Source organism: Neospora caninum, chromosome VIII (genome assembly GCF_000208865.1).
Source record: "Neospora caninum Liverpool complete genome, chromosome VIII".
Classification (NCBI taxonomy): domain Eukaryota; phylum Apicomplexa; class Conoidasida; order Eucoccidiorida; family Sarcocystidae; genus Neospora; species Neospora caninum.
The window spans coordinates 3,507,067-3,644,620 of record NC_018395.1 but is presented as its reverse complement, the minus strand read 5'-3'; the positions used below and the strand labels follow the sequence as shown (position 1 = coordinate 3,644,620).

Here is a 137,554-nt window from a genome sequence, read left to right as displayed (position 1 = left end):
ACCAAGCAGAGCCGCGCGAGGCGGCCTTTCCTTGCCGACACCGGGTGACAGCCGTTCGCCGGTGCCGGGGACCGGCTTCAACAAAACTTTTGCTTGAGATGGAAAAGAAGAAGATGACTGCTCACGTCCTATACCTTCAAGAAACCCTCCCCTTTATCTCCACGAAGCTAATAGAGGCGGCTAAGAAGCACGGAGGGATACAGCCGTGCATATGCATACATCGCCGTTGGAGGCGTGCACAAATGGTGGGACATCAGGGCGCAGGGGATAACGTGAAAAGAGACTTCGCCGGCGAAAAAACAGAGACGTCTGAGACTCTCCGCATTAGAAGCCTCTCGGCTGTTTGGTCCTCGAGGTTCGGGCTCTAAGAAGAGACTGCGCATGGCGAGAACGGAAGTCCCGTCTTGGCCTCCAGGACCCTCAAAAAAACTATACAGCCATACAGCGGTAACGCGTGCCCAGTGTGTATTTACGGAAATGCATGTAGATATCCATTCGCGACATGGACATTCATCGAGAGACGAACCCAGTCCGCGTTCCGTCTGTATCTCCCTTTGGACGCGTCTAGGAGAGACTGTGAGGCCAGGAACCGGGCTGAAGGTTTCGCGCACGCTTTCCCTGACAGGATTCCTCTCCACGCGCTTGCGAACATCTCTGCAGATATATATATATATATATGGAGATTGGAGCATTTCTTTGCGTCTCCGATGCGTTAGCGTCGCCGCTTTTGGCACAAGCGGAACGCAGAGCGGCGCGACGTCAGGAGGTTTAGATGCCTCACGATCTCAGCAACGCGAGAAGGCGCTTGGTGTTCGTCCGCGTTCGCGCAGAGAGTTGCCGACCTTTTCGATGCCGGGCGCGGTCTTGCTGAGTTCCGATTGTCTTGTTGCGCTTCCGGAGGCAACGCGCGTTTCCGTTTCTGCTCGGGAAGACGGCGTTGCCTTTTGGAAAACCCTTTATCTCGTGGAATCGGTGCGCAGGAGAGACAGAAAGGGGGTTTTCTCGGCCGCAGCCCCGTTGCCGCGCGTTTTTTCATTCAGGCGTCTTGTCCAACTGCCGCTCTAGATGTACGCGTACGTTTACAGCGGAACACGCCGCCGCACAGACGCGCTTCCGGCACTTCGCTCCGGAATCTTCTCCGTTTTTTTGCATCGGACTCGGGATTGCCTTTCTCCTCCAGAAATTCGAGTTCCTATTCGCGAGAAAACGCGTTTCCGACCGAGGCGACTCCGCGGCCACGATCTACGCGGGCGGTTCGCGCGCCAAAGAGCGCGCGGCAAAGCCCTTTGAATCGGGAGGGGCGAGTTCGCCGACACAGAGAGACATTTGAAAGGAAAGGCGAGGAAAACTGATATATCCCGTTTTTCGGTGTCGCTACACCGGCCGTCGCGGGAAGTGCTTCACAGGGATGCACGCAGAAAAGTGACCTCTCTTGACCGCCGCCGAGAAGAGAGTCGACGACGTGTGACACACGGACAAACGGACAAGACACGGACTCATCAAGAAGCTTGGATCTCGAGGCAGAACAGTGGCGCAGGGAACTCTCACAGAAACAGACGGTGACCCGTTGAAAAATCCCTCGCATCCCGTAGCTCTGCCTGCCGGAGCGCGTTCTCGTGTCTCGGTGTTTTCTTCTTCGTTTCTTCCTCTTTTCGGGGACAGGAACCTCTGCATTCTGTTTCCCTGCCTTCGTTTGTCAGCTCTCTTTGTAAGCCTCTTTCCATTCCCGTCCCAAAAGCTTTCGTCGAGCCTGCAGCCTCTCAGCGGCAGAGGTTGCCCTCAGCCTCTTGTCGCCCGCACCGAGTCGTCGTTCCCCTTTTTTTTTCATTCCCGGTCTATGCTCCGTCCGCGTTTCCACTTGCCTACTCGAATTGCCCAACTCCCTTCCCCTTGCAGCAGTCTCTTTCCTTTCCTCTTCCTCCGGTTCTTCCGATTGCTTCCCGTCAGCTCCCTTCGTTTCCACGCGGTAACCGCCTGGGGCTGCGCTCTCGGTCTTAGCCTCTCGGGCCAAAGGAACCGCGCGAGGAAAGAAGATGAGGGCCGCGTTGAAGTCGGTTGAAATCGACTGTCAAGACGAGACACAGGAGGGAGACGCTAGCGGCCGGTCTCCGGCTCGCCAGCCTTTTCAACCCCGGCAGAATCGGGGCGAACCGGGAACGGAGCGCAGCGAATCCGAGCCCCGCAGTCTCACTGAAGATCCCGTCCTGCGAGGCCGCAAACCGAGTTCTCGTCAAGAGGAGCTCGGACGCAAAGACGATCCGGAGCTCGATGCCGCAGCGGATTCGCACAACCCCCGTTTTTGCGAGAGAAACCTCCGAGTTTCTCGCTCCGGGTCGGACGGCCTGCGTGCGTCGCCGGAGAGGCACGGGAAGGTGTCTGTACACCCGGGGAGTCCTCCAGCGACTCCGAAGGCTTCGCTACTCGGTTTCAGCGCGCCGTCGCCCGCGAGCTGGTGTTGGATTTTGCAGAGAGAGGGAGCGCGCGGAAACTGGCCGGCGAGGGCTCCTGTAGACGAAGAGCCGCGCACGGACGTTTCGATTTGTGTGGAGCGCTCCGGGCGCGATGCGCGGCTCGAAAGCTCCGTCCCGCCTGGGCCTTCTGGTCTCCGCCTCGCGTCTCCTCCGTTCTTGCCTTCTCCCTCACCTGCCTTTCCGGCGCAACCCGGGGCGTCTGCGCCGCAGTGCCCAGCCGAAATTCCGCACGAAGGCGCGGATTGTCGGCGGCGGCTTTTCGCCGCGCCTTTCTCGTCGGTGCCGCCCACGGGGATCTGTTCGCCGTTCTCGGACGCGTCTTCGCTCTTCAGTCACCCGCCCTTCGGCACGATGCGTTCCACGTCGTCGGTTCGAGAGAGCTCCAACACCAGTCCCAAGACAGTCGAGGTGTGCTCGACGAACGCAACGAGTGGATGGTCGTCCTTCTCGCCGGTGCCGTCCGGCGGGAGTGTACGTACACCGCAACACTCCAGGCCGGGAAGCGACGACGACGCGAACTCGGGGCGCACAGACTCGAGTCTGGGCCACAGGCAGATGTGGCTGTTGCCGCCGCCCTCCCACTCGCTGAGCTCGTCGAGCCGCGAATGCCGCCTCCCCGCTGAAAGTTCGTGGCGCCGCCCGTCTGACGCGCCTACCAGCGACAGCGACCGGTCGAAGCGCCGAGGGAGGCCGGAGGGAAAGGCGAGCGCGACGGGAGAGAGAGAACGGGGGACTTCCGACGCCGAGCACGCGTTCTGGGCCTCGCCTCGCCGCTGGGACAGAGGCGACGAGCGGCGGAGCGATTCCGGGCGCCGAAGCGCGGCTTCGGGGTCGTGTCGCGTCCAGGGCAGGGGCTGCTTTTTTCGACTTGGGCAACTTCTTCGACGCTCGCCACTCGCCCCCGCACAAACCTTCGACGACGAAGACGAGACTCTCTACGTGGAGGGCGTCCTGCGGTTCTCCCGCTACCGGTCGATCCCCGTCGCCGTCGCGGTCCTCGTCATCTCCTTCCTCTACACCCTACCGTTTGTCCTGCACGGTTTTGAGGAGCTCCACCACACTCCGTCTGCCGAGCGACGCATTTTTGTCTTCTTTTCGTCTCGTCCTCCTGGAGGCTCGGCCCTCGACGCCGCTGCGTCTGAGCGAGGGGTGTACCCGGTGCGGGACTCTGACTACACAGCCGTCGTCCTCAGTCTCGTGTTTTGGATCCTCTCGCTCGGCTCTGTCTTCGTTTTCGCCTGCTTTGCCATCTTCGCCGCCTTCGTTCGGCGCATCGAGAAGGTTCTCTGCTGGGTGACAGCAGTTCACTTCACCGCGCTCGCCTGCGCCGAGTGCTTCCAGGCGCTTCGGACCTCGGCCTGTCCCGATTCCTTCCTCTCGGACGCGACGCAGGAAGCCGGCGGGTGCACGCGCGTCGACTCGGGGCTTACGCCTGAGCTCCTCATCATGCAAGTCTTCTTCCTGATCGTGTTGGACTTTGTCTTTTGCGTTCGCTTGAAGACGTCGCAGTGGCTGCATCTCTGTGCGGTGTCTCTGCTCTTGGCGCTGGCGGTCACCTACACCGTCGCCCTCCCGCTCCCTGCCTACCTCGTCGCCTCGCTCTGGGGCCAGTTCGTGATCGGCTGCTTCGTCCTCTCGAGCTTGCTCCTCGCCGCCCTCGCCCTCGAGACGGAACGACGAAGAACGTTCCTCCACTGCCAGCAGGCCAAGGCGCGCGTCGCCGAGCTCCAGGAACGCGCTCAAACCGACAAGAACCAGGGAAAAGTCGCCGTCTTGGGCCTCATCCACACGCTCAAACAGATGGACGCCTGCCTGCGGCAACTGCAGAACCTCGCGCCTGATGCCTCGGTACACATCGGAACGGGAACAAAACGCGGGAAACGCGCACGACGGCGGGAGGGAAACGACGACTTCAAACACAGAAAAGCAACTGGGACCGCGAAGAGAATGGAGAAACGAGGGAACCGCAGGCGAAGACGGAAAGAAAAAACCGGAGGAGAGGAACAGAGAGCGCCGAACCTGAGAAACACAGACTCGCGAGTTAATGAAGAGGCGCGGCCACAGAGAGTCGGATCGAAACGAGACGTGCAGCGGATCTCAAACACTGCGCAAAAGGCGCAAACCCGCATGCCGCGTCCTGTCAAACTGTGAACACGTAAAATACAAAAGTGGGAATGGCAAAGGGAGAAAAAGAGCAGCAGAGAAGCGGACGCACAGAAAAAGAAAAAGAGGAAGAGGAACAGAGGTGGGGAGACTCAGAGAGAGAAAAAGGGAGCCAGAGAACGAGAGCTATCCTCTGTGTGTCGCTGTCGAATGGGTACGCACTGTCCGTTCACCTCAGAATCACTTTCTCGTTTCTCTTTTGTCGGGAACTTTTCGTTTCCAGGACGTGGTATGCCAGCTGGACACCCTGCGTCTCCAGTGTCTCGGCATCGCCACGAGCTCCGAAAACTTCTACGCTGTCAACGTGGATTTCCTCCCCACCGACGTTCGCGACGTGCTGCATCTTGCGGCGCAAGACTCCTCTGAGGACGAGGCCTTCAGAAACACCCAAATCCTCCTGGGCGACAGCCTGTCTCCGAGGTAAAGGAAGAGCGGCATCCTCAACCGCCCGGCGTTATATGCCGACATGCCAAGTTACCTTTTCATGCGTCTGTAAATGTTGTATGGATGCATCCTGCTGTATGCCCCTGTGTAGATGCATTTGGTTTTGCGGACTCCCGTTTTTTTGATGTGCGTGCGTAGAGATGCCTGTGGAGAGTGAGTCTTGACTTGCCTGCCTACAGATCGGGGTATAAAAATGCACCCATGCACATCTGTATCTATGTGTGTGCATGTACACAAGTGGATTTTCATTCCCGTCCTTGGATCACTGGAAGCAGGAGTGGAGCCGATCGTGGCGCGTCTTGAACCTTTTTCATCTCAGAGAGAGTCTCGCCTGGGAGGTCTTGAAAAGCCTGTTTTCTCGGCCCGGCGTGTCTGGGGCTCTTTTCAGGTTTCACTCGGGAACCTGTCTGGTGATTGGATCGCCGCCGCGCAACGCAGCCGCCCAGTCGGTCTCGCCTTTACACAGCCGCAAAATGGCGCTTCTCGGCGAGATGGCAGCTGCTGGGAGAGTGCCAGGGCGGCGCGCCTCCTGCGAGGCCTGTGTCGGATCTTCAGCGGCGAAGGACAAGGAGACAGGCGAGAAGGAGAAGGCGAAGCCTGTGCAGGTTCCGCCTCTCGTCGAGCACGAGTTGCTTTCCCACGTGGGAAGTTTTTGGCCGCTCGACATCTTCAAAATCGACCGGGAATGCAACGGAAACGTAAGCGCGACAGGCACCGCGAGGCCAGAAAGAGCGGTCTTTCCGCCCGTCGTCAGAGATCCGACCACTCCAGCCTGAAGCGGAGACAGCTCTCCCTTCTCTCGGCGTGGGCTCCCCCGGCCGTTCCAATCTCAGTCGAGCAGAGCTAGCGCGAAAGGCGCGAAAATCACCAAGCTTAACGCACTTTCAAGACGCGACAGACAAACGGGCGGTTTGATAGCTCATCCCATTCGGGAAAGGCTGGGCGCGTCTCCCTCGCGTTTTGACTCATACTCGGGCTGATTTGTGTATATCTTCTCTTTCCCTTTTCAGGCGCTGCTTCACGTCGGGTATCACCTCCTGGATCCTCTGTTGGCTGCGGGATTCTTGTCCTGTTCGCGGGGAGTCGTCCTCGAGTTTCTCTACTCGCTGCAGTGTCTGTACAACGGCACGCCGTACCACAACCAGATTCATGCGGCAGCGGTCGCGCACATGGCGCTGTCTGTCTGTTACCTGTTGGATTTGTTTCATCCGACCCTCGGGGCGTCTCCGAGCGAGGGCTCGCAGCTCTTTGCACACCAGCTGGCCTTGATCGTTGCGGCGCTCGGCCACGACGTGGGGCATCCTGGCCGGAGCAACGCGTTCCTCATTCAGTCCTCCTCGACGCTGTCTGTGGTGTACAACGATCGTTCGATCCTCGAGAATTACCACGCGTGTCTGACCTTCTACACGCTGTCTCACCGCACCTGCAACATCTTCCGGGGGAAGACGGTGACGCAGTATCGGGACATCCGGAAGAAGGTGATTGAGCTGATTCTCTCGACAGACATGAGTCACCACTTTGAATTCGCCACTCGAATCGCTGCACGGCGCGAAAACCCAGACTTCAACTTCCGCGAGCGAGAAGAAGACCGCGCCCTCGTCCTCTCGCTGGCGATCAAAGTGGCGGACTTGGGTCACTGCGCCGTCGACTGGGAGGCACACGCCGCCTGGTCGGCGAGGCTGAAGGAGGAGTTCTTCGCCCAGGGCGACGAGGAACAGAGGCTCGGCCTCCCGGTGTCTCCGCTCTGCGACCGGTCGCAACAAGGCCAGCTGCCGCGAAGTCAAGCGAACTTCATCGAGTTCCTCTTCCTGCCGCTCGCCCAGCACGTCGCCGCCATCGCCCCCGACGACCGATTCGAGAGAACTGCCATCGCGCGCGCCCGACAAAACATCTTCTTCTGGGAAAGCAGACAAGCCGACATCGACGCAAACAACGAAGAGTAGAAATGCTCAAAGGAAGAAACGAACGCGACGCACAGGCACCGGAAGAACGGGAATCAGAAGAGGGGGAGGAAGGAGATGAGGCGACGCAGTGGACGAGTTTGAAGACAGGGACAGAAACCGTAGAGACAGCACGTGCAGAACGGGGGCTAACAGTGTCGCCTTCGCCCTTCGCACATTCCAGATGTAAACCAGAAATCCAACCCGGCTGTGGGGTGATGCCGTGAACGAGAAGCACAGACCGGGACGGCGTGCGGCTCTTCTGTTGGGGCGGGACCGGCATATAGAACACCAGGTGGAAGGGCGAAAAGAACTCGGAAAAGTGAAAAACCGGACGAGGCGTGGAGCCTCAAGAGCTGCGACACGCCGATAGTTGCCATACGCAGCCGATTCTCGCAGGAATCGTAGCCGGCGGAGACAGGCCACCTTCCGTGGAAACGGAAAAAGCGCTGGGGCCTTCGTGGCTCTCTTAGACTCTTTCCGACACACACTCGATGAGCAACAAAGTAACCGAACAGGAGCGAGACAGTGCGAAATGGCTCTGTTTTTTGCGTCGAGTTTAACTAAAATCCGGGTTTTCAGTGCCAGATGCCGCAGGCGCCGACGCGACGGGTGGGGGGACACATTTCCAGGAGAAACCGGCACGCGACGGAGACAAAGGCAGTCGGTATCGAAGCAGAAAGCGAGTTTACCCATCGTTTTTGGTGATACAGCGTTCACATGACAGAAAGCTGGAGAGTATAGCACAGGCGACACAGGCCGCGCGAAATCGTTTCCCTCAGAAAACTCGCGTTTTAAGAGACATGCGATCCCCAATGCAACGGGTCAGCGAGAGGACGAAATTTTTCTGACCTAGCTGCCTGAGCTTCACACACGCACAAAACTGCTGCACTGGGGGGAGATAGAAACTTGCAGGGTAGACTTCTGCGAGTGATCCTGTAGCCGTTAGACGCCGTGATAAGAGAGACAGATATGCTGCGCGCCGATGTCAGCGTCAGGAAGTGCATTGATCAAGAGGCTCATGCGGACATGCGCCATCGGTGAGGAGCGGCGTTCCATTGAAACAAATATGCCTCTAACAGTTTTTTATAAGGAAACACAACAAACGCACGCAATTTCAACTGCAGGTGTGCCGAGCTTCAGGTATATATATATATATATAAATATCCGTATAGGGGAGCGTGTGTGTTTATATATATATATATATATATATATATTTATACTTCAGAGAAGGTTATGCTTATGCAAATATATACATTTGTATAATCATCCGTACAGAAGAGTGTATGTGAGTGTGAAGTGTGCAAACCAGGCTGTTTTCCTGCTGGTGGTGTGTTCTGAAGAAACCGGATGTGAGTCAGCATCTGAAAGGAACCGGGAACATTTTTTTTTGTTCGGGTCCACACTGCTCTTTTCTCTTGCTCGCTTTGCTTTCCGCTGCACATCTCGAAGTGGCGCGTCAGGCAGGTGTTCAAAAATGTATCCGGCCTGTCGTTCTCCTCGGTCTCCAAGCGCCAATTGAAGTAGGTTTCTCTTGAGGTACGTGTCCACGTGTTCCTACATTAATCTCAGGTTTGTTTTTAATTTTTTTGGTCACTACTCCGTGGATTCGTTTGCTTGCGACGAGAGCGAACGCGAGGCGGAAGAAAGAAGGCGGCAACTGTGCGAAAAAATCGATTTTGTCTCGTTCCTGACTCGGGCATTTTTCGTCTCGGAAAAAAGAGGTTTCGGGCGCAGGCGTGCGCCGCCTCAGCGAGAGGGAGGTGCCCGAGGCGCGAGAGAAGAACAGAGCTGCAAACGCACCAGGAAAGCGCCAATCGGGGCCACTGTCTGAAGCCTTTCGAGCGGCTGTACATGTCTGGAACGCAAGATAATATACTGTGAGAAAGGAAAGGCGCAGATCTCGGTGAGCTTTCGCAAAAACGTTTTTGCCGAAACACAGACACGGACGGGAAAGGTTCACCTAGCGCCGGCCTGATATTCGGGAGATGAAGCCAAGGCCGTAAACATGAAACAGCCATAAAAAGGAAAAGGCCCACTGACCAAGACATGAATCGAGACAGTGCTGCACAGACATATGTTAATCTTCCCTGATCCCGACCCGATACCTTCACCCGATATCGCTGTCCTTAGTCTTCCCTGCTCTTTTCTCCCTCCACATGCTCTTCTGGCTCGCCTCTCAAAGGCGCCGGTTCTTGCCCCGCAAGTTTTCTAGTCGAAGTGGGCGAGGGCTACGAACACCTCCGGCGCGTCGCTCAGCTTCCACGGCCTCACGTAGGCGAAGGCAACTGAAAAATCGCCTGCCTCGCCGGGGACGATTTCGCTCTCGTACAGAGCCTGCCGACTCAGCCTTCCCTTCTCGCCCTCGACAGTCGAAGGAAGGGAACCTGACAGGAAACAGAGACAACACGACACAGCAGGAAAACCAGAGAAAGAACGAGAGATCAGGGAATGACGATAGGGAGATCAAGGAATGACGAGAGGGAGATCAAGGAGTGACGAGAGGGAGATCAAGGAATGGCGAGAGGCAGATCAAGGAGTGACGAGAGGGAGATCAAGGAATGGCGAGAGGCAGATCACGGAATGACGATAGGGAGATCAAGGAGTGACGAGAGCGAGATAAAGAAGTGACGAGAGCGAGATAAAGAAGTGACGAGAGCGAGATAAAGAAGTGACGAGAGGGATATCAAGGAGTGACGATAGGGAGATCAAGGAATGACGAGAGGGAGATCACGGAATGACGATAGGGAGATCAAGGAAGAACGAGAGCGAGATAAAGAAGTGACGAGAGGGATATCAAGGAGTGACGATAGGGAGATGAAGGAATGGCGAGAGGGAGATCAAGGAATGACGAGAGGGAGATCAAGGAGTGACGAGAGGGAGATCAAGGAGTGACGATAGGGAGATCAAGGAATGGCGAGAGGGAGATCAAGGAATGACGAGAGGGAGATCAAGGAGTGACGAGAGGGAGATCAAGGAATAGCGAGAGGGAGACCAAGGAACGACGAGAGGGAGATCAAGGAAGAACGAGAGGGAGATCAAAAAATACAGAAGAAAGACCAAACGCTGCTGTGCGGGCCTCGGGCGGACAGACGTTGGCCTCTCTTCATAGCGGCCTGTGTCGTGCTCGCTCCTTCGCCACAAGCCTCCCAAGCGTGAGATGCACGAAGAGGCCGAAAGAGGCGAAAGGACATGTCGACACCAACAGACACACCACGCGAGGAAGCGTCGAGAGCGGAATCAAAGAATCAGCACCGACTGCCGGGCATGCAGAAAGAAGACTCGATAGACCCAAAAGGGTCGTTTCCTTACGCATTGTTTTCTCGGGGGGAGAGATGGTGAGGCCGTTCTTCCGTGTCGATTCTGCAAAGACTTTCATGAACAGAACGTCCTCGAGATCCTCATCGTCTGTCGCGGTGGTTCCCTTTTCATCTGCCTTCTCCGCAGTCTTTTCTGCTGTCTTTTCACTTGCCTTCTCCGCAGTCTTTTCAGCTGTCTTTTCACTTGCCTTCTCCGCAGTCGTTTCTGCTGTCTTTTCACGTGCCTTCTCCGCAGTCGTTTCTGCTGTCTTTCCAGCAGTCTTTTCAGCTTTCTGTGAGGAAGCTGCTGGGGCGCCTGAGTCCTTCTTGCCTCCGAGTTTCTTCCGAATTTCCTCGCGGAAGTCCACGGGTAGGTCGAGCCCTCGATAGACGTCCAACACAACGAGAGTGTACCCCGTTCCCAAAGTCGCGGGGATTTGCACTTTCATCGGCTTCTTCTGCGCCGTGCGTCCTCGGCCGTAGGCGAAGTGAACTTTAACAGGCCGGGCTTTCTTCGTGGACTCGTCTTCTTTCGAAGCGTCGCCTTCCTTGGAAGTTGCTCTGCTCTCGTCGCCACGGGGAGGAAAAAAACTGATCACAGACGCCTCTGTGCAGGTCGGCACGTCCGCAGGAGGCACCGCGCGCTGCGAAGTGCCCTCTTTGCAGCTCGCCACAGTCTGCGGTGTACATACACACCGGAAGGTGCCGTGAGCAAAGAGACGGTGAGAAACAGGCTCTGGAGACAGCGAGGTCGCGGGAGAGCGACTGGGAGCCGCGCAACGACGCACGATTTCCGCGCGAGAGGCATTCCGGCAAAGAAACCAACTCTGGTACTAGGGGAAATACGACGCACAAAAAGAGTGAGTTTGCGGAGGTTCAGAAGGTTATTCACTGCATGCACGTATATACGCGTGAAAATGCGATGTGGATATATATATATATATATATATATATATATACGCGTGACCTGTGAGAACGCGTAGTTGCGGATCGAGTTACATTCCTCGTTTCAGTTGCACGTGTGCGGTAAACAACGGTCGATCCTAGGTTGCTGATAAGGATGCATGCGACAGTTCGCGCTCGCACCTCTGGCGCTGTCTCTGTGATTCGTAGCTTACCATGCAGAAGAGAAAAACAGTCAGCAGGACAGCCAGGTGCGTCTTCGCGCCAAGAAACCGCGGCGCCATGGCGACTGACATCTTTGTGGGTATCGGGAGCTTTCGCCGGAAATCCATTTTGCGCTCTTCACCTGATACTGACGGAACACGCGCCGCGAACGACAGTGTCCGGCTGTGGCTTTTCTCCGCAAATCAGAACGGCCTGGTTTTCTACTGTATGCACGAGATGCCGGGGGCTTTCGACAGAGGATCCGAACGAGAAGAAAAGAGTGCTCCTTGCTATTTTCCGTTCTACTTTGTCCCTCCTGTTGACTGGGGTCAAAAGAGAGATTCGTGAGACGCTCGGCGAAAGAAGAGGCGCCGACGTGAACGCGGCCGTCGCTCTCCGGGGTGGACGCGCGGAGGGCTAGCGAGGCACTAGCGGCGGAGAAGTGCCAGGAGAAAGGAACGAGGAACGCGGAAATAAAACGGGCAAAAGGTTACAGATGGGTCTGAGTCGGGGCACGAGGGAGTCTCACAAAGGATGCGGCTAAGTGAGCGCTTGTCAGAAAAACGCGACGGGGAAACGCGATAGAGAGCGCGGCACGAGGGCCAGGGGACACCGCACGGCGTGGAAAGAGAAGCGATCAGAAACCGAAGGCGAGTTCGATACAAAGTGACAAGTTCCGGATATCATGCGATCTACACTTTTGACATGACACGGAAGAAAAGAATCGAGAGAGACGCCGGCCCACTGGGGCACGCCTCTGGCGGAAACTCGGAGACCTTCCAGCGGTTAGCTGCACTTTTGAGGGATTTGTCCTGTCTCATCTGGGGGGAAACGCCTCAATAACAGAGAGTTTGCGTGGAAAAAACACCGAGCAATCTAAGAAAATGCGGGTGCGTTTCGCAGGATTAGCCTCGCGAGACGATTCGATTCCAACCGCCCAAAAGGGTTTCAGGGAAGAAGCGTTGCATGCCGAGACGATGCGTCAAAGGCCGTTGCCACCGTGTCACTCACCGGCGAAACTCAACTTCAGACACAGCGTTTTGCACACAGGGGTGGTATCTTTATAGGAGAATTACACATTTTTCGTTGAGAGCTCTTCGCAATCGGGAAGAGATGCTGCGGAGAGGCCCGCAACAAGAGGCTGTACAGGCACCGTTATTCAGTTACAGCGGTCGAGAGCGTCCGACAGAAGGCGTTCCTCAAGGAGCGTTTCTTATCCAAACCCCAAACTAGGCGGACTAGGAAGAGATTCCCCAGGAGTGCGGACCGGTTTCTTCTTAATTCTCAGGACCGCCAGTGGAAAAAGGCCATACGCACCGACTCGGGGACGAGAAGATCCGGGCGACGGCGGTTGTCATGGAGAAGGGAATATACGCAGGGGCGGCAGAGCGTAAAAGCGACGAGATACGAAACAGACAGCAAGCTTTGAGATGTTTCGATATTCGAAAGCCCAGCACCACGCGCTCAGCCAAAACACACACTCCGCAAGGCGGTCTCGGTCAAACGCTCAAAGCGCTTCTCTGCCTCGCTGTAGCTCGATGCCGACTCAAAAGAGGGCTGTGAGCAAAATCGCAGGCGTGCGCCGAACACACACACACATGTGAGCACGGCGCACAGGAGGGGCGAGCGTCAGTCTCGACATCTTCCGCGCATCTAAGCATGCCGGCAGAAGCAAGCTGTGCAGAGGAGCTGAAGCGAGCAATCGCCCTCGGAAAAGCGAAAAGATTTCCGCCTTTGTTCCCTCCAGGAGTTGTCCTTGACCTGGACCCCCCAGGTGTATATACACTCGAGTTTTCCGGTGGGGCGCGCTGGCTGTACTCCCACGGCTGTGTCTCGGTTGCTTTTTTCCTTTTCGAACGGCACTTTTGCCGCGGTATTCTCCGCGTTCTATTTGTGTCTTCTCGCGTGTGACGTGGCCACGCTGGTAATTCGAGAACTGTTCAAACCTTCTCCCCGATCTCAGGCTGCTGTCTCAAGTTCCCCGCCCGTCGCGTGTGTCTGGGCGTAGGCCCCGGGTGCGGCAAACCCGCTGGCTTCAGCGAAGCCAACGTGAGTCTGCGCACGGTTCGGAACACCAAACAATGGAAGCGCCTTGCAGTGGCAAACCCTCGCGAATTCGCCTCCGAAAAGTCGTCCTGGGACTGCCTCGTCGCGCCTCTCTTTCACTCGGCAAGGCGCCCGGCCTCAAGGTCTGGCGCCTCTTCCGCTGCTCACGATTCTGTTCAGAAGGCTCCTCGCCTTGCGCCCCGATTGCTCCGAAAACGCTGTAAGTTCACGTGTTTTTCGCATGCCTCTTCTGTTGGTTTCTGCTGGCACGCAGCACCCCTCCTCCTTGCGCCCGTTACCTCGTCTTGCCGTACAGGAACGGTGGGGTGGTCCTGACCTCTAATACGACACGATGCATGCGTCAAAAAGTGGCCTTATCGGCCGGAGAGCCCCGCGAAAAAGCGGGCTCTTTTGCTCCCTCGTCGGCTATCGTTCCTCTTCAATTGCCGTCGGGGTTTCTCCGTCTCCGACGCTGACGCAGCGGAGTTCCCCATCTTTGTCCCCTCTTCTCACGCGACCTTGCTGGGTGCGCAGTTCCTGTGCATGGGTCTCCTCTAATGCCTCTCCTCTCGCTGCCTCTCCGTCCTCTCTAGCCTCTCCTCTCGCTGCCTCTCCGTCCTCGCTAGCCTCTCCTCTCGCTGCCTCTCCGTCCTCGCTAGCCTCTCCTCTCGCTGCCTCTCCGTCCTCTCTAGCCTCTTCTCCTCCGGAAAGCAGACCATCCCAGCCCCGCTCCGCGGTTGCCTCGCGGCCCTCGCGTTCAGCTCACTCCGACAGCCGAAATGGCGATTCTCTTCTTTCCTCGTCCTCTTCACCTGCGCACTTCAGTTCCTTCGCCTCCATTCCCTCTCTGTCTCCTCGGAGACACGGATTCTTTTCTTTCCTCTCAGGAATCACGCAGAAAAGCCACCGTCGGAGCCGCGACGCAAGCGAAGATGTGTCGCCTGGAATCTTGCAGCTTCCAGGTGTACATACACCAGAGCAGCTTGTCCTTCTGGGACGCCAGGCGGTCAGTGATTGCGAGGCTTTCCTCGCAGCTGGCGGTGCACCGACCTCGTCTCCTCTAGACAGGCACGAGCAAGGAAAACCGTCCTCTCCCTCGTCACCTTCTTCTTCCTCTTCTCCTTCTTCTTCCTCGTCACCTTCTTCTTCCTCTTCTCCTTCTTCTCCCTCTTCTCCTTCTTCTTCCTCTTCTCCTTCTTCTTCCTCTTCTCCTTCTTCTTCCTCTTCTCCTGCCGAGGCTTCAGGTGATTTTGCTTTGTGGGCAGAAGCGCGGCGCGCGGTACAGGCTCTGGACGCAGTCAGCAACACTCTCTGCAAAATAGCCGACGGATCGGAGCTTCTGAGGTAACGGCAATCCCTGTTTCGAAGTCGGTGTTCTTCGTTCGCGACTCTCCCCCTTTCCGTTTCGCAAGTGTGCGAGAGCACGCTCAAGCGGCCGTGGTATCCCCGGCGGCCGTGAGCGCATCTGTCTCTGGGTGTACGGACACACAGAGAGACTCCCTCTGGCTGAAACCTTTCGTCAGATAGAGGTTAACCCAGCTCTTGCATTCTTTCGTTTGAGCCTACTTTTCTCGCTTCTTTGCCTCCTTTGTCTCGGTTGCGAAGAAGGCGTGTGCCTCTCGTGGCGCGGCAGAACCCGGGAAACCCGAAAGACCAAACACACACGCCTTCCACGACCAGCTTTGCGCATTCTGTCTGTAGGTGGGCGGTAGCGACGCGGTAAAAGTGAGAAGGCGAAGCCCGCAAGGACGAGAGAAACGCGAGGCTCGATGTCGTTCTCCTTTTCTTTTTGTTGCGTCTCAGGCAAGTTCACCCGGACCACAGATGGAAGCATGCAGGCGCCGAGGTCGTTGGACACGTGCAGGACTTCATGAGTCGAGTGAATGTGAACAACAAGGTGCGGCAAGCGGACGAATTCACTTCTGTGGGGCGTCGAAATGGACAGACACCGCAAGAAAAGAGAGACGGAGATCCAGTGTGCTCACGCAGTCGCTGTCAATCGGCCACGCTGCCGATCGAGTTCATGGCACTTTGCAAAAACGTCTTTTCTCTTCCTCCATTCCTCCTGTTTGTGACTTCAGGTGTACGACCAGATGCACCGGCTCACTGAGACTTTGGGGCCTTCTCTTTCCCGAGACGCACATCCCCCTTCCTGCCTTCCTCCCTCCTCGCCTTCCTCCACTTGCGCCTCTCCTTCGGACTCTCCTTCGGACTCTCCTTCGGACTCTCCTTCTGCCTGTCCTGTTCCGGCCTCGACGTTTTCTCCTTTCCCCCCTGAGTCGAAGCACACGGAGGGACAGCTGCGAGAGGGCGAAGAAGCGACTGCGAGCTCGCTGCAGAGAAACGATGCAAAGCCCGAGCAGGAGAGTCTCACGGTAGAGGAAATTCTTGTCCTGCGAAGCATGCGGGACTCGATGGAGCAGCAAGGCGTCTTCTTGGAGCCTGAAGTGAAGGTGAGCATGTCTCCTTTCCGTTCGCCCTTTGGATGAAGTTCGAACGCCATGCGCCTTCGCCTGCTTTTTTCGCAAAGTGTTCGCCTCTTCTCGCCATCCGTCGCCTCTGTCCACGAAACACTCGCCCAGAGTCCGATACCCGTGCAAGCATATATATATATATATATATATATATATATATATGTATGTATTCTTGGACGCTTCCTTCTACATCAACACAGCTACACATGGACGTCGTTCTATACACATGCATTGTTCCATGTATATATGTAGACGCTGTTGTACGTATATATATATATATATATATATACATACGTATGTATATGTTTATATGCACTTCTAAGTTTAGACACGTTTTCGACGCATGGAGCTTCAGCCTGTGCCATACATGTTCAGACGTATGTCTACAAATGTGTCGTTCTCGATATGTGTACTTCAGCATGTGCATTTGAGTAACTATGGCAAGCGTTTGTGTATTTACGTTGGTAACTCGATATATATCATTCGACATTGAAGTTTACAGGGAAAAAAAGGCAAATGTGTAGTTGCATATGTGTTTGTGGACCCGGTCGTGGAGGCGAAGCGCCTGCGCCTGTGCACGACTGTGGAACAGAGAAGGGAAGTTTCTTGAACTGAAAGTCGCGGCAAACGTTGCGTTGTCTTTGCGCACTTCTCTAGGATCGCTACTTGAGGCTGATGACAGAGGAAGCGCGTCTCGCAGCTGAGATCGCCGAACGTCTGGAGGAGCCTTCGAACTCAGAAGGTGACAGGCCGCATGCACCTTTTTGATCTCCCTCTCCAAAAAAGAGGGTTTCTCTGACGGCTTTATCCTTCCGCATGTCTGCGGGATTTGCTGCAAGAATCTGCTTTAGCGGGATCCCGCCGTGCAGCTGTCTTCCACTGTTTTCCGTCGGTTTTTCGCCCCGACAAACGTCTCTCTCCCCAGTTGTCTCTCCCGGGGCTGTCTCGGTGCATTTTCTCCTGCACGGCACGCCACGCACAGAGCCTCGACCTTTCTCTTCTCTCTTTGCTGTGCATGCATCGCGCCTCAGTCTGCCTTCCGCTTGCCTTTTCCCCCTGTGTGCGTCCATGCTCAGCCGCCGTCGCGTCCGGGCCGAGTCGCGTTTCTTCTGCTGGTATTGCGTCCTCTCTGCCTCGCGGTTCTGTCTCCGCAGGACTCGTGATTTCCACCGACGCGCTCGTCGCCTCCGGGATTCCTCCGGACGTAGTGGCCGAGCTGCAAGGCGAAAAACCTTTCTTCTCCTCGAGGCGGCGGGCGCTACGAGGCAGCGGACCCGGGAGCGACAAGGCGTTCGTTGCGGCGCACAGCGCGCTTGCGCACGTCCTCCTCAGGTAGGGGAAACCCTCGCAGAAAAAAAAGGGCGGGACTGTCTCATAGGGGTGCTCCGAGAACTGGAGATTGCTACGCAAGTGGATATGCACAACGCATGCACACAAGCAGTCCCATCCCAAGGAAACCGATATCCGGCCAGGCAGCTCATGCAGCGGACTTCACCGATGAGCATCCATATTCACAGGCTCGATTTCGATGCAAGAGCATGCGTACACACGTGAAAATATCTCACTGGGTGTGCGAATCCGTCGAAGGCGAGAGATGCCGGTTTATCTCTGCATAGAGAGAGGCATGCAAGTAGGGATGGACAGGCAGAGTCTATGCGGGAGGGGCGTTGGGATTCGGTTCTGGTCTCCGAGCAAAGACACTAGAGGAACGAGAGGAGGGCGAGAGGGAAAAGAGAAAAGGGGAGAAATGCGCGTCGACAGACACAGCACCCAGGCAAGTTCCAGCCTACCGCGGAAAGGACATTGCAAAGACGCGAACCCGGCAAGGGAATGTGGAAAGGCATGTGGAAGGAAAAAAGGAGAAGAAATGTGGAAAGAGACACGAACGGGAACGGGGAAGGGACACGAGCGAGGCAGAGCGGTTGCGGAGACAGGCCTCCGTCTCCGCGTGTATGGAAGTAGAAAGACCACAGTTCGACGCGGGCGACAACTTCCGTTTTCCTTTCCTCTCAGGGAATGTGCCGAGGCATCCATTCGCCGCGATGTCTACGAGCTTCAACGCGCCACCACCAGACACGATGAGGTAGGAGGAAGCGAGAAAAGGAGAGGTGCTGTACACACAAAAACGCACAAAAACCTACATACATGGACATATATTTGCTGGGCTCGCCGCGAATGTATGCAAGTATAGACGTATATATATATATATATATATATATGTCTCTCTTCCTCATCTCTCTCTCTCTCTATATATATATATATATATATATATATATATCTGCATGCATGTATATCTATGTAAGCATATCTATTTATTCTCTGTATGCATACGTGCTCACAGAGGTAGAGATGTGTGTCTATGCGTGCAAGTCCAAGCGCGTGCCGATGTATAAATGCGGGCAGTTTTGTCTTGCGCCGTTCCCGTGTTTGGTAGGAGACCGAGAAGCGGCTTTTTCATCTCTTGCATCTTCGGCAAGAACTCGCGAAGCTGCGCGGCTACACCACGTGGACGGCGTACGCGCAACGGTGAGAAGAAAGACGCGTAGCTGTACCTGCGAGGAAAGCGATCGAGGCTTCGTTGTTGGCGAAACGTTTCTCGTTTGCGTCGCGTCGGGTGCAAGCAACTAAGCCGTGCGCAACCGTTCGCTTCTCTCCGGGGATCCACCGAAGACGGACTCGCCCATACGGACGAGTCAGGTTTCCCGTTTCTATCTCTCTTGTCTCTTTTCGCTCTTCTCGCCTTCTGTTTTGCTTTCTCAGAGATGGCATTTTGAAGACGCCGGAAACGATCGACGCGTTCCTGTCGCGGCTTCTTGACGCGCTGCGGGTCCGTCGCTCTCACCTTGTCTCCGGCGCCAATACCGAAACCTGAATGCATCCACAAACTCATTTATATATATAGATATAGATATAAATGTGTAAATATATATTTATATATATTGCAGAGTTGTAACGATGCATGAGTACACATTCATCTACACATCTAGGTACAATTATTTCAGTGCGACGGTATCTGGGCACTGCTGTCGATGCACACACAGTCGGACCCTGAAATAACCGTCGATATATATATATATATAAGCCCCTGAATGTTTCTATTTAACTACCGATTTAGCCATCGATTTATCTATACGTCTCACTTTATACGTATATGTATATATATATATATATATATATATGTAGAAGGAGAGTGGAGTTGTGGCTGTTTTTGCCTTTGTAGTTCAGACGTTTTGGGGGCCTCTGTGTTTGCATGCGGCAAGCGACGTGTCGGCTTGTTCCGCCTGGGCGCGCGCCCCCGGTGGATCGGTGAAAGTCTCAACGTCGAGTCTCCGTCCTACTTTCTCTCCGTGCTTTTTTTCTCTTCACTTCTTCTTCGCTCTCCCTCCTTCTCTCCCCACTTTCCATCTCTCCATCGCTGTCCCCTCTCGGTGTCCTTTCGTCTTTGTCCTTTCTCTCTTTTCTCTGCTTCTCATCCGCCCCGCTGCGGCTTGTGCCTCGCTCCGTCGTTCGTTTGGTCTCTCCGCAGTGAGGGCCTCTCCGCCTTTGCTTTTTTCGCCGCGCTTTCAATCCCCGTCACTCTCTGGACCGGTCTCTGCTTCTCTTTTCTGCAGCCTGGAGTTGAAACAGAGTTGAAGACGCTGGCGGCCTTCGGCGCGTCCTCGGGTCTTCTCAGAAACGCGCAACAGGGCGGCGTTGAGCCTTGGGACCTCCCGTTTCTTCTCCGTGCCTACAGTATCTCTACAACGCACCCGTCGTACGTGGCGGGAGCGCGAAAACCAGGGAGAACTCGCTTCTTCTAAACGCCGCCTCTTGAACCTCTTGCAGCGCCTCCAGAGCCTTCACCCGATTCATTTCAAACACAAAGAGGCGCGGTTCCGAATCACTCTCGTTCGTGCCGACTTTCTCTGCAGCTGTCCACCTTTCCAAATGTGTGCTTCGCTGTGTCGGGATGCGCTTGTTCGTGCCTCCGCCTTCCGCCGAGTCGGCGCGTTTGCCTCTGATCTGTGTTCGATCTTCCCTCGATGCCTCGGTGCCGCATGTCTGCGTTCGACTTTCGCGCGTTTTCGGAATCCGGCGGCGTCAGTGATGTCCTTTGCTCTAATGCGTGTCGACACGTAGGCCTGCGGCAGGCAGCTCCATTTCGGTCCGCGCGCTTCTCCAGGGCGTGCAAACGGTTCTGGAGCGCCTTCTGGGTCTTCGCCTTGTCAGAACGACGCCGGCGAAAGGTGAGCCTTTTCGTCTCAGGGGAGGAGTCCGCGTTGGCAGAGCCCGCAGCCGTCCCGGACTCGCACGAAAGGAGGTTTGTTTCGAGGTCAGCTGTCGTAGGCACCGCGTTGCGTCGGGCGGACGTTTTCCCTTCCCTATCGCGCTTGCCTGCCTGTCAGAAGACACGAGCAAGGAAGGAGGCGACAGGCGCTCCACGAGCTGAGCGCGAGATGTGAAGGAGAGGGCTGAAAACGCGAGACGCCAGAGAGAATGGGGAGGCAGAAGGAACACCACAAAGAAGTGTGGATGAGTGGTGACACGGGCGATAGAAAGACTAAGAAAAGTACAGTCAAGAATGGAGATGCGGGGACGTGAAGAAGAAACTACACAAAGACGCGGCAGAGAGGGAGCTGACCTCGCTGTCGCCCGGCGCGAAAGAAGGGAAAGAGAGAGGCGACGAGAGGGAGGCGTCGGAGAGAAAGCACGTGAACGGAAAGAGAACGTTTTACACGGAGAAAGCAAAGAGAAGGGGAGACGAAAAGGAAAAACAGGAGATGTGTTCGCCGTTGAAAACTCCGTTGCCCATTTTTTCAGGAGAGACTTGGCACTGGAGCGTCCTTCGCTTCGAACTCCATGAAGACTTCTCGGCGCGTGCATCCCGCCTCTTCTCCGTCTCGTCTTCTTCGTCTTCTTCTCTCCGGGGCGTGCTGTATCTGGATCTTTGGGAGCGTCCGAACAAGACGCGGCTGCTTGCGCAGTTTACTGTCCGCGGGTCCAAGCGCCTGTCGTACGCTCACGCCCAGGGATGGCGACTGGGAGGGCCTTTGTGGATGTCCTCTGTGGAGCGCCTGTCTTACTCAGAGCGCGACGCTGGACAGGGTGGTGCACAGGAAATGGACCACGTGAGCCTTGCCGGTGCCGAGCTTCGGCAGATTCCTTGCACGGCTCTGGTCTGCAGCTTCCAGCTGCCTCCCGACGTCGACGCGACTCAGCAAACAGGTAACGGACGCAGGCAGAGCTGTGATCTTTTTATGTTCGTGACGCCGGCTGTGATGACGGCGGACACGGCGACTTCTCTGAAACCTATTTTTACCGGGGTTCGGAAGCCGCAACATGCCGAGGAGAGCTCAACCAGGACGGGGGCGACCTCTCAGGGTGACCGGTTAGGCGCCGAAGCAGACTCAGAAGACTGAGACGGGAGACAGACACTGTAGCGGATGAAGTTGGTTTCTTCCGCAAATCGGCGATGTGCTTTGACAGACGAAAAAAGACACAAAACCCAGACGGACAGGCAACCCACTCCACTTCAGAAAAGTGACCGAGAAACGAGATTCTTTTGGATGCTGCATATATAACTATATAAATATGTACCCATGCAGACGTCGTGGATAGAGATCCATATATATACATATATATATATATATATATATGGATGTCTGTACGCCTAGTCTTGCTTCCGGTGTATGGGGACCTCCACAGGCCATTGAGTCGATTTCGCGGTTTGTCTGATTTTGCGGGGTTGCTCCTGACCGTGTTTGCTTGTATGTGTACGCGGTCTTTTAGCATCGATGCCTGTGAGTTGTGGGAGGCGCAATCCGATTGTCGTTCCCGTTTTCGTGCCCCACTGTGTCCAGGCCCCGACGTCGATCGCCTGCTGGAGAACACGCGTCTCTCCGCGTCCCTCAGTCGGAGTCTTCTCCACGAGTTCGGCCATGTTCTCCATTCCCTCATTTCCGACACGGAACTCCAGCATTTGTCTGGGACTCGAGGAGCGGTGGACTTTGCGGAGTTTCCGTCCAATCTCTTTGAGCACTTTATGGCGCCTCTTGTGCTCGAGCGCCTTCCGTCAGAGGCAAAGCAGCCCCGCACGCTCCAAGGTTCTGGATCTCAACCCGCTCACTGCAACTTCGGACACCTCAGCGCGCTGCAGCTGCTTCTGCATGCACTCATGGACCAGGCCTTCTACAGTTTCGTGCCGACTTCTGGGCAAGCTGCAAGTGATGTACCCTGTTCGAATCCCCTTGCTTCTGGTGCGTGTTCGTCCTCGGCGTCTGTGGACGCCCAGCTGGCGGCTCTGCACAGGTGTCTAGACACCGCGTACAGCAAACACAGCTGGTTAGCTGGAGCGCCTCTTTCGGGGGCAACTGGAAAATCCATCTGCGACGTAGTTGGAAGGCCACAAATCGCGCGCTTCGAGCATCTCATCCACTACGGTGGAAGCTACTTCTGCTACCTCCTCTGTCGGTGAGTCCGCTAGCCGAGAATGGCGAAATCAAGAGAGCATGGCGGGAGATCAGAGACAGTGTTTTCGCTGTATGGAGGAACGGCCAGAGTCGTTCCCCGTGCAGTTGATACCCATTAACGAGGGTTAGAAATGCACAGGCAAAACAACATGCCGTAGGTGCTGTGCTTCGTCGTCAAACCAATCCTGCATTCCGTCCGTGTTTCCCGTCTTTTTTGACGCACGTGCATATAAAGATACATTCACACGTACGAGCAGATATATACGTGTAAGTGGTAGCGCGGACCTCCGTATGCCTGAGCGTCATGTAGCGAGGACCGATAGATATGATTGTAGCAGGGAAATAAACAAGTTCATGTCGTTGACACTGCGGAACCGACGAATTGTATGGGTGTTTAGGAATGCAAATATGGCCGTGTACGAACGTTTGTATATTTGCGCTTGCAGCGGTAGAGAGAGAATGGGATATACGTCAAAGAAGTTGGGGACATCCACAGTTCCGCGGGCGTATTCAGCTGTGGAGGTGATGTTTGTATCAGTGGTATAAGGCGGGTCGCTGTCTCTCCAGTGTCCATTTCTATCCTTTGTTCAAATTGTCTCCAGCATTGACATTTGTGTCGCTGGTCCCCGTTCAGACTCGTTTTAGATGCGTTGCACTCCAACAATTAATGCGTTTTCCCTCAACTTCATGTGTCTTCCATGCTTTTGCTTTGCAGCGTTATGTCAAGTTTCGCGTGGCAGCACGCGTTTGCCAGGGACCCATTCAACAGAGAAACGGGCAAACGGTTGCACGCAATCCTGCGTCGCGGCTCTGTCGATTGCTCGCTTCAACCGATTCTTGACCTGGCCGGCCCCGGTGCCCTGTCTGAAGCACAGAAGATTCACCTTGTGAGGAACCCCCACCTCCTTCCTGTCGAGCCGTTCTTGGACGAACTTGCTGACGACGTCGCAGCGGCCGCCGAGCTTCCTTTCGGGTGACCGGACTTTGGCATAGGACACGGACCGCAGGACGGAACGCAGGCTGTTGTTAGTCGCGCATATGCGCCACGAGGAATGCAGGAAAAACGCACAAATTGTTGTTTGTTTACGGTTGTTCTGAGAACACATTTCAGAACTCGTTTCCAATGGGTATCCATTATGCTGTCCAAGCTCGGCGTGTTCGTGGGATGACAGAAATAACAGACGGGCAGACGTGTGAAACCTGTTTTGTAGGATTATGCGTAGTGCGACGCGAGTTTCGCCCAGAGAGTACCAGAGAGTGTGGAGCAGACAGCTAAGAGCGCATGGAGATACTGCCTCGGAACTTTATGAGAAAGAGACTTCAGTCGTGGTGCCGATGTCGTGGTCGCGTTGGAGGCTACCTGGCATTCATGCCGAAAAAGAAAACATCGCCAGAATTCCAGAGAGGCCTATCGGAGGAAGTAGTGTGGAGATTGAAAAGGGCAATTTGTGTGAGTTCCCCACACCCTCACAAAGCAGTGCAATTGAAACCAATCATGAACGGCGCTTTAAACCGTCTAGCATTGAACGGCACTGCTGTTGTGTTCACGTGAGGCGGCTAAACTCCGCCAACACGTGATGCACCATGTAAAGGCTACCATACCATAGATACGCGTTTTACTCAAGTAGACGCCATCGCCTTCACGTTTCCGGACAGAGGGTCGCGACGTCATGTAACGTTATTTGTCTCCCCGTTTGCTGGGTACCCTCGGCCGCTCACCGTTACTCGCCGACCTAATCCTTTCACAGATGCTTGGAGTGTAGCTTAAACCAGTTTTTTAAACCAGTTCGTCGAGCATTCAAAGCAATCTTGTACGGCGCGAAGCGTGTTTTTCCCCCTGGCAAAATCAGCAAAGCAAAATCGATTGCCCGTGTGGCACGACGGTTGCCGTAACGCTGGCATCGCAAGCGTGCTGTATGGAGTTTTTACGTCCAGTGAAATCCGAACCGCTGTTTGCTACAGGCGTCCTCTCTCGGCGACACCGCGGCGGGTGCAATGAAACCCGCTGAGAGTATCGCGTCTCGCAGCGAGCACCATTGCTTCGTTCACTCACGTGTGTCGTAAACCTGTCGAGCTCTTTTGGGCCGTTTTTGGCCGTGTTGTTGTTACCTCGCACAGACACGCAACATTAGTGCGAGTTATCGGCAAACGGGTGTAGTAATCTCAAACCTCGCGTTCCGTACTTCAGTGTTCTGAGCCAAGGGGGCTTTCTGGCACATTTTCGTGGTTCAGTAATTGTTCAAGCGGTAAATACCTCTGTGGAGCATTCATGCAAAGCGCTGAAATTGTTTTCGTTTGCAGTAAGAATTCGAGACAGGATATAGCATTTGGAATCTTGTCGTTGCATCTCTGTATAGCCGGTTTTCTTTAGGTTTCGTGTGGTCTGCGCCGCGATACTGTCCCTGTCGAGAGGATCATCGCCGCCCGTCTAGCAGGACGTGGTTACTTACCACTGGCCCGCCGTTATTCATTAAAGACGCCCCCGTGACCCCTCTGTGACGGCCTTTAATGCGTGGAAGTTTACAATTGTCAGGGCCATGGAGCAGGACCACCTACAACAGGCCTTTCCCGATCCTGACGGGAACGCTGCCCCGACACTGTCGGGTCTAGACTTTGGTGGTGCAAAAACAGGACCTGGTACCGGGGAAGTAGATGGTGTTCTTTGTACCGGCTGGGTTGGAGGTACACTGTTCATATTAATTGTCCTGATCCTCATTGGCTTGTGGTTCAGGAGATCTAAACCAGCGTGTGAGGGGGTTGCGGAAATGCTGACAGACAAGCGAGAATAGGCAAGTACAAGGAGGTCAATGGTGAAGTCGGAAGAATGTTTTTGCCCCTGCCGCTCCCGTGAGTTTGGTTAAACAGCACCTTCTCCGACATCCTTCGTTCCCTGCAGGTCGCAGGCTCGAAAGCCTCGTATAAGCGATAATACCACAGGGTCTTGCAAGCACTTGACAGGTGTGGAATCGATTGCGGCTGGGAAAATGGGCAGGGAGAAACGAGTTCCCGGTGGTTGCTCTGGATTAGCAAAACCTTGGTATGGGAGTGGTGTGCCACTCTGGGATCAAGTCTTTTTGAGTTTCAATCAAGTGTCTGAAGCGAAGTCGTTCTGTTGTCTTGGTGATCACGTTTGGGCTGTGATATGACTGTTTCTTCCTGATTCCGCCACTCGTCGCGAATCAGGATTTCATTTATACCAAACAGGGCCGGCAGCAAGTTGTACTACCGCCCGTTCCTGCTACGGGCTAAATCGTCACATCCAAAACTGAAAACGAAGCTTGTCCGCAGACGGGGGATCTGCGGATGGAGGGAACAGGGTGCTTTCGTTGAGCATTTGCTTCCACGTGGTGTGGCACGCTTCTCGGCTTTGAGATCATGCCAGAATAGGCGCGAAAGGCTTCGTGATTGCTTTTGGCATGCATCAAAGCTTTCGTCAAATGGCACTGTTGTGGCTCCGTGAAGTGTTTGCTTCTGGTTCACGTCCAGTTTCTCTACGGTCATAGGTTCGTGTAATCATGGGGAAGAGTTCATCTTTATGTGAAATGCGTCTAGTGCTTTGTTCTGCACGGTAAGAATACGTTGGCCGTAGCATCTAGGGTGTATTCCCTTCCCAAACTTCTGACGGAACTAGCTGTGTGAAAGCAGGCTTCTTGCAAAAGTGGGAGGCAGACATCTTCTGAAGCTGACATTACTTCTTTTACTCTCGGCCCAGGAATGAGCAGGCACGCCAGATGATTAGAGAGGACCTGAGTGGAATGACAGAACATTAGCAAGCTTTCCGTTATAAACCACTGTGAGACCTCACCATCAGCCAAAACAATCTCCTTCTTTGCTGCCGGCTGCGGTATTCGGTCTGCAGCGGCGATGTCTGAGAGCTGAAGAAAGAACAGATTTGGTTCAAGAGGAAAAAGAAGTTCGACGTAGCCTTGCCTCATTTAGCGCGTCCACTATGTCTCTTAGCTTTATTTCCCCGTCACCCTGTTCCTCCTGACGCGGCCGTACCCTGTCAGTTTGCCGGAACTGTCGTGTTATAGTCGTAATTCTATACTCGTCAGATGCGGTACGAGGAACATTACCTCGGGCGTAGTAAGCGGGGATGCGGGAAGAGTTTCTTTTCTCGGTTTCACTTCCAGAAAACGCTAAGAAGCGCTGTCGAGATTTGCCGGTGTCCATTTATGCCGGTCCCATTTGTGGCTTACAGCTGCCTCAGGACCAGGTAGGAAAGAGCCAGAACTGTACAACAGGGCTCTCGGTTGAGGCTTGGCAGTGTTCATGTATTGCCTCTCGACATTATACACCTGGCTAGTTGCTGTCGAGCCTGGTTCCGCATGCTGTAAAGGCGCTACAAGCGAACCTGCTTCCTGATTTCGTGTCTCAGGTCACCAATAATGCTTTGCAGGTCACGTTTGGCTATCTTCATGTGTTTGCTGGGCATTAGTTTCACGGCTGAACGAAATTTGTCATGAACGCACATCAGTGTGGACTGGTTGCCTATCACATTACCAAGTTGGGGGGGCGGAGTTGCTTGTTGGGGTGACGAAAGTGCTTGTTGGGTCTGGGAAAAAGTGCCCCCGAAAAGGCCACCGGCGAGACCACCCAGGACGCCGCCAGCGATCCCACCAGTGGCAAGTCCTTGGGCTGCTCCTGTCAACGCTCCTGCTACATTAGCAGCAAGGGGTCCGATGAATTCGTTTTGCCCCTTTGTCTTTCCTGCAAGCGCGTCACGACATGAAAGACACATGACGCATAACGCTGCCGCTGTCGCGATCGTCCACATTTTTGGTGAGGTCAAGATACAATATTTTGTGGGTGGTACTTTTGCGTACCGTGTTGCTCGCGCAGCTTCATTTCAGAGTGCGGTGTTCGAGTAGGGTTGCCTGGCAGGGCGATGGTGTATCGACACCAGAGCAGAATTCTTGAACCGCGAACGCACGAAGCAGCAGGGACACATTTCTGTCTCAAATGCAACTGCAGATGACTTTTACTCTGTACGTGTGGCTTCCTTTGTCTAGCTCTTAAAACACTAAATATCATTGAGGCGACACAGCCATCGGGGATCCCGCCGGGGTTTGCCGTTAGTATGTCGACGCTCGAAGCCACGGCAGGTATTTAGCCGGTACCGAAAAGCTAAGACGGCACGAAGGGCGGATGCATTATTGCGCCTTTCCATTGACGACCTCTCTGTCTCCTGCATTTACCTGGGAGCCGCTTTCTTTCCTCTAAGTTTGGCAGAACCCCACTTTTCTCGGTGATCTGTGCAAGTAGGATGTCCAGCCCACCAGTCGATGGACGAGGTGGCAGACGGACGTTTAGGGGGGCTGCTGACCCGGGGAAGGCGGCGACACCACTTTAAAACATCACACGTCTTATAAATTAGGTCCGGTATCCCACGCACTTCAACTTAGTAGAAAGGTGGACCTGTGAAAAACACTCAGATGAGCCTGCAATTTGGGTGAACTCGACTCAGGCCTTCCTAGTGCCATCCTGCCACCGTGGCCAACGACCGGGCAGTCGCCTCTGCGGTTGACGGCATTCTCGTTTACCAGGACGGCAACTCGCAGTCTGTTGAAAAATCTAACCACCCAAAGACTTCCAATTTGTACTGTGCAACAAGGGTGGCCGACATTCTATGAACAATTACACGTGGCTTCCGTTTGCAGCGCTCTGATATTAGGACCCTGGGCCCGGCTACGAGAGCGACTTACGCCCGGCACCAGTCGCCTCATGTCTGGGCGCACACACAGCCGGGCAAGTAGAGGCACACTGCCCCTCTTTCCTAGAACTTCCTGAAACGCCGATATCTCGAGACTCGTTGCCCTTCTTTGCGACTCTTTCTGGGGAAAGACCATGCAGATAGGTCTGCTCGTTCGCGTGGTGTGCCAGAGGTGACTCTCGACGGGTACATCTGCACACGCCGACTTTGCGCTGGGGCGTTTCCTTCCAGTGACATGATCGCGACCAGCTCGGAATCAGCAGCGCTTATCGGAGACTCAGTTGAGTATTAGTAACACTGATGAAGTCGTTCCAAGTATTTTGGAGGATATCTGGTCTTGCAACTCGGCAGATGACATAACTTCTCGTGTGTTTGCGAAGTCGACGGGGGGCCAGGCCTCCCTCCCTCCCATGCCGTTGCGTGTCCGCGTAGAGCTCACTAGGAATTGCTGCTTTTACTTGTGGAAGTTATTTTGCGTAACCATCTCTGTTGATCCACAACTATGGATCCCTCAGAGTATTCACCATCTTCCAGTATCGTCCCAAGCGACGGAAGCGGAACAGCGGAAGATGCAGCGCCGGCGCCGCCCGTGCCAGGCGATGTGGTAGAGCCAAACGAGAAAAACTGCGCTGCTTCGTCTAAATATGTGGAAGCTCTTCTGTACGTCGACTTGTCACTTTCATCTTCAGTGGAGCTTTTATCCAGGCTTGCTCCGATGATGGTGCAGCTTCAACAAGGAGCTGCGGAGGACCGACTTCCCCCTGGAAAGGGGGAACCGACTCACTCTGCAGCTGACTCACCGAATTTTCCCCCGAAACCGTCCATCAACCTTCGACTAGGATATCACCTCTTCAGCATGGGCGAGGATCCTGAAAACACCCGGTTTTGCCTCGGCGATGGTCGTTACTGTTCCTTTCCGGTGGATGAGCCGCCTCAGGTTGCAGATCTTGTCAGTGGACGAGCCGTTGTAGAGGAGACTTTGCTTCAGCTGTGCGTGGCCGAGTACGCAGCTAGTGGCGACGAAAGCAATGGATCGGGACCAACAAACTCATCCGGCGAATCAAGCACAGGTTCTCAGCAGCATTTGGACCAGTATTTCTGGTCTTACCTCGACTCGTGGTGCCGAGACTGCTCAGGCGGCGACTTGAGAGCGGCAGCGAAGAGGGCGAACCCCGCGAGCGGAACAGAAGAGGAAGGGCATGCTACAAAGGTGTCTGACAAGGAATCCATCGATGCTAGAAGTGCTGAATTGTTCTTGCCTTTTGATAGCAAATGCAGTCTGAAGAAACTGAGGGATTTGGGAATCTCTGTGGAGAAGATCGGAACGGAGTGCAAAGCTGGCGATAACGCAGAAAATCTCCTTCAACGTCAGATCGACCTGCACTTATCACGCGTACCTGTGTTCTTCATCAACGGCAAAGAGTGAGTTCTGTTCCTCCAGTGGCATCCGCCATGCCACAGTCTCAATTATAGCGGCTTGGACTGTCCGGGGTGCGACAGCCCGTGCGTACACGTTTCTAGAGCAATGGCTCGTAGAAGCGGCTAGAAGCGTGTTCTTTCAGTTGTGAACGCTGCCACGAGTAACTGATGCCTGTGGTGAAGCAATACTGGCACGGTTCTTCGGCCGTGTTTCCGTTGGCGGCACCCACCTCACGTCACTTCGAATGGTTCGAGCAGAGTCTGGACCTGACCCATGTGTGAGCCTTTGCAGCGCTTCTGTTTACACTGTAAATTTAACTGAGTCCAGCAGTGGAGCCCGGAGGCTTCGGCATTCTCGTTTCGGGTGCTGCTCTTGTGGATGTGCTTGTATCATTCGACATCGTGCACTGCAGAATGCTCGGAGGAGATCTAACAGCAGAAGCGATAATCAAAGCGCTTTGTCAGACAGCTGCTGGATGTGGCGTCGAGGGAGCAATGGCAGCCGGACCGTGGCCACTATGTCGTACTCCAGCGATTGTGTAGGTGTCGAATCGCAAAGGCCTGAGATCGTGCCAGGGAAGCCGACATGGAGGTAGATAACTGCCTGCTAATCAAACTGCAGGCCAATGGACACAGGCGCACTACCGAAAGTCGTTTTTACGAAATCGCGGAAGGACGGCATAGAGTCCCTTCCTTGCAAAGGAGAGAACCCGCTAACGATGCGCCGTGCATTCTGTATCAGGCAACCTTTGGTGGCTGATTCTAGGAATACGTATCAGCGGACTGGCTAGTCGTTGCGTCTTTTGCCCAGCAATTGATGGGAAATACCCCAGACATGACAGGTGTTCTCATTCCGCTCTAGGGTAACACATGTGTGCCAGTGTTCGCTGGTTCGATCTGGATCACTGTCCCGGTAACTCTATTTGGGGTCCGTGTAGGTGCTACAGTTCACGGGCGTCGTGCTAGCCAGGACGCTCGTGATTCTTCATTCTTGTGTGCACCTCTTCCTCTCCCGTCAGAGATGCGCCGTCCATTATGAACAGGAGCGGAGAACGAGGCGCTGGTGGCGACGATGATGTTGCCGTTGCGGCCCATCTTTTAAAAACGTACGGGAGGACTCCAGGTGACCCTGCAGCTGCGTCAGCCTCTGGGGGAGGCGGAGGAGCTATCGCTGTGAATGATAAAGGCGTTTACAGAATGAAGAATGTCTCAGCCATTCAGCGCCTTCACGAAAGGTTGGACGCACACAGAGTAGAAGAGATTGATGCTGCAACAGCTGCAATCCTTTTTGAGCAAGAGAAAACCGCCCATCGGGACAAAGAACAAGCACGCGAACCGGTTCGTTCAATTGGAGCGCCCCTACACGCACTGCCCATGCACACGCCCTCCACTTCTGGTGCACCATCTCGTGCTGTCAGTGTACAAGAAGGCGCCACAGCAGACCGAGGGGGGCCCGCCAGCAGCTCCGGCAGGGCTGCACATCAGAGAGTGCCTATTCCAAATGAAGGCCAGCCTGAATGTGACTGGCTTCTCTACGCCGGTTGCGGAGCTTTATTGTTGGTGGGTATTCTCTGTGTTATCCTCTGCAAGTCTTTCATCTTGGGGAGCAAGCATACCTCAGCACAACACGTGGCCCGGAACAGCGCGCCGACACCCCCCGCGGTGCGCGAGACCTTCGCGTCTGACTGGCGTGAAAAGAAGAAGATGTGAGCCGTTCAATTATTTCTATATACAGGTGAACAACTCCAATTGAGACGGGACTTTTTCACTGTTCTCTTTTCTTGGAGTTGCCTGATACTGTTTCTTGGTGGAGGGGATGCTTCTCGGTATCCGCGGACGACCTGTGTTTCGTGCATACGAGTATCGTGTCCGATTTCTGCGGGAAAAACAATCGTCTGTTGGCTTTGGAGGGGTTCATTTTGCATCGCGACCATGACTGAGATGAGCTGGTTAACGGTGCCCTCTCTGCCACCTGCAGTAAAATAGACCTGCTCCCTTGAAAAACAGAGAAGCAGGCCTACTGGTTGAAGATGTAGCGAGTACGCAGTGTTTCACAGGTGGAAAAAGACGCTACGAGGAAGCCGTCTTCTTAGCGAACGACTCTTTTCCTCGGAACCGCGATTACAAGTGTTGGGAGCAAGGCAATAAGGGTCGCACGCCGCTAGCAACTGCTTATGTCTCCAACACATTGATGATAGATGTGTTCGGCAGCTGCGGCGCAGACAATAAGCAGTGAACAAAATCTAAGCAGATAGATCGGAAGCGAAGTCGCCCCACAATGTACAGCTCGAAGCGGCTGTGTATTTTACGGAGAGGGTCCGTGAAACAGGGTCAAAAAAAGCTGCGTCCACCTCACAAGGGGGGGGGGGGGGGGTTCGCTGTAAAAATGGCGGCGTTTCCTGTACAGGTGTTTTGTTTCACAGACACACACTCGTACAGGGGTAGTTTCGTAAAAGCCTCCCTCATGGAAAGATATAATTGTTTCCGGTGTCGCTTCCGCCTCATGCTGAGCCAGCTCCCGCTCGAGTAGTTCTACTCGGAAACCGGCCAGCACGCGACAGGCCGCTTGTTTCACAGTCCTCGCGAGACACATTCCCCTTAGAAGATAAGACCCGAACTTCGTCTCTGGAAGAAGATCGTTTCTCAGCTCGTTCGCCGAGTGTGGTCGCCGTCGGCTGGCCCCTTGTCGACCACCGTTTAGCGACGCCAAAAACGGCGCTGGGTGAACCAGGGAGCGGACAGGTCTCAGGCTCATCTCGAGCGTCCTTGCTCCTTGTCTTCGCTACAATGCAGACGCAGAAAGCCCCACGAGTCGTCGGGACTTTTTTCCTGCTGCACACAGACCGCAGCTAAGGAGTGCGCGAAAACATGAGGCAGGCTTGGGGCTCACTTCTCCGTAGGTTCTAAAGAGGCGGATGCTTTGCTAGTTGAGGTTGGCAGCGATGTTGCTAGGAACGACAGACAATCCGTGTGCCGTGGAGAACTGCGCGAGTTCTCAATCTATGCAGCGCTTTCCAGGGGGCCGTTTCTTTGACTGATGAGCAGTGTTATTCGTGCCCGATGCATCCAGTCCGCGCACCTCTCTCCCTAACGGCTGTTTCGGCCATCTTTGCTGTCTAACTCTCCCGCTCTCCTCTGCTTTTTGACTGCGCGATCCAGGCGTTCTCCATTTTCGTGGAGCTTTCAGTTCAGTCAAGAACTCCGGGTATGTCTAGATACGCCACAGCGCATGCTTCGTCCTTTCTGCCTCTGTGCTTTGACTACCTTTTTGCGTGGATCAGGAGAGCGGGCCGGGGGCGCGCAGAGGCTTGAGAGAGCAAGCTGGTCACCGCAGGGGTGCGTGGCGCAAACTATATGCATCAGCTCGGGCGCGCGGGTGTGAGAGCGTTCTCGCGCGCGGCGCGCTAGGTTTGTTGTTCTTTTCAGTGTGTTTTTATGCGCGAATGTGGAAGATAACAGGCTTAGTGGGGACGAGAGTACGCAGAACTATTTCGAAAGGTTTCCATGAAGTCGCGTCCGTCTTGGGACTCGCGGTTTTCTCTCCGCTGCGGCAGCCAAACCGTGCTGGTCGCGGCTGCCCATTTTCCCCGTGACATTTTCCCAAAAAATTACCGTCTTTTTCCCCTGCGTTCTCTGCAAAAAGGAGGAAGATGATGTAGATTAGCAACACCATGTGTCACCCGTGCTTGGAGGAAACTTCTGGAAAAGACCTTCCAGCGTGTTTGCCAATGGCTTTCTTCCGCTTGCTTCTCCCTCTGTCGATCGGTTTCTCTGGGGAAGAAAACATCTTGCCTGTATGGGTTTTCGAAGCACACGAAGAAAACGACTGGACGTTTTGAGGGGCTTTGTGCCGAGCAGGACAACATCCACTTTTCTGTTGTCTCGCTGACGCAAAACTGTCATCTTTTTGCCAAAAACCTCTCAAAAGCATATCTCAGGCGTGCATCGGTGTGCGCGGAACTCGACGCTTTTGGCAACGCCAATGCCATTGCGCACGTCGCTGCCACTGAGGCGGGTGAAAAGCGGAAGCCCCGGGTTTCTGTCCTGGAACGCTCTGACCAAACGCGCATCCTGCACCATTTCGTACCGTTGTTAAGCAGCAAAAAGTAACGCACCATTTCTTGTCATCCTGCTCCTTTTCAAAGGGGAAAGCGTTTTCCTCAATAGCACGACCGCGCATGTGGGCGCGTGCCAGTCCTGCTGAAAAAGGGGCATTCAGGGCAAGGACTCGGGGCTCAGGTCTGGCTATTCCTTCTACACTTTCTCATGACAGTTCCTGGCTGGAAGATTCCTTTTGCGCATTTTTGGAGCAAAGGGCCAGACACACGCGCCACCGAGAGCTCAACAGGCGTGATTGTGGACCGGTCGAGCGCTCCCTTGTCGCCCACCAAGTCGCAGTTTATCTCCTATCATGACTGACCGCAGACTGCGATACCCGTTCGTTCTTGTGTCCCAGCTTGGATTCAACTACAGGTTTTTCTTGAGATTGGCAACGCAGCTTCTCCGTTTTTGTCTGAGGCTATCGTGCCGCAAAAAAAGTGTCTGTTTCCCTGGCACCAAATGCCGCTCCTCCTCCCGGGGCTCCTGCACGGGTTCGTTTGTAGCGCTCGGCCAAGATCTGTCCTTGTTCGCGTACTGGTCTTATAAGCATTTCCTACGGTCCATCAAGGGGGGTTGTGTGCGGACGTAAGCGCCGATTGCCGCGACGTGGCTCAGCTGGGGGGGGGAAGGAGCGCGAGCATGGTAGATTTCTCTTCTCTACAGCACTCCGCTGCAGCGGCGCCGCTCTCAAAGTGCACGGGAGGGAGGGCCCGCAAAGAGGGGTTCTCACTCGGCGAACACTCTCCGCGCACCTCGAGCTTATCTGTGCATCCTTCTCACGTAGGTCAGTGCACTCGCTCTCCCACGGCTGACTCGAGGACGAGCAGGACGGCAATCGACAGCAGTTCCAGATTGGGAACAAGGCGTGCAGAAGGCGTAGTCGCCGCCATTGGGGGAACCCAAAATGGCGCTGGCCACCAGGGAGCGCCTGTTGCGGCGGAGGCAAGTGAAGTTTTAGGAGATGACGTTGCGCATCCGAGAGAAGAAGAGAGCTCCCGTCCCGTAGAGAAACTGAGTCAGCGGAGCCCACGAGGCCCGAGGACTCAGAAGGATGGTTCGTTTCCGTTGGGGAACGAAAAAGAGGGAACACTCACGCAGTTTGCGTCTGGAATTAAGTGTGATGCCGGTACGGCGCATTCTCAGCTAGGGGGACTGCACACGTCTCTGCCCTTCGTAGGTTCTCAACTGTCTCATCCTGTGGCGTCCTCGTCAGGCGGCTCACCAGGTGCCGTCGCGGAAACAGACAGACTTTTTTCTCTTCCTTCGCCGTCCACAATTCTACACTTTCGTGCGGGTTTCGATTCCACTGGGGACGAGGCTGAGTGCTGGCTAGAGCGACAGCCTCCCAGTCACTTTTCCTCGACCATGCAGAATGCCGAAGTAGCTCATCTCGGCGGGGAGTGTGCACCAGCGCATCCCTCCGGCGAGGATGGACACCGGCATCACTGGGCTGCAAACAGTACGTCGCGTTCCCCTCTTGCGGCCTCCTCTCCGGCTCACCATGAGAAGCAACTGCTTCGCAACGCCGCTGTAGCTACAGCAGCGATGGCCAGAGAACCTCTGCTTCCCCTGCCGCTCGGGGCGAACTCGGAGTTCCCCGCTACCGATCCTCTTTCCCAGGGCGACTGTTGTGTCGCCGTCAAGCCGAAGAACTCGATGCGAACGCCTGCATTCCAGATGTTCTCAACTGAGCCTGGGTCAGCTGCGCGTTCCACGAACGCAGACGAGGAGGCGAGAGAGTTCCAGCGAACTGGACCTGCGACTGACGGGGTCTCGCTGTCTTCCGTCTCTTCCCAACCATGCACAGGGTTGCATCCGCGATTGGAAGCGGCTTACGCTTTGATCGAGAGCGGAAGGGAGCGGCACGACGATGGGCGCCGCACATGCTCGGGGGAGTGTTCTTCCGCTGGTGAAGGACAGCCTGATTCAGTGACAGAATCGGAAATTTTGTATCTGGTGCCCAACGCGCCTGCGGGCCTGAGTGCTCTCTCTGCACAGAATGTCGATCGCGTCTGGGATAAAGAACAGTCGGAACCATTTGGTACTGGGGACTCGATCAAAACCCTTCTCCACCAGACCCGAGAGGTTTTGTCCTCGTTCGCGCGCAGTGGACATCCCTGGACGCCGTCTTCACCGGAGTCGCCAGAAGGATCTGTTCCCCAACCTCGGGGGCGCGTGGTCCCACGTGCTCGGCTCCTCGCGGGAAATCGAGTGGCCGCCGAGGCTGAGCAGGAAGACGACCGGCTGTTCCTTGCGAATGGAAATCGCCTTGGAGGGGCCGTCAGCCCGTCGGGATCAGGTATTGACTGCCGCCTGTCGAGTGAAAGAAGCGCGCTTCTCACCCCGGAAGGGGCTGCTTCGCGGACGCCTCAGAGAACCCTGAGTGTATCTGCGCCCCAGAGGACGCTGCGTTTAACGACGCCGCAGGCAATCATCGCCATGGCCGAGCCTCTGGGTGAGGATGCGGACGAGCCTTTGTGGTCTCCGCGACCACCCGCCGCTTCCACAGTGGGCGGCGCCGGCCCTTACTTGCCGAGCTCGGCAACAGTCTCCCGACACGTCGACGAGCGAGCGTTCGGGAACCGAGCGGACGTCGGAGAGGACGAACTGCTGAAAAGGAGATACGAGCACTTGCAGAGGGTCTCATCCATTCCGACTGTGGGCTCCGGGTCGCGGAATTTGTCGCCTGCCGCGTCCTACATAGCGGCTGCAGCAGAAGCGATCGCGGCGGACTTTGGCGACGACGACGAATGCGTGGAAGACAGCTCGATATCTGTTGGACGCAACACACACGTCGAGCAGGGGCTGCACGGGAAGGACACGGGGGTACCTGGGGATTTGAGTCGGCAGTTTTGCAACTTCAGTTCGAAGTTCCGAGGCCTCCCGCCGAAGCCGCCCCTCCCTGAAGGTCTCATCCCCGCGGCCGAGGCGCCGACGCTGGCCGGAGGGAGCTCGTGCTGTTCTGCTGCCTCGGCCCCGGCCGAGCGACTCGTTGGCGACGCGCGGGCGCTGACAGAAACGCCTGGGTCAAGTGGGAAGAACTGCGACAGGCCACAGGTGAGAAATCTGGACGCCGCGCACGGGCCAGATGGGAAGACTGACGGGTCTGGGAAATCGTCTCCGGCCGAGAAAAACGCCGCTTCATGTGGCGAGGCGGCGAGCGCTCCGATCTCCCGAACCCAGACTGCCGGCCGTCTTTCCGAGGTCTATTTGGCTTCGCTGTTGCAGCCGACAGACGTGCTGCTGGACCGGACAGCCGCGCTGAGTGCTGCGGTCGCAACTCCCGAGCTGTACGTACGCCTGACAAAGTCCTTCCACAACCAGAGCACCCGGCGAGACTGGACGAGCGATCGAGAGTTCGCGTACAGCTGCACAAACAGCAGCTGCAACGGGAGTGTCCCGTGTGAAATTGTGTCACCATCCATCGACCTTCTTCCTGTCTTCTTTTCTTCTTCCCGGCATGCACCCGAAGTGCTGGCCCGTGTGGCGCCGGGAGTTGCAGCCGCGTCTGTGATGCCTGCGGCTGAGGCAGACGGCGTGCTTCATTTTTGTTACCGCGTCTCACTGGAGCCGAAACGCCCCGTTGTCCACCAAGTCGCCTTGCCATCTGAGGCGAACCATGTTCAGGAACCGTGTCTAAAGTGCTGTCTCTCTGTTTCTCTGTTCCCGTCTCGCCCCGAAGACAAGGCCGCAAACGACTCTCAGGGTCTTCGCTTCTCGCCAGTGTGCACATGCAACCGTGGACAGTGTCGGCTGAACGCCGGCGACCAACCAGATGCTGGCGCAGTTGCCGACCCCTCAGGCGCTGTCGAGGAATCCATCGCCAGCTGTCTCCCCTTTCCGCCGTCTCTGTCTCCCTGCACGAAGCGATCTCTCCCTTCCGCGTCTCTCTGCGATGTTTCGGCGGAGCTGACTCGCGCCCCGCCTCTGACGTTCGCCGGTCCCCCTGCGTTCTGGGGCTTTGAAGGTCCGCGGGCCTCCTCAGTACTCTCCTCTGGAGAAAACCGCTCACCCACACCCAATGCATGCAGCGATCCTGGAGCTGCGCCGACGCACCCCCTGTCGTCCGCCAACCCGCAGCTGAACGGGACCAAAGACGCAGACGGAGACATGGACTTGCCGGGGTCTTCGCAGGCGTCGTCGCATGCAGCGGCCGGGAAAACGGCGGCGCCCTCTGCGCTCGAAGCACCTGGACCGGCCAAGCGCCGTCGCCTTGACGCATGCAGCGACGTTGAGGCTTCGGCCGCCCGCAGAGCGCGGCCCCAGGACGCGTCCGTCGACGCGATGCTCGCCGAGATTTCCAACCAGTCCTTCTTCTCGAGCGGCACCTGCAGGGTTCCAGCGACTGTCTACGGTTTCCGAATCTCCCGCTACATCGCTGCGGCGGCGCGCGACGCGACCATCGCCGTTTCCGGGGCCAAGAACCTTGCCGGTGCATGCACTCCTGAGACGGAAGCTCCGCTCAGCAACGCATGCAGCCTGCTGGTTGTCCCGGATGACAAATCGCCAGGAGGCGGCGTCCAGGCGGAGCCGGCGCCTCCTGGGAAGTCTCCGGACTCCTGCCCCCGTGCGCCCGTCTTTCTTTCTCCCGCGTCGCCGCTCGAGCAACTTGTGTGTTCGAGAGATCCACCCTCGCGCGTGAGTGTCGTCGCCGCGAAACCGCGCGGCAGCCTTCCCGCTTCGGGGACTGCCTCGCGAGTCGCGACGGCTGCGACAGGCAGTGTGTGGGTTCAGCGATCCGACAGCACTGCGGGGGTCTGCCGACCAGACGAGGGCGTGTGGGTAATTCGGCAGGCTGGGACGGGCGTTCCTTTGGCCGTTCGCGCGGCGGTCGCGTGTGACGGGGCAGACAGCCCGTCTGTGCGCGACGCCGGGCGCGCAGATCTCTCTGGCGTTTCGCGAGGCGGCGACGAATCCGCAACGGAGGGCGGGCCTAGTGCCACAGGTCGCCGCCGACGCATGTCCGTGTCTTCGGCCCCTCCGGGAACGCCGGGGCGAAAGCTCCTGTCGAGCGGTCGACGGCCCGCGTCTCCGGCGTGGCGCGCCACCAGAGGAATGAGCCGTCCGGAGACGCCCGACATGGCACTAGGCCACCGGCGGTTAGCCAAGGAAAACGCTGGGACTGTGGGCGCTGTAGGCGCCCTTGGCGGAGCCGTAGGCGACTCGGGATCGGCGAGCGACGAGGCCGCGCCGCGGTTGTTGGAACGTTTCTTTTTCGTCGATGCCCATGCCACCTCTGCGGCCGAGCCGATGCCGACGCGGCTCAGGCGTGTTCGGCAGATGGCGTGCAGCTGGTTCCGGAACAAGAAACTCCAGCAGAGTCTGTTTCAGTGGAGGTCGCATTTGCGTTATCAGGGGGTTGACGCTATGCGAACGCATACGACGCGACTGGCTGCGCCGAGCCCGTTCCCTGGAGACACGTCCCCGTCACTCGCGCGGAAATCGGGTGAAGCTGGCGGCAAGGACGTGGGCGTCGGTGGAACGCGGGCTACACGCAGTCAGGCGCGCGGCACAGAGACGGGAGAGGAAGCGGGCGAAGTGCCAGGCGCGGAAAACCCTCTTGGCATCCTCCAGGAGGCGGAGGCCGAAGACGAACGCATTCGCCATTTGCATGCGCTGGCCCGCGCTTTGGTGGCGCGGTTGACGGCAGTGGCTGAGCCGCTCCCGCTCTGCGCCGGATGCTGCGAGTGTTTGCTTTTGTCGACTGTTTTCCCTTCCGCAAAAAGAACCGACGAGAAGATGGCCTGCGGACAGGACTCCGCTGGCGCCGACGCGGATGAGGAGCGCGTGGAAGAGGAGCAAGACAAAGGCCCCTCGGCGGTCGCGCATTCCACCGGCAACGAGGGATCCTCGAAAACCGAGGGCAGATCGTGCACTGACTGCTCGTTCCGCCTGGGCCTGCGGTGGCGCGAAGACGCCTTCGCCTTCGAGTACTTTGTCGCAGTCTGCTGCCGTCGGAACGCAAAACCCGACAGGCGGGCGGACCTGAATCGCGGGAGCCTTCCGGACCGTGCACGATCTGCAGCGGATCACGTGGAAACCAGGTGGAGTTCCGACGCACAAAAAAACGACGAGGGAGGGAGCGGCGACAGCTTCGAGGCCGAGGTCCAGGCTGACGGCGGGACGAAGGCGAAGAGCGAAGGCGGGAAAGGCGGCAGCGCGGTTGGCTTTGGACCGTGGCAAAAAACCCCGTCGAGGGCGACCGGAGACGCAGTGAATCGCGTGTCCACAGCTCAAGGAATCGACTTCGCGCCGGGGGGTCGGGGAGGAATGAATGCAGAGTGTGGCGACGAACGCGCGTACATTTTCGTGTTGCTGCACGACGTCGTCCAACCTTGTGTCTTTGATTTTGTGTCCGTTCAAGTCGCTTTTCGGGCCGTCCTTTCGAGGCTCCTGCCGTTCATCGCCTTCCGCGACGCGTGCTGGGATTTCCTCGTCAGAGACAGTCCAGACTTCCGCGCGCTCCTCTCCTCAATTGTCGCGCAGCGCGGTCTCTTGCAGGAGGCTCGGAGCGCAGAAGCCGGAGAGCTCTCGCCGGAGATTTCGGCCACGTCGGTGGCGGGGCCTTGGAGCCACAGCGGAGGTCAGCAGACACCTGCGCTAAAACACCTTCCGGCGTCGACACCATGCGGAGAGAACGAGACGGCGGAAGCCGAAGGAAAACGCGAACCAGCCGAAGAAAACGGAGACTCGGGAGGGTCGGCAGAGCCGCAGGTGTCCGACGCGTCAGAGTGCGAGGAGCTCTGTAGCCTGCTTCGACGCGTTTCGGCAACGCCCTGTTCTCTCGTTCACGCAGTGGAATCGCTGATTGAGGATGGCGAAGAGGCGACTGTCCAGGCGCCTGGACAGCCTGCGGTTCAGCCCCCCTTCAGCATCGCGAAGCGCCGCCACACGGCGCCTGGGCTCGAGACGATTCTGCGGCAACTCCTCTTTTCGTCCCAGCCTTTGGCGAATCAGCCAGGGAAAGGCGCAAACTCGCGGGCGTACAGGAAGCGCGGCGGCGCAGCGGCAGCGGCAGATCGCCGCGGCCCGGGAGGCGTGGGAGGGAGCGCAAGTCACGCACCCGTCACGCTCGACGCCGAGACGCACAGCTTCCAGGAACGCATTCAGCAGCTCTTGGACGCCGAGGCGTTCAGCGTGAAGTGTCGGTACTTTGCGGTCCCCGTGTCGGCGTCGCGTCCTTCCTCTCTCAAAGAAGACATCTTCCTCGCGTTCCTCTTCCCCACGCAGCATGCGATCTGTTGGCGGGGCGGGGGCGACGTCGGGGAGTTCGCGAGGCCCGCAGGGCGCGTGGAAACGGCGCCGGCAGAGCAACGCCACGCGCTCGCACGGAGCACAGCCACGGCGTGCATGCGCGGAGTCCTTCAGCGTCTCTGGCCCGGTCGCTGGCCGTGGACAGAAGACGACAACGGACTGCCCTTGAGTGCGGCGGAGGCCTGGGAGCAGGAGATGGGCTGCCGTGTCCTCGAAGAGATCGACAGTGAACCCAGGCGGGAGGGGGAGGCGTGGGTCTTCGAAGGAGGGTGCGTGACCGCCGGCGAGAGATGGGATCAGGACTCGAAGCGCGGCGCGGGTCCTGTCAAGAGCCAGAGCGAGGCGTGTGTTGCCGAGATGCTTCCACAGGCGGTCGCAGCTCCAGAGTCCGAGCTCGATGAGCAGCTGTCGGCGGGTGCCGAGCCGTCGCGCAGGGACAGACCCGACGCCAAGCTGGACGCAGACAGCCTGGGGAAAGAAAAACGAGGCTTTCTGGACGACTCCAGTGGAACACTTCGCAGCTTTGCATGTGTTGCCGAAGGCGACGGCGCTGTCTCCTTGGCCGATGCCTCTTTGGCCGATACATCGCGCGACCGAATTTTCTTCGACCGCACTCCGGGGCGGGCGACCGACATTGACGGCCTCGGCGCCGCCGGCTTTGGTCGAAGGCCTCAGGGGGACGTGCGCTGTTTCCTCCTCCCGAATGCTGGTGTCTCCGTTCTCCCCACACCCCTCCCGAAGTTCAGTTCTTTTGGAGTCTCCAATGCGAGCGCCGGCGACGCGCCCCGGACTTGCGTGAACGATTCGGATGCGTTGTCTTCCGAGTCGTCGGAGTCGGCGGCTTCTCCGGCCTTGACAGGCGCACCTGAGCCTGCAGGCGTCGTTCTTCCTGACATGGGCAGCCTTTCGGCAACCGCGGAAATGAAGGGTGGCGAGAGCAGCGCTGCGACGGACTCGGAGGCGACTCCGTCGAGGACGACCCTCGGCGACGTCCAGGCCGAGGCGGTCTCCAGTCTGAGCTCGAAGGCCCTCGCTCGCTCGCCGGCAGTCTCTGGGCACTCGGAGACGCGAACCGTCGCGGGGACAGGCTGCGACTCCACTGCGACGATGAGCTCCTCGGGGCAGCCCGGCTCCTCGGCCGAAGAAGATTCGTCCGGCGCCGAAAGCGTCTCCGCGCCAGCTGCGCGGAGGAGTCCAGGCCCCACCTGGGCCGCGCTCGCGCCGTCACCTTTCCCGGTGAAGCCGATGGAGAAAGCCCCATTCAAGACTCGCGGGCGAAGTCCGGGGCCTGGACCTGCGGCTGCTGTCTCCGCCCGACCTGCAGGCCTGTCCCCTGTGAGTCCGAGCGCCCGACGTCGCCTGTGGGCGACAGACGCCGAAGTGACGAATCTGCGAGACGGTCTCGACTTCCGCCTCGACTGGGGCTCAGACTGCGACTACGGCAACGGGGGGAGCTCTGAAAGCGACGGGAGCGACGATTCAGGACTTACCAGCGGAAACGAAGCGGCGCCTCTGGAGGCTCAAGGCGGGCGACGTAGCGTGAAAAAGAAGGGCCATCTGCACACCTTCGAGGAACCAGTCGCGGAGGACGAGATTTTCGGTCTCGCTCAAGGGACCGCGCCCCCGAGGGGCGACGCCACGGGCGATGGCGACAAACCTGCAGACGGTCCGACAGCCGCTGCGGGGCTGAGGGCGTGGGAAACGGCGAGCGGGACCGACCTTGCCGCGGCGCTTCGAGACATTTCTTCGCTGCGCTCGCCGCCAGGGCTCTTGACGCTGCTGCGCCACTTGGCCCAGCCCCAATTCGCAGCTGGTCTGGGGCTGCTCGGGGCAGGGCGAGGGTCGCCGGCGCAGCATCTGGGATCTCATCTCGACGGGACGGTGTCGCCGGCGCCGTACGTGTCTGGGGGTCATGCGCTCCGACCGAGGCGAGGCTCCGACGTGTCCATTGCAGCCGCCGAGCAGCTCGTCAAGGCGCATGCATCGGCTTCGTCTGGGGAGGATCGGAAACTGGGACTGTCTCCTCCAAGTGCGGACCCACGCCACGAGGGCGACCACGGAGTCCGCGAGGAGACGCCGCGGTCTGCTCGCGACACGCAGCTGTCTCTCCACAAGCGTCTGCGCATGGCGAGTCTTCCGCAGGAATCAAGACCCGGGCAAACCCGAGGCGTCGGGCTTTCACTGCCGGCGGCTTTTCTCTCGTCCTCGGCAACCCACGCCCCCGCACACCCGGGCGGATACTCGCCGTCGAGCCGAGGGACGACGTCCGCGCCGGACGTCGCGGCGCTCTTCACGGCTGCGGCCAACTCGCCTTCGTCCGGCACGCCATGGAGCAGCGCGCACGCGCACTCGTCTCTGCCAGCGTCTTCGCCCCGCCGGCGACTCGCGCAGCTCCTCGCGGCTGCAGGAAGTTCCCCCACCGCCAACCTGTCCATCGCAGCGCCGGGGTCTCCGGGTCCCCCTGGGGCGCGTGCGGACGCCCGCGAGGGCCCCGTGGGGGCGTGGGAGTCTCCAACTAGCCCTGGCGGAGGGTTCAGCGAAAGGCCGAGTGCTGGTCTTGCAAAGCCGGGAGATGCGGCCGGACCCGTTCCGGGATCCATTGCAGCCATTATGTCGGCTCTCGCGCAGCACGTGAATCAACGTTCACGCCAGGTTCCCCGGGGCTCTTCAGGGAGTTCGCCGGTGTTCAGGAGCGGCGAACAGCGAGGGGAGCTCGGGCTCGCCGTGGACGCTCCGGCGCTTCGAGGCCCGCAGGCGTCTGTCAGTGGCATGGGCGGTCAAAGATCCCCGGTGGGAACCCCGATGGGGTTGGCGCCTTCGCTGCTTGGAGGATCCTTAGAACAGGCTCCGCAGGCGTCCGGCGTGTCCCCGCGAAACCTCGCCCAGTCCGCCCCACTGGCCGCTGCTGCTGAGCTTCTCGAGGCAGCAAGGTGCGCAGTTGCTCCGAGGGCCGCGGGCGAGGGCCTGGCCGCTGGGGCCGCGCGTGCCGGCGGTCCGAGCCTGTTGCAGCTCGGCGATGAGGAGGGTGACGCCGCCGCCGGCGCGTTGGGCGCCAGGGGGACGACACCGAGGGACGTGCTGGCCGGGAGTTCGGCCGAGGCACGGCAGCAACTGTCTCTGCTCTTGGCTGCTGCGGAGGCGGAGGCAGGCTGTCGCGGTCTCGACGCGAGAGAAAGGACACCGCAGGGGGTATCGCCCGGCGACCAGCAGCGCCTGCTGGCGGCGACCGCAGCCTTGCACACTGCGGCTCTGGAGGCTGCGAGTCGACTCCGAGGCGCCGCAGAAGCCTGCGAGCCCCGGGCGGCGCTGCCGGCGTCGGACGCGAGGCCGACACTCGGGGGAAGCGCTCCAATCGACGTTCAGCTGGAGACCCTGAAGCGCGCTCTAGGGATTTCCGGGTTGTCGGAGGGCGCGACGCCCAGGAAGGCAGTGGCGAGCAAAGCCGGGTCGCCGCGTGCGGCTCCGGATCTGTTGGCGGCAATTGCAGGCGAAATCGCCGCTTCAAACGCAGGCTCTCGCGCAGGCGCGACCCCTGCCCTCGCCGCCCAAATGGGGACGAACCCCGACGGCGGGGCGTCGCCTCTGGGGATGGCCGACCTCGCCGGCTGGCCGCAGCTCGCGTCCCGGGCCCCGCGCGGGCGCTCCGAATCCCCTCCGCACCCCGCCGCGCCGCTGCATGCGCATGCGCCTGTCCAGACGGCAGACAGCGGCTCAGCCGGGTCAGTGGACAGCGAAGGCGGCGTGCGCGCGGGGGACGGCCGCCGAGCGCGCGGGGCCGGGGCGGGCACGCGCCGCGAACGCCGCGACAGCAGCAGCTTCAGCGAAGACTCGCACTGCGAAGATCCCCTAGGGGGAGCACCTCTGGGGAGCGCTTCCGGCGCCCCGAGCTCGGGCGGAGGGTCGCCCCGCGCCGGTGGCACCGGCGAGGAAGACGAGCTGGTCCCCATCGGGGCTCTGCCGACTGGGGTCTACTTCGACGTCGCGAGGCGGCTCTGGCGGTGCCAGTGGCGGGAGGACGGCCGGCTGAAGAGCAGCGGTTTTTCGCTCAAGCACTACAAAACGCTGGAGGCTGCGCGGGCTGCATGCATCCTCTACAAGTGCGCCATGACGAACACGCCCGTGGACCCCGCGTGGATGGTCCCCGAGTACATTCCCCTGTCGATGGCGAGCAAGCGCCTGGTCAAACAGAGACAACAGGCCTCGGGGCCGCACGCGACGCTGGCGAGCGTCGCAGGCTCAAGCGCCGGCGACAAGTCGCGCGGCACCGACGAGGATTCGAGTGCGCTTCACGGCGCCTCGCGCAGGCTTCGCGCAGACGCCTCTGGCGCCTTGTCTCCGAGCGGCAGGGGACTCGCGGGTGTAGACGAGGAGACCGGCAGGCGGAGCGTCGGGGGTCAGCTCGAGTCGTCCCTGCCCCGCGGCGGCCTTTCTCTCGGACTTCACCTCCCCTCAGCGGCAGAAGGGGAGGCGTCTCCGTTTTCGCCGGCTGCGCGACTCCTGGCCGGTGCCGACGGCCTCGGCCTCGAGGCCCTCTTGGCCGCTGCCGCGGCTGAGGCGAAGCTACGAGCGAGCGTGAAGGCGGGGGCGTGCCCGAACTCGGAAGATCCGCGCGTGCTGCTCAAACTTTTGGAAGAAGCGTCGCGGCAAAACTGACCGCGGCGGAGGCTGGGACGCACGGGGTGGAGGCGAGTCCCTTCTTCTCGCGGTCGTGGCAATCAACCCTGTGGCGGACGACAAACGTGATTGCTCCAGACGGTGTCCTGACGCATGCGTTCGAACAGGGCTGACGAAGGCGCCTTGGGACGAAAAACAAAGATCTGGGGACAGCGAAGTGCGCTGTTGTGAGGACCGCGGGGTTCCGCGTAGGACGGCTGGTCTGTTGTTCAACTCGCGTGTTCAAAACGGTTTCGGTACTTGAGTGATTGCGTGAAGTGTATGGAAGCAGCGACGTCTCTCACAACGCAGGCATGCATGTCGTTTAAAATGGGGACCGGTGTGGGAGTGCGGTTTGGTGCGTCGAAAATTGTTTTCAAAAGAGAGTCCGGCGACGGCAGGGGTGATACGGAGAGTCTCATTTTTCCTTGCCGAAAGACCCTTCGGGGATCGCGTCGTCGACGTCCCGGTTTTTGGGAGCGACTCGCCTGGCGATCGTCGTTTTTCCGACCGAGGTTGGCGGGAGGGACACAGCTGTTCCTTCTGCCTGGCGAGAACCTACTCAGGTACACAACTAAGGAAACACGCATGCATTCTGATGCATAACTGTATAAGTGTGTGTTGCAGGAAGGCGGTAAAGTGCCTTTTTTTAGTGAGCGCGTGGTGGATGTGTCTACGTTGGTGTCCGGAAGTCCAATTTCGTTTCTCACTTCTTGTCTGCGCGTGCGACTGATCCACCGATCGCCGCTCCCTTTGTCTCCCGCTTGGCAGGTGTGCCGTTTTCAGGTTTTCCTCCTTTCTGTCGTAGCTTCGATGAGTGTATCTATTTTTGTCAATCCGAAGCCGAGAGTGCTAAACTCACAAACAGGAAGAGATGCGCCACACGCATTCATAGCGTCAGTCATTCACAAAGACACCTGCGGGGATGTCGCGAGGCACAGTTTGCGCGAGGCCTCGCCTCGATACCCAAGTCAATCCCGTTCCAGCAAAAAAGACGCGAATGCAGGTGAATCCCCCCCCCCCCCCCCCCCACAAAGCTGCGTCACAGAGATAGGCGGGCATCTCTAGCTGGCTGGTGATGCAATGCACAGGCCACGAATAGATTCCTGTTTACCCATGTAATATATATATATATATATATATTTGTATAACTACAAAGACATGTGCTCAGTTGGAAACCCTATTTGAACGCCCCTAGCGCACGGCACTGCTCCTGGTGTCCCCCTTTACACGCTGCGTTAAGCCTTTCATTCCTAACTCTCTGGGACACTGTACATACGTATGTACATATATATATATATATATATATATATACCACCTTTGGACCGGAGTTTTTTGGCGCTCTCGGCACTGCTAAACTGGAGCACTGCTGCGTGTTCCATGAAGGGAACGGCGCTGCGTAAGGGGCCTAATCTCCTTAGTACACATGAGCATGCGTTCCATGCAAGAAAACCGTGCGCTTTAAATGTATGTATTTGCGAAGAGAGAGAACGAGACTAGGCAGCGAGCGGCACGGTCGCACGCGCCCCCCCCTGCGAAGTGACAGAGCGTGCATGAGAATTCTCGGAAAATAAGAAGGAGGGGAAACCCTTAAAGGCTTCTACCTGTGAGATTCGTCTGTGGACAAGGAAAGGAAATGGTTCCACCCCTGAGCGTTTTCGCGCTTTATTCACACCTTGTCAGAACAGGAACTGGACAGGAACACCGCAAACGCCCACTTAGGGACGTTTCGTTTTTAGAACGGAAAGAACGTTGAAAATGTCTCATCTAAGAGGAGTCCGGCCAGAATTCGCAGTTTACCCTGGCGTGTTTGCTCCTCTGAAGCAGAGAGAGAGGCGTCCGAAACGAGAGCTGGGATGCCTGCAGAAATGCACGTGTATCCCTTTCTATATGGATCGTTGGGAGACGCGAGTCTCTCCTTTGTTTCATTTTGGATGCCAGGTGTCTCTCGTAAACAGGGAAAAAAGATTTACAAGGACGCACAAGGAATCGGCGAACATCTGGAACACCTCGCCTCCAAATATACCGTCTCCTTTCCCTTCGAAGACTGTGCCCGCCCTTCTCCCTCCCTGCTCTCCTCATTTTTCCGTTGTCTCCTCGTTTCCCCTTCTGTCTCCGTTTCTCTCCCCTGCTCCCGTTTGGCGTCCATCTGTCCTTCCCTCTTCGGCACGCGTAAGATTCCTTCTGTCCACAGATCCAAACAGGTGTCCGGTGTTAGACAAACCCTCTCTACGTACAACTTACATGCATATATATATATATATATATATATAAACGCATAGGCAGTATTTCGTGGTGAGTCCCTGAAGAAATGTGTCGGTGGCCCGCCTCGAGATAAGTCTTTGTCCGTATGGGGCTCGCATCGACGGGGTTCCTCTGGGTGCCTTTGCGTTTCTCGCTTTATTCTTTTTCACTCGCGTTTTCCCGTGTCAGGCGTCCTGGATCGCAGCCGTTTGCATGCGTTTCGGCCTCTTTCGCTTGAGCGGCACACCCTCCAGGAAGGCGCTTCTGTCTGAAGGCGGGGCTTCGCCCCGCTCCGTTGTGTGTTCCCCTGTGGACGACAGAATGGAGATTTCATCTGGCTGTTCACTCGGGTGTACGTGCACCTTCCCCTTCTCTGCCGTCTGCTCTGCGCTCCCCGAAGCTCCAAGGTGATCTCTCTGGGGCAGGGGGGAACTGCGAGAAATGAGCTGTGCCGTTTGAGGCGAGACGGGAGCGGCTGGGGCGCTGGAGAGCGTTTCGGTGTCTCTGTCCTGAGTTGAGGTCGCCTTTTTGAAGGCGAAAACCTTGTAGAGTGCGAAGGCTTCAAACTGAGGTTTGTCGAGCCGACTGGTCGCGTTCAGCCGCTCGAGCCACCGCTTCAGATCGCGCTCGGACTTCGGGTCTTGAGTCGCCGCTGACAGAAACTCTGGAAACGTCATGCTCAACACGAGCTTCAGACCCACCGAGGCAGCCACGGCGCAGAAGCTGCGCCAGGGCAAGACGAACTCCTTGGCGTCGATCGCCTCCGACAGAAAAAAGTGATAGTCGATCCCGAACTCGGTGGCCAGGCGCCTGCGCAGATGCTCCCCCACTGCCGCGCGCGCCTCCACGGAGAGATCCGCAAACAGATACTGCTTCCACGAGGACGGATCAGAGACGCCTAAAACACACCACACAAAAATGCGTGAACAGCCAGCGAAACCTAAACACGGAAACACCGACAAATAATATATATATATATATATATTTATGGACGCGTGCACCCGTATTCCTACAAGCATATACTACTCCTGCAGCCCCACAGATGCATACACAGAGGCGCATTGCTTGCGCGCTCTCTCTCTCTCTGCGTGTATACTGGCATTTTATGTGGCGTACGGCTTTTCGCTGCTTCCGGGAAGAGCCAGCGTGTCCGTTGCCACACTCCGCCCGTTTCGACACACGGGACTGTGGGGCTCGCGCGCGGGTGTCCGATGTGCGGAAAGAGACTTTCAGCTGCTGTCTCGCTGTCTCGTTCCGCAGTTCACGCACTTGCCGCTTTGGCCTTTTCTTTTCGGATCGCCAGCCCGTTGGGGCCGAGCCCAGGAGCTCCCTGCAGCAGGCGGTCGATCGTGTCGATGTCGAATGTGACGCTGTACACTTCGTTTCCGAATTCGCACTTTTCTTTCGTCTTTGGCGGGTCGTGCCCGCTCCGTCGCGCCTGTTCGGCCGCGAAAGGCGCCTCGTCGGCTGTCTCTTCTTCCGGCACGAAGGCGAGCTCGACGAGGTGATCGGCCAGGGCGCTGCAACAGACTGTGCTGCCGAGAACCATCCCGCCCTCCTTCAAGTGCGCAGCAGCTCGGCCCAGCACGTCGCGCGCCTGCTGCTCCGTCTGCACCATGTAGTGAATCGCCAGCTGAATCGAGACGATGTCGAACTCCTCCGCTCTCAGGAAGCCGAGCGCCTTCCGGTCGACCAAGTTCCCCACGTGGAACGTCGGCGGATGCAGCATCTGCTGAAGCAGGGCTCGGGCCTGCTGGCCTTCCCGGACGCGCCGCCGCGCCTCCCGAATCTCGGCCACCGACAAATCCACCCCCACGAACTTCCCGATGCACCGATCCGCGTACTTCCACAAGTCTTGTCCGTGGCCGCAGGCCAGCTCCAAGACCGTCTGCCCCATCGAAACGTACTTGTTGATCAACAGGCGCTTCACCTGACACGCGCGCAAAACGCAGTCACAACGCACGCGGCGAAAAGACCTTCCAACCCAGGCAGCTACATCTGCGCGGTAAACAAGTGAAGCGTGCATGCATACATATGTATATATATATATATATGTATATCTATGTATATAGACATGTGTATGTATGAGATGATGGCGTTTCGCGGGTTCCCTTACTTGGTTGTTATGGATACGAAGTCCTCCGATTCTGGATTGCCCCGCACTGACAAGTTTCCTTTGGTTGTAGTGTTTCTGTACAGCTTGCACAACATCGCCCATGTGGTTCGGGAAGTAGAAAGGACCGCCGACGCCCCCGACGCCGAAGTCGCCATTGAGTTCATCGAGCCATCTCGCCAGGACATGCGCGTTTTCCAGGACAAGAAGGGCGAGAGCGCCAAACACGTTTTTCTGTCCCCTCTTCCGCCGTTCCAGCTGTCTCTGCAGCTCGCCGCCACACACTTCCAGGTGCACATACACCTTCTTGGTCTCCTCGTAGCGGTCAACATCGTCAGCGACGTGGCCGTCTGCGACGTCCGGCTCCTCGAGCGACGGCTTTTCGCCTCCAGGGGATCCGCGTCGACGCTGGGGAAAGGCGTCGAAGAAACGGCGCTCTCGCGTTCCGCCCGGGTGTCCTCCCCCCTGCAGCAGCAGCGTCGCCGCGGGAGTCATGCAGTCCGCCACTTCGCCTTCTTCTGTGACAATCAGTCTCCAACGCGGTCGGTGCGTTCCCGGACTCCCTGGACACCCGAGCGGACACAAGTCCCAGACGTCCTGCGTCAGCCACGACCGCTGAACCACCTCGTCCTGACGCGCTGTCTTTTCTCCAGACGCGCCGCTCTCCTCGCCAGCAGCGGAATCGCGCGTTGAGTCCGTTTGAGGCCTGGGCACTGAGCCTCCCGCCGAAGGCTCTTCTTTCGGAGGTGACTCGAGACTCCGGACTTTCCGCGGGCTCGGCCCGCCCGCGACGGTCCAGACGGTCGCGATCTCCGACTCCGCTGTTAGCCGGATGTGATTGTCGCTTCTCGGTCGGTAAATCAGACGGGTGCCGAGGGGAATCCTCTCCACGACCTCGATTCGCGTCTCCTTTCGCCGCCGCTTGAGTCCTGTCGTCTCCGACGTCGCACGCCTCGCAGCGCCTTCTCCCTCCGTGCCCAGATCCGTTGCCGTCCCCCTCGCGGTCGGTCCTTCCTTCACGGCCGCGTTGTCTTGCAGAGATCCACAGCCTCCCGGCGTTCGGGCCCCAGCCGTTGTGTTCTCGCTGTCTCCCTTCCTTTCTACACTCTGCTCCTCGCTCTCTGCCGGCTTCTTCCCCTTTCGGTCGCCATGCGTTTTCTCTCCAACCCCTTCGCCTGCGTCTTCCGAATCGGAGTCCGAGGCGAGGCGATACCTGAGAACCCGACCTACGCCTAAGCATTCCTCTGCGTCTTCCTCGCCGCGCAGGACGTGGTGAGGTCGCAGGCGCGCGGCGTCTGTCGCGTCGTCTGTCGAGTCGCCCGCGTCGCTTTTGAGGCGGTCCACGATGAGGTACTGTCGGCGGGAGGGGCGTAGCTCGTAGGCTTGGCGCTTGGCCTGCAGAAGGCGTTGCAGGAGGCGCTGGAGAACGTTTCTCTGCTGCGCGTCTCGCAGCTCCCCCCGCTCCTCTTCCGTCTCGCCCGCAAAGCCTCCGCGCGAACCGCTCAACTCCCACGTCTCGAACATCACATCCAGCGCCACGTGCTCTTCCAACATCGTCTCCAAGGCCACCGGCAAATTCACCTTCCAGCCTGTGTACTTTCCCACTAGGTGTCCCGCACTCATCGAGACCACCAAGTCCTGGCGAGAGTCGCGCGACTTCCCGCCCCCGGCGGCAGAAGGGTTCGCCGCAGAGGAACCGGAAGCGGCAGAAGCAAAAGAGGCAGGGGAACCCGCTGAGCAAGCCGGAAGGGTGGGAGCGGTTTCGCGTTTCGACGCGTCACTCGTTTGGCGACTTGCGTCGCAGCACTCCGCGAGGAAAGCCTCAACTCGGCCTTCCACGGTGGGGTCATACGAGAGGAGCCGCACGCCCGGCAGGAGACGCCCACTGCTCGGCATCCCGAAGCGCGAAAGAAGAACTGATCCCGGACGCGATGACGAAGCAACTTGCAAAGACAAAGGCTCAGACGAAGGCGCGTTTGTGGAGGCGACATTCTCCACAGGTGGTGGATCCTCGCTCTCGACGAGACTCGGGTTCTCAGTGGAACCCGCGCCCGCAGAGACCGCGGGAAGTTCCTCTTTCAAGCGCCCTAGAAAAGGCTCGGCGCCAGAAGAAGTCTGAGACGACCTCGGCTGAAAAGCGGAAGCGACAAAACTCGGTTTGCTTTCTGTCTCGCGCGCGTCCGGCTGATCAGCGAAGGGAGACGGCGCTGCGCCCCAGGCACTCCGGGACGCCGCGCCTCTCAAGGCCTGGAACCCCGGAGACATTTTGAAGCCACAAAAATGAAAACGGTCACCTACCGACTTGCAGAAAGCTCGCGTGCGCATGCAGAGACGCACATGTTGAAAACGCGGAGTCGAATCGAAGAGCAGCCAGAGGGTTTCGGGGTTGCAGGATCCTTTCACGCTCGCATTTTCGGTCAAGCAGAAACGTTCCAGCTGCGATTTTCTTCGCAGGGCTGGGTGGGAAAGCCTCGCTGCTGTGTGCTGTGCGAAAACGCTGTTGAACCTTCTCCCAGCAGTTCAGGCGGAAGATCCTTCGTTTGCCCCGGAAGACGCACAGAAGGATAATCTACACAGAGGGAAACTGCAGGAAAGGCAGAGGTGTACGAAATGGAGGATCGGCGCGTTTGAAACACAGAAACCGAGCCGGGAAAACCGAACCGGTCGGAGGAAGTCCGTCGGTCTGCCCGAGTGGTCGCGTGACAGGGTTTTGTCGTCGGGATTCTCAGGAGAAAGGAGCATGAGGAAATGGCAAGAAAAGCCGAATGAGACCAAGGAAAATAACCGGAGTGAAGCTGCGGGAAAACGGGATTGTGTGCTCTGGCCTTACTTTGGGAGAAGCCGCGTGCATGCTTTCAGCTTGTCTAGCAAAAATGGGAGACTGGCATGCAGAAGTCTTGTGGCTGCCCGGAGAGCATCGAGTTCCTCCCTGCTGGAAATCCGGCGGTTTCACCCGGCAGGATTCGATACGGGGAAGCGCTTGCTTTTCCGTTTGCCAAAAACACTCAACGTTTTCCACAACAGCCCATACCTCTGCACTTCAAAAATGTTTGGGCGATGTCCTAGAATCTATCGACATCTGCCCTGTCACACTTTTGATTGTGAAGCTGCTGACCCGGCCAATATAGGGCGGCGCGACGGTTGCGTGAGATAAACAAGAGAGGAAACACTGATCTCTCGACGGCAATGAAGACTTCTGGAGGAGTGCTTAGAAGCGAGACAGTCTTTTTAAGAAGAAACTCTCCCTCGGAATATAACTTATTCACGCAAACACACGAGAGCGACATACCATTACAACTGAGTTTGTCCACTTACAACTATGTGTAGATATGCTGTGTGTATATGTGGACTGAAGGTTTGTAGACGTGTATATTTTCAAGCTCTCCTCCATCAGGGACACTACACTCATGCGCGTGCCGCCAAGGGACTCTCTCATCAGAAAACAGGGTTCAAACATGCTCTGCGTGAATCTCAACGGTTCCCTCAAGTAGCTGAAGCGGTCAGAGCAGACCGCGCGAGCATAACACCTGTAGAAACAAGTCCGAAAGACTTTTTCTGGCGAAACCGCGGAGCCCCCCAAATGAAATTTCCTCAATAGATCTCAGCAGGAAAGCTAACAAGAGGTTAGCGCAACGCTGCTGAACACCGGCAAAGCCTTCGTGTGAACGGCTCCTCGCTCCCTAGGAATCCATGACACATGCACTACGACGTAGAGCGTCACTTTTGCAGTAGTTTGGAAATCACCAAAGACCTACACGTATGCGGAGAAAAAAATAGATTTAGATGTGGAAATGTGAAGAATGCCCGTACATATGAATCGAATCGTGCAACGGACCCTTCGCCATGATTGGTCCTGGGTGAGTTGTCAGCGATCACAAACTTCTGCTGGACACGCAAACAATAAAATACCGGATCTGTATGTATAGAAATCCGCTTTTTTAACGGGTAAGGAAACTCCATCTTGCGTCGACCATGCCACTGATGCGTATATGTGCGCCGTCCGGTGATCCGCACATCACGTGCAAGTATCCCGCCAGCACCACACAATATCCGTGAAACTCTGGCTGATGTGGAGAGATTGGGTTTCGATGATGCTTTAACGTCTTTAAAAACGGAAGGTAAGGAGCTTCCCTCTCCTGACGAATCCAGGATGCAATCCTTTTCTTCGACGGTAAACAGACCTATACGATGTTGCTTTCTAGATCCATGTGGGAGTTTGTCGATTTCAAAATCCCCAAACGAAACAGCGTGATAGCCTGGAAATTCCAAGAGCCTCACCTTCTGTCATCTCGTCGTGTGTTCTATGACTCGAAGATCTTTGCGCTACTTGTGCGGAGACATTTCTCATGGAAACGCTCAGTCAACAGTCCCATCGGCACATGCCATCCACGCATCCACATACCTCTCAATCTCTTTCTAAAGACAAACTGTGCGACTAAGTACTTTTGGGATTAAATGCGTCTGTGGGTAATCTCCGGGGAGAGTCTCTATATGCCTCAGCACGGGCCAAAGCCCTCCAGAAAATCCCTGTGATATGCCGTCAAATCGGGCGCAACCGTTTAGACAACACATCGTTCTAACGTTCGCAGGCTGCATTTTCTTTGGCGGTTGAACAGAATTTTGGACGCGTCATTCACTGCGGCCTTCCGATCTCTCTATTCTTTTCTCACTTCGGGTATGCCCACCAGGAAATCGATTCCTTCCTGTGCAGGTACCTGAATGAAGCTTTCTGGGGTTACCCCTTTCAACGCATGTTTGTCACATATATCTCGACAGCAATCGCGTCATCGTGCCGCATTTTTTCGTCCCGCTCGTCCACCATGTTTCTCTCAAGATACGAAAACTCGTGGAGGGAGTTTCCCACTGCTGGAAGCGCGAGGCAGGCAGGACAACTGGGAGCAATCTAACAGGCAGAGAGTGCGCAGCTGGGATGCTGCGGAGGGTTTTTTGCCGGTTGCGTTCTTTTCCGACGGACAGAAAAGCTTGTTACTCGTGTAGCCATTCCCAGAAAAGTCAAAAAATTAGCAGCTCTTCCATGCACGCCCATTCTGCTAATCCGCGCACCCCTCCAGCAGAGACTTCAGGGTGGAGTGGAAGAGTCGCAGCTGGTTTGTCTACGCAATTAGGTTTTCGTGTTTTTTGGGTCACTTCGTTTTACACATGTCGCGCGTGCCAGCACGCTCCTTTTTCCCCTTCCGGCGCATACGGAGGTGGACCAAAGCTAGGAACAAAAGATTCTCCTGTGAGCGTTTCAAACCAAACGGCTATCACGCGCTTTGCCCTGTTGGAACCCCTTGGACAGCGGTTCCTCCGTTCAAGAGTCTAGGAATGTGTGCGTCGTTTTGTTCGTCCGTTTTCACCCAACTTCATTCGCTTCGTCTACGTCTCACGCATGCCTCGCTCTCTAAACGTACAGTGGTTGATTCCTTTTTCCGCGTGAAGATCGACGGGGGCCGAAAACGACGTGAATGCCAACGTGTTTGCCATTGCACAACAAGGCACGTTTATAAAGGTATGCTTTAAGTGTTTGACCGGATCGTTTGTAGAAGTCTGTCGTATTGATTGGTGAAGTCTCTGCGCTCGAGGCTCTCTCTTTTTTGTTAAGACGCCTTTTTCTGAGCCTACTGCTGGAAAGACGGTTCTTCGTCTCGGGAGTCCATCCTTGGCTGCCCTCTTGATATGGCGTTGCCCCAACTTTAGAAAAAGCGATCATTGTTTAGCTGTCCGTATCGTTCTCTCGCGGGTGCACGTTTTCTCTCTCGGGTTTCTGTCCCGAATATCTCTCTATCATTATCCTCGTTCAGCGCGCATCGTTCGACTTTTCGTTCGTCGGTCCCCCGTACTTCCTTTCCCGTTTCTGTGTCGTCGCCGTGCCTTCTCAGCCCTCGTCTTGCGCTTCATGTTATCCTCATGTCCTGCCTCGGCTTTAAGCGTGTTTTTGCGCACTCCGCCGTGGCGCATTTTAGATTTCTCTTGCCTCTCCCCTTCCACGGCCTTACCTTTGCCCTCTTCTAAAACTATTCCCTCCTCTCAGTCTTCGTCATTATCCTCGCAGCCGGAAAATGGATACCCATGTTCATTCAACTTCCCCTCCTACCCTTCTGCCTCAGGAGCGACTAGATCATCTTTCTCGCTCTCCTCTTCCCCTTCAAAACTCTAGCATCGTCCATGGAGCATCTGGGGCTCTTCCACAGGCCTCTTCGTTCCCTTCTTCGTTTTCGTCTTACTATCCCCATTCTTCGTTTCCTTCTTCTTCGTTTCCTTCTTCTTCGTGTCCCCCTGCTCCGGCATCTCCCTCACCCCTGACGTTGCGCGACTTTCTTCAGCTTCTCGGCGAGAGCGTCGCCGTCCTGGAGGGTTTGCGGCTGTTGCTTTTGCAGCTGCTTCAGTGGGGCGGGGAGGTCGGCAGTGTAGTCCGAGCGTCCACGTTTCTCCACAAATTGTTGGCTTTTCTTTTCCGCGTCCTTCGCCTTCTCCTGTCTCCGCTTTCGGCGGCATTCCACCTGCTCGCTTCTCCCCGGCATGCGAAGCGGGAGGAAGGGGACGGCCGAAACCGCGAGCGCATCCCGCCTCCGTTGGGCAACCGTGGACCCAGAAGCCTAGGCGCCGTCGACCGAGGCACTTTAGCTGACGCTGAGCCGTATTCTGCCTCCCTGGTCAACACATTTCATAACGCGTGGCGATCGGCTAGAGAAGGTGCTCAGACAGCCGGGGGGACCTACCCGATCAGCCTCGGCTGGTCGGCGCCCGGGTTTGCGGAAGACAAAGCCCTCCGTGTCGCGCCCCATCTTCACGGAAAACCTGGTTCCCACTTGCAGGCAAGTGCCTCGAAACCAATCCCGGAGAAAGGCTTGCTTTCTCGACTTAGAGGTCAAACGTCGTGGGCGGCGCTCGCTCGGGTGTGGCGAGGTCGGCGAGGCGTGGTAATCTACGCTGCGATCGTCTTCGGTCTTGCCTGCAAACTGCGCTCGCTCTGGAAGAAGTACAGGTACGTTACTTGGAGACCGCGTTCGCGGAAAGGAGATAGACGCAAGTGGAAAGAGCGAGAAAGGCACGGAAGTCAACGCCTCTGGAACCACGCAGGTAGATCGCGATGAGGCTGTACACAGAGCGAGACCGTCCGCCGATCTATCACCGGATAGACACATAATCTTTCGGACTCAGCAGCTGCTGCCTGAAGTCACGAATTTCTCCATTTTCCCCAGCCTTCCTTGGCGTGCGGGGCTTCTTGGCTTTGTGTCTTTTTGGTGGGTGGATACGTGTAAAGTTCTGCGTGGCCGTTACGAACGCTCTTCGCACTTCGGAATCGCGCTGTCTTGAATCAAAAAAACAGGAAGGCGAGGGGGGTGTTCTCTCGCCCGCAGCGGCAGCTCTGGTGTCTCATCAGGTATCTCCGTCTGCGATAGACGATTGGCCTTTCTTCCTCGCCTTTTTGTCCTCTGGGTCTTTGCTGTTTTTGTTTCGCTTCGCTTGTTTCGCCTGCCTTCCCCAGTGTCCCGCACCTGCTCTGCCGGCACGACTTCGGCGAAGCTGTTCTCGAGGAGAAGCGCTTCGATGCCTGCCCGAAGAGTTACGTGCGTGTGCGAGTTTTTTCTTCTCTCGCGTTCTGGACTCTAGGTGGGTTGAGTGCTCGGCCGTTTTCTGCGTGCCCGTCAATATGTTTTCCAGAAAGCTTCTTGTGCAGTACCGCATCGCCGCCAGGATCCTAGCTCGACGCCTTGAAGAAAGAGAAGAGAGAGAGAGGAGGCAAGCAGCACTCGAAGAAGAGGCGAGCAAACAGGCAGCTGCGGAAGAGCAGCAATCAAGACAGGAGATGCTTTATTCTCTGTTTCAGTCTTTGCGGAAACAGAGGAACGAACAACTCCTCGCCTCTCGTTCTGCCTCCCAAGAGGCTGCATCTTTCCGTGTTACCTCGCCTTCGGCCACTGCCGATCCTGCGTCTCCGCGGTCGTCCTCAGCTTTGTGCGCTGCCGGAAGTGCGTCTTCTTCCTTCGCATCGTCCTCGACTATGTCGACAACGCCTGGGGCTGTGGAAGAGGGTGAAAGTGGAAGGCCTTTGAAGGCACATGATGCTGACCAGGAGCGGCGCGTGCCAGATGAAAAGTTGTCTTGGTCTACTTGCAAACCGCACCATGCCGCGGATCAATTCTCGTCTGCCGAAAACAAACATAAACTGTGGACCGGCATCGACCTCGGCGAAACCTCGCTCGCCCTCTCGTGCTTGCCCGAACGGCGGTCCTCAACTACCACAGGCAGCAACGGAGAAGAGGAGAAGGAAGAGGAAGAAGAAGAAAGAGACGGAGGAGAAGAAGAAGAAGGAGACGAGAAGGAAGAGCTAGAAGAGAAGGGCGGGAAAGAGGAAACAGGGGGATCCCGTCTGCATATTTTGGCGTGTGACGAGTTGGATGCTCTCCACCTGGGTCAAACGAAACTGACGACGCGTTTGGCCTTTCAAGGTGAGACTCGAGATGCCCAAGCGGGCGCCTCGGAGGATTTTCCTTTGAAAACCGTTCGCGCAGAATCAAAAGAATGCACTTCTTCTGACGCTCGTGGGGACGCGGATTTCCGGTTGCCTCGCTCCCCGGTCAGGCACCGCAGATCGGAAATTACCGTCGCAACTTCAGGTTCGGTATTCACCCACGTCACAACTTGTGCGAGCAGCAGCAATCCTCCTTCAGTCCCCGTTCCCCTCTGTGAGGAGACTCCATCGACGTGTCTTCCGCATCGCCCCGCTGCGTCCTCTCCTCCCTTACCCTCTTCGTTCTCTGCGGTTTCTTCTTGTTCGTCATCGTCTGCCTCTTCTTCTGCTTCTCCCTCTCCCTCAGCCTCCTCTTTGTTCCCATCTTTGTCTTCCTCTGCATCCTCTTCGTCATCGTTTGCATCTTCGTCCTCTCCTTCTAAGTGGCTTCTTCCGGCTGCGCTTCAGTCGTCGCCAGAGAACGCCCCACCTGAGAACCTCCCTGGAGGCGCCGCGAAGAGAGTGTTCGAGTCCAAAAGTGAGGCTTCGGGTGTCCGTACGCGTCCGTTCGGAGCGCGAGAGAAACGAACAACACCGGCGTTTGACGTCAACCCGTTTTTAGGTTTGCTCTCGAACTCTGATCCTGGGGTGACGCCGGCGATGCAAGAAGAGCGCGAGGACGCGTTTGCTTCTTCACATCCGCTCATGAACCGGGCAATTCAACAAACGTCTCAAACAAGAGATTCAGCCGGGCACGACCAGCCAGGCGACGAGAGTGAAGGTTTCTCTAAGTCCTCGGTTCCTGCACTCTCCCACCATGTCCAACACTCGTTGCCGCTACCACAAAAATCTCCTCACGCCTTGACATCGCCCTCTTCTTTTGCTCCTTCCTCCTCCTCTTCGTCTTACCCTGCGTCTTCGTCTACCTCGTTTCTTCCACTGACTCTTCCTCACACGCCTCTTCCGTCGGTTCTCCCTCTCGCTGCGTTCCTCCCTCCATCCTTCCCAGGACAGCCTTGTCCCTCTGCACGTCCAGGTGCTGACTCTGTCCTGGGAGAACACCAGAGAAACGGAGACACTCTGCCGCGCCTTATATTCGGCGAAACCCCGGGGTCTCCAGGCCGCAGCCTTCCAGAGAAGCTTGCGACATCTGATCGTTCTCTGGAAAGATACACCGTTCCTGCTGCACAACGCCGAAAGCTGCAGAAAGGAGACGGCGAAGGGAAAGGCGCTTTCGACGCGGAGCGGTGTGACCCGCGAGCCGAAGGGGCGAGTTTGCGTCGCCAGGAGACAGTGAGGAAGTCTTGTCGAAAACGCGGCGAAAACCGAATCGAAAACGTGGATCCCAGCGCGTCCGCAGGGCGGCCTCGACGTCACGAGGAGCAGAGGAACAGGCGTCTCTACCAGACGGGCAAATGTGAAAATCCGGATCTGCGGGCGAGAGCCAAGGCAATCTGGCTGTCCCAGCAAGAGGATCTGAAGACCATATTGGGTGTACATTCACCCCGGCAGGGAAGCCGAGACTTCCGCCGTGTGCGTTGAACAGAATGGTTCGGATACAAGTATCGTGGAGGCGGAGCGGGAGGTCGGCAACCAGAAGACTGAGGCGAGCGCGATCGCCGTTGCCTCGTGAGGCGACGAGTCACCGTGGGGTGTACATGGAGGCAAAACAAGAGCGAGGCGACGGGAAACGCATGCAGCTGAAGACGGGATAGCGCACCGTCCGGCGAGACCGTTTGAGGCTACGGACATCGAGGAGAATACGCGATTGTCGCTGTGTCTCCACGGAAAAAGCAAGTGTTTCCGCTGATCACTTAAACGCACAAGCTTGGCGTGACCGAAAGGGAACGGGACACCACAAAGCGTGCGGGAGCACGTGTGTTCTGAGGGATGGCATTCACACATCCTCGCGCTTCACAGTGGAAGCCACAGTTTTAGAACTTATGTGTATCGCGTTGTTCGCTTTTCTGGAACACGTCCAGGCGCAGTTTTTAAGGGTCAGCATCGCGCTGGGGGGAAAGAATAGAAAGGACACAAATTCTGTTGACTGGGAAGGTTCGTGGACGAAAACTGTCTGTTGGACGAGACCGTGTCTTCAGCTGATACGTTTCGTCACACGCAGCACGAGGGTGAAGCCGAAAAGAAGGAACAGGCGCTGCAAACGAGAACACGCTCCTTCCAGACACGGAACCTTGCGTATCCATATACCGAGTAAGACAATACGGATATATCCAACAACCTCAAAGGGTCAACAGGAAAATGCCCAAATCCTTGATCATATCTATATCTATACACACATCTACGTAGATCAATGAAAGCGTCTCATCGCGCGAGAATTCTACTCACGGGCGTGTCTTAAACCACGAACAGACCCGCACCCGTGGACAGAATCGCCCGCAACCTCACACAGATACATATTTGCATATATATATATATATATATATATATATATATATATTTGTATTTATGTGTATGGTGGAGTGTGTACAGAGGTTTCGTTTGGCGGCTCTTTCCAGAGTGAATCGAGCCCTGTTTCGACTTTTTCATCCGTTTTTGGAATCTAGGGAATGCGCCAAATGATGCCGGAGACGGAGGCGCTCAACGCGAGCGCGACATTATCACTTCCGAGAGAATGAACAGTCTGTTTAGGAGAATCGGCAACCATGAAAATGTGGAAAGCAACGTTCCAGAACACTCGAACGAGTGGGCGCCATGTTGCAGAGACAGGCACAAACAACACGTTTCAGAAACAGTCTGTCAAGAGGCAAAGATAAGAGTCAAGATCCACGGTCATCTACATCAGTGTGCCTGGGACACCGATAATGAGACAACGTACAGGCATTTACACAATTCAACACACAAGGAAACGGAAACGACAAAGTCAAGTGCGAAGAAATCGGCGAAAAAGGTGCCCCGCAAATTATGTGTCTGTACTTACGTATATGCCTATACTTTCGTACACCATATATATATATATATATATCTATTCGTTTTGTCCTTGAATTGGCGATATGAAGAAACACCGGAGAATGCGAAAAGATGTTGCCTTTCCGCCGCCCCGTTTGTCCGTTGTTTGCGTTTTTTCGGGTCTCGATTCGTCCTCCACTGTCCCCCGAACCCGTTCCACTTCTCTGCCTTCCGTTTCTCGTCTGGCTTTCCGGGTCTAGAATGTGTTTGCGCTGTTCTCCCGCACTCTCTGTTTTGTCACCCGAACGTTGTATTCTCCGGCGTACCCATTCCCCGACCCATTTCCTTTCCCCGCCCCCCCCCCCCCCCCCCCCGCCAGGGGCCCTACATTTCCTTGATGTGGAGTCTGGGGCACACGTTCATGCTCATGAGTTCTTGGAAGAGGAGCTTGCATGCGTAGGGCATGCGAATGGGCGCGACGTTCTTCCCCGTTTTGCAGTACGGACACCAGCCCTCGTAGCCCATCAGGCCGCAGGTTGCGCAAACGCACGCTTCAAACACGTCTGAGCTGAGCATGAGTCGCTCCATGAGCAGCGCACTGCTTCCGTACGCGACGAGGCAGTCGCGTTCCATTTCCCCGAGACGCAGGCCGCCTTCTTTTGCACGGCCTTCCGTCGGCTGCCGCGTGAGCAGTTGCCGCGGTCCGCGGCCTCGGGCGTGGATCTTGTCTTGCACCATGTGCTTGAGTTTCTGGTAGTAGATGGGTCCGGCGAAGACGTACGTTTGGAGCGCCTCGCCGGTAATGCCCGATGTCAGGTACTCCTTCCCGGAGTAGTGGAAACCGTGCGACGCGAGGATCTCGGCGAGCGTGTCTACACTGACGCCGCCAAAGGCCGTGCCATACTGGCAGGCGCCGATCTGCAGCGCACTCTTTCCCGCAATCAGTTCCATCATTTTCCCGACCGTCATGCGCGAGGGAAACCCGTGGGGATTCATGATCAAGTCCGGACACCAGCCGGACTCGGCGAAGGGAAGATCTTCGGCCGGCGCAATCAGCCCCACGACGCCCTTTTGCCCGTGGCGGGAACTGAATTTGTCGCCGAGCTCGGGCAGCCGCGTCTGCCGCATAATCACCTTGTACGTCCGACAGCCGTCCGAGTTGTCCGTGCAAATGACGCGCTCCACGTAGGACGGAACGACCGTTTTGTACCGCGCGAAAGACGGCGCGTAGAACGCGTTGTCGAGTTGGAGCGGATCGCTCACGTGCTCGCGAGTGTTGGTGGGAGAGAATTTGTGGACGTACACCTGATCCTCCTCGAGGAGCTCGCCGACGCGGACGACGCCGTCGTCCTCCAAGGCCTCGAACCGCCGAGACACCGCGCCTTTCCCGCTCGCCATCGCCGGCGAAACTTTCCTCGGAAATCCCCCAGGCGCCAGCGCAGCCGAGCGGCTGCGCTGGCCTGGACCTTGCGCGACCGGCGGCGGAAAGGTGCGGTCGACGGAGCCGTTGAAATACTTTTTCAGTTCCACCGAGTAGCGCCGAAGCGCAAAACACCGCCCAAAACCACGGTCCACTGCGCCGCGATTCAACACAATCGCGTCTTCGATGTCGTACCCCGAAAAACTCATAATCGCCACACTCGCGTTCTGACCTGAAAGACCACAATCGACACAATTCGGGCGGAAACAGAACTTGCAAAAGTTCACGACTACGCAGGCGTGTGCATGTGTGTGTGTGTGTGTGTGTGTCTGTGTGTGTTGGAGTGCGCATCGCTCCCTGATGACATCGCCGACCTCGGAGACCGTAATTGTTAACTAGCACACAGACAGTCGCCCAGGGGCCTCTCTGTTTTTGTCTCGCTGGTTCGCGGCGTGTCTTGTCGGGACAGCGAAAGCGAGTGCTTCGATTCCTCCCTCCTTTTCGACATCACGAAGGACCGCTGTACACCCAAAACAACCCTTGACCCCCGCGACTCACATATATTTATATTCATTTACATTTACTTGCATATGCATCTGTATATATATATATATATACATTCACCTACATATATGTATGTGTGTATGTATGTATGTATGTATGTATGTATGTATGTATGTATGTATGTATGTATGTATGTATGTATGTATGTATGTATGTATGTATGTATGTATGTATGTATGTATGTATGTATGTATGTATGTATGTATGTATGTATGTATGTATGTATGTATGTATGTATGTATGTATGTATGTATGTATGTATGTATGTATGTATGTATGTATGTATGTATGTATGTATGTATGTATGTATGTATGTATGTATGTATGTATGTATGTATGTATGTATGTATGTATGTATGTATGTATGTATGTATGTATGTATGTATGTATGTATGTATGTATGTACACATACATATATGTATGTAGGTAGGTAGGTAGCTGCCTTTCCTCAGCACATGTATCGCGCGCCTCCCACCAGCCCTACAGCGATCTCGATCTGACCTGTCTCCCTCTCGACGCATTTGTCCCGCGTGTGTGTTTGTGCATATGCAATGTGTGTGCATCCTGTCGGTGTCTGTTCGGCGACTCTTTGACATTCAGGAGTTCCTCGTGTGACTCGGCGGGTACCTGCTGGGAGTTGTTCGAAGTGGACGAGGTCGAGCGTTCGGGATTTGCACAGCGGTTTCTGGGGGTAGACGAGGAGATAGAGGAGAGTGTCGCAGCGGTTGAATTGATTGTAGGCGATCGCGCCCATGGCTTGTTTTCCCATGGCGCACTGGTAGGTGTTTCGCGGGCTTTGGTTGTGGTTCGGGAACGCGATGAGCCCCGCGACAACGCCGAGCAGCGTCAAGGGATCAATTTCGAGATGTGTGGATTCCGCGGTGATGTCTTCTTCGCGCAAAGCGATGAGCAAGTTGTTCTCTTCGTTCACGTCGATCCATTCGAGAATGCTGCTCCGGAGCAAGTCCATGAAGCACATTTCTCCGTTCTCGAGCTGAGCCATGTGTTCGGGCAGGAGCCGGGGCCTGCCGCGGTCGACGACGATGAGCGGGCGGCAGAGGCGACCGCCGTCGGAGGCGATGTAGACGGTTTTGTGCGCCTCGTTCACGTGGACAGAGACGAATTCGCCGACTTCGCCGTGGCGCCTGAGCAGCCGGATGTTCTTCATCAGCTGCCGCGGGCGTCGGTGGACGCCGAGCAGCGAACCGTTGAGCATCACGAGGTAGGTTCCGCGGTCGTGCAGCTCTTCGCCGCTGATTGCGTCGGCGTCTTCGACTCCGAGACAGAAGGCGAGGGAGGCGATTGGGGTCGGGTCTTCGTCCGTCGTCACGTGCGTGACGAGGGCGAGGTTCTTCACGAGGCCACACGACTCGCCTTCAGGCGTGTCGCACGGACACAGCATCCCCCACTGCGACGGCTGCAGCGCGCGCGGTCCGGACACCTTCCGGCCCTTTTCGAACTGCGAGTTGATGCGCGTCATCATCCCGAGAGTCGCAATGTACGACAACCTCGACAGCACCTGGGAGACGCCTGAGCGCTCCATGCGGAACCGCTTGATGGTCCAGTTCCCCGTGCTCAGCGCCGTCTGCATGCCCCGCGTAATGATGTCCGTCGGCAGGTTCCGGAAACAGTCCGGGTACGGCACTTCGTCCTTCAGCCGCGACCCGCCGCCAGCAGCCCCGCCGCGCGCCTGGTGGTACCGGCTGAGCGCGTAGTCCGCTTGCTTCTTGACGTGCGTGCAAAAACGCTTGAACAAGTCCTCAAAGAGCAGAGACAGAAGCTGACCGGCCAGCTCCAGGCGCTTGTTCCCGTAGTAGTCCTTGTCGTCCATCAGGGACGGATCGTTCGCGGCGTCGAGGACGCGTCGAATCATCAGACAGAGGAAGCGCGACTTGGCGCGAAAGTCGTTCCCCGTCGTCTCAATGTGCGACAACACCACGCGGTGGAGGACGTCGACGGCCTCGTCGATCACCGACTTGGCGCTCCGAGATCCGCCGCCGCTCCGCTCCGAGAGGAGAGGTCCACGAGACACAGGCGTGAAGAAGCCTTTCGCCTGCATCTTGGGCCGAATGCGCGAACCGACCCAGAGAAGCGCCTGGTACTGCGTCAGCACGTTCTCCGTGTGGCAGTCTTGTAGCGACAAAGACACCGCCTCCTGCGCCGTGTTCCCCGTCACGTCCGACAGCGACGCACCCGCGCCAATCATCTGCATAATCTCCTGATCCGTCTCCGTCCCCATTGCCCGAAGCACAATGCACGCAGGCAGATCGTCCAAAAACGAATTGTGCCGGAGATACAACTTGTTGTTCTTCAACACCACAGCCGTCCGAGACTTCGACTCCGCCGTCGCCGACGTGACTGTCGCACACACGTTGTGCTTCATGTCCGTCTGCAAAAGGACAGAAAGAGAAAGCGAGAGCTGTAGCGCGACGTTTCGCGCGAACACATGCAGACAACCTAGGGACAAAAGACCGACAAGACAGCAGCAATACGCCTCGACACAACTGGCCAGCACCCGTCGATCCCCGTTTTACTTATAGTTATATATATATATATATATATGTATATGGATCTGAGCAAGTGAATACGGCCAAACAGGCATTCCTATGTCGTGAATGGGGTATGATGCTGACAGACAGACAGAGGTCGGTGAGAATGTGCACGCAAATGGAAATACACTGCCTGAGGCGAGAGGGAAAGTCTTCTTCAAAAAAGCAAGAAAAGTGAAGAGACGGAAATCAACTGACGCAAGTCTACAGACTGAAAGCCAAAATCGCCGACACATGCACTGGCGAACGCAGCGCAGTGTTGCCTTCGAAAACGCACGTCTACACAGGTGTACTCGTGCACATGTGTATGCAACTCTGGCGTCGGAGAACGCATCGGGAGACCCGGAAGATGCATACGTGATCATGACAAAAAACTGAAAATGGGCATCGGCGCCTTACCTCCACGATAATTCTGTTCTTTGAAAGCTGTTCCTGCATAAGCAACACCTGCAGAGAAGGAGCAGGAAACAGCAGGCACAGAAAATACAGTTTGGATGTCTTCTGAATAACGTTCGCAGGAGAACGAGTCATCACTCTCTCCAGCTCCATACCAGTGTTGCCCACATCCATCTCAAAACACATACGGAAAGATATGCTCCAGCACAGAGAAGTACAACACATGCCTCCAGATGTTACATGAGTCTAGTCGGGCGCGAAGACAGCGGTGCTGAACCTCACCGACACCGCACTCTGTAAGCATACATCTATATATGTATATATATGTATATATATGCATACATACAGATACATACATACAGATACATACATACAGATACATACATAGAGATACATACATACATACATACATACATACATACATACATACATACATACATACATACATACATACATACATGTATACGTATACATGTGTGTATATATTAGCATGTGCCCAGACAGATATTTATTTGTAAGCTGGGGCTGAACGGTGTGTGGCGTGGTGCACGTTCGCGAGAGGGTTTGGAGAGGCCTGGTGGCAGCTTTGAGTCTGTTTTCGTTTACCTTTTCGGTCCCTTTGACGATGAAGTACCCGCCAGGATCGAAAGGACACTCGCCGAGCTTCTGGATGGCCGCGGGGTCTTTTCCGTGGAGGACGCAGACTTGGCTGCGGAGCATGACGGGTATGGATCCGATTTCTACGTTTTTCCTGCGGATGATTTCGTCGCCTTTGCTGTACTCGGCGTCGACAAAGACGGGTGCGGCGTAGGTGATTTCGCGCGTTCGACAGATCCGTGGGGTGAGACGCTGCAAAATCATGCCTTCTTCGTACCGGGGCGTTCCCACTGAGATGTTGAGGAACTCGATGAAGAAGGAGGGGTCGATATCGCTCTTCACGAGGCGGTTCGACGGCGCGCGCAGGATGTTTTGCAGCTCTGTGGTTACAAAGAAGTTGTACGATTCAATGTGCTGGTGCACAAGGCCCTTCGCCGCGAAAAAGGCCGGCAGCAACCGCCACTTGTCCGGGACTGTACAGACAGGCTTCGCGCTGTCCTCCCCCAAACACGGGTCGCCTTTCCTCGGCAACGCCTCGTCGAAGCGCACGGTCTTCTTCACGCGCGGCTCATACCCCCCTCCGCGCTCGCCTTTCGCGAAAGACGAAGGAGCAGAAGAAGGCGGAGGAGACGAAGAAGACGGCGGAGACGAAGAAGCAGGCGGAGGAGACGAAGAAGAAGGCGGAGACGAAGAAGGAGACGAAGAAGAAGGAGACGAAGAAGAAGACGGAGACAGGAAGTTTGAAGATCGGCCGGCAGGAGGACATGTGTAGGGGATTTTTCTGTCTAGCGGAATGCTCGCGCCGTAGGGAAACCTGAGCCTCGTCGCGGACGACGAGGTGGACGGAGCGGAGGGCCGGCGTTTTCCATCGGTTTTTGCGGCGACAGTCGCATGATCCGACGGTTTCAAGACGCTGAGCTGAGGAGATAAAGCAGAGAGAGGATCCAGCTCGGCGCCAAGCGCGGAGTTAGGACAGGAAGGAGACAGCGAAGAGGCGGGAGGCGCCTGGGGAGGCCTCTTCCGCCCAGTCATCTCGACGAGCTGAGTCGAAGCGTGGGGCTACCATCGGGGACAGAAAGGAGCGCGCAGATGCGTGTCCGGACCGCCACTCCCTGACCGCTTCGCCGCAGGAATGACCGCGAGAACGCGAGTCCGCTCCCTCACACGCTGGCGCCGATGGCTGCATGAGCGAGGATATGCATCTCGGCAACCGCAAAGACGGCAGGAGGAGCAAACAACCTGCGCGAAGAGACGGACAGGAGTGGACAAACGGACAGGCGGGAGGCGAGTCAAAGTTGGCGATATTTTCGAAAGTCGTGCATGCGAAAGAAAGAAAACTGGGGAGAGAGGAGAAGCCAATGCGACTCTCCCTCGCAAGAGAGAAGGCCCCCTGAGGCGGTGAGCCGAAGCGGCGATCGAGTCGCCCAAAGAACGGATCTCGACAGGATCTTTTTCACTATTTTTCTCGTTTTCTCTCCCTTCTCTTCCTGCAGCCCCGTTCGGGCAGACAGCTCGGTTGACGCGCGCCACGCGCTTTCAAAGTTTTCCCCCCCAAAACAGGCGAAGAAGCCGCGCGTGAGGAGGCACACGCGCTGCGCGAAAAAGAAAGCAGAGAGCGGAAAGGAGCCGCAGATCTTAAACTTGAAAAGGCAAAATCGGGGAAACAACCCTGCAGCGGGTCAAGAGGAAAAGAACGGGAAATGCAATCTCAAATATCGTGGGGGCATTTCCGCGCGTTCCCCACTGTGGCGTCAAGCGCCCTGACTCGGCTTGTGCTGTCTCCCTGTCGGGTCTTTTCTTCGCTCTCTAGTCGATCCTTTCTGTTCTCTTCCTTCGCCTTTCTCCTCTGTCTCGCCTCTCAGTTGCTGTCCGGCATTCTCTTCCTTCTTTCTGCTCTCGCGCTGTGGCGTTCTGCGCTCTCGCCGAGCGCACTTTCGATAGCGGCGAGCGAAGCGCGGTTGGGTCTCGCTCCTTCTCTACAGCTGTCGTAAAGCCGCGCAGCAAAACAGGCATGCAGGACACGACGAAAAGAGTCGCTTTTCCTCTCTCTCATTCACAGGAACGTTCCACATCTTCGGAGTCTTCTGTGCCTCTCTGTCTCTCCTCGGATGTAGAGACGACACCGATAGGCGACGGCATGTCCCTTTCTCTTGCACACCTGAGACCTTGGCCTCTTGCGGTTTTTCGCGCCTTCTCTGTCGCCGCGATTCTCTCCTTTGTTCTCTTTTGTTAATCATTGCCTTGCTTCCTTTCTTCTCATCCACACCGCTTTCTCCCCTTCCACTTGACAAGAGAAGGAACTCAAAGAGCCTTCACCTACGCGGCTATACCCTGCCTCTTCCTCTCCTTTTTTCTTCCTCGCCTTCCTTTCTTCCTTGGCTTCACCTCGCTCCTTCGCCTCCCACGCCTCCCTTCTTTCTGCTCTAACTTTCTTCTTTTTCCCGAAGTTCTGCCCAAATCCTCGTCCTGGTCGTCCAAAATGTTTGCCGGAAACCTGTCGACGTCTCCTCCCGATGCCCGCCTCTCGGAAGAGAGCGGGCGTGTCCCTTCTTCTCCCCCCTCTTCTTCTCTCTCTTCCCCCCCCGCTTCTTCGCTCTCTTCCCCCCTCGCTTCTTCTCTCTCTTCCCCCCCCGCTTCTTCTCTCTCTTCCCCCCCCGCTTCTTCGCTCTCTTCTGCACATCTGTCTCTTTTGCCTGCGTCTGTGTCTGTGGAGGCGCTGTCTGAGGAGGACCGGCGTCTGCTGTCGCATTTTCGGCTGTCTCTCGAGTCGCTCACAGGCTCCATGGAGAGCATCGTGGCCGCGAGTGACGCGCTCCTGTCTCGTGGGAACTCCCCCGTCGTTCACCACCTGTTTGCTGCGTGGCGGGAAGCACTCAGTTTCCAGGGAGACAGCGAGAAGCGCCTGTTCCTCCTCTACGTCTTGAACGACGCGCTGCAAAAGTGCGTCAGTCGCAGATGTCCCTGCATCCTGCAACTCGCCCTCGATCCACTCCGCGCCTTCTGCGTCCAGGCGTCGCGGCGCCCCGCGAGCAATCTCGACGCGAGTGCGCGCGTGTTCAAGATCTTGAAAGTTCGGAGAGTCTTCGGAAACAACGAGAGCGGAGATGCCATCTGCGCCGCGTTCCTCGCTCTCTTGCGCGGCGAATCGACCATCGCCCTCCCAGCAGTTGACCCGGAGATGTTGCAGCCGCAGCCGCCTTTTCTCCCCACAGACGCCAAAGCCGCCTCCACGTGTCTCCCCGCCCCGCCTTCGTCTGTCCCGTCTTCTTCGTTTCCCTCGGCGCTCGCGTCTCTGCCTGCCGTTATCGACACTTTCAGTTTGCAGTATCCTTCCAAGAACGACGAGCCGGTGGCCGAGCACGTGGACCGGCTCTTCGCTGAGGAACCGGGCGAGACGACGTTCAGAGAGACGCTCAAGGAGATCCTCCACGCGGTTCTGTCCATTCAGTCCACCGTTGCCGACAAAGACCTCGCGAGGTACGAGGAGGCTTCGACCCAGCAAAACTAGCCATGCACGTTGTGGCAGCTGGAAACCCAAAAGCCATTAGCTGTGTCGTCAGTCTTTGCGGTGTAGCGTCGGTACCGAGACAGAGAGAAAGAAAGAAAGAGAGAGGGGCGGCGTCGCGCGTGGGAGTCGGTTTTCAGGGCGTGTGCAGCGGTGCCGAGGAAAACGGCCCTTCATGGTACTACCATGCATTTCCAAGTGAGAGATGGATTATGGTTTGCGCTTTGCATCCATGCGTTTACCATGGATCGCATCTGAAGCGTATTCGAGTACGCGCACGACAGAGACGTTATTTCCTTCCCGTGCGGTAGCAATCTAAGGCGGAGCGGCCGTTTCTCTGGTGCTTCCGCGGAGTGTGTTTCGCCCTGCACGCTGGTGCGTTTTCCGTGCGGTCGTCTGCGCTTGGCGTCTGCTCAGGCAAAAACAGGAACATCACCTCGCGCAGCTCAGTCGCCAGCAAAAACTCTTGGAGGATCAGCAGCGTCAGAAGCGCGTCAAGTTCGCAAAGTGCGGAGTGCTGCCCGAGGACGAGACGGCGGAATTCGCGGGGCTCGCCGGCGATCGAGAGACGGACGAAGCCGCGCAAAGGCGACTCAAAACACAGATAAAGGCGACACAAGCGAAGGTGAAACTCCTCATGGAACTCGAATGGAATCAAAGAATCGCGCTCCAGGTAAGCGCTGAACGCTGCAGATCCCGACCGTCTATATATATAAGCATATGCAGAATCGGCGACGGTCAGAGAGCAAGCGGGGTGTAACTCGACGGATAGATCGACTGCGACAGAGAGGTAGCGAGGGCGATAGGCAAGGAGAGAGCGCGGGGAGTGTAACTGCAGAGAGATACAGAGTTGAACGGATAGAGATGGAGGGGTAGGAAGGCAGATTCAGCGATAGATTTAACGAGATAGAGGTAAAGATGTGGCGAGAGGGGTGGCGAGATAAGTAGGTACAGGTGCGGAGGTCTGTAGTGGGACATAGAGAGAAGCGAGCGAGATAGACTGGGATGCATGGTAAGGCGCAGAACGCGAGAGGGAGTTGCTGCTTTTCCCCGTCCTCTCGAACTTTGTTTCGTGTTGTTAAACTGATGCCTTTCAGGAGCGTCTCGTGAACCTTGCGGAGATGGTGGAAGGGAGAATGGAAGAAGTTCTCGCCCGCCATGTGCGTTGCAGAGAAGTGAAAACAGTTCTTGATCGAGCTCTGCATATCGCTACGCGTCGACAGCAAGCGTCCAAACCTGTCCTCACGCAGGACGCCTCTTCGTCCTTTTCCACCCCTCCGTCTTCTCTTTCTTCCGCGGCTGGGGTGTCTAGAGAGCCGTCCGCGGGTTCGCAGGCAGATGCGTGTGCTCTCTCGGCTGGGCGCGCAGAGAAAGGAAGCGAATCTGTGGATCCAGAGGCGGACGCGGGGAGGGCCAGCGAGGCGATGTAGCGCGTGTGGAAGTTCCCGAAGCAAAGGAGTGAGACAACGGAAAAAAAGGGAACTGGAAGAGGCAAGAACGCCGACAGTTTGAGAACGTGACAGCGTGCGCGCGGCGGGCGGGAGGGGGTCTCAGGCGACGAGGTGGACGAAGCTACACCGGCGAGAAAACGAAGGACTTTTTGGACGTGGAACGAAAACGGAAAGAGAGGGGAGGAGACAAAAACATTCGTCCGCGACAGGGTCGAGAATAACGTCTTCCCCCTCGTTTCTGACACAAGATTCTACACTGAAATATCGATTTATATATTAATGTTTCGAGGCGCACATACAGATGTGGAGATACATGAGATACGTACCCAATATATCTATATATATATATATATATATAGAGAGAGAGAGAGATAGAGAGAGAAGGACTTCTCACTATGCCGGCTACTCGAGGTGAAGGCTTTGCGCGCTTTTGGGCCTCATTTTGTCTCCTGTGATCAACTCGGATATCTGGTTGTGTGCCCATATGGACTAGTTCAATATGTGGGGGCGGTGCTGAAGCACTTACGTATATATATATATATATACATATATATGTATAGTTCGCATGCATTTGCTGTGCAAGTGTGTATTTACAAATGTATATATATATATATATATATATATATATGCGTGTGCGGTAGGGTGGATGGTGTGAATCGTTTTGGTGTTTTTTGGGCATGCAAAGCAACTCCGCGAAGCGTGGCATAAGACATTCATCGATACGGAGCGGTCTGTTCTCTCGCCGCTCGAAGGGAATGAAGAAACGTTAATTCTTTTCCAAGTCTATCCGTGTCCTATGGGAAATGTGCGATGCGAGCATGTGTCTCGCGGTCTCCCATATTTTCGCTCCGCACTCGACAACGAAACCCGAATAGCCCCACCTCCAAACGGTTCTCATTTGAAGATAACGAGGAGCCGTACAACGAGCGGTTTAGATACAGACGCACACATTAAGAGAAAGGGAGATCAAGAGACACACCAAGAGAAAAGGACATTAAGAGAGACGTCAAGAGGGAGGAAGATAAAGAGAGAGACTAAGAGAAGAGGAGGTCAAGAGAAAGATTAAGAGAAAAAGAGATGAAGAGGGATATTAAGAGAAAAGGAGATTAAGCGAGAGGTCAAGAGAAAGAAAGATAAAGAGAGAGACTGAGAGAAAAAAAGATCAACAGGCAGATTAAGAGAGAACGAGATTAAGAAAGAGGTCAAGAGAAAAGGCGATCAAGACGGAGATTAAGAGAGAGGTCAAGAGAGAAGGAGGTTAAGAGAGAGATCAAGAGAAAGGGAGATCACGAGAAGGGTCAAGAGAAACCGATATCAAGAGAGAGATTAAGAGAAAAAAAGATCAAGAGGCCGATTAATAGAGAAAGAGATCAAGAGGGCGACTAAGGGAAAAGGCGATCAAGAGGGAGATTAAGACAAAAGGCGATCAAGAGGGAGATTAAGACAAAAGGCGATCAAGAGGGAGATTAAGAGAAAAGGCGATCAATAGGGAGATTAAGAGAAAAGGTGATTAAGACGGAGATGAAGAGAGAACAAGATTAAGAGAGAGGTCAAGAGAGAAGGAGGTTAAGAGAGAGATCAAGAGAAAAGGAGATCACGAGAATGGTCAAGAGAAACCGATATCAAGAGAGAGATAAGAGAAAAGGAGATTATGAGGGATATACAGGAACAGAGAGATTAAGAGAAAAGGAGATTATGAGGGATATACAGGACGAGAGAGTTGAAAAGGGAAAGAAGATTGATGCAGATATATTTTCCTGCAGATTGACTTGCTGCTTGAGCAAGGTTCGAAACGTAGGTTTCCCGCGAGGGCGAAAAGAAAGAAGACGCGACGGCCCCGGGCGGTTTCTCCAGAGAAGAAACAGACACGGTTGGCGGCGCTTGGGGCGAGAAACAACCATGTTCAGTCCAGCATCCAAAGGGGAAAACAGTAGTTATTTCCTCTCAGCGCCTGTTACTCCTGGCGGCTTTGCGTCTCCTCGCAAACGCCAAAGGAACTTGCCCCCAGGTGGAGTGCTGAAGCGAGCGCAAAATAGTAAATTTTAGCGAGGGAATTTCTCTCACGCTGCAGCCGTCGACGGATTCCTCAAACGGAATGCAGCCCAACCTGACTTGGGAAAACTGGAGAAATAAGTTACACCAAATTTCCGAGTCTCCAAGAGTAGCAGAGATAGAGCACTAGCAGAGACATGCGAAGCCCCGAGGGTGAGAACGGCAGAGAGCGCCGTCTGGACCGGAGGTGGGCAAGCGCTCGTTCGCGATCGAGACGAGCGCGGCAAAGCCTTCGACGAGAGACAGCGGTGGCTAATGGGACGCGCTTTTGGGGAGAAGTGAAGAAAGTTTGAACATACAGTGACGTCAGAGCCGCACACATCGGATGCCTTCTCGCACATCATACGCGTTCGATGTTGCATTCCGATCCGCCAGCTTCTTCTCTTCGTCCTGCATTCACGGAACGCAGCCACACAGTATCATCTCGCACATGTCTCACTGCCCGTCGATATACATACATATATGCAAGTATATATACTTAACTAGATAGACGCGTATGCACGTAAATGTACCAGTGCACGCAAGGTGCGCGAAAACGGACGGGGAATGCAGTTGCACACATATGAATAGGTATACAAAGAGACATACTCGCATGCATATATATATATATATATATATATAAATGCACATACATTAATAGACCGAAATATAACATTACATCTATGCGCGTACATGTAGGTGTTGATATACATCGCTTTGTGCACGACGGCGACGGACGGGTCGCGGCAACCCGTCGCTTGTGCCTGTGTAAGGCGAAGGGTGGGACGTGCTGACTGAGGCCGCCTGGCAAGACGAGAGAGCGTGGTAGGCACGTACTTTCCGTAGCTGTTTGTTTTGTTTCTTCACCACACGGGCCATCCGCTGTGCCTCCTTCACTGCTTTCTTCCTCTCCTTCCGTTCTTCCGTCGTCTCCCCTCTCGGTCGAAGCGTCACAATCTGAAGGAAAACGGCAAGAGCTTCGTGTGGCACAAAACGCGTATCATTCCACAAAGCCGCAAACCGCAACGGGATCATGCCTACACATCCCTCACCTCACAGCGATCGTCATATTCTTCGATTTACCCTCGGTGCCGCATCTCCCTCTGTGTCTCTCTTTTTCTTGATCTCCTGACTCTTTGTGCAAGCGCTTTCAAACTCTTTCACAGTATTTAGTTCCAAATTCGCGTTGCAAATGAATTAACGGGGATTTCCAAAACGCAGGAAGACCGTCCATCAGTCCCCCGTGGTCAAATACGGTTCGTCGTCCCTTTGCGTCGACGCGAAACCCGCCGTCGCCTGTGAGAGCAAAACTGCGGAGTTACATTTTCTGCACAGCTGCTTATTTTTGTTGTGGACATACACCCTGCCGTCGTAGGCGGATGCCTCAGGAACCCGATTTCCTACAAACATGCGACGTTCATAACTGCGTCTCTCTCCAGGAGATCTAAATCCCTTTTCCTCCACTCACACATGCGTCTTCCCAGGCTTCGCCTGCCAAAGCGACGAAGTCCGCAGTTTCTCGTTTCCCGTCTTCTTCTCGCACAGGCGACAGCGCCGAAGACCGACTCTTTTCCTGAGCCTTCGGCGCCTCCAGGTCCCGTCGTCGCGAGGCCGGAGGCGTCTCTGCGCCTTCTTTGGCCCTGAGAAATCGCAAAACAGAGAATGAATCCATCGACCGAGCTCGCACATAAACGGCAGAGAACGACAAAAAAAAGAGAAACAGGGAGAAAAGAAGAGCGAGGAGAGGGAAAGAACGGAGAGAGAAAGAAAGCCGAGAGACAGAGCAGGAGAGGCCGTTCCGTTCCTAGCCGCCCCCTGGCGGCGTCGCGACCGCCGCTTGGTCTCCCTGACGTGTGGGAACACGAAGGGAGCGACGGCGACGGAGACACTCTCGCGTTCTCCCTCTGATGGCCAAAACTGTGCTTTCCCGATTCGAAAGCGACGGCTAGCGACAGACGGGAGTTCGTCTCGCCTCCTCGAGAGTCAGACCCTCGCCGCCACGCAGAGCCACGGTCTCCTGCGAGCGAAGCTCCGGAGCCCGATCGCTGCAAGCGCTGCCGCCTGCACGCCGGCTCTGCGCACGGACAGCTGAGGCAGCCAGCGCCCGGAACGCAAAGCCGCGCCTTCACGCCGCAAACCCTCCAAGCCCTCGACACACACACACTCACACACAGCTGTCCCAAGAGGCCGGGAAGCGTGAGACTCTGCGGCTCTGCGGGCGACCCGCGCAGAAAAGCACACCTCCAGCCCCGTTTGCTCCCAGGCAGCTTGGACAGGCGAGACTGCCTTTTCCCACGCGCGCCTTACTCGCGAAGCCGGCGCAGCTGCTGCTTGAGGATGTGGGGCGGCGGCAGCGCGATACGCGTCGGGGCGAAGGAGGAGACGCTTTTCGTTGTGAGGACAGTCTCGCAGTCCCTGCGGAGTCACGCAGAAAGTTGCCAAACACACGACGCACGCTCACCGTCGCGTCTGGACCGGCACACGATCGAGGGCTCGTGCGCCTCGCCTCCGAGACGCAAACGCGGAAACAGGCGACACGCAAGGGTCCGTCACAGCACACCCGCGCGGGGCACGAAAGCGAGGAGGGAAAGAACAGAGTCAACTCACCAGCGCCTTTCCTGAGCTCGCTGCTCCAGATCGGTGACGGTGAAGAAGTCGCACTCTTCCCCCTCCCTGCTCTTTGCGTCGTCTTCCTCCTGCTGACGCGCCGCCAACTCTTTGATGCGGGAGATTTCCGCGGCGTCTGAGGGCGCAAACCGGAAACGGATCCTGTTTGTGAAGTGCCGCAGCCGCGCACAACAAAATGGAGCAAAACCGACGAGAACCACGCGAACCGAACACGCTCTCACGCGTCGCAACCGCCCCAGAAAACACGCAACCCGACAGCACCCCACTTCCTATCTCTCTATCTCCAAATATGTACAAAAGTATATATACATATATAGATATAGACATATGTGTGTACGTTTATGAATTTTTATGGGTGCGCACGTGATCTATATAAACATGTGACGACATTTAAATATGCACACCTACGTCGCTGGAAAATTTGCAGAGATGTATGAATTTGTATCTCTACTCTCTCAGCCTTTTTAAAAGGCCAGAGCGAGTGTGTAAGGAGAGAAGGAGGACGAAAGCGAGTGAAAACGACGGAAGCGGCAGAACGGCACGACACGGTGAATGTGACATCTTGGCTTTTACAGAAACACTGGGAGCGGAGGAAGGCGAAGGCCTGTGCAGCTGCATTTGTGTCCTGATGGAGAAACAGATTGAAATCAGGAAAACTCGCAAACCGTCTCGAAGGGTGTGCCCTCTCGGGCTGTGCTTTGTCCCCACTGCACGGGTGCGTCTTATGAAATCCGCCGCTGCCTTCGAGCGACACGCCCAACGTTGCGAGTAGTCGCCCCGCAGATCGACTGCCTACCCAGAGGCTTAAAAAGTTCCAAAACCTCTTCATCTTCCTCCTCTTCTTCCTCTTCCTCCTCCTCTTGTTCGTCTTCATCTTCTTCCTCTTCATCGCCTTCTTCTTCGCTCGAGTCGTCGCGTTTCTTCTCTTCCGGATGCTTCGCTCGGTATTTCCGAGAAGCGCTCTCGATGCAGATTTTGCGCCCTGAAAACACAAACGGTCCCCGGTCGCACGTGACAAACGGTTACTCCTAGAAAAAAGCAAAAGGCCGTGGAAGGCGGACCGCGCTCGCCTCTGTCCTTCGGCACTGCGCAAGCGGCCAGGCGTCTACGGACGATAGGGTAACACCCAATCTATATTGTGGGTTCGGAACTCGTTTTCCCTCCGGAGAGAAAAGGATCACGAACCGCACTGGCGAGGCAAAGCTCGCAGGCACCCCAGAGCAAAGCGAGAAAGAGAGACGAACTGAGACGATCGTCGAGGTCACCGAAGCAGACACACAACGAGCGAGTCTGAAAACCCCGAACCCAACGAAAAAGTGGAGGATCAAGTCGAAAGACGCAAAGCTGCTGTGGCCTACGCCGAGCTTGGTCGTGAAGAAACTCATCCATTGCGTCATCCAACTCGCTCATGTAAAACTCCTCGGCACCGTCTCCCACTTCTTCCGCTTCAACCTGAAAACAGTCCACCTAAGTCCAAGTCCTTCGCGCGTCTCACGCGCTCTTCAAATGTGTGTGTGTGTGTGTGTCATTCACATCGGTCTGTTTCTCTCCACCAATATCTATACGCATGCAAATATACGGATACATGTATATTGCAGATGCGTATGTACCTATGTATAGACGTGTTTCACCTATACATGATCTACCGTCCTGTGTCTCTTCTCTCCCTGTGCGGCATCTCACTCTTCCTTCCGCACACTGCTGGGAGCGGCAAGCGTCCACAACTTAGTGTGCAAAGCGCACTCATATCCATATAGGCATATATATATATATTTATATTTATATATATATATATATATATTTGTGTATGTATAAAAATTCTATGATGGATAAATATGAAACCCGTGGATGCCCTTCCGTGAGAGTTGAAATTCTCGCGGTCGTTTGCGCGGCAAAGCCGCCAAAAAGCACCTTACCTCTCCGATGAATTCGTCGTTGTATTCCTCGAAGATTTTGTCAAACTTTTCGTCCTGTCGCTTCTGCTCAGCTGTGCTCGCTGGCATCACAGCCTCGCTTGTGTGCTCTCCGAACCCCTGCAGCTCTTCCTCGTCTTCACTCCCATCTGCGTCCTGGAGTCTGAGTGCGGCCAACCGTTCGCGAATCGCAAACAGCTGTGCGCTCTTCAAGTTCTCTTCTCCCCACAAGAGCACCTCTTCATCCGCTTCGTCCTGAACAAAACCAGAGAAACAACCGCTTTGTGCGCGGGAAGTGCCCTGGGATTTGTCTCTCACCCGAACCTATCAAACACCCTCGCCTTCCCGCAGGCCTTAACGCTCTAGACCGCCACGCTGATCTGTCCAGTCTCTGGATTGCCTCTCGGCGTATCATCTCTAGTTCTCCGCAAAACGCAAACAGATACATTTACACGAGTATAAATATATGTATATTGATACATGTCAGTGACGTATCAGCGTGCGTCTACTTGTGTTCGTGCAGCGTGAAGAGGCGCGCGCATCCGTACCTGGTCGCCTCCCGCCGGGTGAGACTCCTTCGCAGTGGCAACGAAATCGTCAAGAAGCTCTTCGTACTCCTCTGCGTTTTCCAGCGCCTCCAAAACCAGGCGCTCTGAAACAGGAAAAGAGGCAACGGCCGCGCATGTGAAGTGTATATACACAGATGCTTCCGAAATCGCGTGCGGCAAGTCCACAAAGATCCACTGGAAACAGCTACAACTCGACGTCTTTCGTATGGTCACAGCGCGAGCCTACAGACACGCGCGCCTCTACCCGTTTGGCTATCTTACAAAAACCGATGGAAAAACAGAGAGATAGAAGCCGTGAAGAGAGCGCGACGGGTGTGCATGCGTCTCCTGCTCTGGGCAACTACGAACGGAGCTCTCCCGCCTGGTTTTCTTCAAGTGAAAGGCGAAAACGGAATTCCCCAAACTCCTTGCCCGCCGTAGAAAGATCCGGCGCGGCGTGTTTGAGCCTTGAGCGCTCTCCTTTCGACAAAGGAAAAGAAAAATGAAGCACGACTGCACCCGCGAGTCCTTTTTTCGTCTCTCCCCTCCCTTCTCTTTCTTCGCCCCCCGCTGTCTGTCTCTGCTTCTCTCTCTCTTCTGTTCTCCTCTCTGCTTGGCAAAAGTGCTGTAGCACGACGAAGATGCCCACCATCTCTGGAGCGCGACGGCGCTCCTTCTTTTTCTCGCCGAGCATTCCGATGCTTCTCTGCCGTCGTCTCCACGTGGTCAATCAAGATGCCGCCGCCGAGTGACTGCATGCGTAGCAAAACACACAGAGCTGCCGATGTCGTGCGAGAGGAGCGCTACGCGAACGTCGAAAAACGCGTCAAAAATCGCATAAACTCCGAGGGTGAAGCGCCAAGAGCGAGAGGCGAAGACCGAGAAGAACAAGGCGAAGAAAGGAAGACTGGGCACAAGCATCCATGTGCGATGGTCAGACGAAACGCACGGACGTTTTCTGGCTCGGCATCTACACCATTGTGACCAAACGTGCACTGGGCAGAGGTTAGGTTGCGCAAGACGCCGCTTGTCCGGCAAACAACACATGCTCATGCGTGAACGTGCATGCAAGATACACCAAACGATCCATAAAGCCTACGGATGCCAGTCCATGCTCATGAACGTATACTTAATATACATAAACTGAAACCTGCACAGTGTCTATAAACGTGTACATATAAACACATGTCTATTTCTATCCATGCCCGCGTGAGAGGCGAAAACCAGGGGGGTGTTGTGTTTGGGTCTTCGCGCTCTGCATTCCGCAAACGTCCCTTTCTTTCCAACACAGGTACTCACCACAAGATGTTGCGAGTAGTCATAGCCGTCCTTGGGAAAGTAGCAGTCTCCATCCTGAGCATGCACAAAAGCAAAAACGCGATTTTTGGCGCTTTCTCCTCAGCCCTTTCGCTGGGACATCCGGTCGATCCTCGCGGGGGCTCTTCATCGATCCTTCGGAAAGATGTGGTGGCGGCGTAGAAATAAAAATGCAAAAGCTCTGCAACGAGTGCACCTCGAACCCTGTATGTACACCTGCATACTGTATACTTTTTCTGCGGTTGACGTGCATTCTTTAGCGGGACTTTCGCGTTGAAGCATGCTGGTCTTCTTCCGCGTTTTCCTGTCGCCTTTTCCTTTCCCTCGGGGATCTCACCAAATCCTCAAGTGTAGGTTGGGTTTCCTCGCAAGCTTTCAGCCGCTCTTCCTGCTGTTTCGACTTCGCAGCGAGAGCCTCCTGAGCAGCCTGCGAGAGTGCCTCATCGCCGCCGTAGATCTGGTCGCACAGAACTTTCTGAGAAACAAACACACAGAGAAGCAATTTTTTTCACCTCACCGCAGAAAGAGGCAACCCCGACGCAGGCCGGTACGTCGCCGCCCAGTCTTTCACCGATCGACAGCCGAACCGAGCTGCCTTCTCGTCTCCACCGGCAAGCCATTCAACGTCAACGAGCAGGCGCGCACCTGCAGCGACGCAGGTAATATATCTTCATGCACGTATGCAAACGTGCAGACTTTAAATATATGCATATGCATCCACGCGCATATGGACGTATTCGCATAGACGCGTAAATCGTTTTCCACATTCATACATAAAAAAACCGATTAGGATAGAGGTGGATGCTTTCATAGCTGCGCATTGCGCTGAACATGCATTTTGCAGTGTCTTTGTCGCGAGCGCGAAGAAAAGCCGGAAAGAGCGTCCGTCTCTCCAGTGTCTGGGCGACCCTCCGTGGGTAGCTTCAGCGAAGGAGAGTGCGGATTTGTAAACGACCCGGGGTCTGCGTGTTTACCCGATCGTCTTCATTCAAGTTCGCATGAATCCCGAAATCCTCGGGACTCAGCACGCGCAGAAGATCGTTGGGGAGGGCTTCGCGGAAGCGATTCTGCGCAAGGAGACAAAGACAAAAACAACGAATCATTTTCGGACGGCAGTTACGCGCGCGACTCTTCAGCACACCGCTCAAAAAAAAAGAACATCTGTGGATGCACGAGGCATTACCTTTTTAAGGGCATTGGGAGGAATGACCCGTTGCAGAGCCATTTTCTGGGAGCTCGTAGACTGCTGCGCCTCGGGATCAGCGAAGGAAGTTGGGACGAGTCTAAAAGTTACTGCACCGGCGCTGTTTTTGTCGAACTTTTTCTTCCGTGCGGGCTTCTTCGCTGGCTTCACAGAGTCGCCGAATTTTGAAGAACCCGCCTCTGCGCCTGGTCCCTCCCCCCTCATCTTATCTGCTTGTTCCTGTCCACGACATTTCCCCTCTTTCCCTCCCCCTGGGCGACGAGACGAACTCGCATCGCCCTCACCATGCTCCGGGTGTTGTCCGGCCTCCATTTTTCCCCGAGTCTCAAAAAGAATTCAGCAACCCTTCAGACAAAAGAAGCGCATTCACGAGTACATGCAGACGAAAAGAGGCCCCAGAAAAGCACGCTCATATACATATATACAAACATATATACAGTAACAGGGATGGCGATTATATGCATGTATACATAAATGAGGAACGCAGGAAGTTGGGAAAAGACTCGGTTTCCTCTGAAGATTTGCCAAAGTACGAGTATACGCGTTTTTCGCGGGAACCAAAGAGAAATCTTGCGGCCTGAAAGGGTTTACGAGCACAAAGAAAAGCGTGCATTCTTGTTTACATGCAAAAAGAAACGGATTTGTTCGGCTCGCGGGCGACAAGGCTCGCTCTCGGGGCGAGCACGGCACCCAAGGCACGCCCCGTCACGTCGAAGAGAGGCCGTCTCAGAGAAAAGTAGTCGAGTGGGAAAACTAAGGAAGGAGACCGATTGGGGAAGTCTCTCTCGTCCGAAAAAACTACAAACGGAGGAGAAGAAACGGCGCAAAAGGAGCGAAAACAGCGGTTTTTTAGGCGGCGCATGCATGCAACGGAAATGAGCAGCGTCACAGAGCAAACAGCGGCGCTGTGGGAGCGGCTGTCGATTTTTTCGGAGAAAGGGAAACCAAAATCCGCTTCTCTCGCGTTTCTCAAAGCAAAAAGGTGGACAAAAGAAACCAGCAGAACAGGTTTTTTTGTCAATGACACTGCCGAAGAAACCAGAAGTAGCGACGGCCACAAACACCGACGTGGGGCAAAATTCTTGGGCGTTTTGTCTTTGTCTCACAACAGAAGTTCACAGTCATAGTCGGTCTCGCACTTGTCACAGCGCATTGCACACTTTCTTCTCAAGAAATCCGTTTAATTTCATACTTTCTTCCAAACGCAGGGATCTGTATGGCTACACAGAGCAACTAAAGATAGGTACATATATATGTATACACGCATATACATATATATAAAGGACTGAGAATGTTGCGCTATATAAAAAGTGGGACAAGTCGTTTGTGTATCTTCCATGTGCATTTGAACGTTTCACTTTTAGCATAACAGAGACCGCAACTGACACTTGCGGTGGCGACGCAGGTTGGTTTCCCGAGCAGAAATTGTCATCCTGTCGATGTGTTCAGATTCCAGTTTTGAGGTGCGCCGCCAAGCTCGTCGCTGGGAATCAGGTTACAGAGGAGGAGATTTGTATATGTCTAACTCTCGGAAAGTTTACCGCCATGTGTACAACTCTGGATGTGTGTGCTTATCTAGTTTTGCACGTAAATGTCTGCTCTCTGCGCTAAGACCAGCATAGCTCTGCGACGGGTGCCGAGCTGCGGGTGTCGTGTACGGTCCTAAGCAAGGCCACCTAACACTGATTGGAGATGCCCGCCTTCATTCGATCCGTAAGCGACTTAGATCTCGGCGTGGTAATTGTGAAAAGGCGACGTACGTTCCCGAGCTGCTTGCCTTTTTCGGTTTTTGAGCGGGACAGAAGAAACGTGGAGAAAAACAGAAACCTCGGATGACCACGGAACTGCGCGTTGGACGCGTCGGTATGACGAAGTCCTCTCAACAGGTTTCCATATATCAGCGGAAAAGAACGCTCACTTTGGGGCATTTGCTTCTTTCTGGTGGGGCAGTCCGCGAGGAAAGGGAGAGACTGAGGAAAAAAAGTTATGATCCCTGACAAACACGCCATCGGTTCCCCCCTCCCCCCCCCCTTCTTTGTGTCGGTTGATCGCAGTTGCAGTACAGTGGCGTTTTTCTTTGTGTTGCATGTGTCAAGCGGAGAGGACCAATACCATAGACGCGAAAAGTAAATTTAAAAGATTTCGAGCGGCGTACCTTTTCGCAATATGTCCTTTGTCAGGGCGGGTTGCCTCTTCCCGTTTAGAAAATGTCTGCTTCGACCGTCTGCATGTAGTAGAGACAAACGCCCAAATCGTGAAGCCGGGTGTGTAAACTGGCTGACGCGTTTATCTCTCCCCATGAAAAACCGTTCTCCATTTCCGTCGTGCTTTGTCCATCGACTACTCGGCGCATGGGTGCTCTGGTGCGTCCCAATTTTCTGTCGCAAGGATCGACGCTGTTTCGCCGCTGTCAAACGCGTTTTATGTATGCATCTTGTCTATATGGCATGTACGCAAGACTCATGATTCGACACTCACTTGCTTTCCTGGCCGTTGGTTTTGTTTTCTCATTTCTAGCTGATGGAAACCAGCTCCCTTTCAGCTAGATAACTTTGGTCTTGTTACTCAAAAAACACTCTCCCAGCACATTCACAGCCAACAACTGGAATTCTAAGCGTGCTTCATTCGTTCCGCGACAAAACGTGCGTTCCTTGATGCTTTTTTTGTCAAGCATTGACTCGTACATTGCTCTTGTCGTTCTTGTAAAGGAGGGAACGCGTTCGCCTGTGTAACTTTGTCTATTGTATGTCATGTTTTACAGGGCATTATGTGCTGATTGAGAGTCACCGAGCAAGGCTTTCTCCTGCTTGGTTTCAAGCGAACATCAGCCGATTTTCTCAACTCTTTTACCTGTGTTCTGTCCTCTCTCCCGAGAAGCTTCAGTCTGTGTTTCGGCGTTTTCAAGTGCGATTTTCGTTCACAGAGAAAAACGTTTTGTTCCTGTCCCCTGAGCTGGAAACAGTTCGCGTTTCGTATCTCGTCTTTATTCCTTTCCTGTGACGATGCCTGGGTTCCAGTGCTGCATTCGTTGTGTTAGCGAGAACAGCGGGTTCTTAGTTGCCTTTCCGGTGGAACAGAGGCTCTTTTAGAGGTTTTCCGTCGCGTCTGGGATTTTCCTGGAAAAGCGGGCTCACCGGCAGTGTGAAGTCTGTTTTCGCGTTTTTGGTTTTCAACACGGAGAAGCACCGATGGTCTTTCACGGAAACGGCGGGCAGCCAAAGAGGCGATGAGCAAAGCAGTTGCGATGAGCCGTTTCCTGTCCCAGAGAAAGTCTGTCTGAACGAAGTTGGCTTTTTCGTCCACCGAAGGTCCCATCTTCTCTCCTCTGGTCTCCCTACGATCGGAGTCACAATGTTTGTTCCCCTTCCCAGAAGCACTGAGACTTCCGAGGGTCCAGGGAGCGGTTCCACATCTTCGCTTTCCCCCCCACGAAAGCAACTCCGAAATGCTGCTAAAGACTCCATCTCGTGGCAAGGAGATGAGGCCGTTACCGCTCCGTATGCCATGTTTTGCGACGAAAACGTCGCAAATTTCGACAGCGCATCAAACGAAAACGGCTCGCTCACGCTGCCTCTCCAGCAACACCCGCCTGGAGCTAGACCTTCCACAAAACCTGCTTCGTCGTTTGTTAAACCTGACGAAGACGCGGCTTCTGAGTATCGCAGTATTCTTGTCACGCAACTGCCGATGTATCTCGACACAGAGACCCTGAAACTGCGAATTGAGGAATTGTTCACCAAAGAAATTCCAAAGCTTCTGCGGGAGACACCGTTTTTCTGCGTCCCCGTGGCGGGTCCTCCGACAGAAGAGCAAACCTTGCAACCTGGAGAAACGCGCAGGAAAACAGAAAACGTCATTCACCCTCGGCATCTGGTGAATGCAGATGCCTTTGATCTCCCGTTCTCTATCTGTGACATTCGTGTGGCAAGACCGACCAAACCTGGAAACACCACGTATGCCGTCATCGATTTTGCTTCTCCGAAACTCATGCAAGCGGCGCTTGCGTTCTTCGGAACCACGCCAGTTTTGCCCGGAACTTCTCAGTGAGTCATGCCACGCTTTTCTTTGGCCTCGACGCGGCGACAGAGGTTTTTCTCTATGGCGAGGAAACGCGTCTAGTCTACAACTTAGAACCTTTTGCCAACTGTATGTATGGAGCCCCGGACAAAAACGGAGACAGCGATGCCTTTCTTGCTACGCCCCACTAACCGCAGGATAGCAGCGGGCTTTGTAAAGCAAAACTTTCGTTTCTTGTATGCAGATGTTCCCTCGTAGATGCAAATAAGCCTACACTTCCGCATTTACATCAATGCATGTATGAATCTATGCCGTAAGACTGCCTGGCTCTGGAAATTCTGATACGGTTTCTGTCTAGTTCGTCTCCCTTCCAGACGAAGCGAAAACGGACGAGAGCTTCGACGGCACTGTATGGCTGCTTGAGATCAGTGCTTTAGTTTATGATTTTTCTCTGGCGGTATGACTCTGTACCGAGTTCAGTCATTGCAAGTACGGCTCGATGTGCAGAATGCATCCACATTTACATAAGAACATCAGTCGCGGCGTTCCCCTCGATGGATTGTGCGACAGCTGCACAGTATACCAATTTATTTTTATATTTACTGTCTAGGCTTACGTTGGGAGCTACTGGGGAGGTATCCTCTAAATGTATTGCTGTACACGAAACTAAATTGATACGCGTGTGGTGCTTTCGCACGAGAATCATCTGCTTCTTGCATCGAACCCTGAAGCCTGATTGTATTCCATATGCACGAGCGAATTAAGAACCGACACACTGAGGAAAAGCAACAGCAGGAGAACGCCATTCGCTGGATGTGTGCATGCACTGCCCAGCCACGTTCACCTATCACCACATGCCACGTGGGCTGCTCCGGTTCCTGTTGATCTGTACCATGTCTACATCGCTGGACTTACCCCAGGTACGCTTTCTGAAACTCGCACAAAAACCCATCTTCTCCGCGTCAATCGCTCATGGCTTCCTCTCCAATGCGTCCCCGGTAGAGAGACGAGAAAACATCTACGCAGACGCTGCTGTGAATGTGCATGTACCTAAAACTGTACTCATGCATATACACCGCAGCGTCGTTGGTGGCTGTGTTCCACATTATACCCGTGCTTAGGATATAGCGAGCCTTTGTATGTGCGCCGCTGCGTTGCCCTCCTCCCAACAAACTCCCCTCTCCTTGGACAAAACTGGTGCCCCGGTTACTTTAGAATGGTCATGTCCATGCAGAGATGCATTCACATGTGTGCACACGCAGTTGCCAAGAGCGTGTCTGGAGTGTAAACATTTGTGTCCTGGGAGGAGCCTCCGTCTGGTCCGGGCGTAAGCCGGCACATGAAAAAGCAGGCGTCTCACGCTCTGTCCTTTCCAAAACTGCATCTGTACGTTTTTGTCCACTTTTTGTGCTACACGGTTTGCGTAGACAGCTCGATGCGCCAGCTGATAGAATGTCCATATCTACATGCGTGTACCTCAGTCGACGCATTCGTATATATTGAATCGGATCGCGATAAGCAGAGGTACATCAATTGCTGGACCTTCACGTGTGTCTGTGTGTGCCATCGAACTTTTTTCTTGAGACAGAAACGACGGATGCCGACGTGCTAGAGATGATGAAGCTTTTGGGAACTGAGACTCCACGCTCTATCAAGGTGTGTTGGGCTGAGCTTTCTCTCTCAGCTTGCCACATGAACTGACTGCATGTCGATACCGAGTCGAGGTGTCAAGCAAATCGGAAAAGCACTGCGCATGCGGAATCCCCCCTTCTCAGGGGAAGGCGGCCTTTTTCAGCCTAAAAAACAAAACACAGGCGATGCTCCAGCTAATATGCTCACATCTACACAGGCATGCGCGCGGAGTTGGTAGCTCGGTGGAGCACGCGTAGCAGCTAGGCTAACCGCCGGATGAACATGCAAGTGTCTGAATGTACAGACTATCTATCTGAGATTATCCAGAAAGAGGTAGATGGATGCATGGATTGGCACATAGACGCTTTAATCAACGATATCGAAGACACAGGAACGCTGGCAACCGCTGCGAACGCGTTGGTGAGGGAGTAGGCGAGGATGGCGACAGTCTGAATCGCCGCTAAGCTCCGTGGAGAGAACACTGTGGAAAGAACGGAGAGTACAAACAGTGTACAATGGAAAAGTCCGCGCACGCTGCGGTGTCTCTCGCGTCACAGGTTGTAAAGGATGCGAAAAGCAGATACAACCGGTGCCTCGGCTTTGCTTTTCTTCGCTACTCGAGCCTCGAGGCCGCCACACGAGCTCTCCAAGTCATTCAGGTCAGAAAACAACGCCGGCGCCGTCTCGATTCTTCGTGGGCTGTATCTGGTCGCGAGTCAACCTAGTAAAATACAAAGAAGCATCTAGTGTGTGTCTGGAGAAACAGAGCGAGGCACAAAGATACACACAGACACGAAGACATAAAGACAGAGGGAGAGGTGGTGAAGGAATTTATTCATCTAGATATGCATACATTTGGAGAAGCGTGCATTTGAATGTGCAGGTTTGTCTATTTATAAAGATACACAAGTGGACAGGGATATAGCCGCAGTCAGACCCTCATATATATATCAATATATATATATATATATATATATATATATATATATAATGGCACCTTTCTCTGTCATTGGAAACTGATGTGTTTTTCGTTTTCCTTCCGGTTGGTACGGCCCGAATTCTTTTCTTTTTATGACCGACGTAGAGTGCAGCCCTTTTGTGCGTGTTTGTTATCTGCAGACTCAGGGCGCCGCCTACGGTCTCATGGGGCGGCGGGTGTATGTGTCTCCCAGCCACAGACAGTACGTTCCGAGTGTTGCTTTTGGGCGAGATGTTTTCGAGCGGCGACATGTCTTCAGGCATTTTGTGTGCTTCTCTCTCGGGTCCGAGCGGCTCTTCGTGTTCCTTTCCGGCTCGATCTCGCCCTTTTGTCAGAGTCTGTTTCCCGAGTCGTTCTTTCAGAACGGGCAGGGCGTCGCCTACCGGAAATGGACAAACGAAGAAAGAATGAGATCTGTGTGAAAAAGTGCATCAGACTGGCCGTGAACCAAACGGAGCAGATGGATTGAACGCGACAGATGCCCCGCTGATCTGTCTCTCTTTTCTCTCTTTTTTTTGTCAGAGTAACAAAGTCGTGCAACGGCTCCATTTTCCTGGCAAATGTCCCAGCTGACGCAACAAAGGTAAATTGGAGGAGCTACAAGGAACGACCAACCTTCACCGTATCGGCGCTCGTGTATATATAGATATATGTATATATCTTCGTCTATGTATAGCTATACATGAATGTATGCATGTCTATGTGCACATATGTATGGCATATGTATGCCAGTGCACGCGCTTATAAGTGCACTGACAGGCCCACATACACATATACGCACGTGCATATGTGCTTGTACATGAGTGCATTTGTCGAGCGAAACTGTTTGCGTCCTTCCGTTTTTGTTGATGAGCTCTGACCTGCATGCAGGAGGAACTGCGAAGTTTGTTCAGCTACTTTGGGGACCTTCGGTCTGTCGTGACACATAATTACAAGGTGCGAGGACGAAGAAAGTCATGCTTTGAGACAAAAGCTACACAAGATCATCGGGAAAAGGAGAAAGCCCCAGACAGCGAAAACCCGACCACGCGGCCCCCGCAGACGAGCACAGGCGAAACACAAGCGACACTGGACGAAGTTACAGCTGACGGAAACATGCATGCATACCGGCGCTTGCCGCCGATGCTCACATTATTGCACGAAGATATGTATGTGCTTGTATCTGGAAAATGGGCATGCATGCATGGCTTCAAAAGCGTGGACAGCTCTAAAACTCTGTAAGGAATTCTAAAGACAGTTTTGCATATATGTATGTATATATGTCCAAATCGAAATCACCATCCATGTAACTCAAATGATTTTCATGTGAATCGAAATATATGAACAACTGTAAATGGGTAAAGATATATATGTAATTTTCAGGCCGGTGGCCGGCGTCTCTGGGGTTTGCGTCTTTTTTCGCTGCTCGATGTCTGGTTTCGCGAATGCCGTTGCCTTTTTTTTTCTACAGCGCATTGCGTTCCTCGATTTCGGCTCTCACGAATCTGCGCTCGCCGCTATCACACACATGCAGGGCGTCGTGCTACGATCCCATGTGAGTCCCGTTAAACGGTGAACCTCTCCGCTTCCTGAAAACCCGCGGTTCATCTGCAATCGTTTACGTTGATGAACCGAGGTATATAAATGGATGTGTAGACGAAGAGAAACAAATACGGCTCGCTGCTCATCTCTTCTTCGTCATAGACCTATCTTATGTGGATGCACAGTTTTCCTTGTATGTCTGTACTTTTTTGCGCATCTTTTTACTCCCAACTCGGTTTTGTGTGAACGTCTTCGAGGCGGTTTCTTCTGGAGAGAAGGCGCACTTTTTTTGTGAACAGTCCTGTTTGGGATCTCCCGATCCTTCTTTCTGCAGTCGCTCGCCTGTGCGTGGAGCATTCGACGCCATACCACATATCAAGAGGAAGGCATCGAAGAGGATGACGGAAACCGGCAAGCAGAAGAGGTTCGTTACTCTAGTCCGTTGCCATATATATATATATATATATATGCATTTGTCGTTCATTATCCTTTTCATGGACGGTCATATTTTTTTCGCATATATGTATATAAAGAAAGATAGATAGAACATATATATATGTGCATTTGTGAGAAGCGACATGATAGTTCTTCGGTAGCGCTCGCCTCTCCCAATTTCATCCTTACTACAGCTAAACAGCGGCGCATTCGTAGTCACATCGGCATACGTTTGTGCACGTCTATTTAGATGCATTAATCGCGGGTTCGGTCTTTGTTGCATGCGGTCATTGGTGCGTCGACAGGCATTTGCATATGAGGCGGCGAGAGCCTTGGAGCCGATTGTTCCGCGGCAGCGCATAAACCGTCAAACTTGCGAAAGTGTCTCGCCGAAAAGTGAAAAGAAGCCTTCGTCTGGCCAGGAACCAGAAAGTGAAGAAAGCGAATTCAGGTCGAAAGCAGAAAGAGAACTCTTCTGGCTTAGTTTTTACGCAGCAGATGCGACTGTCTCCTCTAGGAAGTTAATCGAGGCAATGAACGGAACCCAACCATGGAACGTTCCCCCAGGCTCCAAGGCAAACAACTCGCGTTAAACACGGTTCCCAAACATATGTATACTTCTATGCGTGCAGATACATATAAATATAAATATATATATATATATATTTGTATATGCAAATGCATAGACATAGCATATTGATAGAGAGGTGGAGGTGCCCGTCTCTCTCCCCTCATGTTCATGGGTATGGGTATCCATACGTATATGTTTTTTATGTGTATTTGTATATGTGTTAGCTGGTACGCAGAGGCATATTTGTAGGTGCATGTAGGGTCGCCCCTTGGTTGGGATAGAAAAGCTCTTTTCTTATTGATGTAGGCATCACGTGGTCACTTCTTTCATCTGTGTGTCTCCGGTCTACCTGCAAATGTGCATGCATGTTTTGATTTCTGGGGTGCGTAGACAGGATCTCTCCTCTTCGAAGGCAGAGCATGTGTCGTTAAGGACGGAGATGCAGTCAGCAACGGGGGAACGGGCGCATCCTGTTGAAGCAAAAGAAAGTCTTTCCCTTTTCTCTTGGCTCTCTGACAGAAAAACATGAATATGCAAGCTCCCTTTGTTCCCGCATAAACCATTGCTGCGGCAATCGATGGTCTCAGAATCGAGGCACAGCTCACAAACACGAAGATTCCACTGTCTCCCTTGCGAGGCACATGTGCGTGCGTGCACACATTTGTATATAATTTCATACCTGGAGGTTTGCGTGTTCAAGCATATATATATATATATATATATATATATATATGCTTCAGTGTCTACGATTACATATGAGCAGATTTTTACCTTAAGGCATCCTAGAGAAGCAAACAAACGTCGTGAAAAAGGACACAATTTCTTTTGCATGCAGTGGAGATGCTATTCGCGTATATACACCTGACCCAAGGAAAATATAGAGGCTCTCCGTATATACTGCGAATCCTAAGCAGCTCGGATCGGTCAAACTCGACATACCCCTATATATGTTTATAGATCTGGGCACATCACTAAATACAACTGTCAAAGTAACAACCCATTGCATAGAGGGGCAAATCGGTGTCGGTCTTCCCATATGTATCTACCTTTCCATTAATCGCACGGCAGTCTCTCTATCTCTGTACCTTTCCGTTTTCCGGTTTCCTCTGTCTCTGTCATTCATTCTCTCTCGACGTAGCTGCATTTGTCTGCATATCGATATATAAATCGCATCTCTGCATCTGGATCTCTACATATATCACATCTATGTATCTCTCTCTGAAGGTGTCCCTCTACAAAGAATCACACTGTGTCGATAGACAAAAAGAGAATCTTGTTCCTTTTCCGCAGTGTAGCTGGGACGGCGTAATTGTTCTTTTCCTCCCTCGTACGTAGTGTCGTGGGAATTCTCGATTTTCCGCTTCACGCACGAGGAGGCATTTGGTGCGTTCTTTCCCCCCTCGTCCAAACCCACCGTGTCTCGCGTTTGCTCAGAAACAACCCGCCGCGAATTCACGAAAAATAGGGAATTCCCGTCCCCGGCCCCTCGAGCTAAAAATCGGAAATGGACAACTGCAGAAGCAAGCATCCCATCATGCAGTTTAAACCCAAGGAAACATGGTCATATACCTGTTATAATTACAATAAACATGCGTTTATGTATATAGTGTACATGCACATACACACAATGAAAGTGCAGCTGTCGATGTACCCACGGCGTTAGATATAGTTGTATGTACACAGTTGTTGAAAGTTTTGGTGTTTGCATTTTTGAAATGTCTTTCCAGGGGTTCTTCTTTCTTGGGCGTGAACATACGTTTTTACTTTTTTGGAGGAAGAATCAAATGTCCTGGGAAGATTGACTTGCTTCTGTTTGGTGTGCCAGCCCGTGTTCGTCCCCGGTGTGGCGAGACTGGCTGTTTCCCGCCTTTCCGCGTTCTCTCAGAATCGGTTGCGCGCCTCTTTCTCTGCAAAAACAATTCTTTCTCCACTTCACTTGAGAGAAAAGATTCTCTTTGTCGGCGGCTCTGCGGCTTTCGCCTCCCAGTCCACGCAGCTTCGCGGGTTTTGGCATGCATTCTTTACGCGGAGCGTGACAAGACACGCCGAAAACTTCGCCGTCTCTGACCCCCACCGCAGCGTGGTTTCTGGAAACAACTGGGAGGCTCGAAAATTTGCGGTGTTGTCGATTTTCCAGAAAGCGTCTTTACTAAGAAAGTCAGACTTGGCTGTTGACTTTTTCGAGGCTCCCTTTTAACTTTTCGCGAAGCGTGGCAACTCGCGTTGTTGTGCCCCGTTGCCACAGTCGTGTCTCAGCACGCTGTGTAACGCGCCAGAAAATGCCTTCTCGTTTTTCTCTCTAAAAATTCGACGCAGAAGGGTGCAACTGGAGATCTCTCCCGTCCTTCCTGAACGGGAAGCTCTGTTGGTCTCTTGCAACTTTCCGTTTTTTGCTCACCGAACGCGCCTCCGTTCTTGGCAGGAAAACAACTCTCTCGTCTTGCCGCCCAGCTGGGTTCTCAGGAACTCGTCGAGTTTCTCCTTTCCATGTTTCCGTTTCCCCTTTTTTTCCACACGCTACGAAAACCAGTTCATGCGTCCATCTCCTCAGCTGTCACATCTGAAAACCAACAGAATTACGGGGCCCTCTGCAACTACGCACACCTACTTTTACCTCTGTATATGTATATGTATATTTATATATATATATATATATATAATCTGAATGTATGGGTATGTGCTGGTATATGTCCGGAGAGGCATCTGGAAGGGAGATGCTGATCAAAATTGGAAAGAAACGCGTGTCAGAAGCAAATCTGGGTAGCTCCTGTTTCGTTGTTCTTTTTGCCGCTCGTGTTTCCTGGAAAACCCTCTAATCTCCGTTATTTTCTCCGTAGAGTCGCGAGGTCAGAGCCCCAATACGTATCACTCCTCTTTCCAGCACCTTCTCCATATATATATATATATATATATATATATATTCACCTGTGCATGCGTCTGCATATATGTGGATGTATCTCCATAGATACGTCCTTACACAGACTGGCGTGCTGGATTTGTTCAGAAGAAACAGACGGGAGAGTGTCTTTTTTTCAGCCCGCCGGGGTCGGGAAGGGAAAGCTTTTTTGCATTTCTCAATTCCAAGCTGGTCAGCATGAGCGCGGTTTCCATTCAGCAGTCGAAACCCGTATCGACGCAGGAGCATGAACCTCAACAGCAGCAGGTGAGCAACAAAAATGAGAAGTAAAAGAGAAGCAAATGCGCACGGCAAAACCTGAAATGGTGAGACTGAATGAGGAATCGCGGGCGAGCCTAGACATTTCCGTGATCGCAAAAGGCTATGTAAATATGTGTATGTATATCCACATCTACGTATTGAAACAGAAGATACTGGTCTAGGAAATAAGCCTGTCCATATCTGCGTAGGAGGGTTTTCCGGCGTGCCTCCGAGTCTGAGTGTCGTCGGGGTTGCAGGGGCGAGTTTTTTGAGGGCGTTCATTCGTTTGCTTAAATCAAACGTTTTATCAACAACAGAGCAGGTTTTCTTTACGCCGCGAACGCGCACTAATCTTTCCTAGATTTCTTAGAAACCACCCAGAAGTTTCTCGAATTGCTCAGCGAAGAAATACCTTTGTGGCCATGCCATCTTGTTTCGGTTCGCTTTTTCCACGAAGAAGCGCCGAAGCGAAGTGTCTCCCTGGGGATCCGAATGTGGCCAACCCTGTTGGGTTTGTTTTTGGATGAACGAAAGCAGTCTTGCGGTGGATGCCTTTTCGAATGTGCAGCAACTCGCAGAAGATGTTCAAACCGGTCCTCTGAAGCTCGAACACCTTCTCGCGAAGGGGTTCACCAAGAGAGATCTCGAGCTCCTCAAAGATGGTAAATGGCGAGTGACTCCCAGAAGACACTCCTGCTGTTGTCCAAAATCCCTGCTTTTTCATCTGAGGAAGGCGGACACGTAAACATCTGGACAGAAACACATCCATACCTTCACACACATACATACCCACATATATATATATATATATATAGGTGAACGGAAATTCTGGATTGTTTCCGGCTGTGTCTGTGCAGATGCATCGAGCTACATGTCTGCATGTGCATTCAACTGTGTATCGATGTGCGTGCGTGTCTGTTCTTCCCCGTGTGCGCGTTTTTGACTGCATTGGCGTGTACCGCGATAGACATCGACGCCAAGGGTACGTGGGAGAGGATCTTCTTCGAGGACGGGTGCCTGGACGTTTCGTGGCCAGGTGCGTTTGTCTTTGTTCAGGGGGGTACCAGACTGTGGAGTGCGTCGCGTTTGCGCCCGTGAAGAATTTGGTTGCCATCAAGGGTCTGAGTGAGCAGAAGGTGGAGAAGCTGAAGAAGGCGAGCAAGGAGCTTTGCAACTTGGGCTTTTGCAGTGCCCAGGAGTATCTGGAGGCGCGGGAGAATCTGATTCGCTTCACGACGGGGAGCGTCCAACTCGACAGTCTCCTCAAAGGCGGCATCGAGACGGGCAATCTGACGGAACTCTTTGGGGAATTTCGCACCGGAAAGACGCAGCTCTGTCACACCTTGGCCGTGAGTCAATCCTGCGCAGCTCCGAAATTCTGCCGGGAAATCGAGTGAGGCGATGCAGGCCCACCAGAAAACATGGAGAAGCAGCGAATCAGAACAAGCCCCTACACGCGAAAAGACGAAACGCGCCTCGTCGTGCCTCGCACAGCACTCAAAGAGAGACAGGAGCTCTGGACATTTCGAGTCAGGACGAAGCGTCTACGTGCATAGACATAGATGAACGGCTTCATACATAAATAGGTCTAGAAGGCGCGAGAGAGGATGTGTAAATATGCACGAAGATACCGGCGGATGTGTGCATTTCATACGTGGAGGGGTTTTCGTGCTTGAATGTCGACAGGTGAAATGCGTGCTTTGAGAGATAGGCACAAAGAGACAGGTAGAGAGTGTGATAGTTTTGATAGACAGGGGTATACAAATAGCACAGAGAGTAGATCTGGAGAGCATGGAAAAACTTTACCGTGCGAGATCGGTTGCCTGCAGTGCTGGCGGGGTTTTTAGGGTTTTCGCGAGGGGCTGTTTTATGCCTGTTTCCGCTTTCGCCCAGGTCACGTGTCAGCTGCCGATCGAGCAGGCCGGCGGAGAAGGCAAGTGTTTGTGGATCGACACGGAGGGCACTTTCCGCCCCGAGAGAATTGTGTCGATTGCCAAGAGGTTCGGCCTGAACGCGAACGACTGTCTCGACAATGTCGCGTACGCGCGAGCCTACAACTGTGGTACGAACGCGTCCACACCTTGCTGTTTTTTTTCACTCCACCGAAATCTGGGCTGTCCCGTTCGACACATCTGTGCAAATGCATGTAGGACGCATTTCTACGTGCACATACATCGACATATCCAAACGTACACATGCCACATTTTCACGAGGGCATGCATTTATAGAGAGAGAGCATCGCGCTTGGGCCTGAGGAGGAAACGACGAGGCCGTTAATGTGGGTAAGGAATGGCGCTTGAGCGGTCGCCTGCGGAAGACAGAGAAATGTGCGCCGCTTTCGTCGCGGAGGTCCGTGTGTGGACAACCCGTGTTTACGCATGGCGGGGAGAACGTGTACAAGAGCGTACTGTTTGTGCGCTCGCGTGTCTCTCTCCCTGTCTCCTTTCCTTTTTCTGTCTCCCACTCTCTTTCTCTCCTATTCTCTTTATCTCCTATTCTCTTTCTCTCCTATTCTCTTTCTCTTTTTCTTCGATTCCCGGTTCCTCTTTTATTTCAGACCACCAGATGGAGCTGCTGATGGAGGCGAGTGCGATGATGGCTGAGAGTCGGTTTGCGTTGTTGATTGTGGACAGCGCGACTGCCTTGTATCGCTCGGAGTACACAGGTCGCGGCGAGCTGGCGAGCAGGCAAACGCATTTGTGTCGCTTTCTGCGGTGTCTACAACGGATCGCCGACACCTACGGCGTGGCCGTCGTCGTCAGCAACCAAGTCGTCGCGAAAGTCGACAACATGGGCGGCGGCATGTTCGCTGGAAACGAGAAACTCCCGATCGGAGGCAACATCATGGCGCATGCGAGTCAGACGCGCCTCTACTTGCGGAAAGGCAGAGGCGAGAGCCGCATCTGCAAAATCTACGACAGCCCCAGTCTCGCGGAAGGCGAGGCCGTGTTCGCCATCGGGGAAGGGGGCATCGGGGACTACGAAGACAACTGAAGCACGAAACGCAGAGGCCGCAATGCAGCTGAGACCCGCAGCCAAAGGGGGAATTCCCAAACCACCAAACGCAAGTGTGGACAAACACACATCTATGTAAACATAAACACAGAAATATACATACGCATATATATACATGTATGTATAGAAGTGCAGAGGTATGGGTGGAATCCACCGATAACTCGTGTAGGGGACGCAGATGCATATATATATATATATATATATATATATATATATATATATATATATATATATATATGGGTGATGATTGTGGGAGCACGTGGCTTGTATATGAAAAGTATGTTTAGGAGTTAGGTTTGAAGTCTCGGGAGAAACGGTGCAGGTCCGCATCGCCTCTGTGTCCGTTCTCGTGTCTGAAAACAGAGACAGGAGGATGCGTAAGGTTGTTGAGAGTTCACGTTTCGTTTTCCTCTGCGTGCGCACCACGCAACTGTTTTCGGTCTGGTGTGTTTCGGAGAAACGAATTCTCGTCGCCAAGTCGCCGCACGCGTTTTTTCGCACGTGACACATACAGCTTGGTGTAGTCCCCTTCGTATTGGCATAGCTGTGTATAGATTCTGAGATATGAACAGATGCGCCTCCATTTAGATGCAACGATCCTAAATCTGGCGCAGAGGTGGGAGAGTGGTGTGTTGGCGCCTCGCCGTGGACTCGCGTTTCGCGGGACTGTCTCTGTCCTGGAGACGCGTGGATCTTTCTTCCTTGGCTTCGTGTATCTTTCGTATCGCCCTTCTCTACAGACCGCCGTCTTCCCTCAACGGCGAAACGCGAGTGTGCCCTGTCGAGGCGAGAGTAGCGGTCCCGGCCTCTCGAAGCTCGTGAAAACGCGTTTAAACTTTCAACTTTTTGAAGTGCGATCTGAGACTAGCGCGCTGTGCGGCCCATGTTTCAGATCGAGACATCGGAGAAAAGGCAATCCCGTTTTGGCCGCGCTTGACCCGACGAGACTCTAGTCAACACCGATTTCACACACGTCACAGAAGACCTGGAGATGATGGTCCGCAGAATCGTCGTTTTCGCTCGCACCTTCTCGCCCGCACTTTTCCAGTTGTGAATCCAGATTCTGTCAAAAACCGTCGTATGCGTCGACATATATGTCTTTGATACGAGAGCGGACTTGTGAGTCAGATGGACTTCTACAGATCGTACGTGTAGAGACACGCAGCACCTCGAGTTGTTTGGCGAGAGGCAGTGCCTTGTGCTTGTCGAGAGTTGGTTCCCCACGTGGGACTCAGCATATGTATAGATCTTCTACAAAAGACGCTCACGTGTCTTGAAAGAAAAGGATTTCCTGGGAAAGGCGAATCTCGAAGATCAACACACCTCAGGCCTGTGAGCCAACCCTGTACAGAAGGAAGACGCAGGCGCATTTTCCGCATATATTCCCCGACGGAAGGACGCGCCTGCATGCGTCGAAATGCACTCTGCTGGAAACGGTGTGAAGATATGGGTTTAAAATGCACTCCATCAAAAAAGTGGACGACAGGCGTATGCGAACATACCACATGTCCAGCGCCGAGGTTCAGTCGGTCAATGCATACATAAAAAGGCATGTGGAGAGAGAAAGTAGAGAGAGTCGGTGGTGACGAAATTGCATGTCCTTTTTTCGCTAAGACTTGAGACAGGAGAGCTGTTCAACGGTACGGACGAACTTGCCTCGGTGTTGAATGAAGAAAGGAGAGACGAGGGCCGACCCGAGGACTGCGTACATCAGGAGGCCGCCTAGAACGCCGCCAGGTAGCAGCTCTCCCGTATGCATCAATCCCAAAGAAAAGGCAATCTGGAAACACCAGGCGAGAAGAAAACAGGCTGGGTTTGTGTTTAAAGGTGCGAACGCAGGGCCACGCGTTTCTCAAATACAGGCATACACTGACAAGTATATAAAAGAAACGAAATGGAAGTATATATGTCTTGCACCTCTGCGTAACCTTATAGAGGTCGATAAACACATACATATGAGCATAGACAGATACGGCAATCTCTTCATTCTTACAGAGCGGATACACGTGTCTATTTAGGTCTACATTTATTGTTTTTAGAACACGGAGAACGGCGCTCAGAGGACGTTTCGGGTCGTGAAAGCGGTTTCCGTTACCGTGGAACCGGGGAACCACTTAGATCTCACCATCATAAAAACAATTAGGAACGGCCAGATCTTCCAAAAGGCGATGATACACCTGAGCGATCGAGGAAAGGAGCAAACGAAACTGTGGAGTGTCTGTAGACGGATTAATTCTGGTGCATGCGCATATTAGGACACACCCATCCACCGAGATATGGGAGAAGAGGTCAATAAACATCTCTGTGCCAATCCAATGTAGATACGTAAGTGTACCTCTTTGAGATAATTTATATCACCGCATGAGCCTATTCACAAAAGGATGCTGACCAGTATCTGTATGCAGAGGTGTATGTATATTTGGTGTCTGCGTGAGCTATCTACAAATACAAATATTTATGGCGCACCTGCTACCGGCAGTCGAACCGCTGAGAGAGAAATCCCACTTTAACTTACAGGACTTCACTTATGAGGACTGTGATGCTCAGCCAAGGCGTGACGCTGAAACGAAACCGGGAAATTTTTGGAGGAACGAAATCTTACGCCCTTTCGAGTTGCAGAACAGCGCATGTGGTGCGTAAGTTCGATGGTGTCCATGCAGAAGACTCCCTCTTCTCCCTGTTCCCGAGGGTACCGAAAAAGCCCCATGTCGACACGATAGTTAGACAGTTTCTTGGCACACCATCCCCAGACGTTTCTGCACTCCTCTGCCCTTGTCGGGATACAGCTGTAGAGAGTGAACTGTGCAAATGTCACTAGGTTATGATTTAAAACTAATAGATACATCGAATGTTTCGAATTATACGTTATTCTAAATGTGAACTAGTACTATGGACATTTAAGTACATGAATATAACTAATATTGCAATAAGAGGGCCACGGAGAACCAGGCAAATCCCGTGCTTTTCCCGAGTCTCGCAGTGCATGCACTGTGTTAGACAGCTGACCATGAAAGCAGGTCGTCTTCTTCCAGGTCCGCGGTAAGTAGGAACGGCCGGCAGATGCCAATATAAAAAACAGTCAGAAAAACAATTGCAAATCCAGCGAGACTCAGGTACATCGGAATCCTGAGATAATCACAGACCGCACGCTCAATAGAAAAAGTTCACCTTAACACAGGCTCCCAAGGCCTCTCTTTGCAATGCTACAAGGCCCCAGATATATATATATATATACATATTTGCGTATAGAAAACAGGTGAACACGTATAGATGCAGATGTGTATATGTTTTTATACATGTACCTGTACATGTATGCGGTGGAACAGTCTAAAAATATACGGTTATACAAGCGTATACGTTTACACAGGTACCTTGAACATGATGTGCGTTTAGTTGTGTTGGGGAGACTTTGACTGTGAGAAATTTCGACTGCGATTTGAGGAGGAGGACGATTTTGTGCGCCATCAAGCTTTCTAATTTGTTATCCATGACGGTACTTTGATGGATCCTCCAACCACGGGCGATCAAAGAAGAGCGAGTGTGCAGGCGGCTCACCTGTATGTGGCGCGACACGTCGCAGCGACAAAAACGAAATTCGAGTAATAGAGGAGAGAAGCTGCAGCGGTCACCTGCCATCGTGGAGGCAACACACAAACACGGGACTCGGCGAGTGGAATGCGGAAGCAACAGCACCGTGTTTTTCATAAACACCTTCACCATCTTACCCAGAAAATCGCGTTGCTTTTCTGCCAGAGTGCTGTAAAGAGTGGAGGTGCGAAACAGTCTTCACCCTCTTCCAGCTTTCGGCTTCCGGCGTCTCCCTGCAGGCAAGACAACACGGCAGAAAAACCAGAAAGAGCTGCAACGCCTCCATACGCGCATCAAAATATCTCCTATCTCCCAGTGCCACACAGGACGGGCGAGGACCAAATCGCCAAAGAAACAAAGTTATACATATGTATATATAGGCGTAGGTCAGACCGGCCTTGAAAGAAACAGCGATTGTTATGTGTCGTCAGATATATCAGCACAAATATCTGTAGTTGTCTACATTCGAACATGCGCTGTCCTGTTCACTACCGACTGCTCCGTCGCTTTCGATCCGCGGCTGCTGGCCGGTTTTGAAGACAAATGTCCAGCGGTGTTGTATCACCTGAGCCCCAACAAAAGCATCATCGTCCGTGAAGATCGCATCGCCATCGGTTTCAGTCTCCACCAGTTCGTTGTATAACACGCGTTGTTGCTCGGTGTTCGTCTGTGACCGAGTTACGCGTCGCCCTAGTGGATGCCACATCTACAATGGATGGCACAGAGCGGCAAGGCCCGTCGGCGCATTGCGGTCTTGCGCTGAAGCGCTTTGTTTGTTTCTGTCCTAGGAGCGTCCTTTCTCTCGGAGTCTGTCATGCTTTCTGTTTGGAATGCAGGAATGCTGAGCAGTTACGGGGGCTGAAGCAAATTCTCAGAGAGACTCCCTTCTGCCGCTTACGCCTCTGTATATGTGTTCAAACATCTATATCTCTCTATATATGCATGAAATGTTGTTCACTGGTGCGCATTACATGGCGACGTTCATGTGTATGTACAGGAACGTTGATTGCGCCAAAGAGGCGTGCAAGGTCAGTTTTCGTGTCCAGGGCACCCCTGTGTGTAGGCGCTATTTGGCACAGCGGGATGCATATAGTCATACAGGCGTATATCCGCATCAACAGCAACGACTACCAATTGCATTTTCGCAGAGGTTTGCCGAAGCATTCTGGGGAAGGAATCGAGGAATCAGGGCGTCCAGTCTCAGACGGGTGCTCTCTCTGTGCTTGCCCGAAGTGCACCAAAATGTGTTTCTCTGTTTTGGACTTGAGGCTCCCGCGACATCTCGCAATACAAAAGCTTCTCTCTCCAGTCTTTCTTTTCACACGACCACCAAGAGGACTGAGAATCCTACGTCTGCTTTTTGTATCACATTCGCGTGCTCTGAGGCAACACCCGCGTTGAGGTGCTTACCTTCATTCCGGTTCCTCACTGTTAATCTCGGTCTTCGGAGGCGCTGCGTTTTGTGTCGTGAGAAAAGAACTGGACATCGCTCTGCCTGCAAAGTTCACCGTTTGCTATCGCGGAAATGTTTTCACTGTCCAGAGCATACGCGTCTGGTGGCGGAGTAGTCACTGCTTACAGAGAGAAAACTGCGAAAAGACAGCCGAGAGATGACGCTGGGTAGAAAGCGACGTTTTTGTTGCAGAGGCAAAAGAAGAAGGGGGTTCCTCTTTAAGTGAGTATGTCGCGTCCTCCTCCCCTAGAAGGAGAAATACGCTTTTTCGTTTCACTGTCAAGAGAGCTCCGCGGTCTGTGGAACGCGTGTTCCGACCTACGCAAATCACCCCGAGTATAGAGACTTGGAATATCTCTCTTTCGCGATTTCCCTTCTCGTGATTGAGAGCCACGAGCAGCGTGTGTGCCTTTTACCTCACTCCTTTCCCGGCTTCTTTTTCTCTCTCGTTTCTAAAAGCGGCGCGGCTTCCTTGCTCTCAAATTCTTTTCCCACTTTTGACTTTCTCCGCGGTGTGAGGCAGGAACACCACAGACGGACGGCAAGTAAGAAACGTTCTCTACGCAAGCAAGGAGCGAAATGCACGCTTCCGGGCGGAACCGAGTACCAGGAAGAGGTTTTCTTTGGCCTACACTAAGTCTGCATGCCGAGTTTCCAAATTCACCAAAGCGCATGAACAGATCGCAAAGTGGGAACAACCTGATGGCTTCGGTCGCGAAAGGTAGAGAGCCAATCTAGGATTAAGCAGGTCCACGCTTTGCACTCCCCTGAGGAAGTCTGTGCTCTCAACTTCAAATAAGCACCTTTTTTCGAGGAGAATCATTCCCGCAGCAACCCCCATGAGTTTGGTGTTTTCGGCAGTTCCATCAAGCACCGACATGTTCCTCGTGCAACTCCCCAAAGCCCTAAATTTATGTGCTGCACTTTACTTTTCCCTTCCAAGAAAAACTCCAAAAAGCGTATTGACCGACACCCATTACCCGTCACAATGTACAGGCACCCGCTCTTTGTTTTTAAACACGTTGCAACGGCCGAGGTAGCAGCAATCAGAAGCTGTCGACTCGCGTTCACTTCTCTGGCGGACCTACTTTATCCAGGTGGTTCCCTTTGAGGAACCTAAACGAAAAAACTTTGGTCGAAACGACGACGCGAAGAGAGAGATTAGGAACGTCAGCGAAGTCCTCATGCCGGTCTGAGTCCACATCGGGGGTGTTTTTAACGGGACGCGTTGTACCTCGAAAAAAGAAAAACAAGAGTTTGAAGGGCAAACTCCCGCAACGTGAACCGGGAAAATGCCTGCATCGAAAGAGCGGAGCTACATATCTGTTCCATAAAAAGAGGACAGTCATTTGCACCCTGTGCTGCGGTATCGGAGGCTCACGTTGGATCTGTGACCGCCAGTGAAGTGGTTTGTAAACGGGGTATTTTCTCTCGTTTGGTGTCCATGGAAACCGCCGTGAGTCTCGGAAGCTCCTAGGTGTGCAGTTGTTTTCCGTAACCGTTCCATCATATATCTACCTAGGCGTGTCGAGCCGTAGACACTCGCCACATTGCATTTATGCGTGCGTGTAAACATCTCTCCAGCGGTGCATGCATACGGATATCCTAAATTCCCATCCTGCGGCTACCTCTTTTACTGTAGACGCTAGCTACAGTTGATTTGTTGGTAGAACTTGCTATCCTCTCTTGTGTCTGTACGTGTGATATATAGCATCGATACGTGTCCACATCAACAAAGAGCTCTATGTGTCTGCAGTCCAGTGACCGCCACTACAAATCGCAATTCCTTTTGATGTCTACGAATTCGACGAGAAAAAGACTGCAGCAACGACTTTGCAGTCATCCCTGGAACATACGAATTGCCGCAAATCAACCTGAACACTTTCTCTATCTGACGCAGCTACACATTCGAAGGAAAGATGTGCCGCTCAAGCGGTTCCCCTTTCCGAGTTGTCACAGCTCCGCCGACCGGTCTCTGCTGTTTCGCGGCGGAGCACCCTTGTGGCTGGCCTCCAGTTCCACGAAGGAAATACTATTCAGCAATGGACAGAAAAAGCTCCGAAATTGCCCGAATATAGTCCGACAGACAGCATGCGCACGCAGAGAGAAAACGAAGCAAACCAGCGAGAAAACGAGAAGCATGCAGCCAAACGTATTACGGGAAACAAGCGAAAACGGAGACAGCACGGGGAACAAGAGGAACACGACAACCGTACAAAGTGAAAAACGTAGATTCTCAAGTTTGTCTGCAAGGAGAGACCACGAGTTCACCCTGTAGAGATTGACCACAGCAGAGGCGGCCAGAAGCGACACAGAGTCATCCGATAAACAGCCCTCTAGAAAAAACATTCACCGGTCTGCCTCCCACCTCCATACATATACGACTATATGTATAGATATAAAGAGGTAAAAATGATGTATGGGCAGCAGAGAGAAGAAAAGAAACTAGGAGTGTTTTTGAGCATGTGCGGTTGAAAAACGTAGACAAATCCTCCCTTCTCCTCACTGAGCTTGTTTTGTTTGAGGAGATTTCAACGGGTAAGGGTTCCGCGTTCTCAGCATCGCGTGTGCCAGAAAAGGCGGAAAATTACCGGCACATGACGATGTCGTCGATCTTCAAAATCATCATCACTGCCTCAGTGGCGAGTTTCACCGCGCTGGAGCTAACCAGCAAGGGCTGCAGCACGTTGATGTCAACCATGCTCGACACACAGCCTTGACGCACATTGATGCCGACGAGCTTTTCGCCTTGCGCATGCTTCAGCTTCAGGTCTGTGACAATTTCCAGCGGGCTCAAACCTAAAAGACGCGAGGACAGAGAGAGGTGGAAGAATCGAGTTCGCGCGACGACGCGTATGCACAAAAACAGAAGCGAATTATAGAGGGAGAGAGATGCATGATGCACACCGTCAGGCAATATCCCTCTATACGGACACGTATATACGCAAATATATCTACTTATGCTAATATCTTCAGCAATGAAAACGCAGATATATTACGCCAAAAGATGTGTGGTGTCTCCTGGTACACTCGTGCGAGCTCGTCGCCACCCGATTCATTCCAAGAAACTTCCCGTCAGCTAGAAAAAGACAAACATGCGAATTATGAACCGAATACGTGACCTATTTCCCAGCCCGTCCCGGAGCGAAAGGGAAATGAAGCGTTTCCACCATTACGAAACAGGCAGATGTGTTGCTCCCAATATAAGCACGGCCTGCTTCATACCTGCATTCTCGGCGAGAGTGTAGGGGATCAGCTCGAGCGCCTCTGCGTACATTCTGACGCACAGCTGCTGAACGCCTGGGAGCGTCCTAGCCCTGAAGAAGGGAAACAGCATTCAAAAAACAATTGGCCTTAGAGAAGGCGCAGCGGACACAGAAGCAGATACGGCTGCCGCGGCGCTGGTCGACGCGTTTGTTTCTTACCACTCGTTCAGTCTGAGAGAGAGTTCGGCCTCGACAGCTCCACCGCCTGGGAGAAGCTGTCTTCTTTTGACGAGGCATCGGACCACACAGAGAGCGTCGTGGAGAGAACGCTCAGTTTCGTCCAACATCTGAAGCGATTCCAAAGGCACAAAGCACATACTACCCATAGTAGACAAACGCAGATGTGTGCATGTGTCCACAAGAAAATGCCTACACTTAACCATTTATACATATATATATATATATATATGTATGTATATTTATACCCGTCTAGGCACATGTATATGCAGGTGGAGGGTGGATGTGTGGTTGACTGAATCTCTGGGCGTGTTCGTGCGTTTTGGGAGTGGAACGAAGAGAGCAGGAACCGAGAAACCCACCAGGTTGTTGGACGCCCGCAGCAAAACTGTGACGGTGTTCTTCGCGTTCACTCCCGTGATGCGAACAATGTGGCCGCCGCCGGCGACCTGCAGGCCGCGCAACACACAAGAAGCAAAAAAACGAACAGTGCCCTCGATCCCCGTGTGCGACAGAGATAACCGTGTGCGGTTTTCTTGCCAACAAAAGCCCACCTCGATGCAGCATCCGTCTCTCTCTGGTAAGAAGTCCGTGCCGGCGAGTATCTGCGGATTTGTGTTCTGTCCTGCCATGAATGTCCATCTCTTGCACTCGACACGCGTGTCTCCTTACGCTTCTTCCAGTTTTCTCAAGTCATTCCCTCCCCCCTTATTTGTACCTTATTCACGACTCAAACGAACCGCCCCACGACACAGAAGCAACGCGCTGCATGTCCATGCTTCCTGATAACGGTCTAACAGTCTATATCGATGTCTATCAATGTAAAGCGACGTGTATATATATATATATATATATATATACAGCTATGGAGGAATGCAGGCAAAAAACATTTACACCTAGACTTGCGTGGAGAGGCGGACACCACATGTTTCCTCGACCACCATTTACCCCTGTACATGCCATGGACATACAGATGCATCTGTGATGCGCAGATTATGAATTTATACAAATATATGCATGCGAATTCGTCTTAAGTCCTTGCGATCTCCGCTCATAAAACCTGTGTAATGCGGGAGAAAAGGCCTCACCATTTCGTCCTGAGCAAGGTCTGCATGTCCGAGTTTGTCCGCCGTGAAGTGGTCGAGCGACGCGACTGGTTGGCAGCCGAGAGTCCTGCTGATGAACTCGACGTCCTCGCGTTCGATGTTTTGAACCACCATGATCTTGGCTTTTGCCAAGTAATCGAGAGAAAGATCCTGGAAACGGCCAAAAACAGAAGCCCACTCGTTGACTCACACCATCGAAGCGCCTCCGGTGAAAAAGGCGCCTATCCACCTCTCTGACGGATGCACGCATGGCCCTAAACACCAATATATATATATATATATATATGCATGTCTGAAAACATGTTGACAGATACACATAACATCGGCACACAGGGGACTTCGGAGGCAGTTGCAGCCTCGGTTGGGTTTGTTCGTACGTTGACGGCGTCTCTGAGAATGCTCTTTTGGATGAGCAAGACGTTGCATCCGGTGGCGGCGATTTGCTTGACCATCTTGGCAATCAAAATGCGCTCTTCTCGCAGCATGCGGTCCATGGCTGTGTAGTCTTTGATCACAATGTTGTTCTCCATGTCCGTCTTGGGAGCCGACAGACAAAACTGGATCAGACCTAAAGGGAACCGGAGAAACGAACTCATTGATGCCGAGGCATGCAACTCAGAGCTCTAAACAGCTATAAATCCCTGAATAGATAAATGCATTTACATATGCATATATATATATATATATATCAAGGAATTGTAGATATATATATATATATATATATGCGCATGGCCATGCAGGTTCCGGATTCTCGGTGAGCCGAGTCCATGTATAGAGCGCGGAGCGGTCTCTTGTTCGTCGCCTGTCCTCACCAATTTTTGCATTCTGAATCCTGGAAGGCCCGCCCGCTCTCTTCGAGACTTTCTGGTCGACCATGACAATGCCCTTGACCAACTCGCTTTCGTCGACCGTGCCGCCTAGCTTCTTCACCACGCGGATATCGTTCAGGTCCACGGTGTCGACATCCCCGCCCTCAGGCAGAACCTGAAAAAGAAAACAGAGAAACCTCACGTAAAGCGAAACACAATGATCCATCCCAACGTGTAGACTCCGTCCTAATATATATATATATATATATATATATCTATATATATATATATATATGCGTTTGTTTTTTAGTACATATCTAAATGCATGCATATATAGAAATATATGTATTCACATAATTATGGGGATGTCCTTTTCAGCGCATCTCAGCAGTGGAAACACCAGCACAGACGTGTTCACATGTGTACCAGTGTACATCCATTGGACGACCTGTTGAGCATCTATACGAATCTACAGTCGAGGCGCAAATGTGTTTATCTGTTGACCGTCTGGAGCCGAATTGCCACTTATCGCGGCGGTTTCGTCTCTCCTCACATAAAACACGGAAGAGTTCCACGCGAGCTCGAGCGATACCTTCATGACAGCATCGACAGCAATGGGCGCCAGGAGCTTCGCGTTGTGGCTGACGACTTTCGACTGGAGGGATGTCGCAGCAATTTGAATGAGCTTCTCGCGGTCGTTCAGGTCCACAGGCACCGCCATGTCCTGCAAGATCTTTTCCGACTGGACAGACAAAACGCAGAGGAAAGCACCACCGGTGGCCCAGTGCACGCCCGGACGCTTGGACCTTCGTTTTTTATTCCCATCCCAGCCAAGCTGAGCCAGACGCCGCCGCCCCGAACGCCTCTACCACTCACAGAATGCCGCTTCCATGTGCGTGCACACCACGCGGAACGTTTAAGGGTCTACATAGGTACGGAAGTCGACACACACACCGTCGCCACACACGGGCACACGCACATGCATATACAGATCTACGTTTGCGTGCATTTCTTTTTTCTATACCCATGAGCACGCCGAAATAGACAGTTGTTCACGCAGAAACCAGTAAACTTGGATATGCATATGTACAAAGGCTTTTAAGCGGGAACAGCTGGGCTGATCCTACCTGCTTGCTGGCTTCGAGGAAAGAGGAGGCGATGAGCTGAGGGTGCACACCGCGGTCGAGCAGCTGCTGGGACGCTTCGAGAAGAGCCCCACATAGCACCACTACACTTGTTGTTCCGTCTCCTGCCTCCACGTCTTGCGCCTTCGACAGCTCCACCATCTGCAAATGCACACCCCGCGAGTAACCAGTGCGAGCACTACACCATACCTCCGCAAAAAAACGCGCGAGATAGATACGCATGTCTGCATATATATGCGCGCATGTAAGCGATTGTGTGTGTGTGTGTGTTCACACACGTATCACTGAGCGCGCAGACGCACACTTGCACGGAGGGTTGCTGTGTAGGGCAGTATGCCAAGTGCATGCATATGCGTAAGTAGATAGGCAGGAGAGGGACTAGGTGAATTCAAATGCGCCTTGGCCTATCCCATTAGTTATACGAGTTGCGTTTCTTTCGTGAGACTAAAGTTTCTTTCTAGGCCTTGTCCCGTTTGATGCACCCGGAGTGCGTGGAGTGATTTCCCGCGTCTCCCCTCCCGGCGCAACCACATGTAGACACAGCGCCTGGGCCTGAAGCAGGCAGCCGAAACATTCGCGAAAACTCGGCGACCTTTGCAAATTAAAAACTTTCTCGCGCACGCGCATTCGCCGCTCCTACCATTTTGGCTACAGGGTGGACGACAGCCATTTCATTGAGGATCGTCGCACCGTCGTTGGTGATGAGGACATCTCCACGTGGCCCTTGGATCTGAAAAAAGAGCGACAGGGGAAGAGATACTTCTCGAGTTTGACGTCGGCACGAAGCACATAGGCAGTGTTCCGCCGACTCCACCGGAGGACGGTGTGCGAGGAGCGGGGCGAGGAACCCGAAGAGGCCAAGAAAAACTCGACGGTCCGAACGGTATATGGCGCATGCACAATCTGTATTCACGTATATCGATGATTATAGAGCACCGCGCACGTGGGGGCATTGGTGTACACATGTAACAAGTATGAATAGATGTGTGTCTCTGCCACAATAGACGCGTTCTTTCAGACCCATGCAGGCCTTTGAGAATCGAGCCTGACGAGAAACGGGCTTCGAATCTCTTTTTTCCGTGGAGTGGTCGGCAGCCAAAAGGCCGGTTTTTTCGAGACCTCACCATTTTATCCATCCCACGAGGCCCCAGACTGGTGCGCACCGCATCGGCGACAGCTGAAGAGAAGGCAAACACGGACGACGCAAAAAAGGTGAACTTTGCAGATGGACCTGCATATACACTCCCCATTGAGAGATGCAGATAAATGCGTGACTCGGTATGGCGCTAGCAGTGACATGGACGCGCGAGTCTCGAGAGTTTTTCAGCGAAAAGTGAGGAGGGCCAGGAGATCTAGCAGCAGAAGTTAGGCGCAAGACGCGCACGGAGCGAGATCCCCCGAACACTCACCCTTTGCGGCGATGATGTTCTGCCTGCGGATATCCTTTTGCTTCTCATCATGCGCCCACATGCCGTCGTGCTTGCCGCCGCTAGGTTTGCTTCCTCCGCTCTCTGAAAGGCATGCAGAAAAACGCGAGAATCGTCGCCGCATTCACAAGACCCGCGCGAAAACGACCGACACAGCGACTCAGTGCGTGCTCTGCAGAGACTGGAAAAAGGAGTTTGTGTGCCCCCTGAGATACACAAAGGCCCTGTCGCGGTGGATGGCTGAGTACGCATTTATCTGTGGATGCACCGTACGTACACACAAGCGCGCGGCTGCGTCTGTGTCCGACTAGATACCCCGTGGCAGAAGAGGGGAACGGCCTTGTGGATTCCAAGGGACGGCGGACCGACCCGATGCCTCTCTGCTATCCACAAGAGAGAAAATCGTTCAGCTGCACAAGGATCCGCGTAAAGACCCTATGCGGTATACACCTGTCCAGTAAGATTCCCTTCCGCGGCTGGGATCCGGTAAATCGAAGAAGGCACGCAGTGCAAAAGAAAGAAAACCACTCGACAGAGATCACGGAGAACAGAAAGGCCGTACAAAAGGGGGCGGCTGACGCCAACACCCTTTTCCAAACGTTGCTGTGCAGAACGCGAGCACCGCGAACAGCAGTGTTCCACCGGGTGCGTCATCCGGAGCGACTCCAACGCACACAGCAGTGTATTTCTGTGCATCTCTGGCGATTCCCCCGTGAACACACACGGCCCCGTAGACGCGTTTTGCGCAGAAGGAAGTGTCGATATCAGGGGAGTCGCACACTGTAAAATCGCTGTGGCGTTGTTGCGGGCATTGTTGTAGTGACCTCCGCGAACGGGGGTGGTGTATGCCTTGTCCATACAGAACTTGCTTACTTGTTGCCACGTCAGCAGACGCCATTTTGTCTTCAAAAACAAAGAAATAAAGTTAGGAACCGGTGCGTTTGTTTTTCCAAGAAAACGACAAGGTGCAGGGGGCGTTCCGCTCCCGAGCTGCGTGGTCTTTCGCAAGCGCACTGGAGGATGGGAAAAGGAAAATCGGACGGGGGGAAAGTCTGCCCTGTCTGTTTTCCGTGCACACCGAGGGGAACGAAAAACTGGCAACGCGCACTGAGGAAAGAAATGTGTCACACCGCGCGCGACTCCTAGGATGAAACTTGAAAAACCGCAACGTCGATGTCACCGGCAGTCCCCTTTTCACCGCCAGCGGCAGTGGTCACAGAACGGGAGGTTGCTGGCAAGAGTCGGCTGCATGCATGCATGCAAACGTTCGGCACAGACAAAGTATCCACGGAAACAAAAGAGCATACACTAAACAGGCCACAGGTCAGCCGAGCAACGTACAACCGAACGTTTACAACTGGAGAGCGCAGGGGCGATCAGTTGAGAGACTGGCGGTGCAATTGCGCCCCAACTCGAGACAGCGCTGCGAGAATACATCTGTGTGCAAATCCCAGACTTTCCGAAATGTTTTTCTCTCGAGGCGGGCGCACCAAGTGGTCTCCAGGGAAAAGCCGTCGCACAGGCATCTCATGCACAAAAGCACCTGCAGTGTACCGTTGGAAGCCACCGCCATTGGTTCGGTGGAAACGAAACACACGATTTCCCGCTTTGCTTGTCTTGAGCCCGCGGGAAAACGGCACGGTGGATTGCCTTTGGGGAACCAAACAACCAGGGGGCCGGACCAACGGTGAGACGTTTCGAGGTGCATCTGCAAGCTTTCATGATGCGGCCAAATACACGTGAAGGTGTTTAAGATGGTGGTGCATCCTTTAGGTTACTTTTTGCGTCCGGATCAGAGACACGAAATGCATTCTCAAGTGTGCTGGAGGCAACGGAGATAACACCATGGAAGCGCAGTACGGACCCGAAATGGTTTCACAAGGAAGAGAGTACACATCAAGTTGTATCCACGCCTAACAACTTGCCAGGTGCCCTAGGTTTCAAGTCGAAGCGTAGTCACTTCGCAGTCAGGGGAGAAATAACCCTCTTTCTCTAAAACGATTGTAGTATTGGTCTTGGGCAGAATCAGGCCTAGAAGCGAACCAGTATACCTGTTGTCTTTCACTCTCGTCCGGATTCCCCGTCATCTCTATAGCAATAGAGACTGTGTTCCCCTCGTGTGCAAGACATTTTACAACCCCACCGCTCACGCGCTACTGAGACAAACGTACCGTGGCGTTCTCCCTTGTCGCCAGTATTTTCTCGTACAATCTCAAGAACTTTGAAGAGTCGTGTACCGTTTTCTGCTTCATTCTTTTGTCGTTACTTGAGTACCATATCTTTCGGTGCTTTGATTCACCCCCAATTCTTGAAAGTGGTTAGGCGACTTGTAGCTTCTGTTAGTCATGGGTCACAGTCACTCCTGTATTGGTAGAAACACACCATTCCCTCAGTTGTTCGCCGCAAAAGGGGGGGGGGGGGGGAGGCAGTATTTTTTGCTACATGGCTTCTAAAACACCTAGTGGTCTGTGGCAAGCTCCCGTTCAAAATAGCTCTGTCGGGAACACACAAGCACATCGTGATACTTCACTCAATCTAACATGTCCTCCTTCCCTAGCATCTCGCTCAGAGTAAGCCGGGAGACCTGATTGAAACTCACAATCAGGGGAAGAGAATCAGATTTCCTGTCCTCGTTTTGCGGCGGAAGATTCACACAGCAGAACACCCATCCTAACGAGTGTGGCACCGGACGGACGGAAACGACGATTTGGAGGACTTGCTGCTGCGCACGATTTCTAGCTTGCAGAGTTTATTGGTTCTCCTTGGCTCGCTTCTGACGCGTTATTCTAACTCGGACGAGCCCGTGACCGGGCACACCGCCTATGTTGACTAGAGGGAGGAAGGTTAGAAGAAGTTGTATTCCGGTGGAAGTTTGGATTCTGTGTGACAGCTCCCAGACGCCCACGCGTGAGCGCAGAAATCGAGTAGACCTACGTATTTTGAACTGAGGCCCATCACTCCAAGTCACCGCCGCAGCGGTGACTGCATCTACAGTCTTCTACAGGATAGCGCGAGGGGCGGCAGAAGAACCAAATTGGCGCGCGTTTCAAGACAAGAAACTGTACTGGTGCATCCTGATCTGGCACTTACCAGAACAATTTCAATTCAATTACCCGTAGCTCGCCCGGGCAGAATAACCAAATTGGCGCGCGTTTCAAGACAAGAAACTGTACTGGTGCATCCTGATCTGGCACTTACCAGAACAATTTCAATTCAATTACCCGTAGCTCGCCTGGTCTCGAGTAGAAACGCGCAAAGGGAGCTCGCTGCTTCGAGCAAGTAAACGCAGCCACACCGCTTCTCCCCTTCAAAAGCTGGCAGTACAGGAGAGGAAAAAAGTGGCAGTGTGTGGCGGGATACAAGCTTTTTTCACGGTACTGGAGACTGGAGCCTTCTTTTGCAATGGGAACCAGCCTCCCTGACTCGGAGGGAATTCAAGGTTAGTTGTCAGGATGTCTGCACCAGCATGAGAATGGGGGCTGCATGCACGCTGGAGGGCAAGTGGGCGCAGGACAGGGTCGATCGCTTTTTTGGGAGTCGAGTTTCGGGTCGCTGCTTGGTGAGGCAGACAATAACGCGTGATGTTCTAGAATCTATACACCACCGTTTGACTTTTTCCGTCAAAATTGACACCCGACAGCTCACACCAGGGTAGAAAAGAGGTGTCGTTTTCTACAGAAACTGAGGAAGGGGCTGCGTGCCGACGCGCAGTACGAAAAGTCCCCCGACAAAACAGCACGCTGAGCTCGAAGCCTGGTCTGCGTAGCCGAAACTCTTCACCGCACAGAAAACCAAGCATTATCTTTTGGAATATAACGGAACGTCTTGTGTTCCCATGATGTTACCATTGGGACGGGACTAATGTGGGGAAGTCCAGCCGGACTCAAAACCAAGTTCTGTTTTGTTGCGATTCGATCGTCAGCGAAAACACGTGCCATTTTAAGCCAGAACCTTGCATCTGGGGCAGGAAAGCGCAAGGGGTCACCCTGGCTGGCGCAGATGGAGGGGCGCTGTGAGGGTGAGAAGGACTTACATTTGTCCAATGGCACCCTGACTTCCGTAAACGGGACTGACTCGGGCACAGTGTCCCGGCAGTCTCCGAATCTCCACGGACTAGCTTCCAATGTCTGCGAGCTGGTGGTTGTGCGGCATGGCCTGACGGACTACAACAAAATCCACCGGCTTCAGGTGTGTCCAGTTTTATCATTTGGAGACAGCTGATTGGCTTACGGGGCCGTGGCTACTGTTCCACGTGTTTTTTTAAGTCGTGTGCTGTCCCGTGTTACAGGGCCAGCTTGACATTCCGCTGAACGAGGAAGGAAGACAGCAGTGTAGGACCTGTGGCGCGAAAGTCAAGTAAGAACTTCCTATGGAAGGAGGCAGAGTGGAACCATTGGTTCTTGGTTCTCGAAACCATGCTAACACAATAGAACTTGGATCCGGTAAACAGAAACACTCAAGATCTAAATCAGTAGTCCCCGTTACGGGCAGAGTTGTGCGATCGAGTGTCTCTCTGGAGCTGACTGCCGTTGTGCGTTTTGCAGGGCAATGTACGGCGACCCAGCCACAGGAAAAGTGGCTGTCACTATGGTATATTCGAGCCCGTTGAGCCGAACGGCGGAGTCAGCTGACATGTGAGACTTACTGAAAGATCCAGTTATATTAGATACATCTACTGGACCACTAGAGTACCATAAAAACGGTCGATCTTATCTAACGTGTTTTCCTCAGTTCGCCTTTGGATTGCTGGCCAATAGATGAGTTAGCAAAGTCCCTTGTGCGCACCGATGTTCTGTCCATGGCATGTCATGCTGAACAGAATTTGCAAGGAAGCGGGCATTCCTCTGTCACAAGTGCGTCATGATCCGAGAATTATGGAGTGGAACGCAGGCACCCTGCAAGGTAAGGAATGAACGGAAAAAGCCTCTTGCCACCGAAAAACCGGAACGAAATTGCCCGTGAACGCCCTTCCCATTCATGAGTTTCATTCGCAATGCAGGCTCTCTGCTGTCCGATATACAAGTCAAGTTTCCTGCGGAGTGGGCGATGTGGCGAAAGAATCGGTGAGCGCGTGCAACGGTCGGACTTGGCGGCTGGTAGCGCAGACTGCGACATTTAGGCAACGTTGCCGAACCGGCCACATGACGTCCTGTTGTTTGGGGCTTCCATCTCTTATCCAGGAACCCGGATTTTGTTTTTCCCGGCGGGGAGAGCCTGAGAATGAGGTATGTGGCTTCTTACACGGATCCCTGCGGGGAATCAAAAGCACTGGGAAAGGCAGCGGACCTGCTGCCACCTCCGTACGTGTACCCACACGAAAGCCTATCTCAGTGGGCAGATTTGATCTGAAGTTTCCGTGACAGCCAGTACCAGTGAGGCTACTACGTGGACGGCAACTTGCTGATTCCTAACCAAGCGGTATTATCTACTCCATTTAAGGGTGGTTATTGCCGTATCCAAGCTATGCACAGAAGCAGCTTGTGTGTTCACGATCTTCGGACGTGAGCTGCCTAAAGCGTTTGTAATGTTTCTTGCTTGCCTGCGTCAGATACAACAGAGTCGCGTCATTCTTTTCAGAAATTGTTCGAAACCACCAAGGTGAACGAGTCCTCGTGGTCACCCATGGAGGTGTTTTAGATGAGCTCTTTAGGATTATCAGGTACGTCCAGGTCTTCGAGTTTTCCCTTCTCCCATTTGTGGCTACCACTTCCCTCATAGGAGCCATGAATGTGTTACTGGGTTCTCAGGAAAGTGCCTTTGAATGCTTCGACCAATGCGCCGAAGCTCAATGCCGCTCTGCACGTGGTGCGTGCGGCGGTGGCGACCGGAACGCGAAACTCAACTCGGGATCTCGTAGATGCTACTAGACTGGAGTCTGACTCTTCTCCCTCGGGAGATCTTTCCGACAACGAAAATCCTGTGCAGTGGACGATTGTTCGCTGGGGCAAAGTTACGGACCTTCAAGGGATCCTTCAGGGTGACGTTGGGGGACAAGTGCCGGCAGCAATCGAATACGTGTAAAGACGAACTACGTTTGCGAAACCGACTAATCGCTTGCAGCCGATATTGTCAGTGTGAAGCGATACGGAACCTGACAGTCTTTTCCTCTTTTATCCCGTGATCATGTAATGCATTAGCCTTCTCTGCAATGAGCAGAAGTTATCACCGGTTAACTGTCACTGCATATAAAACATCCACAATAGGAACGTCCTCCACTGTCGAGACGCAAGCAAGTTGTTGCAGAGCTCGTCACATTGGGCCGCGTGCAGAAAAAGAGTGTTGTTATATTTTAGTACTGTCACAAAAATTTGCACCTTCCAATTTGCTGACAACTGCCGAGCACACCGTGGCCTCTGTTTCTGCTCCCTCAGCCATGCACAACAACTTATGCGAGTAGCAGCAATCTATTAGCAGAGCTGACTTATTTGCGGAATTATACCAGCTTAATATCCCCGTGGTCGCTTTCTCGGAAGAGAAATGCCTATAGCAACGTGGGTAGGGGTGGGCATGAACGCCTCCTGTGTACGAACAGCGCAGCAAATCTGCGCGGCGGGGCACATTTTTTTACCGTCTGTATAGTTCTTAGCTACAACTAATCGACCCTATAGGGACCGGATGTCGTTTGGTCACCGACACCACAATGAAGCATATATACGTCTCCTTCTACTTTGGCGCTTCCCTTGTAGTCACCGTTTTAACAAGGGCACTATGCCAGGTACAGGTTGGTGGAGGCAGTGTGCCCGAAACGTCCCAAGCCCTAAACGAACAAGCGAGGAATAACTGGGCTGATGGAATCATGAAAATGTCGTTTAAACAAGAAGACACAGAATATGAGGCAGGCAAGCAGGTTATGAGGGTCTGTGGAGAAGGTACGTTGTCCTGCTCTCAATCGGTCTCATAGAATACCCAGTACTGCTCTGCCGCATTGTAGGGCACCGCGGTCTGCTTGCAATGATTCTTGACAGTAGTGATGCGGACGCAAAGATCTTGACCGTCGGGCAATTATCCCACGACAAGCTTCTCATCTACAGTGGAAATGTAGGTGCTTTGTTTGTGTCAAAACAGTGTCACGCAAGAAAGCTCGCCTTCGTCAGGTGGTAGAAAAGGAGTATGACGTGCAGGACATCGTGGTTCCGGTGGAAACAGTCGACGACAAATGCTTTGCCATACGTGAAAAGAGGGCGCTCGCGACTGTGTACTGTGCTCGGTACGCAAAGTCTTGCGCGGCAGGTCTCTCACTATATTTGAATGTTGACTTGACTTGCAGAGATATGCGCCGTCGTGACCAGTGGCTCAACTATCTTCATGAGTCAATCTTCTGCAAGGAGACGGGAGTCGTGAGTTTGCCCCCTTGAACAAGGTTGACGGGCAGAGAACAATTGTTTTTGATAGAAGGGGAAACTGCCAGCGGAGCCTGGGAAGGAAGTGTACGTGGCCTTCTATGCGGGACATCATGTAGCGAGGCCGTGATAAATTGCCTGCAGGGAGGAAGTGGCTGTTGCCGAGGAGATCGTTCCCACTGAGGAACCATCTGGAATAAACCTTCATCTGTGGGTGCATATTGCCGATTTAGTTGTCGAAACTGGGGAAGACCAATCTGGCCTTTCAGCGCCGACAGTCCACTGGGCAAGCCGCGCATTGTAATCAACGGCCTTACAATTCAAGTAAGCGAACATTCCGATAATCCGAGTGTAGCGTGTATGGAATATTTACTATCTCAGGAAATGGAAGGGCTGCAACAAGTGAGCCTAACCATACTGCATGTCCCAGTGCGAACTGTTAAGTATGCTCTTTTCAGCGTCGTGCTGTCTCAGAGTAGGTGTTAATGAAGGGAGATCACAATGGTGGATGAACGTGGTGCCTTTTTTTAGTGTGCTACCTCAGCCTCCTCATCCGAGTATCTCGGACTTTCCTAATCCACTGGCGGACAACGATCCCGAAAGTCCAAATACGCTTAACTCTGAAGGAGAGCCGAAAACAGCACAAGGTACTGTAGAAACCGTGAAATCATGTGATGCTGGCATGGATTTAGCCTCTTTCTCAGAGCTTGCAGCAACTCACGAAGCGATGGCTGAACAGAAGGAAATCCCACTTACAGATGAAAGGGTTCCCAAGGCTGGCTACGCGGTCCATCGAATGGGCAGGGAGTAGTACGTGGCATGTCCTGGCGTGTGGTTCAGCACAGTGAACTCCTTACATCGTTAAGAGAGACAGTGTGCCAGGCCCCACGCAGAATCGCGAGGTGCTCAGTGTAGGGATCTCTTTTTTTTCTACAGTGGTGATATGCTCACAAATCCGACCACTTGCACGAACTCTTGCTACGTCCGTTTTGTTCTTGGGATCCGCGCAAAACGCACTTCCAGCGTACAACGGTGAAAACGGTGACGCGAGGCCCGCCTGCTGGACAGGCGCGCGTTTTGATGCATGGCCGCCAAACGACGATACGGAAATGCCTGTGGATGGGGCGATTCAACATAATTAGTCATAATTAAGCGGTCTCAATCGCCAGGTTTTGCTACGGTAGCCAAGAAACCTACGATATATATGTGTCGGTTCCCCTCTCAATCCGTGTGTGCACGCCTACGCACTGTGTATGGTATCCCGTTTGGTAGTACTACCACACAGCGTCAACGGACAAGCGAGTTCCCCCTTGGCTACTGTCAATATCAGCAACTGCTGCTAGGACACTAGAGGATCTCAGGGAAAGGGTGAGGCTGCTGGTGTGACGTTTTCGATAGAATGGGAGAAGCTCTCCACAATGGGAGCTTACCCCACTGAGAACTCACGGTCCTATCCATAGCTGAAAAAAATCACGGCGACAGCGACGCCGGTGGCAGCAGAGCCAGCTGTCTGAGAATGACAGAACCCTGATTGTGACTGACAGTCACCGTGTTTATCGACATCAACTCCCGCTAAAAAATCGGCTAACGACCTCCAAGGAGCAAAGCCGTTGTCTTGTTCCTCGTCCAGCATGGGTACCTTGGGGTCAACCGATTCAGACACGACAGGGCTTGGTGGCATCTCGCGTAACGGCAGCTGGGGACGCGCTTACTAGCGATTCACTGCAGCTACCGATTGACCTGGCGGCGGACAGCAAGTTGCTGTCGCTCTCAGCTATGGCTGTATACGTCGAGTCGTTTTTGCGCAGAGTTGAATTGTGTATGTAAACGTCCTGGTTAAAGTGTTTCTTTTCTACATCCGCATTCGATGACTACGCCACGATGGTTCTCGTGACTCTGGTGTTTCAGGATTTTCGTCCGGTGCTCCCTCTCGTTTCCCGTCGGCTTTTTCCCGTCGTCGTCGCTTCTCGCGCGCCTCGAGATAGTTTGTCAAGACGTGTGTTTGTACAATGACGGGTGCCCTCTTCCGTCGACATTCCTTCCGATTTGAACAACAGCATTGCTCGAATAGTGCCTTTGTGAAGCTATCTGGTTTTCTTAGGTATCTCTCGTAAGGCAGAGGCGGTTTGTTGCGTGACCGCAAATATAGCCACCGCATGCCGAGGCCCCAAAGCGAACGACCTCAAAACTTGTGCGGTTGCAGCAGGAAAGTATCTGTCTTGCCTCGCCGCGCCCTGTTTTCGTTGGGATCTGAATAAAAATAGATGTTGGTCCGCGTGCGTTCACTTTGTAGCTCGAGTTTTGCCATCAGAGAGGTAATTACCGTCGACGAATCTGGTCAAACGCGGCAGGATACGATTAACATCCCCGTGCATACACAATGCGCATCAGACACGGTGTATCGAGAGGCGCATACCTTCTGCGGGGACTTCTTCTGCAGCGGAAGCCAAGAACTCGCGGCATAGGGTCACCACGTCATATGTCTCGCCTGCAGAAACCTGCAGAATGTACGAGGCCCCAACTCGTTGGTAGGGTATACTTTTCAAGGCCAGGCCGATGGGCTTTCGAAAGCCCCTGCAAAATGTTTCTCCGGACTCTACCCGAGATCCAGGTGAATGATGCAATTGACTCCATACGGTCGAAACTGATTTTTAGAAACTCTAAAACTGCGAGTAAGGAAGTGGTATTTACCGGGAAATGGGCAGATGTTCTGAACTTCGTGCGACAGGAGGATGTCATAACTCTGAGCTACCGGAACGAACGCACTATTGAAAATGCAAGAGGCCACACGTCGCTTTGTCTAGGCGATCCGGAAAGGGATTTGGACGTGATCGTTCACCGGGTATTCCCAGAGAAAAGGGCAGTCATGTGTGTGACGGTGACTGGAGATGCTGTACAGAAGATGACGCCGCAGTCAGCAGAACAGTACTATCCCACGTGGACACAGTCAGTCCTCGAGTTTGATGAGAACGTAGAAGAAACAGACCACGAACAAGGGTCGCGCATGTGTGGAGGGGGGACGGTGGGTTTCCCGTATCTTCCAACAGAGCTGGAGGAATTATCCCAGCGCAGCTGTGCAAGGGAATCGTGTGAGCCCGAAGCAGCTTGTGGTCCTGTGCCAAAGAGGCCAGCATTTGACCAGCCTACGAGCTCCAGTCGCGCGCCGCCGTCAAACAGTCCTATTTTCGTGCATACTCAACCGCGCCGGCGGCAGCGAAGAGAAGTAGATGGCATGCAGCACGCTGGGTGCCTCTATGGAGGACAGTATGGCGCGTGGGTTGAGGCGGAAACCGAAGCCGTCAACCCGGAGTTGCTGGCAGCTTTCGAACACCTGCGGCAAGGTCGACCGCCGCGGGTGAACACCGTGTCTGAGGGCGCGACTTCTCAAACGCCGGGTACGCAGCTGGAAAGCTGGTCTGGAGATCCTCCCAACTGCCGGACAGCTCGGTTACAAGGGATGAAGACCGGCGGCCAAACGCGGTACCTGAGTGGGGATACGAACGGAACTTCCGTACAGCCGCTGCGCAACCCGCCGGCAATCAGAATTTCACAAGTACCCTGCATGCGTCCACAAACTCAGAGTCCGCACACTGGGCACGGGTTTCTGCTAGCCGATGACACTAAGGACGTGCCATCGAGTTGTCAATCGACTGTGGATAGCAGCCTTCTTTCAAGCCCTAGAGATCGATGCACAGACTCGCGGAATTCGCGGGGAAATCATGACTCTCGAAGTGCCGCGTCAGCACCAAACTACCGGACTCTCACGGAGGACGTCTCGAGGGAAAGAGGCAGCGGCACCCGCGCAGTCGAAGCAGTTCCAACAGAGACTGCGGGTCCGAGGGAGCCTGCATTCACGTATGATTTCCCAGGTACGTCTCAATGCGTGCTGTTCCGCTGATGTCGGAACAGCTTTTAGCCAGATGAACCAGGAAGCACACCCTCGAAAAGGGTAGCGTACTTTCCGTGATCCTTTTTTTCCACACGCCAGGTGGATATCGCGCCTGCTCAGCAAGAAGCGTGTGTGTCGAAAAAGCACCGTTAAGAGAAAGACTAGCGACAAAGGGGGGGAAATGTAAGCGAGTCAAGACGCCAGTTCATCTTGCGGTTTAGCGTATACGGAGTTTCGCCTCTACCACGCAGCAATCTGGGAATCGCGACACGCACAGAATGCGCTTGCGAATAAGTCCGTAGAAGTGAGCAGCTGTGCACCAGCTCCAAGATTCCGTCGCTCGATTCATTTCGTTCTCTCCTTTCTAGAATCCAGACGTTTGAAGTGGACATTGGTCGTAAACTCGACGTTTTTCGTTGTTGTCAGGAAAGCCCGTAGCGCTCTTCTATCCCGAGATCTACCCGGACCGCGTGGTGGTGACGGATGAAGCTCCGGATGAGTCGGCAGCCCTCGGCACAGTCCTCTCGGGTAACGGCCAGCGAGCGGACTGTCCTGTTGCCGCTTCAATGTCTCGGGTGCCTGGTAGCGGCGTGCTGGACGGTCAGGCGAAGTTCTCGTCAATGTGGGTTCGCAGCGACGGCAGGCTAGGCGGGTGCGTACCTGTGGTGTCCGCGTCAATGTCCCCAGGGATGCATCCAGCGGGGCTTACTGCTCAACTGTGGCCGCTGTACCCAACTCAAGCTGGAGAGTCGCGTTTGCTTCATTCCGCAACCTTGCGGCCTGTGAAAGACGTGTACAGTTCACCGGGGTTCTGACGACTCCACGCCGCCAACCAGAGCAGCCTGGCGACGCAAAGGGCCGATGTAATGTAGTTGCGGGAACGCCGAGAAGGTCGAGAACACAGGTGCGCACCGGGCGTCAGAAAGTCAGCACCAGGCGTGCTTGTGTCCCCGCGAAGACAACGCGGCATTTCATGCACTGAGCCGTCCTCTTCTGTGGTGGGTCACTGAAGTTCTCCGCAACTCAATGGTGATGTGAGATGTGCTTTGCCATGTGACCGGGCAATCCTTTTAGTGCCTGGGATGCGCCTTTCCAGCACGGGCTACATCAGAAGAGCCGTCTAGGGCATGAGAGCGCTTCTTCAGGGCCGTGGACCCCGCATGTACAGTGTGAAGTTGTTTTGATTCCGATCTGTGTCGGCCGGATAGAGCGGCACTAACAATTACTTGAAGCAATGCAACGCCACTCGCGCTACCACGGATCGCCAACGCAGGTTCGACATTAGAAAAGCATGCAGGCGCGGCGTAGGGCCGTGAACCCTTTTGCGAAGCGCGACTCACACAGCGGCGCTCTATACAAGGATGCTCCTTCAAATTTGCGTCGTTTCCGTCGTTCTCACGCGGCCCTTGCGACCGCTCACCTTACTGGTGGTTCCTGCAACGCTAGTCTCGAGGTTCCTTGTGGAGAACACGAACCAGAAGATAGTTTTTCCACGGACCTATCCGATAACCGAGTGGTTGTATCCTGACCACGTCACCCAGTTTCGCTTCGTTTTCCTCGTCGTGCGCCCAGACTTTCTTAGTGTACCGGAACGTCTTCTTGTAGCGCATGACGTACATGAACCTGCAGAAAGGCCCGGGGCAGCGCAGAAACAATGACAGAGCTGAAGTCGTTGTCTTCTTTCGGCAGTTCCGGAGAGACGCAGGCGGAATTGAAAGGCAGTGCTGCAACGGCAGTGGCCGCGAGCCTTGTGTTGTTGAGCAGCAGATAGCGGCCTAGAAAACCCGTCACAACTCTACGGATTTTTTACCTGTCACAGGCAACTCGGATCGACTTTGGGTGCTTGTCGTTGATGACGTATCCAATCATCTCATTGTTTGGCAGCTTGTTGCGCATGACTGCAACACCGGAGGAAAGGTATACACAGCAGATGGATCAGTGGTACTCCTTTCAGGTAACATACCCGTCCTCGACTGTGTGTCGCCCTCGTAACGAAAGTTAACACGCCTATCAAGGCCACGCTCCCCACAATGGCCAGATCTGGGGTTGTCCGTGTGCTGCGATGCGTGCAAAAATCCGTCGGAACTGCTGGACGACAAAGTGGGCTAAAGCTTGTACGCGTCCACAGACCAGATGCCATTGCGTTCTGCTTACAAGTTCGAAGGTAGCCAGCAGTGTTCCGCTGCCACGTCTTATAGTGCCAGTGGAGGAGCGTCGGCGAGAGACAGAATGCCATTCTCGAGTGGAGCTTTCAGGCGAGTCTTTCGGTTGCCCTAGTCTTGGTCTCCACAGGGAAACTCCGGACGGTTGCATTCACGGGAGTTTCAACAAAGTTCTGCTCGCATCACGAGATAGCGTCGGTTTTCCTGACCGCCTAGAGGAAACCCAGAGCTGCCGTAGGGCGGCAGCCCCTCCAGAGTTGCCCATGAAACACGGGAATTCTGCGCCTTGCGCGAAGACACGAACGAAGCACGACCTTAGAGAAATCTCGAAAAGCAACGGTGTTCATTAAACATAAAGTTGCGTGGTCAGGTTTAGAAGATGACACTGAGATCATTTGGAACCGTGTACCGACACGCATGGGCATAACTTTGAACGCTGGCGTTGACAAAGGAGACTACGGCCGCTGCCGGGAAAATGCTCCCGTGCATGTGTAGCGCTTCCGGTCTGAGAGACTGCGTAAAGTCGGGTCTGAGAATCCGCTGCTTGGGACTTTGTGGTTCCGAGTTGGACAGAGATTGTGTACCTTTTTCATCAGCTGTCAAGGCCCGCATATTAATGTTTCTTTCGAATCCGGGGGCGCTTTACTTGAAAACGATTCGCGGAGCGGGCATTCGCTATAGAGGCTGTTTTCGAGAGCAGGGACCGGACAGCAACTGTGTTCATGCTGGCAGCACCGCTGTTTCCCGTGTCTCTTGGCAAATAAAACCCGCGATTCTGCGCAAAAGAATATAAAGCTTGCTGAGCGTCCCTGTGTATATATTCGGTACGGGTTAAGTTGTCCTGGGAAAACGGCGGTTTTCACCGCCTCCTGGAATGCCCATGGTGTTTGATTTCGGCCCGTTACACAGCCATGCAGCGTTTGCCGTGCTTTTCTTTTGGAAAACCCTAAAGTAAGTATCGCAGTTTGCGGGTGCCAGCTCTGGAACGCCCCAGCGTAGCCTGTGCATGCTCGTTCTCCCATTCGTAACTTCGAATCATCGCAGGCGGATCAGTTTCGTGGTTACTAGCCGTCCGAATGGGCCTTCTACGGCACCTGCAGTTTGAGCCGCTAAAGTGTTGCTCTAAAAGCGGAACACGGGTGTTACGAAGGGACAGATTAGTGTGGAAAAGCAAACGATCACAAATTTCCTCGTGATTCCCTCGAACGCCGGATGTCTCGCCAATACCGACTGACGGTTGGCTATAGGGAGCAGATCAACAGGCAAGTCAACAGAGTATGAAGGGAAGTACTGTTCCTTGTTGAGTTCAAAAACATTCTCACAGAATACACACACACACATAAAGGATCATTCTGAAAGCACCGGGGGATCCGTTACTCGGTTCTTGAATAATCTCTGTTCAACTGAATGCGTCTTAGAACGCCTTAAAAAACAGGTTCCGAGCTCAGACTTCCTCCAGCTTTTCAGCGATGCCGCTGTACGTGTCTTCTTCATCCGCTTGCGCCTCAACCAGCTGTTTGAGCCCATCTTGAGTGAAGAACTCTCCAGCAAACTTGAGGATGTTGTCGGGTTTCTTCTCCAAAACCTTCGTCATGAAAAGGGCCAACATTTCTTCCAGTTCTGCATGGCGTCGCAGATAACTGCAGGAGATCCAGAACAACAGAGAGCTGTGCTACCGTCGCGCACGCCGGCCGCTCAGCACCGCATGTAGTTTTTAGAGTGTGCATAGAATTCTGCGACACGTGCGTTTCCCAGATAAAAAAGGCGCCAAAAAGGCCGCGTCATCCACACGAATTCTGCGAACCCAGTCTGCGCAGGGCAATACACAAGTCACCGGTCCACAGCTGTCTTGCGTGCGTAGCGATAGGGAGCGCAAACGGGATGGTGTAGGCCTTCATTTCAGTTCGCGAAACGTAACACCGTGCAGGGTATCATTCACGTTATCCCCGTCGTACAAAAAAGTCAGCGACTCACCGTTCGTTTTCAATCATCAGTGATACTTGGCTTTTCCGCTGCGCGAGTAGCTGCTCGGCTGTTAACGTGGTAGCACCTCCCAGTGGCACATCGCCATCCAAGCGGACGGAGGGGTCGGATGCCCACTTTTGCTTCTCAAAGATAGTGTTCAGCGCTGCCTCACCATCGCTGCAGCTCACACCAGGGGCGAGGCTCTTGCACTCTTCTCCCTCAATCCCCTGCTGGCCACTCCAGCTGCCCGAAGAACCACACCATGAGGACTTGGAAGATCTCCGAGACGCGTCTGTCATTGTGAAGGCCTCGAAGACTGCGCATTTCTGCCAGCGACCGTGGAGGGGCCTGGCGGACTGCGACAACCGCCCGCATCACATTTGCGTTGTAGTCAGGAAATGACGTTTCCGCTGGACATTTAGTCGCAGCTGCAGCCTGCTCGTCACATATACTACACGTTTACCGAGTATGAGGAACTTCGTCCCAATGGCCACTGCCCTAGCAGCCACATTCAAATGCGTCGAGCGTCATCCAATCACAGAAACAGTCCGCGAAGGTAACTTCGTCGGTGCATGCAGGCTGTGGGTCGCAGCCTTCTCCGCCCCACAGAGACGAGAGCGGCCTATGACAAAGCCCAGATAGGAGCCTGCTCCTCGTGGTGACAGGAAGACGTCTTTGTGATGTTGATGGCCATTCCGAAACCGACTGCCTGGGTGCCGAAATCGCACGTGCTTGTACAGCATCCCTTCTGGCGTCACAAATGCGCTGTGTTGATATAATCTGCATTCCTCCGGTATTTCGCGCAGGCCCGACACAGACACTGCTACTGGCATCACACGTTCTCTCTCAGCTGAGCTTCTAACAAAGTGGGCGACTCCTCCCAGCGCGCGGTCGAGGGAAGTCGAAAGTCCTCCTGTGTGGTTCGTGCGGAGCTTGACGTGAAGACGTGACTCACAAGTCTGTACGGAATACACGGATCGGATTCTTGTTGGCCTGGCACCTGTTTAGTAACTGGATGAACGCTTTTTACGCCTGAAGGTTAAACGCGAGGGGGATTGTCGGAACTCGCGCTCCAGTAAGAGGAGGGGTAGGGCTTGGCGCTAAAACCCGTAACCGAAATGCAAAGTGACCTTTTCGAAAAAGCCACAAGCGCACGCGACGAAGAGGATCGAAAGCTCGACGGACTTCCGCGTTCCCAACCGCGGATGAGACGCTTGCCAGCGACGACGAAACGACTAAGTGTTTGTGTGCACGCAGAGCCGGTGGAAATCGAACGCTGAGAAACGTTTTGCGTTCTGAACTGGAGGCGAAGCCCAGACGGCCGTCGGTGATGCTGGCACGCTACACAGTTACTGGCATTGCGTGTCGAAGAAGACACGCGCCCCTGACGCGGGCAGAACCCTGTAGAAACGACTTTTTGTGTGCTCTTTGTGGGCCGGAAATCGGCTTCTCGGTTGTGCGGTTAAAAAAGTGGACACAACGATGACGACTGAGACAGCACACAAGTCACGAAAAAAAAGGAGGAAACACAGTGACAGCACGCCCTTTTGTTCTTGTACATCCACTGAATGCGTTCAAACCCACGACACAATAAAACTACACACGGGCACACGACGGCACTCAAATGGCGATTCAGAGGAAAACCGTGCGAGATATCCACATGCGCAGCCCCACCACGCTACGGTAACACATGCACATGTACATACACGTTTGCAGACACATACCTCAGTATACGCATATACATAGGCACAACGACATCAGTTCCCAGCTCTCCGAACAGCCCTCACGCTCGCGCGCCGCTGCCTCTGAGGGCGTGTTCAACAGTCGGAGTGCGGCAAAGAAAGCTTCGACGAATAGACCTGGCGGATTTCCACTGGACTGGTCAGCAGACCAGGAGGCTCCCCGCCTTCTCAGTTTTCTCTGCACGGGTGTTTCCTTGTGTCTTGCGGAACGGCGGGGGGGGGCGACACAAAAACACTGAACCTACTTGTGTATGCGCGTTCTTGAAACAACTCTAGACAGAGAGCACACAGTGTGGGTTTCGGCACTTAGAGGCAGAAAGAGACACTGCCCTCTTCGATCTGGTCTAAGGAGAAACATCACGCATCAACTTGTCTTTTCCCTCGGTGTCCTTTCTCTTGAAACACACAGAAAAAACAGAAAAACGGAGATATAGGAAAGAAGCGGCCTCCTACCCGAGCTCTTCTGAGCAGCACTAACACCCACATCCCTTTCCCCTTTTTCGCGACCGTTTCCCACAAAAGAGACGGCTCTTTCTTCGTGTTGTCTGTCGCCTCCGCTGCACGCGAAAGGCCCAGAGTGAACTGCAGACACGACCGGAGCCTGTTTCCGAATTGTAGCAAAGTCCGGACAGCTCCTTGCTCTCTCGTTCCCTGTTAACAAGGCGGCAACTGCACTTTTTCTCTACTCAAAATCGCCCACGTTGCTGCCCCAAAAGACAAAAAATAGGTCCCGTCAGTCACCTCGTCTACCACCTCGGCTAATCCAAACAGAAAGCCCGCTGCCGTCACTTTGCACGGCTGCCCATGTCTTCCCCTTCATTCACCCACCAGCCTTTCCACCTCTCTCCTTGAGACGAACCGGAAAAAACGGAGAGAAGTCGTCAGCCGACAGCGAAAGAAAGACAAAGAAGGCACGTGTGCACTGTGAAAACGACAAAGACGCACAGGGAAAGGAAGAGAGGCGCCATGTGTTGGATTCTCTCCTCGTTGTCTTTCTGTTATCGCTGAGCGAAAGACGGATGTGTCGTGATGCACGACTCCCCTTCAAAAGAAAACGCGAGGATCACTCTCATTTTCGACGCCGCTCTGCTTCATGACCGAAACCCCCTGAAGGGAGACACGAAACAAAACAGAAAAGAGCGTCCAAAGCCAAAGAAGCGAACCAGGAAAGAGCAAAAAGAAGAAACACCAGCAGCAGAGAGGGGGAATGCTTCATCTGCACTTACCTCTTTTTCCAATTTCCTTTCAGTCTTAGGAGCCGGCGAGCCAGTCTCTCGCGCGGCTCACCGCCTAGACACGCAACACAAGCGAACGCCACATTGTGGAGCGCACGCATGCACCAAAACTACCGCAGATAACTTAAATACAGTAGGAAGGTTTCACATGCATATGCATTTGTACGCATCTACAAAAAACTCAGATATACATGAACAGGTACGTATGTGTGCACAAAGAAACCAACTACATGTACACTTTCTTCTACGCATACAGGCATCTCCCTGTGTACAAGTACACACGCCGACGGGGGCATATACACCCACTTGGGGGGAGGAGAACCCTTCAAGAAAGAACAGGGACGGGAACTCAAATAAAGACGCTCAGCGCACATGCGTGCACTAAGCTATGCCTGAAAAAGAAACATATAATACAAATGAATCTAGGAATGACACAGCCGAGAAAACTGAAAACGAGTGGTATTCTCCCTTTGTTTCCGCGAGACTTACATCGCTTCCGACAGAAGCAAGCGTCGCCCAGCCCTGCTGCGCCGTCATCTTCAGGCTGTCCACTGAAACGACAAACCGATGTTCAAAACATCGACAGTAATCCATACACACAAATGACTTCTCAGCAGCAAAACATGACACCCATCTAATTCATGCATATATATATATATATATATACATATGCAAAAAGGAATACATTCATGTGCACATTCAGACACATGTATCTATCTAATTATATATATATATATATCGATGCAGAATCAGAGGAGTTGGAAGACAAGCTGGGGGCGAAGAGACCGCGGGAGGAGAGTGGGACGCGGAAGAGAAGAGCACGGGCTCCAGGAAAAAAGTAGTCGTTTTACAAAATCTATAGGATGGGAGGAAAGATCGAGGCCGAAACAGACACGTCGAGAGAAACGCGAAGAGACGAAAGAGACGGCCGTGTCCGACGGTCGCCAAGAAACAGAGAAGAACATGCACCAACGATGCGGTGGACTTACAGTGAACGACAGCCTGATCCTCGAACGCCGCAAGCTGCGAAGGACAGAACACGCGTGAAATCGGAAACGCTGGTGAGGGTCTCCTTTCAGAGCGCAAAAGTCCCCACGAGGCGCAACGAGACACGACGGATCGTGAGAACTGAAGGGGCCTCTGGGCCTCTTGGACCCAACGCAGAGAGAGGAGAGCCGCACACGGACACGAACGGAGATAGGAGACGGAGACTTCGCAGAACCTGCGGGAGAGAGTCAAGACCAGGAAAGACGAAACGCTCAAAAGAGAGCACACAGGGTCTTTCCAAAACAGCGGATTTCGAGCGAAGCAAAACGCACCGAGCGGAGAGAGAAGGCACCCGAAACCCCCAAAGGAGACAGCGAAATAGTTTGAGCGCGACGAGCCGCCTCAGAACACAGGGTGGTAACCTTTCGCACCTTTGAAGACGTGAGCGTGAAGAGAGGAAAGGAATTTGAAAAGAAAACGAGGGCGCATGCGGACTCACCCTGCTTTGCTTCTTTGTTGAATCGATCCCAAAGTACTCATCTGAAGAAATGCTGCGCTTCGAAGGATCCACGTTGATCGATGCTTGGTACGAAGAGGCAGCTCTGCGCAGAAATCACCCAAAAAGTAGGTTTTTCGATTGGCCCAAGAGGAGACACAAGGCCCCGGCCTGGAGCTTTGTCTCCCTAGGGTCCAAACTGCCGGTGGATTCCAGCACACGCTCTCATCTGCATGTGCGTGTGTGTGAACATGCACACATTTCTGGGTCTCCATCGAAGATCGAGGCAGGCTTTCGGCCACGTTCTACAGCGGTGGAGAGGGGCGGCGCCCGTCCCGCCTCGACTACTTTCGTGACTTGTCGAGTTCGAGAATCCCCGCGAGAAGAACTGCAAGAACTCGCTCACCTTGCGCCGCCAGCAGTGCCAAAGTATTGGTCCGAAGAGATCGATTTGGCGTTGCTGAAACGCGTCGCGTTCGCTGGCGCGCTCGGTGCCGGGCTGTTGTTTCCTCTGAACGCGAAAACGGATAACAGAACGGGAAGCTTCACCGCCGGCGCGGAGCGTCAGACGAAACACGAGAGAAAAACTGACAAGGCCCTCACGGAGGAAAAAATGAACACGGAAGAGGGAACGAGGGAACAGGAGAAAGAGCCGAAGGAGCAAGAGAGAAGAACGACGAGGGAAAGCAGAGTGTTTACGGCGGGACTCCAGAAGATTCGTCCAGGGCGTCGAAGGGGAAACGGGACAGAGGGCGAGGCGGGACTTGTATAGAGCGAGATGTCTTTTCAAAAACCACAAGAAAGCGAAGAGCGGCTTGGAAAGAAAGGCGCCTTTGCCACTTACCCCGTCGGGGCTCCAGGACTGACCGCGGGCCCGGGACTGTAAATGCCGGAAGCACTGACTGGTGTCGAGTAGGAAGAAGGAAATGCAGAAACCGCCGGGCCAGTCCCCGAGACAGAAGGCGGCGCTGAGGACGACGCGGGCGCGCCTGAGAGGGGCAAAACCGTTTCCGGTCATCTCAACTGAGTGTCGCTGTTCTGTCCGCCAGGCCCTCGCGGTTTCAGCCTGCTTTCCCCCTCGCGTTCCACGGCTCGGGCATCCGAATCCTCCCTCTCAGGTGGACGACTCACGAATGCGCATTTCCCTTCCTACCAATTTCTTCTCTCTCCTTTTTTTCTCTCTTCCCTCTCCTTTTTCTCTCTTCTCTCCCCTTTTTCTCCCTTCTCTCTCCTTTTTCTCTCTTCTCTAATTGTCTCCTTCCTCTTCCGCTTTTTTGTTCTTACCGAATCCTCCAGCTGCCTTCATCTGTTCCTCGATGCGTTTCTGGTCGGCCATGGCAGCCGCGTTCGCTGCTTCGGCTTCAAAGTCGAAATCGAAATCCAACTTTCTCGCGCGCAGAGCCCCCGGAGCGGCGCGTCCCCCTGCCGCCGTGCCTCGGCCTCCGAAGTTGTCCGGCGCGAACGCGGCGTTGCTCGAGAGCCCAGAGGCAGAGACTCCAGAAGCCAGGGGGTCTGACGGAGCGCCGGAGAGAGAGACAGGCTGTGTGGGGACGGCGACCGCAGGCGCGGAGAAGGCGAGCGTCGAAGGCGCTGTCTGAGGCGGGGCAGCGGCAGCCGCAGCAGGCGCCTCAGCAGGCGCAGAAGACGCGATCACCCAGCCTGCCGCCTGCATCTCGTGAGCTACGGCGCGCTGCAAAGGAAAAAAAAGGATATCGAACGGCAAAAAAGCTGCAATCGAGGAAGAATCTGCACATGCTTCCAAGACGCGGAGAGGGTCTCCTAGGGAAAAACCCTGGGGATGCGGAGGAAGGGGAAAGACAAATCGACACGGCTGACAGGCCGCAAGAAAGAGGGATTCTTTTTACACGCGGCGACGGATGTAGGCACGAATGGAGACCGGCCAGCGACAAGAAGAGAGCACAATGGATTTAGTTGAAATTTCGCTACACATCAAATCCCTCCGTGGCTCAAACGGTCTGTCTGGGTTCCAGATAAAAGCCCGATAGGAAAGCCAGCAGTCCTGCGCCTCACGTCGAGTTGTTGCTTGTACTTCGCCGCGAGCTTTCCGTGGTAGTCGACAGCTTTGGACGCGTCCATCCTGAAGAACAGAAGAGAGAGACAGCAGAGACTGCTCACAAAAGTGTCTCTTCTCAGCACTTCGAGGCGGTCGCTGCGGAGAGTCGAAACGCCAGGCCTTGCAAGTGCGCGCGCGCCTGTCCACGTTTCTCTACGTGTTCGTTTTAGGTTGCTTTTCGATCGAAGTCGCACAGATGCGCCTTCAAAAACGCGAGCCTCCAGAGCTGCCCTCACATACATCTCGGCACGCGGAGAGAGATTCACACAGGAGAAAGTGCAGAATGTGTTTGCTTCTGGAGACTGGAACCTGGGTCTGTGACGCACTGCCATCCACCGTTTATCACCTGTGGCGCACGCGCCTGCACTGGACTGCACAAGTCGCACGGCAGAACAATCCCGTTTTCGCAGCGAGAGCTCCGCTGAATAGAATTGGTCATCATCGGCGCTCCTACCCGTGTTCTCTGAAAAACTCGTGTGCCTTCTTGTTGCCTCCTGCACAGATGGGACAAGAAAACGGAAGTAAAAGGAAAGCAAACGCCAGAACATGGACCTCGTTTCCGTAACGATAAAGGCTGTTGAATGGCAGCGAGCGCGGTCGGAGTGGTTTTCGTCTCCCCTGTATGAACTTTTTTTCTTTGGAGTCGCGGCGTGAACCCTCGAACTGGTGGAGTGGAAAATCCAAGTAGAAAAAACGAAGTCGGCGTTTTCTTTGGCCCGGCAAATGCAAACAAAAGAAGCACACGTTCGACTGCAGCTTGCAGCCGGCCAAAAGACACCCACAAGCGAACCCGCTACCGCCGGCTACGGGCGTTTTTTTTTTCGATCTCTGATGCGGTCCAGCACACGCAAGAGAACAGGAGAGAACGAGAAGAAGAGACCGACAAGCAGAGAACCAAAAAGCGATTCCAAAGAAAGACGAAGGGAAGACCGGAAGAGAATGTGGCGAGAGTACGAGCACCCCTGAATGTTCACCCTAGGGATGAGAGAGAAGAGGACGGCAGTCCCGCGAACCGGCATTGGCATTCGAGAACGGCCGGAGGCAGAGAAGAATGTCTCACCCATTTCCATCCTCAGAAGTTGCTCCGGATAGAACTTGTCCATCTCGCAGGATCTGGGAGCAGAAGAAAGGGGACAGGAACCTAGTGTCATAATCTGTATCCGAAGTCTACTTTTTTTCGCTCGTCCATCTCTTTCGTCTCTCTTCTCTCTCTCTCCCTTCGCTCCTTGCCATCTTCAGTGTATCCTCCATTTGCGAAACGCCAGTTTGCGGGCGTCAAACAAATAGCGGACAGCGACTTCCCCTCTCCCGTTGGAGCAAGTCCTTCGCGCATTTTTATGTGAACCCGTGCGCGGTGCACTAGTGTCGCGTTTTCTTTGCCGCTTTCCCCTCCGCGAGTGTCTGTGGACTTTCTTCGCACTTACCGGACAAAGGAGATGTGCGTCCCCAGACGGCGGTGCTTTCCACTGCAGGTCAGACAGAGATAGATGCCGTAGGTGACGCTAAGCCAGGTGGGGTTTCGCGTGGCGCAGTCGAAGCAGGTTCGGTTGTCTCGTCTCAGACGGCGGAAAACTTCATCTCTGTCCCCTTCCCCCACGTAGCGCTTGGCATCGACCGGCATGTTCATGTAAATGCGAGCAACGCCGCCGTCCATTCCCGTTCCCATCGACGGCGCACTTGCAACTCCGCCCCCCTCGCCGACTCCAGGTGTATGTACACCGGACGGGAGAGTCGAGGGGGTGGCCGACGCGACGGAGGCCTGAGGGTGCGGCGCATCTGTGCCGTTCGGCGAAGAAAAGGAACTTGGCGGATACGCCGCCGACCCTGCATTCGCTGACGCGGGAAACGAAGAATACGCCGGGGTGTGCTGCGACACCACGCTCGAGGGGAAGGACGGATGCATTTTGAGGCGAAAGCGCGAAGAGGAAAACTCGGACAAAGCTGGCGAGAGAGAGAGAGGGTTGACTGGGAGGCCGGGACGCGAAACGACTGGAGGGTGGAGGAGGGAGAAAGCACAGCCGCGCAGCAAAGGGAAGAAGGCGACTGTGAACGCTGGAGGTCGGGTGAGCGCGAAACTGGAGGGAGGCAGATGCGAGACGCAGAGAGCAAAAGACACGAGAGAGGAGAACCGTCTGGATTGAGAGCGGGAAAGGCGACGAGAGGCCGAAAGAAGAAAACGCGAGGCCAGACGAAAGGCTTTTTTAGAAAGGAAAAGACTCCAGCTCGACCACGCCGCTGCCTGCGTCGACAAAAACGCGATGCCTTGTACAGAGAACAGATCCGGTTCAGCCTGTCCCCCCCTTCTTTCGTTTCTTTCTCTTTTTCAACAGCCTCCGTCGGCTCTACTACGAGGTTCGGTAATTCGCCGCGAAGGAACAATGTCAGTTGCAGAGAGGCCGTGTCGCAAAGGCGAACTTTTCTCCAAGGTTGCAGCGCCGACGCAGCCAGGCTCCGGGTTCTCTCTATCGCCGGCGGCGCTTCTCGCGCGGAGAACAAGATGTACCCTCAGAAGCGTGCGGGCGCAGGGGAAGAACGGCGATGCCGACGAAGAACACGGCGAGTGCCAGAGAATGGAAAGTTCCGAAAGGGATTTTCGGGCTTTTTGTGCGGCAAAAACCAGGCGCAAGAGACGAAACCTTCTGCTGGGCGACACAGTGAGACGCACACGCGAGGAGCAAGAAAACCAAGCCGGCGAGGCGAGAAGCCCGCGTGGAAAGAGGGAAAACTGCAAAACGGTTAGAGGGCAAAACTGGGGATCATTTCGAGGCTAAAGATCGGCCAACACGGGAGAAAGGAAAGCGACAAGGCCGGGGTGCGTTGTCCAGCTCTCACGCTTAGGCTGCTGTTCTCTCGCCTCCGATTTCCACGCCTTCTCATCTTTTCTCATGCAGCTCTTGCGATCCTCGCCGCCGTCTGGGATTCCGCGCAATGCTCACATCTATAAGTTTTCGTATATCTCTTTCCGCATTTATCTTCACATAAACGCCCATGCATGCACAGGGGAGATTGCAGGAAACGGTGGATACAACTAAAAAAAACCAATATCGCCCTTTGTGGCTTTTCGTTCCTCGCACTGATCAGAGCCGGAGCCAACATACAGGAGGCGCGCGATGGTGGCAGAAGCTTGGATCTTTTGAGTGCAAAAAACGACTAGAAAATGAGCCAAAGAGCGCAGTTTCAGACTACACAGAGTGCCTTTTAGACCCTCTTTGACATCCAGGCTCCTCCAATTCTGATGAAAGCCTTCTAGTTGAAGTTGAACAGTTCTAACGCGACAGCCTGGATTGCTTGTGTCCGGGGTCTGGACCCTCTCGGCGGCTTTCTCTCCTTCCACTCTTGCTCCTGTTCATGTTTGTTTGTCTTCGCTTTGGGGTCTTGAGAAAAGCGCGGAAACACTCGTTGCTGCACTCTCGTCTCTTATAGCGTGGGTGGTCTTCTCGCGAGGTAGCTCACCTTTTGAAAAGGGACAAGAGACAGCGAATGAGAAACTCTCTGACGACATGTGGAGTTTGTTCTGCTCCCTTTCCACGAAAAACAAAGAGAAGAGGACAAAAGCAAATGCCACACAGTCACCTTCTGTCTTTGTATTAGGAGTGTGAGTGCGTACCCCCAGAACCCGAGGGATGCGACGACAGTGATAGAGCATCACGGCAGCAAGAGAGGAGGAGAATCAGGGAAGAAAGGAGAAAGAGATTACGAGAAAACAGAAAGACAGCACAGAATAAGGGAGGAGAGAAGAAGAGATCAAGAGAAGTGGAGAGAGAGAGAATATGGGAAGGGAGCGAACGAGATTAGGGGAAGGAAGAATGAGGGATGAGAGAGGAGGCAGAGAGAGAGAAGAATAGTGCATGGAAGAGCAGGAGATTAGGGTATGAACCGCAGAAGGATAGGGTATGGAAGAGAAGGAGATTAGGGGAAAGACGAGAGAGAGATAACGGGAGGAGAGAGAGAAGGAGAATACGGGGAGGAAGGAGAATAAACGAAGGGTGGGAGAGAAGGAGAATACGAGATGGAAGAAAGCGAGAGTAGTTGAAGGAAGGGAGAGGATCAGAATAAGAGACGGTGCGTAGGAGAGATGTGGACGTCCTTGCGCCTCTGGTTTCTTCGCCCCTTGAAATCATTCCCTGATGAGAGATTGTGCCCCGTATTTGCTTCGAAGAAGCAGAGTATACTTATGCCAGTGAAGCAGTGAACCTTCCTCGAAGGGCAACAGCTGAAGGTGCCCATACACCACGAGTTGTTACCAGCTGAAATAGAGATGCTCATGATCTCAGGAGTTACGCCCAGCTGTATGCCCCTGCGCATTTTCTGTGTTTATATAAACTAATACGTATGTATATGGACACAGAGAAACAGAACCGAATGTGGAGGTAATGGTTATGTCCTTGTGTGTTCTCTTACGCATTCCGTGTCATCCCCTGTGAACTAGCTGCCTGATTACCCTCTCCTGGTCTCCCTTTCTGGCTGTGTTTCTTTCGTTTGTTTTTTCTGTAGAGACGACCCTTCTCTCCTGTTCTTTCTCCTCACTCGTGTGATTGTTGGTCTTTCTTGAGCATCTTGGGAGTTTCCCGTTGCCTTCTCTCGAATCCTGTATAATGCCTGCCTTCCCTCTCCCTGCCCCGCGCCTCTTTCCCTTCTTGTATCTCTCACTGTTTCGCAGCTGTTTGTCTCTTCCCTTCCCTCTCTCATCTCTGTGCCTAACGCCTTTTCATGTCTCTTCTTCCTCGTTTCTCTTTTTTCCTCGCGTTTCCTCAGCCTCGAGCGAGTAGAGCAGCGCAGGACATCTCGCCACACAGAGTGAAGACAGTTGAGAGAGCCTCGCGCGCACGAGGAACGGTCAGGCGCTGGAAGTCTCTGGCGAGATTTTGCGAGTGACCGCTGCGGTGTATGCAGTGTATCGGCAACTCTCTGGTCGGCTGTTCAGAGCCTTTCTCGCCGGAGCACTTGTTTTCGGTCGAGATCTGGGCTCATTCTGTAAGCGAAAACGAGGTGTCTCGGGACCTCGCCGCACGCACACGGGGAACACCTAACCCCCCCCCCCTTAGCCTTCAGCTCTTTGTTCCTCGCTGCGCTTCTCGCTCTTGCTGTTCTGAGCTTCCTTGTGGCCGAGCTGGTCGTCTTTTGTGGCAGAACTAGAGGGTTTCTTGTAGCAAATGCGTCGGGGTTGTTTGTGTGTTCCGAGGAAACTGCCTCGAATCTGTAAAGGGAGCCTCACATGTGCAGCCGGGTTTTTTTGCCTCCTCGGAAAGCCGCCGCCTCGCGACTCGTGTGTGTCCTCTTAAAGTCGCCTTTTCCATGAGTCTGGGTTTTTGGGGTGTCGAGACACCGACAGAAAACGGGCGTGCGCGCACAAGAACTTTTCCGCGTTTCCGTGTCTGCAGGGTCAGACACTTCCGTTTCGTTCTTTTCGTTCGTCTTGTCGACCTCCAAACGAATTTCTAGCACCTCTCGGAGTCTCTCTCGCCACTGAACGCGGCTTTCTCTTTCCTCTGTCTTCCCGCTCTCGCACTCTCGCTTTCGTCAGCGAGCCTCTCGCGAATTGAACCGCTCTTCTTTGCGGATTTTTTTTTCAGTCCCAGTCTCGCAAAACGCGGCTTTGCGGTCCACAGTCTTTCTCGGCTCTTCCCTTCTCCGGCCTCGCAGTGCTCCCCGAGAAAAACGCCGGGTTTCCGCTGCTTCCTCCGCGCGTGCTCCGGCGCTCCCAGGGTGGCGCAGTCTCTCTCTCTCTCGCTGGTCGAGAAGTCGCGTTTTTGGAAGAGTTTCCTCTTTCCACTTTGCCGTTCTTTCGCGCGATTGTCCCCCCGCTGGAGCGCGCCTTTGTCTTTTCTCGTGCTTCACACCGAATCCGAAGGAACGATGGCGGGCGGCATTCGCAGGCAACACCCCGCGCCCGCGGAGAAGAAAGATGATTCGCAGAAGAAACGGTCTCCGAACCGCCTCATCGTCGAAGAAGCCATCAACGATGACAACAGCGTCGTGGCGCTCAAC

At 54.1% G+C, this 137,554-nt stretch overlaps 20 protein-coding genes across 20 annotated transcripts in view; 12 read left to right on the top strand and 8 right to left on the bottom strand.

Moving 5' to 3' along the window:
- Positions 1-2,033: 2,033 nt before the first annotated feature.
- On the top strand, positions 2,034-7,021 carry NCLIV_034660 (hypothetical protein; the record flags this gene model as incomplete). Its single annotated transcript, XM_003883667.1, has 4 exons — positions 2,034-4,319; positions 4,858-5,054; positions 5,467-5,776; positions 6,089-7,021. 4 exons carry the CDS (start codon positions 2,034-2,036, stop codon positions 7,019-7,021), a joined length of 3,726 nt encoding a protein of 1,241 aa, XP_003883716.1.
- A 2,208-nt stretch (positions 7,022-9,229) lies between these two features.
- On the bottom strand, positions 9,230-11,516 carry NCLIV_034650 (conserved hypothetical protein; the record flags this gene model as incomplete). Its single annotated transcript, XM_003883666.1, has 3 exons — positions 9,230-9,405; positions 10,331-10,994; positions 11,436-11,516. The coding sequence occupies 3 exons, from the start codon at positions 11,514-11,516 to the stop codon at positions 9,230-9,232; spliced, it is 921 nt and encodes a 306-aa protein (XP_003883715.1).
- A 1,989-nt stretch (positions 11,517-13,505) lies between these two features.
- NCLIV_034640 (putative peptidase family M3 domain containing protein) lies at positions 13,506-23,370 on the top strand (the record flags this gene model as incomplete). The annotated part of the gene is made up of 15 exons (XM_003883665.1): positions 13,506-13,690; positions 13,745-13,791; positions 14,358-14,814; positions 15,274-15,367; positions 15,552-15,923; positions 16,602-16,686; positions 17,021-17,276; positions 17,958-18,027; positions 18,379-18,470; positions 18,705-18,771; positions 19,556-19,698; positions 20,064-20,170; positions 20,745-21,149; positions 21,785-22,394; positions 23,109-23,370. The coding sequence occupies 15 exons, from the start codon at positions 13,506-13,508 to the stop codon at positions 23,368-23,370; spliced, it is 3,252 nt and encodes a 1,083-aa protein (XP_003883714.1).
- Positions 23,371-26,128: 2,758 nt separating this feature from the next.
- On the bottom strand, positions 26,129-26,813 carry NCLIV_034630 (conserved hypothetical protein; the record flags this gene model as incomplete). The annotated part of the gene is made up of 6 exons (XM_003883664.1): positions 26,129-26,139; positions 26,186-26,268; positions 26,334-26,413; positions 26,470-26,532; positions 26,593-26,695; positions 26,740-26,813. 6 exons carry the CDS (start codon positions 26,811-26,813, stop codon positions 26,129-26,131), a joined length of 414 nt encoding a protein of 137 aa, XP_003883713.1.
- Positions 26,814-28,608: 1,795 nt separating this feature from the next.
- On the top strand, positions 28,609-31,235 carry NCLIV_034620 (conserved hypothetical protein; the record flags this gene model as incomplete). The annotated part of the gene is made up of 2 exons (XM_003883663.1): positions 28,609-29,528; positions 30,545-31,235. The coding sequence occupies 2 exons, from the start codon at positions 28,609-28,611 to the stop codon at positions 31,233-31,235; spliced, it is 1,611 nt and encodes a 536-aa protein (XP_003883712.1).
- Positions 31,236-34,991: 3,756 nt separating this feature from the next.
- NCLIV_034610 (uncharacterized protein) lies at positions 34,992-45,533 on the top strand (the record flags this gene model as incomplete). The annotated part of the gene is made up of 1 exon (XM_003883662.1): positions 34,992-45,533. One exon carries the CDS (start codon positions 34,992-34,994, stop codon positions 45,531-45,533), a length of 10,542 nt encoding a protein of 3,513 aa, XP_003883711.1.
- Positions 45,534-47,962: 2,429 nt separating this feature from the next.
- On the bottom strand, positions 47,963-52,155 carry NCLIV_034600 (putative mRNA capping enzyme, large subunit family; the record flags this gene model as incomplete). The annotated part of the gene is made up of 3 exons (XM_003883661.1): positions 47,963-48,675; positions 49,047-49,707; positions 49,894-52,155. 3 exons carry the CDS (start codon positions 52,153-52,155, stop codon positions 47,963-47,965), a joined length of 3,636 nt encoding a protein of 1,211 aa, XP_003883710.1.
- A 3,797-nt stretch (positions 52,156-55,952) lies between these two features.
- On the top strand, positions 55,953-59,890 carry NCLIV_034590 (conserved hypothetical protein; the record flags this gene model as incomplete). Its single annotated transcript, XM_003883660.1, has 4 exons — positions 55,953-56,878; positions 57,383-57,507; positions 57,849-58,346; positions 58,716-59,890. 4 exons carry the CDS (start codon positions 55,953-55,955, stop codon positions 59,888-59,890), a joined length of 2,724 nt encoding a protein of 907 aa, XP_003883709.1.
- A 1,749-nt stretch (positions 59,891-61,639) lies between these two features.
- NCLIV_034580 (DNA-directed RNA polymerase,related) lies at positions 61,640-67,813 on the bottom strand (the record flags this gene model as incomplete). Its single annotated transcript, XM_003883659.1, has 4 exons — positions 61,640-62,907; positions 63,867-65,628; positions 66,188-66,235; positions 66,791-67,813. 4 exons carry the CDS (start codon positions 67,811-67,813, stop codon positions 61,640-61,642), a joined length of 4,101 nt encoding a protein of 1,366 aa, XP_003883708.1.
- Positions 67,814-69,563: 1,750 nt separating this feature from the next.
- On the top strand, positions 69,564-71,716 carry NCLIV_034570 (conserved hypothetical protein; the record flags this gene model as incomplete). The annotated part of the gene is made up of 3 exons (XM_003883658.1): positions 69,564-70,258; positions 70,704-70,959; positions 71,384-71,716. 3 exons carry the CDS (start codon positions 69,564-69,566, stop codon positions 71,714-71,716), a joined length of 1,284 nt encoding a protein of 427 aa, XP_003883707.1.
- Positions 71,717-74,095: 2,379 nt separating this feature from the next.
- On the bottom strand, positions 74,096-81,690 carry NCLIV_034560 (conserved hypothetical protein; the record flags this gene model as incomplete). The annotated part of the gene is made up of 14 exons (XM_003883657.1): positions 74,096-74,179; positions 74,606-74,725; positions 75,237-75,408; positions 76,076-76,183; positions 76,376-76,511; positions 77,193-77,378; positions 77,755-77,848; positions 78,313-78,564; positions 78,858-78,961; positions 79,507-79,609; positions 80,157-80,210; positions 80,512-80,649; positions 81,149-81,241; positions 81,358-81,690. The coding sequence occupies 14 exons, from the start codon at positions 81,688-81,690 to the stop codon at positions 74,096-74,098; spliced, it is 1,977 nt and encodes a 658-aa protein (XP_003883706.1).
- A 3,039-nt stretch (positions 81,691-84,729) lies between these two features.
- On the top strand, positions 84,730-90,555 carry NCLIV_034550 (putative RNA recognition motif domain-containing protein; the record flags this gene model as incomplete). The annotated part of the gene is made up of 9 exons (XM_003883656.1): positions 84,730-85,421; positions 86,230-86,315; positions 86,984-87,051; positions 87,585-87,686; positions 88,147-88,208; positions 88,529-88,589; positions 89,457-89,540; positions 89,862-89,968; positions 90,213-90,555. 9 exons carry the CDS (start codon positions 84,730-84,732, stop codon positions 90,553-90,555), a joined length of 1,605 nt encoding a protein of 534 aa, XP_003883705.1.
- Positions 90,556-93,627: 3,072 nt separating this feature from the next.
- NCLIV_034540 (putative DNA repair protein) lies at positions 93,628-96,684 on the top strand (the record flags this gene model as incomplete). The annotated part of the gene is made up of 5 exons (XM_003883655.1): positions 93,628-93,696; positions 94,259-94,352; positions 94,747-95,039; positions 95,584-95,752; positions 96,248-96,684. 5 exons carry the CDS (start codon positions 93,628-93,630, stop codon positions 96,682-96,684), a joined length of 1,062 nt encoding a protein of 353 aa, XP_003883704.1.
- A 7,649-nt stretch (positions 96,685-104,333) lies between these two features.
- NCLIV_034530 (putative TCP-1/cpn60 family chaperonin) lies at positions 104,334-110,574 on the bottom strand (the record flags this gene model as incomplete). Its single annotated transcript, XM_003883654.1, has 13 exons — positions 104,334-104,545; positions 104,972-105,063; positions 105,172-105,299; positions 105,552-105,638; positions 106,278-106,445; positions 106,673-106,863; positions 107,108-107,279; positions 107,697-107,846; positions 108,232-108,390; positions 108,890-108,979; positions 109,374-109,426; positions 109,659-109,760; positions 110,550-110,574. 13 exons carry the CDS (start codon positions 110,572-110,574, stop codon positions 104,334-104,336), a joined length of 1,629 nt encoding a protein of 542 aa, XP_003883703.1.
- Positions 110,575-113,078: 2,504 nt separating this feature from the next.
- NCLIV_034520 (Phosphoglycerate/bisphosphoglycerate mutase, related) lies at positions 113,079-115,697 on the top strand (the record flags this gene model as incomplete). The annotated part of the gene is made up of 9 exons (XM_003883653.1): positions 113,079-113,115; positions 113,599-113,864; positions 113,965-114,032; positions 114,221-114,310; positions 114,496-114,578; positions 114,676-114,739; positions 114,857-114,901; positions 115,225-115,335; positions 115,424-115,697. 9 exons carry the CDS (start codon positions 113,079-113,081, stop codon positions 115,695-115,697), a joined length of 1,038 nt encoding a protein of 345 aa, XP_003883702.1.
- Positions 115,698-116,316: 619 nt separating this feature from the next.
- On the top strand, positions 116,317-117,827 carry NCLIV_034510 (conserved hypothetical protein; the record flags this gene model as incomplete). Its single annotated transcript, XM_003883652.1, has 8 exons — positions 116,317-116,545; positions 116,608-116,714; positions 116,771-116,883; positions 116,944-117,013; positions 117,069-117,103; positions 117,161-117,226; positions 117,548-117,663; positions 117,721-117,827. The coding sequence occupies 8 exons, from the start codon at positions 116,317-116,319 to the stop codon at positions 117,825-117,827; spliced, it is 843 nt and encodes a 280-aa protein (XP_003883701.1).
- Positions 117,828-119,882: 2,055 nt separating this feature from the next.
- Positions 119,883-121,720, top strand: NCLIV_034500 (conserved hypothetical protein; the record flags this gene model as incomplete). Its single annotated transcript, XM_003883651.1, has 2 exons — positions 119,883-120,885; positions 121,332-121,720. The coding sequence occupies 2 exons, from the start codon at positions 119,883-119,885 to the stop codon at positions 121,718-121,720; spliced, it is 1,392 nt and encodes a 463-aa protein (XP_003883700.1).
- Positions 121,721-122,347: 627 nt separating this feature from the next.
- Positions 122,348-123,141, bottom strand: NCLIV_034490 (putative 30S Ribosomal protein S17; the record flags this gene model as incomplete). Its single annotated transcript, XM_003883650.1, has 3 exons — positions 122,348-122,528; positions 122,716-122,803; positions 123,060-123,141. The coding sequence occupies 3 exons, from the start codon at positions 123,139-123,141 to the stop codon at positions 122,348-122,350; spliced, it is 351 nt and encodes a 116-aa protein (XP_003883699.1).
- Positions 123,142-124,511: 1,370 nt separating this feature from the next.
- On the bottom strand, positions 124,512-133,469 carry NCLIV_034480 (hypothetical protein; the record flags this gene model as incomplete). Its single annotated transcript, XM_003883649.1, has 14 exons — positions 124,512-124,707; positions 125,042-125,275; positions 127,259-127,331; positions 127,603-127,696; positions 128,499-128,560; positions 128,999-129,032; positions 129,496-129,598; positions 129,899-130,003; positions 130,337-130,481; positions 130,777-131,182; positions 131,524-131,590; positions 132,021-132,060; positions 132,627-132,679; positions 132,991-133,469. The coding sequence occupies 14 exons, from the start codon at positions 133,467-133,469 to the stop codon at positions 124,512-124,514; spliced, it is 2,091 nt and encodes a 696-aa protein (XP_003883698.1).
- Positions 133,470-137,422: 3,953 nt separating this feature from the next.
- The window catches only part of NCLIV_034470 (hypothetical protein), a gene marked incomplete at both ends in the record, with an annotated part of 1,828 nt that continues 1,696 nt past the window's right edge, over positions 137,423-137,554 (top strand). Inside the window, one exon of the mRNA XM_003883648.1 lies at positions 137,423-137,554. This exon is cut by the window's right edge and continues 166 nt beyond it. Within this exon, the coding sequence (XP_003883697.1) occupies positions 137,423-137,554 (132 nt within the window).